At 40.9% G+C, this 122,741-nt stretch overlaps 5 protein-coding genes across 15 annotated transcripts; 2 read left to right on the forward strand and 3 right to left on the reverse strand.

The window, feature by feature from the left end:
• Positions 1 to 697: 697 nt before the first annotated feature.
• Positions 698 to 61,658, reverse strand: BCAT1 (branched chain amino acid transaminase 1). 4 transcript variants are annotated; one of them, XM_066184398.1, is made up of 11 exons: positions 61,587 to 61,658; positions 44,863 to 44,934; positions 28,836 to 29,036; positions 25,550 to 25,660; positions 24,540 to 24,659; positions 22,534 to 22,697; positions 20,945 to 21,087; positions 15,095 to 15,180; positions 13,275 to 13,415; positions 12,044 to 12,118; positions 698 to 7,969 (listed from the first exon to the last, which is right to left on the reverse strand). In XM_066184398.1, exons 1-11 carry the CDS (start codon positions 61,644 to 61,646, stop codon positions 7,928 to 7,930), a joined length of 1,215 nt encoding a protein of 404 aa, XP_066040495.1. In that variant the 5' UTR covers positions 61,647 to 61,658; the 3' UTR covers positions 698 to 7,927. The 4 variants fall into 4 exon arrangements, with proteins under 4 accessions (XP_066040495.1, XP_066040496.1, XP_066040498.1 ...); XM_066184399.1 differs by lacking the exon at positions 61,587 to 61,658 and adding an exon at positions 60,666 to 60,775; XM_066184401.1 differs by lacking the exon at positions 61,587 to 61,658 and adding an exon at positions 60,579 to 60,660.
• Positions 61,659 to 69,698: 8,040 nt separating this feature from the next.
• GOLT1B (golgi transport 1B) lies at positions 69,699 to 84,304 on the reverse strand. Its single transcript, XM_066184403.1, has 5 exons — positions 84,186 to 84,304; positions 78,864 to 78,955; positions 76,976 to 77,154; positions 73,661 to 73,742; positions 69,699 to 72,316 (listed from the first exon to the last, which is right to left on the reverse strand). The coding sequence occupies exons 1-5, from the start codon at positions 84,208 to 84,210 to the stop codon at positions 72,278 to 72,280; spliced, it is 417 nt and encodes a 138-aa protein (XP_066040500.1). The 5' UTR covers positions 84,211 to 84,304; the 3' UTR covers positions 69,699 to 72,277.
• A 166-nt stretch (positions 84,305 to 84,470) lies between these two features.
• On the forward strand, positions 84,471 to 100,893 carry RECQL (RecQ like helicase). 4 transcript variants are annotated; one of them, XM_066184404.1, is made up of 15 exons: positions 84,471 to 84,494; positions 85,798 to 85,864; positions 87,005 to 87,202; positions 89,124 to 89,303; positions 89,821 to 89,927; positions 90,869 to 91,067; positions 92,512 to 92,678; positions 93,064 to 93,145; positions 94,205 to 94,353; positions 94,452 to 94,569; positions 95,210 to 95,348; positions 96,121 to 96,212; positions 98,053 to 98,272; positions 99,326 to 99,455; positions 99,643 to 100,893. In XM_066184404.1, exons 2-15 carry the CDS (start codon positions 85,849 to 85,851, stop codon positions 99,829 to 99,831), a joined length of 1,986 nt encoding a protein of 661 aa, XP_066040501.1. In that variant the 5' UTR covers positions 84,471 to 84,494; positions 85,798 to 85,848; the 3' UTR covers positions 99,832 to 100,893. The 4 variants fall into 4 exon arrangements, with proteins under 4 accessions (XP_066040501.1, XP_066040503.1, XP_066040502.1 ...); XM_066184406.1 differs by lacking the exon at positions 84,471 to 84,494 and adding an exon at positions 84,596 to 84,826 and having other exon boundaries at positions 85,792 to 85,864; XM_066184405.1 differs by lacking the exon at positions 84,471 to 84,494 and adding an exon at positions 84,596 to 84,826.
• A 792-nt stretch (positions 100,894 to 101,685) lies between these two features.
• Positions 101,686 to 113,484, reverse strand: PYROXD1 (pyridine nucleotide-disulphide oxidoreductase domain 1). Of its 5 annotated transcripts, none has more exons than XM_066184409.1 (12): positions 113,377 to 113,484; positions 111,673 to 111,753; positions 110,134 to 110,253; positions 108,942 to 109,070; positions 108,027 to 108,100; positions 107,264 to 107,424; positions 106,530 to 106,630; positions 105,579 to 105,708; positions 104,611 to 104,723; positions 103,370 to 103,492; positions 102,332 to 102,469; positions 101,686 to 102,003 (listed from the first exon to the last, which is right to left on the reverse strand). In XM_066184409.1, exons 2-12 carry the CDS (start codon positions 111,715 to 111,717, stop codon positions 101,755 to 101,757), a joined length of 1,383 nt encoding a protein of 460 aa, XP_066040506.1. In that variant the 5' UTR covers positions 111,718 to 111,753; positions 113,377 to 113,484; the 3' UTR covers positions 101,686 to 101,754. The 5 variants fall into 5 exon arrangements, with proteins under 5 accessions (XP_066040506.1, XP_066040505.1, XP_066040509.1 ...); XM_066184408.1 differs by lacking the exon at positions 113,377 to 113,484 and adding an exon at positions 113,206 to 113,322; XM_066184412.1 differs by lacking the exon at positions 113,377 to 113,484 and adding an exon at positions 113,206 to 113,277 and having other exon boundaries at positions 111,673 to 111,743.
• A 5,069-nt stretch (positions 113,485 to 118,553) lies between these two features.
• LOC136290304 (E3 ubiquitin-protein ligase RNF113A-like) lies at positions 118,554 to 119,534 on the forward strand. The gene has a single exon (XM_066184668.1). The coding sequence runs from the start codon at positions 118,554 to 118,556 to the stop codon at positions 119,532 to 119,534; it is 981 nt and encodes a 326-aa protein (XP_066040765.1).
• Positions 119,535 to 122,741: the final 3,207 nt, after the last annotated feature.

Below are 122,741 nucleotides of genomic sequence, written 5' to 3' on the forward strand. Positions count from 1 at the left end.
GTCCTGTATCCATGCCAGCTTTCTCTGATGTCACCGAGAACCAAATCAGGTGGAAAATGTACTCTGATGTTTACTTTACCACAGCATGGATCAGTACTACCTTTAATCACAGTATTCCCTGCACTGGAAAGGGGGAATTTGTAAAGACTTTTGTAAATATAGCCACCACACATGGCAAACGTCAAGATTTTAATGACACTCACTTTCAGTACTTTCCATCTTCAAAAGGCTTCCCACTGGTTGACATAGTCCGGAGTAATGACTGTCCAAAAATGCCCTGTGAAATAAGTGCTCCAAGTATAAAGCTGCTTTCTGGCATTCTTTCCCTTGACTTCATCACCCCCAAACCCTCAGAATGGGAGCTGTATTCAATCAACTGCTACACAGTCCTGGCATATTAAAAACTGTTTCATGACTACACAGTTAGCAGGTAGGTACTTACGCTGCTTAATTTGTCCAACATTTTATTGTGAGACAACTGGCTCAGCCTCCAGGCTTGGCAGGGTAGGTGCACGTCTGCCACTTGAGCCTTGCTTTGCTGCTCTTACGTGCCACACTTTATTCAGGAGAGTTTTTTTAAAAAAAAAAATTAATCCAGCCTTCAAGAATTTATTTCACAGCAGCTCCCATCTACGGGATAATTACATTTAGTTAGTTGTACTCAACACCGATGATTTCATAACACGCCACAAACAGGTGCCAATTAAATTCCTTTATTGGAGACAGAAACATTGCATAATTACAGATTTGATGAGGAAAACTGCAAATAGTATAGACTGTTTCTACTGCCAGCAAAATACAGTTCTTACAGGATTTATAGACATACAAATATAGTGCTTCTTTCATGCCAGATGGTCGGTACGTAACAATGCCATTAGGAGCGCTTAATTGTGCTTCTGCAAAACCTTTAGAGAAGAATGAGGTAGAGTTTCCTTTCGTTTATCCAGTACTTTTTCACACATCTGTCCTTTACTGCTTTTATATGCTTCAGATTCTTGTAAAATACCCAGTTAACTTTCAACATTTGAGAAAACAGAGACCCTACAGAGGTGTTTACTTCTCCCTAAGTTGCTAACTTCCCACTGCTTACGTGCTACCATTTCATGTAACTACTACTGCGCCCTTCTAAATGCCTCAAAGGTCAAGTAGATGGCAACTTCTTGCTTTCCAACAGAAACTGTTTGTAAATAGCTTCAGATAAAACTCTTACTTGTCACCATTATGGCAAAGAATCTTTTACATTTTGTCACTCAGTGGCCAAGGTGAGTCCAAGCCATCTCCCCGGGGGACAAAGGGAGTAGATCCACTCTTTGTGAACATCCTTCACTATAAAATTATTAATGATGTTTGTCTCCTACTTGTCTCCTTCCAGTCAACCACTGGGCTCAATACACATTATGGGAAGAGAATATATCACCGACTTGTTAGATGGTATGGAGCATTACCTGTTCAACCAAATATTCCACCTTTTACAACATACAAAAAGTAGGTTGAGGTTTCAGTTAAGACACAGGGGCCCAAGTTGAAAATGTAGGCACAGACATAGTACTTAAGCAACTGAGTAAGAGCATTCTTAAATATCAACATCAGTCTCTGATCCTGCTAGACTTCTGGTGTACCTGGATAGTCTCAGCTGGACTGAACAAGGATGGTGAAGATGTAATTCTGCCCTCACTGACCCGATGGCTATTTTCACTCTTGCTCCTGGCATGCCTGTTCTGGACACAGCAGACTTTTCACTTACTGCTCTGGCATTTGCTGCCAGCATTAAGAACTTAGTTTTAGTACAAGTAGGCTGCAGCTATTTCACCTGAAGTGATCACGATTCTAGTGGTGACCAAATCATAGTGAGCAGGGGATTTGGCATACAGAAAGAAGGTGATTTACATAAAGAATAAGAATGTTTGCTTTCTTCCTATAAGCTACTGCACTACGATAGTGTGAGACAATAGTTCAGCAACACCGTATCAGAATTCTAAAATGAAAAATTTTTGTAAAAAGGTGCAAAGTTTAAAAGATTCCATGTTCATACCTCGATCACTTTGATCATAAAATGACAGAAAATCTGTTTCTGCAAGACAGTACCGCCTGAGATAAGCTTCTGAGCTCCTCCATCTCCGCCTGAAATGACTGCTCTAAGCCTGACAGAATCAAGAACTATAAAGAGTTAGTGTTAAGAGAACCAGCTCTTAGAAAACTCCCCAACTCTTGCTTAGAAAAACAAGCAGTAAGCTTATTTTATCAAATATTCCCTGCATACCTCTTTGGTAAAAACCAAAAATGGACAGTGTTGGTAAACCATTTGGAACACTAGTCAAATACTTCCACAAAGCTGTCTTCCCTGTTTGTACCTTAACTTTACCCTGCATGTATTTTGAAGGCTTTAAAATTTAAAATCAAGGTCTTAAATCTTCCTTAAAATCTTCCCATGAACACGAAATTTAAGAGATTTTTTTTTTTTTAAAGCATGGCATGAAAATGCAGGACTGTGGTAAAAATCAGACAGGATAAATTAAGTTTTAAGATAATCAAAGAGTATAAATTCATGTTCAGAGAGAACCATGCTGTTACTACTGGTGAATATAATTACCATTAATTTTTTTTAGTATATTTGGGTGTGGTTAACCTTGCTAGTGTGATTAATGAGATTTCTGTTTATCTGAGCTAGTAATTCCAAAACTTAATTCCAAATCCATTCACTAATCTTATTTCAAATCTATTTACTATTGCAATTTAGTACTGCTCCTCATTTGCTAAGTCCTAATGTACTTGACTGTTCGAGCTCAAGGTAATGGTCCACTTAGTTTTGTTTATGGAGATGGGGATATATTTGCCAAGTGTACTATAGATGGCACTCAGATTTTGCACAGTCAGAGAAAATATCCTGGAATTCCTACTAATAAAAATCATTCTCAAAGCAAGGCATGGACAGGAGGACTGCTACAACAGTATTTTTCACCAATGCAATGCCAGTATTCTCTAATGGCTAAAAATACAAGGAACTTATTAAGAAGTTTTTGAGCTTAAATGATTCAGGACCTGTGAGTTATTTTCCAGATCCTGAGGATAGAGACAAAATACAGTAGGACACAGGCCTTTCATACTTCCAAATTGGGCAAGCATTGCAGTTCAGCCAACTTTTGGTCAAGACCGATAAAGAGGTCTGTCTCGGCGCTACATGACCAAGTGCACCTCTAAGACAGCCCCATGCTAATGACTTTACACTGAGAGTGTTATGATTCCTTCAAGCATCACTTTTTTAATAGGATAGCCCAGTCTGAGGCGAATTTCTCTTGTCAAGATAATTCTGTATGCTTATTTTTATATTCTGAACTACGTTTGTTACACATTTATGAGTTTATGCAGCAAACCTTGAATGTATTTCTCATTTAAATAACATTTTTCTCTGCAGTACCAAGTTAGTTTATCCTAATATAATCCTTGAAATACTGGACTTTACATGGCATATTTCTCGTTGCTGAAAAAGCTTTTTCTGGAAAGCTTAATTTGATCTGTAATGAAATAAGTTTTTAAGCAAAAGTTTGGATTGGAATTGAAAGTGGTATAAGTGGTAGTACTATGACTGCATTTATAAAGAGTTTAGGTAACTTTCCCAGGGTCACAAAGCCAGTGGGAGTCTGTTCAGAGATTACATGTTCTGGTGGTAAAGCACAGTTCTGATCCCTCAACACTTGGAATATGAAAAAAACTACTTTTTTTTTTTTAAACTGTCACTACTCCTAAAAGCAAGAAGAATGTAAATTTGTTTAAATAGTCACTTTTAGATCTGAGACAACAATAGAAGGAAAAAGGGGTGCAAGTCAGTGTGAAAGGGAGAGAAAGACAGCAAGGAACAGGGCAGCAACTGTCTCAGGGCATGCTCAGCCATCATTTACAGCTGCCACCTCTCAGGATATCAGCCTGCCACTAAGAACATTAAAACTTATCCTCAGTAGGGTCAATTCCATGCAGAGAAAGACAGTGTACCACAATCTGCCAGGCTGTGCCACCAACTTTGTACATCTCTGTACTCTATTCCACAGCAAGGCACAGCAAACAGACAGTTCACACTCAGAAATCTGCTGGGATAATGCAGATTGTTTTGGAGAGGCCATTGAATTCAAGAGGGTTCCTCCTCTAATTAAGCAGCTCTGAGATCAGTCCCAGCTGCTTCTCTATCTACCTCTTGGAAGACAAACATTTCAAATAATTTGCACTCCAAATTACTTTCATGTATCTCATTTTTCCAAATTCCTTCATGCCTGAAGATAAATAATAAAACTATACAGAAAAGGATCTATGACATCTCTATGTTGAATTAGGCAAACCCAAACAAGAGGTTATGTACAAAGAGGAGTGGCTGATAACTGCTTTTTGGCTTGAGATAGTTGAACAGGTGTAAACAATGGCTGGGCACAGAGATCTCACTACCTTGCTTTTGTGTTATCAGTCTTCCCTTCTATACCCCAGAAAAATCATGTTTGCTTTGCACTGCTGTAACACATTATCTACCCAAGGAACCTTTATTAGCATTTTCACCTGGGTCTGTCCCTGTCGATTCTCAGTGAATTTGCCCTCACTGCAGTTAGCAATCTGGCTAAGTAATGCCAGTTGCTGAAGCCATAATTCTTGGCACCAGAACAGCTTGTATGAAATGCCAGTTTCATGAAAATTCTGTTATTTGAAGGACTTTTTTCCTAGTCATGAATCATGCTAACCAAACTGAAAATTAAGGACATGCTCAATACTGAAAATAATAATCAAAAGAATGAAGAGGAGAAGAAATAACATATGAAAATTAGATTTCATTATTATCATTTTAAAGTACCAGTGTTTGTAAAACACAAGCATGTGAAAGGCTGAATCTCATTTGATCAACCCAATTAAACATTAAATAATTGCAGCCAATTATGCAAATATCACACAATATTAATTTGTTGATCTTTTTTGAACAGTTTCAAATTTTCCTAATGTTAGACTATCTTATGTCTTAAACGATCAATTACCAGAACCATAACTAAGTGATGAAGAATGGGTAATTGCCTAGTTATGATGTACCATACTCTTTCTATGTAAATCTGTTGCAATTAAACAAATAGGGCACATGGAGAAAAGATGTGCAGATGTTCTTTTACAATCTGTTACTAGCTCAGGGAATACCACAGTTCCTCCTAAATTTTACAAGCAAAAACAAGGAGAATGAAATATCAAATACTGATTGTTATTTACACGTTACTTCTTTCCTTTGGTTAAGGGGATAAAACACACAACCAGAATTCAGAGTAGGACAGCATGCAACATCAGAAGAATTTCCTGTACTATACTGACCTGTCAGCGCTCTTATTTAGGTTTCAAAGTTTAAAATCTAAAACCTATTCCCCTGGATTGCACTTGGAAACAAGCACAGCCTTCAGCTGACACAGAGCAAGGCAATTAACCAAGATGTTCAAGACAACAATACACACACTCCATGTTTTCATTCTTCCCTGTGAGAAAAGACAACTCATTTCTGTGGGTCATTCCACTATCAATCCTCCTCGTTTTGAAGTCTCCATCAGCAGAAAAAAAGAGGTGTCTCTCTGGTCAGTGTAAAACATAACAAATGAAACCACCTGGTTTCTTCACATTAAATGACTTGCAACCAATTTAAGAAAAGTTTTACACAACTTTCAGGTTTACATTTCAATACAATAATTCTTCTAACTGGTCCTTATTCATTCTGCCTAGTGGATAGATTGCTGCTGGTATACTGAGGCCTTCATGGGGATTTTGGATATATGGTATCATGTATCAACTCTATCAAAGCTGAGATGTAAAGGCATTGCACAACCACTTTGCCATGCATCTGAAGTTAGATATTTTCACTTTTCCATTTGCTGCTAAATCAAAGATGAACTAAAAATAAAGATTAGATAGTTCAGTATCAGTAAGCCATAAATGGTTGCTCATTACATAATCTTTAGAGAGCTCCATGCCACACTCTGGTTAAAGGCACTCTTTATTTTTCATACTGGTCTTGTTGGATAAAACTCTCTACCTCATACTGCATCTAGACATATTCCCCATGTTAGTTTCTCCAGCCATCTAATTAAATAAAGACTACCAGCAGCTTATAACACATAGTAAGACACTGAACAAAGACCAGCACATGATACAGATTCAAATGGTCACAACACTATGGCTACTGTAAGTGAAACAACAAATTGTGCTTGCAATTGTAGACTAAAGAAAAAATTATCAATTTTTAACAATAGTTACGTTGTCAGAGAGAACCTTCAACTGTTCTTCATTAAAAGATCAGATTGGACTGCAGTCAAAAACAGGAAAAATCATGATCTGAGGGAGTAGAAAAAGTGATGGCTAAGGAGGTGACTTCAAAATGTGACCAAATTGAACAGGAAGCCATAAGGCTGCTCTTTAACAGCTGCATAAGGCATGGATGGTCCACTAGAAATTATATTTTGCCTCCTTAAACTATGTTAACAAATGCCAGTAACTACAAAGGACTTATTAGGCATGGGAGAGATACTGTAGGTCTTAAAAAAATTAAAGTGCTAAATGTTTCTCTTAGTACTGGTGCATCTCTACCGCAAACTAGAACAAGAAATGTTTCACTTTTACTTCTTATAGGACCCCAATAAAGTGTCAATAAAGTTCCACCAGTTTTATACTGAAGTAGCACTTTGGAACATTGATACAGAATATGGTTATCCTTTTTGGCAAGAGGTATCTTAAAGCTGTTCAACAAAGCTGTGTGCAGAAGGAGAAAGCTAATAAATATTACAGAATGATGGTTAGTGAACATTTGCAGAAGTTACTTCCCCAGCTATGGGCTACATGCTCTGTATTGCTTCCAAAGTACCAAAGCTGCATGTGAGAAAACAGCATTTGTATGAATTATCTGCTTAACCAGAATGGAATCAGGGTTTGAATGAAATCTCTTTCCCTCTAGATATTTTCTGTTCTGTTGACAACACTGCTTGTTCCTTGACAGGAGGGCCCTTCTACAGTACACGTGCCAATGGAGGCTGGATACAGCAAGCATGTGAAAGGGGCAAGAAAACCATTTTTCTGACCTAAATTACATGAGTGATGATGAACAAAATTCCTCAATCCAAAGGTTTGGTTGCTGTGAAGTGTGGTTTAATTTTCACAGCCAAAGTTGTGTAATCTCATTTTCTAGACACTCACCTGGAAGGCAACACTGTGTATGCAGAGCCCAGCTCTGCTAGGCCAAAGGGGAATTTCAATCTCAGCAGGGCCTGACAGAGCCTCTTAAATCATGTCTAGAAGGATGTACCCAACTACTAGAGAGTTCTGCACTGCCCAAGCAGCCACTGCAAATCCCCATGGAGGGAAGGGGCAATAGGCCAACAGGGACCATCCTGCAGGCTAGACTGACTCAGAGAACTTTGGGCTAAAGGCCCGAGTTACTGGACAGAGTATAAGGGCACCTACTGTGCAAACTCAGGAATCTCCCATACAAGCAGAGCAGAAAGGATGGAGTGTGTGGCTAAACCTATTTCTTTCCCAAGCACAGAGCAAAAGGCAGAATTATGTCAACAGAACTCCGTAACAGGCAACATCCTCGTGTGACACATGTTCTGCTGATGGTGGCAGTAAACAAACCAAACTGAAGAGCAGTTGAAGAGCATTTTACAAGTTTTTAGACTGTATGTAAGGAGGCACTAAGAAAACCATTAGGAAAGTTCTATTGCTAACATTTAGCACCTCTACCAAGAGGACAGGCTTCTACCAACAGGATTACAGTAGAAATCAAAATGATTGTGTTCACGTTTGCCAGATTGTGGAAACAATCATCCTGGGGGAGCAAATTGATACTGAGACTATGCTACACACTGGCAGCTACAGAAGTTGTCATTATTCAGATGTCAGATCTGTCTGGAGAATCTGAGCTCAGCCACCTTCATGACACCAGCACTGCCCAATCGCTGTCTTCTCTTCCATACTGAAACAGAGCAAAAAAGGAAGTTTAAGAATAAAAGTTAAAAGAATCAGTGTAGGTTTATGATAGCTTCTTAGGTCTATCCTCAGAAATGTTCATATTCACTGCTCTGATAATAGTTTACATTATTTCTCATGCCTTTACTTACCTTTGATTTGGGCACAGACTAAAGGTAGCTTGCTTTACCCATATTACAATAGCTGGTTTAGGAAGGGGCAATGCTGATACTCATTACAGATGACACAGAACAGTCCTGCTTCACTTCCATCAGTTTAATGCAGTTACTCCCTGAGGCCTGCTCACTAATTCACTCAAAAGCATGCCCCTGCCCAAGCTCCAATAAACAAACACATTTCGTTTTATTTCCTTTTATTGTCAAGGTGGCTTTTTATTATAACATTCTGATTGAATGTGAAATAAAACCACCACAAATACCACAGTGTACAATTAGGGAGAATTGTAATCCAAAATAAAACAAGTTGTCTTTCCGTACACAAACGAATGGGATCACCAAGCAGAAATGAAGGCAACCTATGGCATGCAGCCGTATCCCCTTCCAGGGGAGGATACAGCCCCAAGGCAGCACTTTGGATTGATAGACTGGTTCCATGTTCTAAAGCTCTGTCACCAGTCCTGTAAACAATGCTCCAGAGAGACCCTAAAACACACACAGGGCTCAAGTAGGCAAATCATTCAGAGGTGGAGAGACAGCAGCAGACGGAAGCTGGGAGTCCTTTCCCTTATAAGTGTTATATACAGGGAGCTCAAAAACACTTTCAACCAAGAAATGAAGACTGATTTTAGAGGCTTTATGTAGGCTGAAAAGATCACTTAATTTCTCCAGAATGGAAAAAAGGAAGTCCCTCCAATACAGGTTCTGCATCAGCAGGAAAAGAGATAATAGGTCACTTAAACAGGGAAAAGACACAGCTCCAAATGAGCCAGGATGAGCCAGAAGAAACACACTTCTAGATCCACAAAGGAATGGTGTTTACTGGGTTTGTGTTTTACTCTTTACTCCAGCAGTCAAGGAGTTTTACTCTTTACACCTCTAACTGACCTTCACAAGTATCACATCCACTTTTTCTTTTCATTATTAATTCTGCTGCTCCTGTTCTGCAGTTGCAGTTATTTGTAAATTTTGCTGTCTTTAGGCAGTAGTATCATCTAATTTTCTGATACAGAACCTTGTTGCAAGGAGCGGTCCCAGCTACCATTTGACTAGAGTTTGCACCTGCTTCCAGAATTAAAAGGGGAATGAAGATGCAATACCACAATGAAGAACATTTCTTTCTGCTAATAAAAGCAGGTTTAGCTTTGTTTTTTTAATTCTGTCAAGGGCTTTGTGATCTCAGGCTAGTCAATCCAATCCCTCTTTCACTGTCCACCACCTCTAGGTTGTTCTTTGTAAAAATTAACACATACATGGTCCTTTCTAGTTGTTTTCCACTGCCCAGAGAAAGAAAGGGGGTTTGATTAAATGTCTCTTCTCTGCTGCCTTGCCTGCAGTGTTTAAATGCATTTGATAACATGTAGCATAAGCAATATACCTTAATTTCTATCCATCCCTTTCAAGTTGCAGCTTAATCTATGTCTTAAAGGGCATAGCAAAAGCTTGTTTATTCTCAAAGCATGGATGCAAACCCACAGAAATAGCTGAGTGGTATTTCAGTGAGTATATTCCCAGAGAAAAGAACCTCGTTCCTTAATCTTCTAACTTAAGCAGCTATGGAAGAGTGTTCTATTACTAATTCATTCATAAGCACACCATTAATTTATATAATGTGTGCTCTTTAATTTGAAGTCTTTATCAGCCTTTAGTAATCATGATATCTACTGAGTGACAGGAAGGGAAATGTGTAGTGCAGTGTCACCACTGTCTCTCTCAACTGGCATGAGAAATTGAATCAGTTCTGCCCATGAGTTTCTAATTTGTCACTCCAGCTCTGGTTCCACTGAACATCTGTTCACATCTAAAGCATCCCACTGAACACAGCAGACTTGCAAAAGAACAACAGGCAGCATGAAAACAGACTTGGAAACACAATAATGAAGAGAATTTGAAAATAATAAAAGAAGCATGTACTGCACACAAGGGAACCGGTGTAATGGCAGCGGATATGGAGCCTGCACCTCTGCACCTTTTGGTCACAGGTTTACATGCAGGACACGGTGGGGCTGAGAATTTCTACATTTTACAAATTCCCACTGATCAGCATGAAATGGATACACTGCCCCAGTTCAGGAACAGAACAGCACAGAGACCAAAGCTGTGTTTGACTGCTATTTATATTGCATTTTATTCTTCAGAACTGGAAGATTCTTTGGAATTATAGCCTCAGATTGTCCAAATGATACGTCAGTAATGCAGTGATAATGCAAAGAGATCTGCTATTTTTTTCTCCTGGTAAAGAATATAGAAGATCTTGTTCAAAGATTCTCCTCTGACATCTTAAGATTATTATATAGCCCATTTTTTGTGTCCCAACATTGTTTTCTGTGCAACATCACAGGGTCCTTCTGGACATGAGCCCATCTCTCCACAGACAGAAAGGTGCAGAAACACAACCAGCAACCACTGATTGACTCTTAATGGGGAAGCAACCACCAATCTCTTTAAAATCATGCTTCCAATGATTATGTGATCTAACTCTACTGATCCTCTTTTAAAGAAGGAAGAGAACCCAGAATTAAAAACATACATAATAGTCCAGCATTTTCCAGGAGAAACAAATTTACTCCTGGCATATAACTATGGAACACAGACTACACACACAGCTGTAAGGTGAAAAGGTCCACATCAACAGGCACGTAAAGTGAAAAGGTCCAAGAAAGATAATGTTTATTAACAATCCACACTTCTTCAGCCTCCTCCTGAGCCTTGGTTGGTGGTGGAAAACCAGGGTGGTAAGGCAAGAGGCAATGAGCAGGAACTGATGACCAGAAGTTCCCCCTGAACCTGAGGAAAAACTTCTTCACTGTGCAATGACCGAGCACTGGAACAGATTTTCCAGAGAGGGCGTGGAGTCTCCCTCACTGGAGATATTCCAGAACTGTCTGGACACAATCCTGTGCCCTGTGCTCTGGGATGGCCCTGCCTGAGCTGGGAGGTGGGACCAGATGACAGCACTGTGGGCCCTTCCAGCCTGACCCATTCTGACATTCTGCGATCAGGGAGGGCAGGGAAGGATGCCCCAGGAAAAAGGCTGGATAAATTTGTCTTATGCTGCTCACTACCTCAAGGGAGAAAGACACAGATCACAGGATTACTGGCAGGAACATGAAAATTTTAGTGGCAAATCTAAGAACGCTTTGAGCCAAAAATGTAGAACGGAAACCATCAGACTCAATTTGAAGAAATCCTGGCAATACTGCCAAGCAACTGCTATCAGATCTTAAATAAAGGGGCTTTGTAACTTGCCAAGACCCTCTACCCCAAATCCCACACCATAAACTACACTAAATAAGGAAAAAAACCCAGACAACTTAAATAAGAAGGGCCATCACCTGCTTCTCATTGACCTCACCTGAAATGGTATTGGTTCCTACACCCAGACATGGAGATAAAGCACAGATTCCAAATAGACTTTGATATTTAGCAAATGACAGAGGAAAGAACTGTGTTAAGAATGAGAAATGACCTTGTGATTGGGAAGATAATGAGAAATGGAAATGGTGATCAGCTGGCTGTGCCCAGTGAGTGTTTAACCCCCTCACTCATCTCTCTATTGATTAACCGGTACTCATTTGTGATTGTGGTTAAGATGCCTCATAATCCTGTCTTTTTCCCTTTAAAAAGCAACCTCTAACAACAGTATTAGATTTCACTGGTAACAGTAATATCTTGCAACTCTTACCCAGCTTCCAAGATGAACTGGGAAAAATCATACTGTACCTCATCCCTATCATATGTTCTCAAAGAAATAAAATTGACAGAATAATCACACTGGACAAAAGGGTCTGCATTATTATATAATGCTATCTACAGCATTACTACCAAAAAGATTATTTTCCACTCCTTTCGAATGTTCACCTGTTCTTATTTTATCTGTATTTATAGAAGAGGGAACACCTTACCTGGATATCACTTAGCTTATTCAGGAAACGGGTTGTTATCTCAGGCCCATTCTCCATAGTTGGAATGTGCAAGTGCTGGCGTGGAATAAAGGCGAGGGAGAAGGGGAAAGAAAAAGAACGAGATGTAATAATAACTTTAAATATATACGAATACCCTATAGTTGCCAAAAATTTTAATAAATATTTATCATGCTGGCTAGCCCTCCTTATGAGTAGGAAAAGGAGGTTAGTTTTGGGTTTTTTGTTGGGGTTTTGGTTGGTTGGTTGGTTGGGTTTTTTTTAAACAGGAGGGCATTGCTAAGCCAGTGGAAAGTTAAACTGTTATGCTGTTGTTCAATAAAGGCTAATCAAAGCCTTCCAAGAGATCTGTCCAAAATGGAGGGAATATTGTGCAGGCAAGAGTAGCAACATTATATGAAGTATTTAATTTCAAAGCATATTGTGTAGAAATACAGCACTTGTGTTTACAGTACTTATCACTCAGCACATCGATGTCTCATATTATCTTAGCAGCAGGTAACAGCAATACATTTATTCTATTTTATTCATTCAGGAAGCATCATCTAAAAGATATTTATTGTACTTATGTTTAATGGACAAAGCACAACCCTTTATGCAGCTGCACTACCTCTAGTCCTCTGAACTAACTTTGTGCTGACTAAATAGCACCAAGCTGGCTTAACAGTCTGAATGCCAGGGGAATTCCACCTGTGCAGGAGAAATCTCTCATATGGTGAATAGTACATGAAAGCAGCTGTGAACAATCCTGAAACAGCTCTTCCATCAGAGCTGGGATCCCTGCAATGAGGGGTGAAGAAGAGAGGAACTTGAGAAGGAAGGACAGCACTGGCTCAGAAATTTGGGTCCCTGTGAAAGTCTTTTTCTCTCCTCACCCTTCCCAGGTACCTTAGCAAAAAATGGTGAATAAAAGAAATGCGGGAGAATGTATTTTTCTACATTTGCAAACAGGCTGGGAACTGTTTTTTTCTTTCACTTTCCCAGAACTTGAGATTTTGTATTTTCAGCTATTAGGAAAAAACCCAGAAGACAAGAGGGAAAGTTCCCTTCTGGCAACCAGTAACTCACTTGGAAAACAACATACTGACACTGTTCATCTTTCCAGGCAGTGCACTTTTTCTATTTCCCTTGGTTTTGGCTCAAGTTGCAATTAACTGTGATAAAATTCAGAAGAAAGAAGGAAAGGGGTAAAAAAAAGGAGACATTTCCTTACCTTGCCCTTATATAAAATTTTAGAGATGGGACATACAATGCAAGCTGTTCCAGCACCAAACATCTCCTTTACTCTGTTCTCTTCCAAGGCAGCTGTCAGATCACTCATGGTGATGTATCTCTCAGACACTTTGAATTCTCCCTGCACAAGAAGAAGCAAACATAAACATTGTAGAAAGTTTCAAAACATTAGTATTTTTGTTTTCTACATTGAAACAATTCCAGTATAACTTTTAGCCTACTGACAATAAGTCAAGTTTTGACTCCGATCTAGTCATCTTTTCAAACATCCCTGTATCACACAAGGTAGATTTTCATCAAAAGAATGCCCTACAAAGATGCCGGTGGTTTGCCAGATACCATGCTGATGATTAAGTGGCACTTCCCTATGTTTTGGTGCAGAATATCAGTATATTAGGGAATAACAAAGAAGAATTGTTATGGGACACTGGATCTCTCTACTCATGGTCTCTAGCATGTTAGAGTTTGTCCAAAATTTACTCAACTATATCAAGAGAGCTTTTACATCCCACTCTCAGACAATTCCTAAGCAAGATACATTCTGCTGATTAATTTCATCTGCCAGGCCAATTTATGTGATGTATTTTTTTAATCCCTAGTGAAACTTCCCACTGTAATCAGCACACAGCTGTCACATACAAAAATTAACTCTACTGCAGGCATGAGTAAAGCTATTTGCACTGCATAGCTTTAATACTGGAAGTGTTTTACCTTCTACAAGAGTTGAAGAATGCATAGGAATCAATTTAAGGGATGTGTTTCAAGAAAAAAATAAACAGACTCTGAAATTTTTAATTCATGTACATGGTAGTCCTGTTACCCCACTCTAAGCATAATCCCAGGCAAATCCAGGAGGCAGGATACTGGGCTTGATAAGCCTTTGGCTGTGTAGCATCCTTACCCAGGCTGCAAAAAAGCCTTTGAATACAGTAAGGCAGAGTTTGCTGCATTTCAAGGTATGATCTAGTCCCAAGTGTCCTAATAAGTTCTTGGATTGGTACATTACAGAACAGGAACAGGAAACAGACAGATGTCTTCCAGACTGTGGCTGGGTAGGCGGCACGCTACTTAGTAGAAACAAGGTTGGAAGCATGAGAACTAAATGCAGAAATAATGAGCTGATGACTGAAGTATAGCTATGGTCATGCATGGTAATTCTTTGTTTCCCTGCTCTAAGTTGCTGGTACCAGTGGATTTAATGAGAATTTTCATGTTAAATACTACACGGAGCTACTTAAACAAGCTTGGTATTGTTCTGTGTGACAGGTGGGGGTATTCTGATGATGCTCCTGAGAATCCCTGAATTAGAATGCCCTTAGTTCCCACTAGGTTGAAGGGACTGAGTGCATGCTCAGCAAGTCTTGTCAGCAGCACCAAGCTGTGTGGTACAGCTGGAACACTGAAGGGAAGAGGTGCCACCCAGAGGGACCATGAAAGAAGAGCTTCTGACAGGCTGGACACAACTCTGGGCAATGTGATCTAGCTGAAGATGCCCCCACTCATTGCAGGGAGGCTGGAATACACAGCCTTGAAAGGTCCTTTCCAATGCCAGGTTGGATGGGGCTCTGAGCAGCCTGGGACCGTGGAAGGTGTCCCTGCCCATGGCAGGGGGGCTGGAATAAGATGATCTTTAAGGTCCCTTCCAACCCAGGTCTTTGTATGATTCTAGGAAGCCAGACTGGTCTATGACCATATGATTTAAACTGATCAGTTGAACTTTAAGATACTGAGCACCAGAAATATTTCCTTCTGCTGAAGTTATAACATGATAATTGAAACCATTACCACCAAAACACTCACCCAGCTGCGCGCCAGATCCAAAATGCTTTGCCTCGTCACTCCTGGAAGGATGATGCCATCTAAAGGTGGCGTTGCCAGTTCATTTTCTGCCAAACAAAAGAGAAGCATTGGTTGAAAAACAAACAAAGAAACAAACTAACAGAAGTTAACTGATAACCAAACGTGGGTCCCCTACAACTCAAGATATTCCACGATTCTGTGGCATCAAAAATGATCCTTACCCCTTAAGATTTACAACAATCATCTGCAACATTTATCAGAGTTCTCCAAGAACCGAACAGATACACAGTTCAAATAAGTTGCTGTTAAGTGTTTGGAACCTTTTGCATATACTTCAGTTGGTGGGGAAGAAACATACTTAATACACTAACATATACATGCCTAATGCCTCGTAGGTGGTTTTATTCCTCAGTGTATTGTATACATAACTGTGTAACTGCACTACAAACTGTGAAATGGTTCAGTCTCCAGATGCACAATAGAAAGGCAGAGGGAAAGTCATGCCTAATAATCCCAGGGCAGATCACAACTTTCCCTGAAATGTTTTACTTAATTCAGGAATATGGGATTTAGTATACCCATTTCACAGCAGCAATATGAAACATTCACCAAAAATTTTGAACTTCATTTAATGAACCAGCAAAGCAGTGGAAATCTTGCCAACCCTCCTTGGAAGGACACTTCCTTAATGACCCTTTGTTGTAGTCTAGACAACCTTTTTTCCATGCTAATTTTCTCTTTACACAATTAGAGCAATCATAAGAAAAATCCAACAACAATAATTCAAGTTGTTCAGCTAGTTTGGTTTGTTAGCTAGTGTTTCTTGTTTGCTTTTGAAAAAGAACAGTAGATAAATGTTCATCTAACAAAACTAATGAAATGGTAGATAAATGGTAAACAATAAACACTTGGTTAAACAATCCATGCTTGGTAAATACCTAAAACACAAGTTTGTATGTAGATTTGTTCTTCCATCTGATCTCTGCAGCAATCAGAGTTAATCTTCTTCATTTTAAGCCATCACACTCACTGGTTTCTATTATCAGAGAAGACTGACTTTTTCCTCTTTTCAGACAGAGGCTTTTAAGACACTCTCAAATTTGCACTGAAAAGTCAAGACATCCAGAGTCTTTCAGTAGTATTCCTCATTTTTTTTTTCCTAACCATTTTATTTCCCTATTTATAACCCTTTTTCTTTCTTTACCTTATAAAGATACTATCCCTGCTCAATAAATCCACAAACCGTTGAGAGTTTTGTTTATTTTTTACCTAGGTCACATAAAAAATCCAATAAAAACATGAAGACACACATCTTATGTCCACTTTCTCCCTGGCTGCAAAAAGATCACTGAATCGAGGCCTGACTGAACCTTTCTCAAAGCAGAGCCTCTCTTTAAAATATTTCTATAGATCCTGTGAACACTTGCAGCTGGGTAGAAGAGAGAAACATAGTATTTGTCCTTGGTCTGTGGGAGTAGGTTGAGCTCAGCTGCTCAGTGCTGTTTTCAGCACTCAACAAGGTATTTCTGTGCACAAGCACTGCCTGCCAGCTCTGGCCTGAGTATATTCCGGGCTCCCCCCACTCTGCAAGAGGGGGCATTGGGAGCTGGGATGGGATAAGGGAAGTGGAGGATAAATTCACTGAATCTGCTACTCATTGCCCATTCTCTCAGGAAATACCTGCTACTTTCTAATGCAGTCAACTCCTCAATTTATTAATTTGGACCCTCCTACCAGTGCTTCCATGTTCCTTTTATGAGGATCTATACACACATCAGTAATAGGTGCACACTGCCATACCAAAACGTACAGAGGTGCTGACCTAGCATAGCCTGTTTGTTCTGCTCTGGTTAGCCCATAGTGTCATTCCTCAACCTATCCCAGACTTATAATAACATCAGCCATCTCTTCTTTCTCATACAGTCAGGAACAACAGCATTCCCTTTTTGGAATCTATCTAGCATAATTCCTACTTGTGATGCATGTCTGGTCCTCATTCTGGTACAACTATCACAAGGAGAACACTTTAAAACTTTCCATGAGCCACAGGGCTCACCTGATTCTAAACACTGAAAACCTGATATTCTGCATTTGTGACTCAGTCACTATCTAACACACTCCTTTCTTTTACTGAAAACTTCAAATACTGTGGACTTTGATACCAAAGATTGCGATTACATTTTTCTGTCTGGTGACGTTGCCACAGATTTTGTCCAGAACCTGTTTAAGCTCAATAACATATATTAATTGATTTGAGCTAGTTTGAAAACGTGCCAGGCCAAACCAGCCGCCAAACAGCACTGAGCAGACAGGACATGAAAGTCTCAAAACGTTCCAAACAGGCTGCTCCGTAGAATTTTGTCAAGTATACATATGATGCCTACCAGCCTGGGGCCACCCTGGGAACATCTGCTCCCCTGGTATCCGGCAGAGATGATAACACTATCCAACATGGCATGCCAAAAGCTCATCCTCTCTGTGAACTGATGCCAAACCAGGCTCCACATGACATCAGTTTGTCCATCTCCCAAAAAACAGACTGTGAGCTCACAGACTCCATTTGCCTTCTGAATTATGTTGATGGGCTTAAAATGTATGGTTGCAAAAAGCGGGAGAAAAGCATTTGAAGGGAAATGTCAGGGTTTCTCTTCAGTTGACTCCTGGTATTGTTACAGCAGCAGTGCTGTCTGCCCAGTACCCTGTTAAACCTGGTATAGGCTTGCTCTAACAACAGAATTCCATCAGAGTGTTTAAAGGGTTTTTTAAAACAAGGTCTTCCATATTACACAACTACAGCTTTTAAACACCTGTACTTACGAACACAGAACAGGTAAGATTATGCTCATGGGATGCCGTCAGTACTAGTCACACTCTAACAATGCCAAGAAATTCACCTAAATATATATTTTACCAAGGTGATAAATTCCAAGTGAACTTCAGGATCAAGGAGAACCCAGAAAATCCTGTTTTCACTAATATTAACAGCTAACTTCTTCTACCAGTTTGTTCTGGGTCTTTCTCCTTACTTCCCTCAGGCTTTTCTTCAACTCTTCCCTCATGCAACTACCTTTGCATCTGTTAACTTGCTTTCCTCAATTAATTTCTCATCCTTTGCTCTGTCTGCTGCCTCATCTATTCGCTGCCTTCCCCTCCACTCTTTTCCTGGGGCTCTCTACTAGAACAGAAGCTACAATCCTGATTTTGTTAGTACGGTAATTGTACAAGACACTTCTGCAGCACAACTGATGTTCCAACTACAGAATACTTAGCAAACTTGCCTTAAATTTTACCTGATTGTTCCAGAGAATCTTTCAACAAATTTACTTTTTAATTGATGAAATTTTGAAGTGGGTATTATTAATCACCATTCCAGTTGCAGCACCAAAATATTAAATAATACCTAAAAACTATTCACAATGCCTTAACATTAAAGATAGAAGTAGAGCCCAAATGGCTGCAAATCATTTTGAAGAAACAGAATTTTTCAAAATTGCACACAGATTTGATAGTTAGCAATCTTCAGGTTGGACTTATGTTTAAATTTTAAGGTTTTCCATAAAGTCAAGCCAATACTCTAGGCAGAAGAATAGACATTGTGACAGGAAGTGAGTTTCAGTGTCAAGAGCTTCTTGGGATAGTTACATGCTCTGAAGAGACATGTGGAAGGGACTGTAGGGTGTCTAAATTTTGCACTTCCATAAAAACTATAAATAGGATGTGATGAATAAAGTATTTATTCAATAGCAGGGATCCAGTTTTGGTCATACTATAAACCTCAGAGCAGCACTGGGAACACCAGAACAGTACAGAGCAAGTCATGCTATTTTACCAAAAATTGAGCATTTTTTTTCTTGATGCTGCAAACAAAATATTTTTTCAGGCTCCTCCTGCCATCCAGGACAACATGTCACCTTTAGGTACAATGCTGTAACTGAAAATATACAGCAAAGGCTGCAAGGAAAGCCTGCTCCCACTGGAAGCATGGCTATCCTCCAGTCCAGGCTTTCCTGGGAATAAGCCTCCGGTTATAAACCAAGGAGAGCAGTAGAGCAGTTCAGCTCCCGGCAGTGACCTCAGAACACACAAAGAAGAGCACTTCCTTTTGATGATGATCTGCAGTTTCTGCCTCACTCTTTTTGATCCCTCTCAGCTGCAGCATTTGCATAACAAAACCAAACCACAGCCTGAGCGAGTGTCCTTTGTGAAGTGACAGGACACAATGACAAGCACAAATCCCGTGCAAAGCTACAGGCAGGTATGTGATGACACGCTGGCAGTGTGAGTGATTCTCAGCCAAAGATCCCACAAATTAAGAGTTACTCAACACCCTGGGAGACAGCAAAGTGCTCCATGAGGATAATGCCCCATGTCCTGTGAAATGACAGGTTTGCCAGCGGATGGACAGCCCGCTTGGGTGGCAGGAATTACAAGTTGTTTGCTACAGCCACCTCACAATAGCACCATTCAGCAGTGCACTGGTAACACAGTGATTGGCAGATCTTTGGAACAGTACGGTGCTGCAGCTGCATATTTCCAGCATATTCCTGGTTTAAGCACAATGAGAACACTGAATTCTAATTATGTCCTTGCTTTGTGTCCTTCCCTGGGCAGAACGAGCCAAAATCTATTTTCATGTTTTTCCAGCTAAGTTCCATAAGGCATAAATTTGGCCATCTATCTACACTGACAAATCAACTGCTGTCGTAACAAGAAGAAAATGTCTAATATTTATCTCTCCATTCATAAAGCTTCACAGACTCATTCAACACTGAAGGAGTATGATCCCTCTTCTTACAGACGCGGTAAAGATTTTTGTGGTAATGATTTTGAACAAGCAACACAACTGGAGACGGGAGTCAGGCAGCTGGATCCCCACCACATTACATTACTCAAGGCACACTGCTATCCCCACACAATGTTGCCTGTTTTCTGTAGCTAAGAATTGTCAGAAAGCTGACCGTTTTCTAAGGTACCCCCGGCACTAGAAATAAGTCTGACCCCTGCATCTGCTGCCATACAAAAATTCAGTAACACTTCATTTTCTTGGAGGGCCAGCATTCATGGAAGCCATGAGGTATCATTTTAATTCCCTTGTCTGTAGTCTTCCAAACCAGTTATCAGGTGCAGCTATTGCAGCTATCACACCTCAAGCACTGAATATTTGCACACCCAATGGGTGATTTTGAGATGCCTCAAAAGTTGGCTGCTCACCAACTAGACAGCTTTTAATCAGCATGTACCTTGCTCAGAGATTACTGTGGGTAGAAAGAGATAGAAATAAGTTCAAGAATGATGATACGTCTTGAAAACATCTTTTGAGCATTACTGATAGCAGACACTGACTGACATGTTTCTCTCTCCCTGCCACCACTGGACAGAACTTCAAATTCTTCAAAGAAAACAGCTTTGGACATGGTTCAGGAATATTTGACTTGCCAGCAGGTGATGATGGGAGCCACTCATAATCAAAGCTACAGACTGAAGAGTGCCCAGCTGTAAGCTGCCTTTTAGCAGGTCTGCACTGCTTCTGAGCCAACACCCCCCTGGAGACCAAACATCCTGCTGACACCAAAGCTGATGTGTGACCTCGTGCATGGCTGAACTCTGCCCTTCTGAGCATGTGGACTAGCCCAGCAGTTTAGTCTGTTATCAGCAGGCAGCACTCACAGCTGCTCCAGAATCTCCTCTCTCACACCTAAGAAACCTAGTAATTTTCAGAAGAGAACAGGCATTTCCTGTGTTCAACCATCTTCATTAAAAAGATTATGATCTGCATTCTAAATACCATTTTGTGGATTACGGTCCCAATTGTCTACTCTGTTAAAGTTTTCAAGCTTTATGTTACCATACCTCCATCTTCATTTATCCAGTAGAGAAACAGATTCATTGTTCCAACTTCAGTTATTTGGTGATCTTCTCCGTAGAGCCACAAAACCTGCTGGCAGCCAAACTCCAGGGCTTCTTGCTGCGCATAAATAGCAGAACCGTAATTCCTTCAGGGAAAAAAGCCCAAAGTGCTATGAGTATCTGGTAGGGCATCTCCTCAATTTAAATAAGATTTTGTGCACATCTACCTCCATGAGCAAGTGCTCTGCAACAGTCACTGCTTGCCCCTGAGATATTTTCACAGCAAGTACTCCACTAGTATTTTACTAGATCGTTTGTACCTACAACCCAAAAATTATGAAGGACTGAATTGCACCAACACCTCAAACATATCCATCCAAGTTGTCTTACACGTATCACCTGTTCCATATTCTGGACATTCTAATTATTGCAACTAAAAACCATCAGAAAGCATTTATCTTTATTTAGCAGTTGGCATCCTGGAGAGAGAGCAACAATTCCCCCCGAGCTTTTGGGGTTTTTTTGTTTGTTTGTTTTGTTTGGTTGGTTAGGCTTTTTTTGTTTGTGCTGGTTTTTTTGTTGGGTTTGGGGGTTTTTTTGGTTGGTTTCTTTAAATTCATCTACGTCATGTCAGATGGGTAATATATGCTAGACTAAACTCTTGGAGCACTAATATCACCAGAAGTGAGTTTTGGGGTCTTTTTGTTGTTTTTTTGTTTGTTTTTTTGGGTTTGTTTTTTTTTAATAAAAGATATTCACAGAACCAGCATCTTCAGGAAATGCAACTTTGTCTTGATGAATTCCAGATCCTTCAGTAGCAAACGTTTTTCTAAAATGCTGCCTTACAGACTGAAACTGACTGAATAATACCTGCTGCTTTGAGGGGGAAAAAAACCCCTTTTTGCTTCTGAGGTTCAACAACATTCAAGGCGCAAAGTCAGCAGCTCCAAAATGCTGACCGCACTGAAGTCAAGTTCTCACCTCTGGGCACAAATCAAGTCAGTAATGACTCCTGACTACTCTTTTTCACAGCTGATGTATGAAGGATGCACAGGAAACAAAATATTTCTGGAAGTAAGCAAAATCTCATAAACAAAGGTTCAGAACATCAGCTTGAATGAAGGAAAGTTATTTTCTGCCCTCTGATTATTCTACCAGCTCAGCTGAGCAGCACTTGACAGCTAAACTTCCTGCCTAGCAAAGAAACTCATGGGCAGGACAATCCAAGGAAGGAGGCCAGCAGCCAGAGCTGCTCTCTGCTCTGTTGGCAGCAGGCTGCTGCACTGATGATGCAGCACAACTGCTGCAAGGGCAAAAGCCAAAGTACTACAAGGACACCTTCCAGGTGCAGGTCCTCAGCTTGACATGCTGCAAAAAAAAAAAATCAACTGGCTGTAATATTCAAACAAAAATATGCAACTGAGTTACATAAATAATATTTGCAGAGTAAATTTTTGAACTCTTTGTTGAAGTTAAACATTGCTTGTTTAACTACTGCATTTAATGTCTCTATTTCTGCTGGATTAGATAATTCACTAAAAACCAAATCTGCTTTTGAGCTGTGTAGAAAACGAAGGATTATGTTTTCTTACCCTCCCAGTTTGCAGTCTCCTGTTCCCCCTTTCCATGCTCTTACGTATTTTGGATCTGCCCATAAGGATATTGGATTAAAACTTCCACTTGCAAAGTAAGGGCCCACAGGGCTCAGTATGACATACAGTAGGGCTTTAGTTGGCTTCTTCACTCCAAGAGAAGGCTGAAAACAAAGAATGTAACAAATCAAGTTACTGGTATCCTTCAAACATCAGGTGCTGCACCATCAGCTTTTGAAACACTGCTTTCAGTGGAACTGCAGCATGAGAGTGCTTTTACCAGGACACTGCAAAGCGCTGCAATGAATAAAAAGTATTTATATAACTTTCCCCCTATCCAAGCAACATAACAACTCTAGTTTTATATACTGTCACCATTCACTTACATCCATTCCATTTATCTATATGCTATTCTAGTACTCTCAAACAGTTTCAAGTTTTTGAGAATTCAAAGATTAGCTTAACAAAGTGCTAATAATTATATATCATTATTATGCATTATGAATATATAATGATTATTAATTAATCATACCAGAAGCCCACAAAGCCTTCTAGGGGAAGGAGTGGCAAGACCACTCCTAGCAGCAACAACAGTGGAGAACCCACTGTCAGCTGCATTGGTGGGAACAACTGTCCAGTGCCACTTAGAACTGGTATTTCTAGAGTTGAGTGCTGGCTCTCTGAATGCCTGTGCGACAGCTATAATTATTTGCCTTCCAAAAATAGTTGACACAACAGCACAGGCAATAACCAAGAGTGTAACAGTTTTTTCTCCCCCTCCTCTCTGAGAGATGGCTTCTCACACTCCCAAGTCATCACCATCAATACTTGAAGGTAGAGGTGAGAAGTCTGGTGTTGGCCAAAGTTCTCCAGGAGCTGAAAGGGTTCCTTTGATTTCTGTCTACCTTACTGCTTCAGAAAGACTTCTAACTAACAGGATTAACTGAGGTCTTGATATTTTTGCTGACATGATCATTCAAAAGATTGTGTTGCCTGGGTTTCTAACTGGGGTGATTCATAAAAACCTAGTAGGACATGCAACCTGGAAACATGTTAGAGAGGAAAGGCCACAAGTGTTGGCTATCCTGAAACAAAGCTCAGAGCAAAACAGTTTCCAAAAACAGGGCTAAACACCCCAATTTTAATATCAGTACCTTATAGTCACTGAGTGAAGATTCTTTAATCTGAAGATCTGCAACTAGTTTAAAAGTATTAAATTGATGGAGTCCTAGAAATGTAAATTGTGAAATGCAAAATGCTCACATATGGTAACTAACAGATATGGATATTGCAGAAGTTTAGTTTACCTAGTTTGGAACCTACATTCCTTAGCTTCCTTGTCCTATGCTCTACTATTATATGCTTCTCTCTTCCTACTGCTGGAAAAAAAAAAAAAGCCCTGAAGGATTTAATAAAATAAACTCTCTGTCTCTAATTCCCTTTATCAATATTATAGAATTGACTCACACATGAAACTCAGAGAGGACCCATTAATACCTATTTGCTAAGGAGCCTCTTAGAAGGCCAGTTTCAAGAATAAATTGACAGAGGAACTAGTCCTTAGTTCTGTTGAAAGTGTCTCTTCTGAGACATCTTCATTTACAGGGTAAAATCTTCTGAAAGCTCACTAAGCTCAGGTATGACTTGAAACTACAAAACGTACACAGCAATTCGTGTTTCATCATGTTCTCCCCGAATTATCAGGATTTCAACACTACCGTGTCACATATAACTGTCCTTCAGCACAACCCCAATTAACAAGCACTGTTCCATTCCCACTGCGAGCTGCTGCTGTTTGCTTGCCGTGCTCTGAACCAGTGTGGCCACTAAGTGGCAATGTGGTCAACGTAAATTCGCGCTGGCTCCAAAGTAAAACCATGAATCCACCCCCAAACTTAATCCTGTCACCTACTGACTGCTGAATGTTTCCATTTAGGGATGGAGGACTTTGCCTCGTACCTAAATAAACAGAAGGTAAGAGAGGAAAAAAAAAATGTATTGCACACCTCAGTTCCGATTAGGGTAGGACGGATATACAGGCTGGCAGAGGTTGAGTAAGGGACCCATTCCTGTTCCACTTCCACAAGCTTGCGGATGCACTCTAACAGCTCGTTCTGGTCAAAAGACTGGGAAGAAAAAAGAAAGGAAAAAAAGCAAATGGAGAAATAAAGCTGGAACACTTTGTGGTCTTTACAGACCCACATGCTACAGGGAACACTTCCTCAGGATATGCAACAGTGACACACTATAGAGGTCCACATCTTCCTTGAGTTCATTCCTCACAGAATTTAATATCCCATGGTCTTAGCTACTGTGCCTTTTTGTGCCGCATCCCGAATGACCTCCTTTGCTCCAAGGTATCCTCCTGAGATGGTAAAAAGGAGCCACTGACCCCTCTTGCCTCAAAAGCATGTGGAGAACTCCCTGTGCAGCCAACTCAGCCGGGCATGCTGCAAGCTACAGAACACCTCTTCTACAGAAGGCTCCGGTTTACAACTCCAGGGGCCAGCAAGTCTCCCGAAGTTCCCAACTTCTTAGAGCAAATAAGCTAATAAGCCTGGGAGGAGGTTCACTGGCCAAGATACAATTGCTAAAAGCAGTCTTAAGTTGCTGGCACGACCAAAACCAAAGGCACTCAAGAGGCTGAACAACTTAACTGAAGTGCAAAGAAGAAAAGGGAGAACATTAGCACCAGAGCAAATCAGACATCTGTCTGCATGCCAATACCTGCAGAACAGCACCCATCCCTCAAAAACACTCTGTACATGTGAGGCAGCAGGGAGACAACAATGAAAGCAAAACACTCACTGCTCTGATTAAGAAACAATTATTTCTGATTGAAATAAGCACTTCAAACAGTTTCCTTCAATGAATAAGATCTGTTAATGAAGGTTTACTGAGCTATCAGACTTTAAAATGTTTGGTAAATGCTACTACTGAAAAGCTTCAGAGATTTGCACTCTGACAATGAAAACATGCTCTGACTTTAGGAGCAGGAGATGCCCTGGGTACTCACTGGCAGAGTTGTTCTCCGCGCTGATCGTGCCATCCTGTCCATGTTCAGGGTTGGCCGGAACAGGCGGATTTTGCCATCCACTCCTCGGTAAGCCTTCATCCCTTCAAACAACTACCAAGTCAGAAAAGGAGGGAAAAGAAATCAAGTAGTAATGGAGACATGTTACCCCGTGACGAGCTGTGCAAATTTTGGAAATAAGAACTTCACCTTCCTGCTCACAGTACTCAAACACGAAAATGCTAACTAGTGAATTCTGGAAATACACTCCAGTGAGATATATTTATCTGAAGTATAGGCAAGTCATCTTTGTAATACAAACTTCGTAATTCCTGATGAAAACATCTTTTTTTTTTCCCTAATTTGGTTACAGCAATTAAAATTTGTAGCATGTGTTTGACTTAACGAGTCCCTCACATCCTGACTAATATCTGAGTCAAAAGAGCATTTTCACTTACATAAGGGATTTTACATATAGAATTTTACTACATATATATTAATTCTTTTTAGAGCTCTGTCCAAAACACATCTTTTTAGGAAGTAGAGAATAAGGTAATTGAGAGAATTCTTGCAAAGTTCTTTCTGTAGTTGTAGCAGGAACTGGTCACTTATTTCCCCCTTATACCCCTATGTTGTCAAATGGGATTTAGTCTGCATGAGATGCAGCCTTACACTAGAGATAAAATGCATGAAAATATTTTCACTATATACTTTACAGGAAATTTAAACATAGTTATCCCATCAAACTGCAGGATCCAGACAACTGGTGTTGACAATCAGAAACCTTTATCCTATCACTGCCCTCCCCACAAAATGCCCTCCAGCATCTCCTAACCACATCAAAAAATATGTCCACCAAATATCCAGTTATTTTCAGTTACAGATTGGTAATTTCTGGTTATACTTATAGACAGAAAACACATGCATTATATAAGGTCACACTAATATATACGTATACACAAGTCTCATGTAGATTAAAGGGCTTACTTATGTTTATAGACAACAGTTCTTAGAATTTTATCTTCCAAAGCATTTCTCTGTACATTAAATTTCAGTGTAAGTTCTATGAATTTAACTGCATCACTATTGTCAGTCTCCTCAGGTTTCTCCTCCTCTGCCTGTTCCACAAAAAGTGGCTGGAACTGCATCCTATGTGGTTGTAAGTCTAGATATGCAGCTTTTTTATTTGGAAAAAATAATCCTGTATTTGTGCACAAATAATTTTAACAGACTACTTCAAGTTTCACTGTTATCAAATTCTACGGGTTTTTTTCCATAAGGATCAGTGAAATGCAATCTTTAGAAAGCTTGTGTGCAGTTCCAGGGCAGAGCTAGGTCCTTCCACATGACAAATTTTAATTGGGTTGTAGCAGAACCAGAATTAGAACCCAGAACTTTTTGCCTTCAAAACTTATAAGTCCTATGGCAATGCCAACCTTATTAAAAGCTTCACAAAATTTTGAAAAAGAAGTTGTTCCTAGGATAGACATTGTAGTAGCAAGAAAAAAAGTATCTATAATAAAGGATAGCATAGCTGGTCACCTGGCTGATACTTTGATATGATTTTTTCTGGGCCAGTTACTAACTGATAGCACATTGTTGGAACATCAGTTTCTTATCGCAGAACACATTTTTTTCCCCTCCCCACCCTTCTCCCAAACACATTCACAGAACTTTTAATGAGAGGGAAAAGGGAGGAATGTCACTACTAAGATTCGATCAATGGTTTGACAGAAGTAAGAATCACATCATTACTGAAACACAAAGCCTTCTCAAGATGTTAAATCTTTTTCTCCAAAAAGAAATACTTTTAATCTTCCAGAGCTCAGTAAAACCTTTCACTCATTAAAAAGGGAGAGAGTGATGTGTTCCAGAAATGTTCAGCTTAATGAAAGCAACTGCTGTGGTTGCTTGATGGTTGGTTGCTACAGTGGTGTGAAAACAGCATTATCTGACACCTGTACATCACGGGAACTGGATCTGGAGTTCAGCAGATCCAGGTTACCACACTGCATTATGAAGGGCAAGGAGAAAGGGGAGGGAATGCCAAATTCATCACTTTTATTATACCCACTGTGTATTCATTGAGCCACAGCAATGACACCAGATTCTCCTCTGTCTGTCCTCTTGGCTAGAGGAAACGTGATGCAATAAGGGTAAAAGAATAAAAAAAAAAGTGGAAAAAAAATAAGAGCATATTCATGTTAGCAATGATTTCAGACCAGGCCAGAGGCCAAGCATTAAAGCAATATGCTACTAAGAGTGAAATACAGATTTGGGACTCCAGCGTGGTTTCTTACTTCTTGGGCAGATCAAGAGCTGCAGCCTCAGCCACGGGGGCCTGTTGTAATTTACACAGGACCTCTGGAGGCTTGGTGACTAGATGAGGAAAAAATCAGTCAAAATAAAAATGGTGAAGGCAGGAGCTCAGGGACAACAAGCAGGGAAAGCTTCCCTTATACCAGTGGTTAAAATACCAAAAAATTTTGAAAAGAAAAAAAAAAGAAAAATGTAAAAAATAATAAAAGCAGCACAAGCAACTCCACACATTTCAATGGAGCCCACCCAGAAGCGGGCTTCCATTTCAGGGTCTGTGCCCTGCTGGGGTTCCCACACAGGTGTGAGTACAGCCAAAGCTGCTCTGAAGGCACAAAGCTTTAAGCAGTAATCAGCTAAGCACGGAAACTTTAACCACGCTGGTTTCCGACTTAACATTCCACTTCCCCAAGTTCCTTTCTGTATGTTCTCTCCTTAAACACACTTGTATACACTGAGTGCATCACATCTAGTTCTGAGCTCCAGGGACTTGTTCAGAGTTTCAAACAAGCACCTGTCTAGTCTGTCCTGCAATCCAAGCTAGCAACCTTTAAACCAGCTTCAAGTAACTTTTAAAAAGTGCATGTTCAGTCCCCAAATTAAAGCTACTCTGAGAATCTCATGGTCGTGCATGGTCCTGCACTGCCACATCAGAGACTGTAACTGGAGTGTAACTGGACTTGTCAGTGAACAAGAATGGTTTTTCAAACAAATTTATCAGCGCACAAGAAAGAGCTCACCTTCCCTAGGCTAGGACTTTAAGTGTGCTGGAATCCCCAGGCCACAGTTGCTTCTGTGTTACACATAACCCTGCTGTAAATAATGCAATTATTCTGGAAGGACACCAGTAAACAAAACAAGATGTAACTCAATACTAATGAACTTATGGCAGTAATAGTCCTTGTCTTACAAAGCTGTGGCTTCCAGAGCTAATAAAACAAAATTGTGGTTTCCAAATCACTTTACTACTCACTTCTACAGCATAATGCAGGGCTGAGGAGGCTGGATGTAATGACAGGTTCTCTAGTGGCTTAATATAGGGTTTCTCCCATCCTGAAGCCAAGGACCATTCAATTGTCAGCATATTATCAGTGAACACAGTTCCAAACACCAAACCAGTGGGGTCTGGTTTTTCCTTGAACGTTGTAGCTGGGCTGATAATCAAGTCGGAAGCCTGAAGGAACACAGAAACAAAAATGAAGTATATCAAAATAATGAAGTCAAACTGATTATAAATTATCCTGCATCAGTGAACAAGGACAAGCCTTAATATTTTCTCTTTAGGGATATTTAATGGCATGATTGTTAAAGGCAACTAACCTCTAAGTAGTTGGCAAAATATTCATAAAGCGCACACAAACATACACACAGTGCTGTTTTACAAGGAGTTGCATATTTTGAAATTCTGTTTAAGAATTAAGTTAAAGAAGCAGTACAAGGTACAAAACCAGAGAATCAGCACGTGAAATCTCTTGGACACTTAGGTTAACAGCCCTGTAAAAGTTCCAGAAACACCAAATTGCTGTACCTCAGAATATAAGCTGATCATTAGAAATTAATCACCATCACAACTAAGTAGATGTTACACTGATTTTCCTTTAATACATAAAACCAATGTGAGAGATCAAAGCCAGCAGTCAGCAAGTTACTTATGCCACAGTAACTTGCTGATTCACAAAGTTATTATCCTAGAAAGATCCCATTAGCAAATAAGGCTAAATGCTTCCCTGCATGAGGGACTGTAGAGACTCTTACAAGCCACAACCGGCTGTAGACATGTGCCAGAGGGTTTTGTACTGGTTTTGGCTGGGATAGAGTTAATTTTCTTTATGGTAGCTCCTGTGGTGTGAATCATCCTAAAGAACAGCAGGGTAATAACGAATGCAGATCTCTGGCACAGTCTCTTTTATTCACAGGTAGGGGATGAACAACTAGAGAGGGCTACAAAGTAGGCAAAGCCTTGATTCACTCTCTCCCTTCTCTTGCTGTGCCATCTGAGCATTAAACTGTGGCGCTCAGAGGCAAGGGAGGATTCAAAGAATCCTCCTCAAAGCTCTATTTTCCTTCCTAACATAGTTCAGATAGCACTGTCCCTTACTACAGACCCCCAAGTGAAATCCTGATCCTCTGTGTTGGGTGCATATGGAATAGACTGGAACAGGGGAAGTCCAGAATACTGACCAAATGATTTGCAAATGCTCTAAAAAGGTGCTTCTGCAAGAGATATTGGTGTCTTGGACTTCTCACCCCCTGCACACATTTTGAAAAATGAGACAAAATCAGCCCCAAGCTTTTGAAAAAAGAATACACGTACCCCTGTCTCTGTAAACAACCTAATTTTCAAGATGTCTTTAATGAACTAAGACCTGTTCCTTATTGATTAGATGTTTTGGTTTAGGTATGGTTGGCAGGTTTTTTTTTTGCTTAATGGCTTAGATGTGAAATTAACTTAGAGCAGGAGCACATGAATAGCTAAAAGCTTGTTTCAGCTACCTCCAATTATAAGGCTTGTTTAGATATTACAGTGCATTAGTCTGGTTGAATTAATACATAATCTGATGAAACAACAATTACTCTCCTTAACTCTTCCCTTTATTCTTCTGACAGTGAATGCTCCAACGGGAGAAGCACCACCTAATGATATCCTGAAACTAATTATACCTGGTAACCTCTTAGCACGGTTTAGGGGGGGAAAAAAAAAAAAGAGAAAAAAAAAAAAAGAAAAAAAAAAAAGCTATCACAGAAGACGGGGATCCAATTAAAAGCCACGGAGGAGTGTTTGCAATTATCCACAGTGCAAGACTCAGCTCGAGAAAACAATTACACGGGAGCAGGGATGTCAATGGGGCTTAAGTGAGTATGTAGAACACAACTATGTCTCCGGGTTTATCTCTGCAAAGAATCACAGCTTCTAAAGAACTCCCTATTCCAGTCTTATCAACTGCTTTCCCTGGACTCCAGGCTTCCACATCTCAGGTCACCTTCATTAGGATAATTATCTTTACAATAAATTGGCCTGGGGACCGTAATTATCGTACGAAGCCTCTTCTCCTCGAACTCCCATCAGTGTGCTGATTCCTGCTTTTATGACTCCAGTTTGCTGCTTCCTCAGCGGTGGAAGCACAACTACTTGAAAGGCATCACTTCAAAACAGTTCGTTAAGTTTGCTGGGGTTAACAAATAGCTTTTCTTTAAGGATGGGAAAGAATTTTAACCTGGTTCTTCTCATAAACCCACAAGCATGTGTAGAGGGAGCAGCAAGCTGCAGCCACAAGTGAAGAAACACTCACTGCATTTCAGTTTTGAGTCCCTTGAATGCCGAAAGCCTAGAGAGGTAGGAAACAACGACCTTTATTCAGAAAAAGAGCAGACAACTCCCAGACCACAGAGCTTCCTGGAACTGCACAATCTGACCAGGGATCTCATTTGCTCTTTCTCACCTTTTTCAGAATTTGGGGAAACCAGTTTTCCTTCAGACATCGTGTCGACACCTGAGTCAACAGTGTCAGGTCCAGCACTTGATCCATAACAATTCCTTCAAACAACAGTAGGAACACCCTGGGTAAAACCTTAGAGGGTAAACTGCACACAGCAGTAGGGCAACAATCATTCAACAGGCAAAAAGGCAATTTTTCTCATTCCTATAGTCCTGTTAAGCTCTCTGGAGAGCCACTTTTTTGGCCACTACTTTCTTAATATCCTTCCTTAAGACTCTTTTCCTTTATCCATTATTGTCTATTTCTCCGTTTTTTTACCAAGCAGTGCAAATTAACAGCGTGCAACAGCACCCAAATCTTTCAGAATCTAAATGCTCTTTATGTCAAGACAGCATCATGTGCTGCAATGCATTTGGTCTTTTTTTCCCATGGAGGATAACACGTTGGGAGGAGGTTTTGGAAGATCATCCTTGGAGTACTCTGTCCCACAGTGTGGTCTGCATGGAGTATTACCTTGCATGGAGTATTACCTCAACCTCTTCTGGGTCCCCCGAGAAGTAGGACACCTTACACAACGTGTAGGGTGGCTCATAAACCCTTTGGGCTTCACTTGTTCAAGTAGCACCAGGAGGGAAATCACACACTCAGAAGATCCCCACAAAAGGGGAGTAGAGCGGGGCCAGGTGACAAATGCCAGGGTACTGATTATGTATCAATTCTGTTAATATCACTCACTGAAAGATTATCACAGTGCCACCCTGCTATCACCTATGACCTTTATAAACAGCAATTTACTTTCTTCCTTTGCCAACATTCCCCCCCAGCCCTAAAAGCAGCACGTAAAGGATGCATTAGGGATTGGGATTAGCACCCATCCAGACCTCTACTGTTTGTCCTGCCAACACAAAAGGGAATTTTCAGCTGGGCTTGTGTTTTGCTTGCTTTGTTTATCCAACATGCTCTCAAGCACCTCCTGATTGTTGCCCAATAAAACCATTAAACTGGAAGGAAAACTGGTAAATGCCAAACAAAAGGGATAAGGGAGATTAAAAAAAGAAGTGGATGCGGCATATAGTCTACTAAGTGCAGCTATTTGGCACCTGTTACCCAAAGTAAACTGACGTAGTTCCAAGCCTGCAAAATCCCCATGTCACAGCAGAAAGGAACGTACAGGATGTACCTGCTGACATCCCAGCCCAGGATACTCTAGCAAGGAATCGGGAATCAGATTGCCCTGCCTATGGTGGCAAAAGGAAGTGGTAGGGAAACCAGTTGGATACTGCTGGTTTTCAGGGCTTATATGGCAACATTACACCTAGGAAGGGCCACTAGCCCAAGGAGACATGTTTTGAGAAGCCCCTCATCTGACAAGTGCCTGTTAATTCCCATGCAGTTTCTTCCAGGGCAAAGCTTTACCCAGCCCAAGTAAAGAAGATATATTGTGACTTCTTGAAAATAGAATTCATCAACGGATCTTCTCAATTATTACCTGAGTCAAATTAAAGGTGACGTGCTGGTCCATCTGTTCTAATCAAAGCTGTGACAAGACATCCTGGTGCCTCTGGCCGAGCTGTCGGTTTAATACTTATTCTACCCCACCTTTGAAAGAGCTTTAAGTGGATTTGGAGCTGACAGCAGCCCCTGGCCAGAGCTGTTACTCTCCTTGCATTCCTACCTTTCTGACCCTAGACGTCTCAGGCAGATGCAGATGGCAAGTGCATACTTTGTCCTACTCTTTCTAGCAAGTTTCGTCAATGCCCTCCCACATGATCCTTGGCTGCAGTTATTTTCACTGCACTGAAAATCCTAGGCTGTAAGCAGTAGGTTGGGCAGCTGTAACAGGTCTAACTCATTTGATATACCCAAACTTTTTTAAACACTGTGCTAGGCCAGGCATTTCTATCACTTAATTGAGTAAAAACAGACCTGGCAGCCCTAGCTGTAAAATAGCTCACAAGTTACCTAACAACAGCAGCAAGTTTCAGCAGAGATCCTCAAAACATTAACATACACCCAAGTGAGACTGACTGTAATCTCTGATGAAAAAAAGTAACCTCCTTGACTTCTAGACTAGGTGATTGTAATAGTTTTGCTAACCCACAACAGTGATTAATTCAAGATCACAAGCAACTGCAATAATTTTTTCTCTTATGCTGAATTTGTAAGCTTATCCTAGGAAAGATCAGGGATAATATCACGCAATAACAAACACAGAAGCACAGGCAAAATCAAGTAACTTGTTTTGCCCTTGCACTTGTGAACAGCAATGGAACAAATTCTGAGACAGAAAAAAACAAAGGTATTACTATGATGATAGATATAAACAATAAAGTTACAAAAAGCAGAAGGAATTACTATCATTGGGAAAGGTAACAAAGCACAGCTGAGAAGAGTTGGAGAGAATGAGTTTGGGTCTGTACAGAATGGTACTGAAGGAGGCTCCAGGGATGAGAATTTCCTGCCTTCCAGTCCCTATGGCTGTGTCACCCTCATCTTTGCCAGCACTGTTTTCCAGCCACTCTTCCCCACAGCTGGGGCATTACCTGGGGTTGTTGTGAGTTGTGGCTGAGAGCTTGAGAGGGCAGGGGTGGGAACCAAGCTTGTGCAGGTCTTCATGTCGCTGGTATCAGGAACGCTCATGGGACATTGAATGGATCTTGGTTTTCAACATGCTTAGGATACCACAGCTCAGCAGATGATAGGACCAAACCTCATGGGCTAAGACAGTTTAATATCTGGGTGATATGGTTTAGGGGTTACAATGATAGGGTTGGATTGACAGTTGGATTTCATGATCTTAAAGTCTCTTCCAACCTTGACGATTCTATGAATAAGGAAAACAAAACAAAACCAAACAAGTGATGCAGAAGACCACAATGGCTCACTACCAGCCACCTGATGCCTCACCAGTGCAGGAGGAGCAGGAGCTCACAGCTGTGTTGCTGAGCAGACATGAGGAGTGGGCTATCCCCAGCAGGGACAGCTGTCCTGGTTGTATCCCCTTCCCAGCATCCTGTGCCCCCAGTTTGCTCGCTGGTGCTAGGGTGAGGAGCAGAAAAAGCCTCAGCACTGTGTATTCACTGCTCAGCTGCGGCTCAAACAGTGACATGTGACCCACAATGTTTTGGTCACTAATTCAGAACAGGGCACCACACGCAAAGTTAACTTGATCCCAACCCAAACCAATCCCCATGCTCCGTGCACTGGTGCTCTCATGGGACATCAGGCACAAGCACAGCCCAGGGATGTCCAGCAGGCCTGGTCACCTTCTGTCCCATAACCTGTCCTCAGTTTCTTGGGGAACCTGGAAACAGGGCAGACACAAGAGCAAGGACTGCCTGGATCTGCCTGATGCTGGGGCAGCTGGGGGCCAACACCCTCCCCTCCTTCTCCAGCAGACCCCTGTCATGGGAGCTGACCAAGCAGTCAGGCAGTTTGATGAGATGCAGATCTGCTGCCATGCTGAAATGTGCCTTTGCCCAGGAGGCAAGGGAGCACAGGGAGGAAGAGGGGTCAGAGCCAAAGCTGCGATCCAGGGCTCTGCATGGGAGCTCCATCTCCCTGCAGGGGCTTGGGAAGGAAGGACTAAGAACTAAGGCTCTGCCAGGCCATCACTTGCTGTCCTTTGTCACTTCGTCCTTAGAAGCAGACACTCATCTGCTTCCCCATCTGGGAATTGCTGCTGTGCCTCTTCTTGCAGACTCCACTGACAATTCAGAGCTTGTCAGCCCCAGCACCCCCAGCCAGCAACGCCCAGGCTGTGCCACGGCTCTCTGGTGCCCAACCTCCCCAGTCACCCTGGGACAGACCACATCTGATGCACGAAGGCAGCAGAGTGCACAAAACTCACACAAAGAGCCTGAAAAACACCGCAGGTGCCCCAGCTCTGTGCCAGCTCAGGCTGCCAAGACCAGCAGCCCCTGCCCTGCCAGCCAGGCAGCACCAAGGCTGTCCCATGGCTCTTTGGCAGCCAACAGCAGCAGCCTCTCCCCCGGCCCGGAGCCAGACAGGATCCAGTACTGCTCAGGACATGAACAGCAGCCACAAACACGGCCCAACGTGGCTCTCCCACAGCTCCACGGCAGTCAAGAGGGACAACCACTGCCAGCCCGGGCCAATTCAGGAACATTTCTCAGCCCCACAGACAGCCAAAAAGCACCACAGAACCAGGCATGTGCCAGCCCCCTCAGCCACCACAAAGTCATTCTGCTCCTTGTCACTGGGAGATCCCACATTCATTTCCCAGTCATGCCCTGTTTCTTTTCCCACCAGCATCTTCTTTGGAAAAGACTGCTGGCTCTTGGGGCAGCGACCGTCACTTTCTGTAGAGAGCCAAGCCCTGTATGGCCCTGATCACAATAATAAATTCTACAGTAGAAATAACACAAACACAGAATTCTACCAACTCAAAACAAGAGCGAGTCAAAGAAATTCTTAGAAATCTATTACCAGCTTGTAAGTATAAAGTAACATTCATGTAAGCTATCCTATAATCCTTTTACCATCAATACTATTTTAAATCTACAACAGAGCCTCAGGCTTGAGAATGGAAAGCGTACCAAGATATAATAAGATCCGAGGAGGAAAAAAGCTCTATTTTTACTACTACTACCAAAAAAAGAAAAAAGAAAATTTAATCTTCAGCAATCCCAGGGTAAATATCAAAAATATCAGAAATCTTTCAACACAAAGCTTCCTTGAAACTTCATCTGAGAATACGTTAGCACAAGTAATTGGACTGAGTCCTGGAATCATTGCATCAGGTTGGCTGTACATTGGGTAATCAAACACAAAACAAATGACAAAGCCAAAGAGAGTCAAGGCTCTGAATCAGCTGTGAGACAGTCATGGAGACAGCAGAAAATACGGCTGGAAGGACTAAGTCTAGTCCTGCAAGGCATCTAACCTCCACTATTCGTAACAGATACTTCTCAAATATTTGTCTCACCAAATGAGATTCTGCTACACTCTGCAAGAAAAGGAGGGCAGCGTAACCTACTGCTGGCTTTTTTAACCTTCCCCTGATCTGACAGAGGCTCCAACTCTGATGCAGGAATGTTTCATCTGGAGCAGTAGGTAGGAAAGTAAACCTGCTCTGACAAGAAAACAGAAAAGTGGTTGGAATTGACATAAACTTCTTGCCTAAAGGAAAGAAAAGGGCACCTAGGGCAGAAGCACAGCTTAAAATATATTCTAAAGCCCTCAAAACACAACAGAAGGGAAATAGAGACGTTGGAAAGCTACAGTCAGGCTAGATGATAGAGAAGGCATAAAAGAAATTTATTTTGCCCTAAAAACATATCATTCATTTCAATAGCATTAGCTAAATTTTAAGAGTTTTTCCATATTGCTGAAATGCTGCCTGCATAACTTCCCACTGATTTCATCCAGAGACCATATAAGTTAATCAAGACCCTTTCTTCCAGCTTTGTAGGAATCTGGATTGTAAGGCAGGCAAAATTACTTGAATCTTTACAGCCTCATTTCTTCTGCTTCAGGAAAATTACATGGATTTATAATTGTTAAGTTTGGGGCTTTTTTTCTCCATTACTCATTAGTCTGTTGTCCACTGACATGTTTCAAAAGATGTGTTTTTAAGGTTAAGAATGATGCTGGAATGGGATTCCTACAGATCCGAATGAAACCTTCCATCTGATATTAAGGAAATTTTGAGAAAAGAATCTACTTGATTTTAGTGTGGTCTACCTCCTCTACTCCAGCTATTTGTATTTTCAAATCTACAAAAAACAGTCACTTGGTATCTCTTCTATCAAAAAATTCTCTAAAACATTTAAAATATGATTCTCTCTATGTAATTCAAACCACAAAGATGCTGATGAGACTATTAAACATTGGAATGAAATCAGACACACTGTATTTTGGTCCCATGAAACCCTTCTGTTTGGTAACAGCTATTCCAATCAACTAAGTGGGATGATCAGGAAGTGTGAGCAGGCTTAAATGTAGTCATTGCACTGGTGTGAAAAACACACTGCTGTAAGCTCCCTGTTACTTTTGGGCAAGTCAACTCTCAAAATCCTCTTAGGCCATGCAACTGCACTTCATGTTTGCAGTGTAGATCCACACCTGGGATTCAGATTAGAAAGAAGCAATTCCATTTAGAGAAATACAGATTGCAATTCTGTAATGGCACAAAGTCCTCTCATACGTCTGCATGCAAACATTTCCATAAAAACAGAACTAGGACCACTCTTCACTAATGGGAGACGTTAGCTAGTTACCTAATTCATATGATTCAGTATTAACACAAACTGCTTCTTCTCAAAGATCTGACAGCTTGGTTAATGCAATTCCTGATGCTGTGCTGCTCCTCGCCTCTGTATTTCTGCACAGCAGCATAAACACAATGTTCCATTTTTAGAAAGACTTTGCCTGGGAGAAGGTTTGAGTCTAACACAAGCTGAGGGCTCACACTGCCCTGTGACACAAGACTGGAAGTAGAGAGGCCTCTGACATTTCACCAATAACAACACATCTTTGCACTAAGATTCAGGACACCACAGTCTCCTGGTTTGGAAAACATAATCTGTATTTAACATGAAGCAACTGAAACAAAAAATCAGATTCTTGCATCTAACCTTCTCTAAAAGAAGTAGCCATGCTCAACGAAGAAATTAACTGCAAACCTAAATTTCAGCCAAAGAAGTTGGAATTATTTCACCAAAGTAGCCTGGCCAGTCATAAACGTGTTGTGGGGAATTGCCAAGAATAGAATCATAATCTCCTATGTCCAAGTCCTGAGCAGTTGCAATTAAATCTTCTTACCCTGATTTTAATAAGCTTGCAGACATGCAGGGAAGTGGATTCATGGAATGCAGGCATTCAAAACCTTTTAGAAATACCAAATGCTTTCATGGTACAGTCTCTATATTATACAGAGGTTATGGGAACCATTTCAAACATTCAGTTAACCACACCTGACTCTCAGATTCCATCTCCCTTTCACACTGGTAGACAGAAGGTAAACTTAAATATTGCCATGAAATTCAGTGTCTGATGTGCCAATGAAACTGCCACAGCTTGCCATTTCATTCCACTCAGTACTTTCTTATAAACAGGGGCTAAATATGGGATTAACATAAACCTCTTCCAACTCTCTAGGCTGAGAATTCATGGCAAGTTAGGATATCCTTTCAAATGCAAGCAGGAAAGCCAAGAGAATCCTGTTGAAAAAAAAAAATCCAACTTAATTCTCTTCCTAAATTGTATCTTGTATTCAAATGTGTTCAGCAAAGAAAATATACATCATCAAAACTGAGGACATGATATCACAATGACATTAAAATTTAAGAAATCTTGGAAATAGGTATGGACACTATGGATTTTTTAAGTTTTGGAGTCAGTTTGTAAATTTACTTTGATCACTGACTGGTGCTAAACCTTGAATTTTAAAAGCAATTCTTCATCTTGGGAAAAACTAATCCAGAAAATGATACAAGCTAAATGCAATCTACAAAATTCCAGTACAACTTCTGTGCTTTTACAGACACATCTTAAGCTTCTAGTGAAAAAGAAGTGATAAAGCATCACTTTCTTGTGCTATAAATCAACTCAGCCAAACTGCCCCTGGCTGGTTTTTTAGCAGTTTCCTTTTATCTTGGCTAAAAGCTCCTGTTACTCGCCGAAGACAATTAGATTTATTTGCAAATCCTTCAGCTTCAGATAATGGGACAATCAGTTCCTCTATTACAGCTTAAAGTCTATTTGCTAAAAGCCTGCAACTATTTGAAGAACATTACCCACTTGAAGAGAAGCACATAACCACTTGCCATCAAGCTGAAACTGAAAGGAGTTGCCACAGCTCCCAAATTCTTTCCTAATAACTGGAATGAGAGCAGCAGATATGTGTCAGTCTGGTCCACCAATTAATAGCAATACTCAAAAGAGTTTGTGCCATGCCCATGTGGATGCAGAATATCACAGAAACCACTTTTTATCCCGCAACTTGTTTCCCTCTTGGCAAGTAGAGACGAGGGAATGGATTTGATTGTAAATACCTGAAATGTGATTGTAAATTACCCGAAATAATTCTGCAGCATACACATACCTGCTAGGAAGCATAATTAGATGATAAGAAAATACAGTGATTTAACAGTATTATTACTCACCAATCTTTTTTTATTCAACACATCACAAAAAGCAAATAGTTTTGTTACCACTGACAATGACATAAAGTAAACAGATTCAGTTGAAATCAAGATAAAATCAGAATAACCTTTTCAAAGGCAGCGCCCAGCCCACACACACTAAATAGTGTTATGACAACAACAGAACTGGCCTCTAGCTTGGCATTCCTGACCTAACAGTGGCTACAGCTATGTACTTCCATGGAGGTGATCCAGAGATGACCTACCAAACGGTAAATGACAAGGCTTTAGCCTAAGAGGATCAGACTGGACACCAGGAAAACAAGGATTCTTTAAGAGAGCAGCCCAGCACTGCATTCAGCAGACAAAGCCACAGAGGGCCTGCCTGCTCTGGGGCTGATGAGAGCCCCACTTTCTGTTGCAGAATGGACTGGATGGCCTAAGGCTCTAAGACACAAAGTATTTGGAGATCCTTATTGTATGTATCCCATTACAGATACCCAAACTGGTTGTTTGTCTTTCACTGCTTCAAGACGTTTTATATAAGAGCAGATTTTCTATACACACACTCTGGGGAGCTACTGCTTATCACAGCATCAAGAGATCATTAAATTTCTATAAAAAATCTTTCCCCATACAATCTAAAATAAAGGAAATGTTCTATCTCATCAAGCAAAATGTAAAATGGAGTCTAACATGGAATTTAAAATGGCAATGCAGAGTATTCTTCTAATATCCCCACCTAACACTCAAAACCCCTGAAGAATCAACATCGGCAGTATGACAAAAAGCCTCTCTGACTGCACATATGTTTTGGCAGGTAAATAACTTATTGATTCAGTAGAAAATGACAAACTGGGGACAAGCTGGGGAGGAAATAATATATATTTGAAAATATATAAATCATGCTTTATATTGCTTTATATTTATATAAGCAATATAAATTGCTTTATATTTATTAGCCTTGTAGGTAAGGTGGTAACTACACTGTGTGTATTTCCTCATGCCAAAAATACTTTAGTGTTCCCTTGATCTGTATGCTCTGAGCATGTCAGTAACTTTACCTACTGCTCCTATAAAATTAAAACAGAGGAAAACTGCTCAATGCTTCCTAAACTCTCCAAGAAGAGGAACTATAACCCTGTCATGCTAATGTGCTAAAGTTAATTAGTTTAGACTTTAAGATGATGTTTCAAAAATTAGACTATTTTGTATTTTATATACTTTCATCTTTGCATTGGATGGGAAACAAGAAAGTTTGGTAAAAAATTAATTTTCAGATTTCATAAAAAACACAGAGAACTGTTTGTTGTTCATCACTGTCAGCAAAGGTATCATATACAAAATAGTTTTCTAAAATAAAGCTTAAAACCATCTATTTTCTCAAAATGAATTGCTCTCTCTCCCAGTTCCCTGAGTAAGGAACCCTATATCCCACTGTATTTACCACAAATCAAATACTAAGTATAAAAATGGTTATGGCTCGCAGTAATGTAAAACTTTCACTGGCAATCTCTCAATTTGAACCACAAATGGAAATTTGAACCTGCACTGGAAAAAGAATTTCAGTTTCTTCTAGTGTAAAATACACTACAGCTTTAGATTCTGTGAAAAAATTGTCAGAGATTTTGGTTGGGGTTTTATATATGTAGAGTGGAAATAAGCTTTCTGTTTGGATTTGTACAATACTTAGCACAGTGTCAGCTAATTCAAAGCTTGGGCTCAAAAACATTACAGCAATGCAAGAAACAAGTAACAAACCATACATCATTATGGAAAATCCGATATATCCAGCACCTCACCTGGCTAGAGGTGAGATAACTTTGAACTGGAAGCCATGCAAGCCTCTTAGAGCACTGTACCTCATCTAGCAAGTCCAAGATCCCCACAGGGATCACCAGCTGGAGCACAGCACTGCACTAACCTGCCCATGCAGCTTCCAGTCTGCCACGGGCTCACATCCCACTGGCTCAGAGCCTGGAAGATTGGGTCTGTCTGCAGAAAACTCTGTGGGAGCACTCTCAGATATTCAGAGGAGCACAAGCAGGCACTGAGACACAGAAGCCCCAGTTAAACATTTCTCATTCTGCCACCACAGGTCTTCACATAAGCAATTCAATCCAGATCCACTTGTAAGCCACAGCTACTCCACTCTGCTTTAGTGCAGCAAACTTGCCAGTGTTCCCTAGAAATTCCCTAGAAAGTCTGCACCACTTTGGCACATTAAATAGGCGTTTAAAAAGTAAAACAAAAGAAATGAACTTTGCACCATTGTGATGCCAATTTTTCCAGAGCTTCAGATCACTGAAACTCAGAGAAACACGATAGAGTAGGTAATACCTTTTTAAAGTGCTCCATGTATAAGTCTCAAAGGGAAAAGAAAGAAATCCTAAGACAAAAAGCCACATTAAATCATCTTTCTGGATATGAGAGAAATAAAAGGCATCACAGATGCCTTTAGTTTCTTAACATCGAGTGTTAGGAATTCCAAGTCATAGTTAATTCACACATTAAAAGAAACCAAATCAGAGTTACATATGGAAACAGACTGCTCCATTCTCCAAACAACATTCATTCTGTCTTGTGACAGCACAATAAGCAGAATGAATGCATTAAAGGAACTACCAGATTTTTAGTCATAAAAATTAAGTGCCTTAGACATAATTGTGTGTTATTTTGTGGTATTATTGGATGCGAGTATAAGAACAAAACCAGATACGTGCACTTCTTGATTCAACTTCCCAAAAAAACATTCAGTGATACAAAGGATGATTGTACTCTCCATTACTGGTGCAGTAACCCCCCTCACAGAGATCCAGTGCTGGCAACAGACAAAAACTACAACTTAAGTGTGGCCATAAATCACCGTCTGCTATTTAAATTAACAAATACATTTATAAGTGCGTACAACAGTTGAGGGAGGGAAGAAGATTTCACTCATGTGGAAGGAGCCCAGTAGATAAATCCTGGAGATCTGGCACTTCCTACAACACAGGAAACTGTAGCATAATCACTATTTCCTTCAATGTTTCTTAGCTGCTCCGAGATCACTGCTCACACGGCAACTCTAAATGCCATATATTAAATCCCCTGTAAATCACAGACCTGCCAGGATGAGATTTTTAACTGCAGAGCTGAGTCAAATTAAGGTAGTTCAGTAGCAGCCAGGATGAAGGAAATGCCAATTCTGATCTGCTGCTTTTGAAGAAGTCCATGAGAACAGAGAACAGCAAGCAGTCAGCAGAGGGGCTCACTGCCTGCCAGAAATTGTAGGTAACATTCATGCCTTCCCTCCCAGTGTAAAGGGACTTTCTAACCACACCTTTCAAAGTCAGAAACTGCAGTAAAACTCAAAGCAGCTCACCCCACCTAAAAATCACAGCACTGCATTCTAAACAGAAATGTCTTCAGAGGGCTAATCTGGCAGTCAAATGTTGGGCATGACCCACTGTAAACAATATGTTTTATGTAAGCTTTAACCAAAACCATACCCTGTTTTCTACATTCCGACAATCTTGGATTGCGTAGGTCACTGGCACAAAATTGCAGCTTTCTTCAGCATAGCCAGCCCCATGGGTCAGCTTGATTCCTTTGAAATATTACTAGCTATAGTTTCTGAAATTGTAACCATAATGCTCTTCCACAAAAATGCTTGCAAAGTTCCCTACAATGAATCCAGACTATTTTATTTTCATTTTCTGTTGCTGGTTTTTTTTTTTCTTCATTTATGAAGCTTTTCCTTCTTAATTTTACTGTGAATTTAAAGAGGCTGAAAATAATTATTATAATGCATGATACTACAACCAGGACCTATATTCTCACCTCAACTTTCATACACACTCTTTCCACAGTACAGTATTTTTTAGAAATCTCTACCCCTCTGGTGACTGCAGCTAATCTTCAGAAATAAAGCCATAATGCAGGAATGAAGTCTTACAAATTAGACTTCAGCTTGAGCCAGCTGCTTTCTCCTAGCATTATTCCCTTTATGACCATCTGTCCCACCTGCTAATGTATTTTTCCCCTCACACAGCCTCTCCACTACAATGACTTGCCATTCTGGCTGACACACAAATATCAATGGAAAGGAACCTGGACTAAATCCAACTTTGTGCCACCCAGTGTTTGGAGCTCTGGTAAGACACCTGCTTGACTGCTGGTATAATTAAATCTGCCTTAAGTCTGTTTTAGTTTATACCAAGTTCACCTGTGACCCAAATATTACCAGAGTTTGTTGTCACCCTGTTTTCCTTCTGGACTGCCTCAATGAGTGAAAGACACGGTACAGTTTGGTTACACAAGAGTCCCCCCTCGTAAAGCAATTCTTGTTTGCAAATACACCAGCACACTCTGCTGAATCAATCTACTGAGATCTATCTATTTATCGAAGGTGAATTCACAAAACAACCCCTGAACTCCAGACTTGTGATTTCCTGTGGTTCCGAAATTGGCTGCATGCCTGCTTTTGTCAACATTTTTCAAATCGGGCCTTCTGGCTGGAAAGTCATCCTGAATTTTCCTCCTTGGGCAGAATTGCCAGAGAGACACAACACAAAGAAATGAGGAAGAGAAGAACTGGGAAGGGCTGAGAATGAGGAAATAGAAATTAAATAGCATGTTGCTACACGGTGAAATCCTGTAGTCATGGATTCTCAAGAATTCTTTGCTGTTTTCAATGAGACCAACATCAGAATAAACCTTACCAAAGAGTCCAGTATATTTACTGCAGCATTCATTTTTTATATCTGTTTAAAGCCTGACAACTGAAGGGGAAATAATTACTTTAGCATAGTTCAGAAGACTGCACAGCAGTGGCACTGCCCAAAAAAATCAGGAAGAACATGACACTTGCAAAGCATATCATTATAATTTCATCTCATGTGCTGCTGACAATAGTCAGAAATAACAGGAACTGCTGAAAAAACATGAGTTTTTCAGAGTACTATTTTTATATTTCAGCAAAATATGGATAAGGCTTTTTTAAAGACTAAATCGGAATAAAAGAGAAAAATAATTACAGATGTGTGACATAAAGAATAAAGGCAAAAGATGTATAAAAGGCAGGGAAAAAGGAAATTAGGACAGATGTAGAATTCAAAGGAGCACATGCTGACAGGCTCTGCACTTTCAACAGAAAACTGGAAGCTGACATCTGTATCCATACAGTTTTTAAAATGAGCTCTTAGTTACTAGCACTGTATTCAGGAAGGAGGCAGAGGAGAAGAATGGTATCTTAACCGAGCTCATTTCTAAGCACAAGATTAAAATAAAAAGAGAGGGATGCAATTTCCTATCAGTTCCTGGCAGGTGCTCAGCATTCCTTACTATCATAAGGTGTTGTGGAGTGCTGATAATGTTCCAGAGCTGCAGTGCCTCAGAGTCCTTCTGCAATCCTTAGCTCTGCAACTTTGGGACCCCATGGAGAAACCTTCTTCTGAAGATCATTCCCACATACCTTGAAAGATTCAGTCATTTGCTTTTCTGTTTCTCCCGAACATCCTCCACCTGTGCACTCATTCTGGCAGCCCTAGGAAAAAAATAAAACCAGAGCAAATCAAATTCAATGCACATTGCAGGAAAGTTGATACACATTCAGTTAATTCATTTCAGGGACAGATTGTATTGAATCATCAGATTTTGTCATCAGTAAATATATTAGCAAGACCTTTGTGGTTAAGTTCTTAGCACAACTTTCCGTCTTCTGGGTTCTCAGTTTTACTTCATTGGCTTTATTTTGTGCAACTGCATTTCAGAGGTTTATGTATGTAACATATATAAATACATAACACCCTAGATTAGATTATCACTCTGTAGTGTAGAAAGTTATGGACAACATCACAAGCTTTTTGTTCAGAGCTGAATAAATAACTCGGGTTTTCACTCAATTCCACCAGAGCCAAGTTTCTCTACTAAAGTATCTACCTAACAGGTTTGCCTTTTTTAAGAGAAGGCTGAGTAGGCAGAATGGAAGAAAAAAGAAAGAATTGGCTTTGTTAAATCCTTCATTAAACAAAGACAGTAATAAGGAATGCTCACTGATATGAATAAATAATGAGAATATTTTGCATTATCTACAATGTTGCGCTTCAGGCTTCTGCAAAGGAACTAGGAGGGGAAAAAAGAAAAAAAGAAATAAAAAAAGGAGTGCTAGTTCCAAGCATCCTTTTGTTCAACAGCAGAGGGATAACAGAGAGCTGTGCAAGCCATCTACCTAAAAACAAGATTCCCAGTTCCCACAGCACCACATTAGCATCTCTGTGGACCCTCCTGCACTACCTGTACCTTCCCTGCCAGTAGCTACTAAGTGCATGTTTTACCCAACAGCATGGAACAAAGGAGACAAGGACAGCCCTGACAGGGTTCCTTGTTTCCCAGCAGCCTTGAAGAAGGAGTTGAAAAGAAGAAGTGGGTGCAGAGGCCTGGGAGAGGGAAGAAGGCACCAGGAGAAAGAGGTTGGGATGACGGCATAATGGAGCACAGCCGGAAAGATGGAGAGGACTTGGTGGCTGTCTCCTTGCTGCATCTTGGGTGAGAACTCCCAGTCCACATGGGAAAGGCTAAGACCAAAGGTAAAATCTCCTTAAGAAAAGATGCAGAGAAAACCTTTCATGGTCAGCCTGTGAGATCCCAGCTCTCCACAGGGAGCAGCCCTCACCCCACAGGGAGGGCAGGTGCAGGTGGACGGACAGCAGTGTCAGGGACACATCAGCCACCAAAATGTGGGGCCAAGGCTGGGACCACACGGATCACAGGGAAGCATGACAGACATAAGGCAAATAACATGATTCTTACCCCTTTTTACAAATCTTGGGAATATGGTAAAACATACAAGGTTGAAAAAAAAAGAAAAAAAAAGGAAGCAATATTTTCAATGGACCTTCCACAGATCACAGGCCTGCTACCAACAAAAAGTAAAAGGCAAACTCTCAGTCACAGCAGATCTTACTTCCTCTCCCCTTCCCCCCAGGGAGCCCCCCACATCCCTCCTGCTGCCTTTTCTCAGCTTTAACCCTTCTGTTCCTCTTTTTTTTGTAACCCTCTACAGCAAAGCAGGCAATCGTGGCTACAGGACCCTCCACATCCACTAAAAGAGAATGTGCCAAGAGAGATCATAAACCCCTTAACAATATCCCAGCATGTTTTATCCTTCATTAAAAATATGTTTTGTTAGCCTTAAAGCTTATGGTTTTCTACTCCAGAACGACAAGACTTTAGCAGAGCGTGCACGTACCTTCAGTGACAGACCCAAGCACGATTGAAGTGTTACTCGAAGTAAAGGACAATGTATAATAACAGGTCCTTGCTTTACCTGCAATTTTCCAAATACTTCCAAATCCACTGCTAAAATCCTAGAAAGCCTTCATGACAGTTGACAGTAGTGAAGTGTTCCACAGATGAATTGAGCCAACTGATTTTTCTTTGCACTGCAATGAACTAGGATGGAGAGCGGGCTGGTCACCAGCTAACAGGATGGGAACTGCCAGCTGTGGAAGAAGAATATCTCAAAGAGCTCCAGCTCCATTGCTGGCTTTTGCTAATATCCAGTCTGCCAAGCTGGATTTGCTAATAATAATTACTGGTGACAGCAAATACTGACAAGTACTCAACCATTACGCTTCAGTTTCTTCCTGTTGCTGCTTTATGAAGTTGCCCTAAAGCAAGAGTTGGCATCAACACAGAGGACTGAATCCGGATACAGTTTAATATTCCCTTTCATGATCTTTTTTAAAGATACCAAGCTTGCATGTGAATTTGAGGCACAGACCACCTACAGGAGCAGCCCTGGGGGCTCCATCATGTGGCCCTTCAGTTCAAGATTACCACTGAACTCAGGGAAGTCAACAGCCCAATTTTTGGGCACATGCCATGGGGCCAATCCTGCTCTCCATGAAGTCATTATTTTTTTAGAGATTTAACTCACATTTAAAGCAAGTAACTAACTGCCTTTGTAAACCACACTCAGATTAAAATGAGTTAATCCCTCAGCACTAGAAAGAAATACCACAATTACTTTCTAATTAATGGAGTCATATTTTAACGGCTCCACGGCTTACAAATATGAAACATGTTGCTAAATGCAATAGGGGAAATTGCTCCCTGGTTTAATGCCAACACTGCCAAGGGAGATATGCCAAGCATAAATTTGCCCTCTGTGTTTAATAGCATAGTAGATTTCAAACTGCCTCCATTAAAACACTGATGTTATCCTAAAGATACATTTGAGCCACTGGGCCAACAACTTCTCAGAAGTCATTCAAGGCTATCTCAAGTAGCTGTACAATTACACAAGCATGACATTATTTCCTATGTTGTGCTGTGGAGATATCAGTGTTTTCTCTGTGGAATATGTAACTGCCTTTTCTAAACAGGAAATAAAAGAGTATTTCAAAGTTTTCCTTCAAAAATACCGAAAACACACACTGATTTTAGCATTACTGTAAAGCCTGTACGAGAATGAGGTGTAAAGTCTTACAATAGATTAAACTTGGTTTAAAAATAGGGTTTATATGTCATTTTATCACTGTGAAATACTACTGAAATAAAGACCTGCTGAGCAGTAATTCTGTTATCACTTTTACAGAAGACCTCAATGCTATAATGACCATTACAAATCCTTTAGCACTGACAGAAGTAATCACAATACACTCAGCTGCATAACAGTGCTCCCTCACATCAGCACTCAGTTCCAACCTAACTCTTATACAAGGCAGAGGTAAAGCCTTAGGTGGGTATTTGTGCATGTAACATTTACTGGTACTTTTGGCAAATTTTAGGCAAATAATTGGCAAATAGTTGTCACATGCACTTCTGCTAGAGCTTTCCCAAACCTGGACATTCAACTCCTGCACCTGGTCCTCAGGCTGCCTTAGGCATACATTTCTTCAACATCTTCTAGCACCATGATGCTGCAGTCAATGCTTTCCCTGCTGCCTTTGGCACACCTTCTCTACTTCTCCTATACAGTCAGATCATTCAGTCTTCTGCTACAAAAATAGGCCCATCTCCTTCCTAAACTCCCCAGGCTTCCTGGACTGCATGAGTGTGCCTTAGTTCTTCCTGTGCCTTCACACTTGGGGGCTTTTAAGACACTCAGCAGAAGCATCAGTGTCTTTGTTCTTGTTCGGGACCGCTTGTTCTATAAACTGCATTTCCACCAGGTGCTTTGTCGAACTGCTGTGCTTGGGGTTTAGCTACTCCATCTCATTGGCCCATCTGCAGTTATGAAACAGGAACTGAAGATTACCAGAAGCTTCATCACTGTTGTCTCCAGCTGCAAACTGCATTTCTTTAATCTACAGTGTATGAGATCATTCATTAAAAAGAAGTCACCAGTTCCCAACAAATTTTTCCAGTTACCTCTATATGCCATGTACTTTGTCACTCTTTCTCAAAGAAAATTAATTCTTTCATCAGTTCTCTGCTCACTTAATTTTCCCTATCGTTTGAGAACTCTTCCGACCACCAGGGAACCGAAAACTTTTCCTAGCAGAAGGCAAGAGTAAAGAAACAAGCTGAAAATGTTGTCCACAGAGCTCACGCTTTCAGCTAGGAAATCATATTGGATGCTTTTCAAAACAACTCAAGTTCTGTAGTTTCACAAGATCCTTAGTCATCTTTTTTGGTTTCACCACTCATCTGGGTGAAGTCCCCCACAGACAGCTCCAATATCTATCCCTATTCTCAGGGAGATTTTCATCAACAGCACCAGTGCCCTGGTAGAGTACTACCAGTGACAAAAAACATCTGCAAATCTAACTTCATGACCATGAAAGAATTGCAGACAGTACTTTTTTGGGCAAGCATTGATTATTCATGGAGGTCAAGAACCTAAAGAAACCAAATAAACCACAGACATGCAGAAATGACTGCACAGAGTTCCTTCTACCAAAGCAAACCCACCTCCTGCTATAAACACCATCCTATTGTGTAGCAGTCATCAGGCCCCTGAAAAGATGGATCAGGAATTTCCTCTCAGTCAAAAATCATATGGAAGACAATTTCCAATGAAGAAAGTCCTTCCTGAGACATTTCTCCAAGCTAAAACAGTGTCTTATTGCTTTTTCCCCATGCCTGCTTCTGGCTACCAAGTGTCTAAGAAATATTTCATGCTCTAATTTGCACTGGGAGGATAATGAAATTAGAACAATTGCCAGAATTCCAGGAACACAGCAGATCAATAAATCCAGTACGTGACTCACACTCTGGTACTGCCTACAGGCAAGCCAAATGAGGTGTGTGATGACAGGTGCTTTGTCACTCACAGCCATACAAACCAGAGCTGCCTTTCTGCTCCAGGTATAAAACAGAATCCAATGTGCACAAATGCCATATATTCTGTGTATTGCTACAGTCAGACAAGAACACTTCCATGACTTCAAAACAGCTTTTATCTGTCCCTAGGAAATGTTAAGGCAATTTGGCAGCCACAGCACATAAAAGATGAATTTGGAGGGAAAAAACCACTAATAATGTTCACAGCTTAACAAAAATAACCAAATTAAAACCAAACCAAAATAAAAAACCCACACGCTGTCAGACAGAGAAGTTGCTGAAGGGCCAAGTGCTTTAATATCATTTTCAATATCAACTAATTTTTTTTTTTTAATTTAATGGCACTTGTGTAAGATTTCCATAGTTTAAGAAGCTCATTTATGGAAGCCAAGAGCCAGGCATGTTTATCTCAGCTCTCATGGGAGTGGGTGCATGATATAAAAACATTTTAATCCTGTCTTTTTACTGCAGGTATGTGAACATGAACATACACAACACTTGTCTGTGCTACCATGCAAGTGCCACCAAGCCCATTTGTTGGGCTGGGCCATTTACACAATTTACAGAGCTTATTTCTGCACTTCCAATACATTTTTAAAAGACTGCTCCTCCCTACACAGATCGTCCCTGATGCCTTGTCCGCTTGGCATTATCACCTTACTGTAGCTGCTTGTTCAACCTTGGGCTGGCACTAATGTTAGTTAAACAGAGGCTATGCAATGACAGCATTCAACAAAGAAAAGCACAAGGCAACTAGTGTAGCAGAAAAAGAAAGCTTCCACACTATTTAATAATAATTTTGCCTCACAGTGAAGGCATTGGGGCTTAGATAATACAAGAGGTTTTATGTCCAAGAAAGCTGCATTGCATGAAATAAGGTTGAATTGAAATAGATTGTAATTAAATTAGTCCAAAAAACTGTGCAGGCACTTATCCCTGACTTGAGCAGTTTATTGGCTTTAATTTAAACCAGTTTAATTGGTTTGACTAAAACTGAAATATGCTCCTCTTAAAACAAGCATCACTGTTTTTATTACATTTAAATAAAAGACAATTCAGATTGTAAGAGCACAGCTTCCTAGTTAGAAAAACCCTAAAACAGAGACCATTAAGAAGTGGAAACATTCAGCTCGTCCACCCAAGACTCATGTATAATAACATTTACAGCTGTATCACATCTGTAAAAGCAGACAAACTTGGTTCTACGAGAACAATGAATGCAGAACAGTGTTTGCAAAGTAAAGCCACTGCAAGCAGCACTCTGGTGAAAAACCTCTTATAGAACTAATGTCCATTTTTTGAGTAAGCTCAGTAATGCCTGAACTGACGCAGAAGAAAGCTTATCTCAGTTCACTTGAAAGATAGCAAGGCTAGTAGGCAAGGTGAAGGAGATCTACTCCTGAAGTCCAAAACGAACGTGTGCTTGACAAGCTCAATTATCAAGAACCCTAAAGGAACAAAGAGATCAGCAGAAGTAGAAGAGAGATTAATTTCCTGAAACCAACCCTAAGGAGAACCTGACCAGGGATCTATTCAACTTCAGGCTGAATTTATTTTGTCACATAGTTCAGAAAAATCTACAACATGAGCTGTGAATTACAATACACCATGGAGTCAGAAGTGTGATCCTTCCCAACTGAAAAATACGGAAAGCCTTCCACCAGTCCCATCCAACGCAGGACATGAAGAAGCTGTAATCTCTGTGCGATGCCCCTTTATTCAACAGTCACTTTGGTCTTTATTTCCTGCACATGCATACAATTCTCCTTCCTATTTTCTTTGCAGAAATAGACAAGTACTCTAAAGAAATTCTCTTCACAAATGACCTCCAAGTGCAGTGTGCTTTAACCTGGATTTCTAAACCCACTGCTCACACTGTTCTCGATTGTTTTCCTTCCTATGACCCTTCTGTTGCTCTGTCACTCCCCAGTGCCATTTCCTCTGTCTTCACAGTTTACTGGATCTTCCCTTCTCGTTTGGGAAAACAGCCTCGTACAATGAGGGGAAGAGGCAGATGACCTAACGGAGCTCCTTCATCTCTAACTCCTATGAACAGTGCCTCTAAGTGACTCTTTTGTTGGTTTGTTTGTCCCTTCTAGCATAATTAGGTTTTTAACAAGTGCATTGTTTGCTAGAATGGCATGAACGAAAACATGTTAAAGCAACCAGCTGGATCTAGTTGACCTATAAATTCATCTGCCTGTTTTCTAACTAGGTATTGTCTCATGGGCTATATGATATAGTGATTGCTCAAACAAAATAAATTCAATTCTGAAAGGCATCACAGTTTTATTGTGTTTAGGCCCGGTTCTTTGATATGAGAGGTTTTGCATCAAACTGGCAACAAGAAAGGGTATAAACGCTACTATATCCTTTCCCCCAGACCTGCAGCAGGGCTTAGCTCTTTATCACAAGCTTGTGTTCATTATGTTTTCTGTAACATTTCTCTTTCCTCATGTATTCTATAATGCCAGGTACTAAATTAGCATTTTAAGGTTTTATAGTAGAATTAAGCAGGATGCATTTTAACTGCACTGCTATACCAGAAAAGATGAGCCTAAGCATAATAAAAACTAATTTGTTTATTTTCCTTGAAGATTCAGTTACAGTGATTATATTTTTTATTCTGAAACAGCTGTACAGATAAATGACAGATCTGATTTAAAGATGCATAAAATGTAGCTTGCAATTTATTTGTGAAATTGCCTGACAGTGGAAACTCCACACAGATTCTGCAGCAGATGACCAAGGCAATTGGCTTTATGCAATTACCAAATGAAAATATAAATACCATGAAGGCATAGAGAGCAGAAACAAATCAAATCATTGTCTGAAGAGTTACTGAGAGCTTCAAACTGGAAGCAAACAATTTAGTGCAGGAGACCAAAGCTTCTGCAGTTTGCAAATAAACCATTGTAAACTCCTGGGGGGGGGGGGGGGGGGGGGGGAGACACACCCAACCAAACTTCTGCAGAGACAGTGATGGATTCCAAAACATGAACTGACACACTCGAAGAAAAAAGCTAGCAGACAAAAACCTGTTTTTAAGGACACAGTCCTGTTTGCAAGCTCGCTTATAACTACAGCAGCACCAGGAGAAGCACGAGGTCAGGCCTGAATCACTGGCTTGTATAAGGGGTCATTTGTAGCTATTCTCAGAGTGCTCAGACCGTGTCCCATTTAAGTCCATTTTGCACTGGAATAAAAGTTTACATAAGACACGGAGGAAAGATGAATGACACACTGAAAACAAAAGCTCTCTGGAGGGAAAAAAAAACAGAACAGCTTTTGGAGGAAGAAGGAGTTACTTTTTTCACCATTAGTCCTGTGCAAAGTCCCACTAGAGATCACAGAACTGTAGCTTACACAGCTGGCTCTCAAATGCAAGTGCACATGCGGTTGCTGGTGTGTAAAGGGCTGACACAGGTTGGCCTGATACCACGACTAGCCCTGGTGACTTTCCATGGCCTATTTAATCAGAACCCATTATCAAATGCCACTGCTGAAAGGCACAAGAAGCACGGCTTTCTGCAGTGTGTTGGCTGTTAGGGGCTGTTATTCCCTGTTTCCCATGAGGCTGGTACGTCTGTGAAGTGTCCAAGAGATGAAGCTGATAAGGCATGGCAGCAGCTATCTCACCTGGGATCTGAATGGGCTCAAATCTGCAGGTACACTCTGCTCCACTAGTCAGAGAGTGCTCCTTATAAAGGTGTTTCTCTGCTGTGTCGTTCTCAAATGTCTGAGCAAAGTCCCATTTTTCTGCTTGCAGGCAGAGCCTGCACACCCAGATGCGGGCTCTGCCTGAACATTGGGCCACAATGCTGCAGAAGGACCCGGACAAGAGTCTTCAGGGCTCATAAGTGATCTAGTAGGTCTTGTTAAGAGATGAATTAAAGTTATCCTATATCTCTTTAAATAGATATGCAAGGCAGGAGAAGAGGAGAAAAAAAAAAAAAGGTAACAAAAAAAACCCCAGATGGACAGCAAGCTCTCCAGAAATACTGCAAATACTGTGTTCTCTTGGATTCTGATGGTGGGCTGGAACTGTTTGTTCCAGACAAAGAACGAAGACCTTCATTATTTATAAGCTTTGAAGGACTCTTCTCACTGTAAGACCTGGAAGTCTGGCTCTACAGTCACAACACCTAGGTAAGGGAAGGCAGAAATATCCTTATCTTCTACAAACAGAAAATTGAGGCATGGATTGTCCCACCGGCACACTTCACCCTGCCTGGCAGCTGCTTCAGGCAATTCACTGGGGTGCCAGAATAGGCTCTGCACAGCTCCCCAGGAACTAAAACATACCCATCAAATCCATCACAGCTCTTCTCAAGGAAGAACTGGTGTAAATGATTGATTTAAAACGGGTTTGGCTGTTCACTACTCACAGCTATAACCCATTCAAGTTTCTTGCCTAACAGCACAGAGGTGATGGCTGCAGAACACCTGCCTATACCAGCTCCAGCAGGTTTTCAGCCTGCCATAATTGGTTTGAAGCAATGGGAGACCTCCCCAAAGCCCATGGTACACCTCTGTGCTTTGCTGTGTGTTCAAACACTGCCCTGATTTGTTTCAACTGGACACACAATTCAACAAAGTAGAAAGGAAATTGAAGCTTTCCTCTTGATGTAAAGGGCACTAGGAACAGAGCTAAGCGAAGGGGAAAATCTTTGGGACCTGTCTGAGGACAGCATCTACAATAATGTTCTCGTCCCAATAACAACAGAGAGGGAGCACATTTGCATGATAGATGTTCAGCACAGAATATTCTAAGAACTTAACTGCTTTACATTCTTTATGAGTTCCAGGGGCTGTAACAGAAGGTAATAAGCATTATCCACCACACCAAGCAAATGTAAATAACCCCATGGAAGCTTACTAACAAGCCAGGAAAAGCTGGGCACAACTACAGCATCATTGCAGTGTCACACATTACTCCCTTGAATGTGGTACAACAACAAGATAAGACCCAGAAGAAGCTGCTTTTCTTCATATCATCCGCCCAAAAGAGATAAAATATTTCAAACTAGTGACAGAACCAGATATCCCACCTACTTAATATATATATTCAACTGTGTAACAACTCTATGACCGGGAAAAGTCACGGATTGTAACACTCCAAAATTCTGGAGCTGTGTTAACCTTATCCTGTGTGTCCTTTCTAAACAACGTGAGCAAGTCCTTCATCTGAAATCCCCTATCAGTTGTTGACAGTGCCCAGAGCAAATTGGATGCTGACCAGGGAATTTGAGAGCAAAATGTCACTCAGCACATTAAAAGTGGCCTAGGAAAAGTGTGGTCACAGATGAGGTATTTGTAGAGGTGTCAGCATTAAGCACACATGAAGTACACAAAACCAAGAGAGGACTTTTGCCCAAATCACGGCACGGTTGAAGCTATAACAAACATAAATCAGGAGTGATGCAGTCTCTGTTTGAAACATGACAGCTTTGAAATGGCAAGAAATGGCACTGGAAATGAAGATAATAAACTGGCCTGTGACAAGTAATGTAGGCTTGTCCTCCTACAATTCAACATCTGTATCAATGATCAAACAGCCCTGCTCAGCTCCACAGATCTAAACTGACAAATGACTCATTTATAACATGTACAAAGGGGTCTGTGACGTTTCAGTGCATGTGAACATCAATGTTTTGCACATTTCAGAATGTATGAAGCTAATCTTAAACACCTTTTAAAGTTTAGAATCGCATCTGATTTGTCCACTGCTGAAATCCAGTTCACCCGGAAACAGCAGCACAGAACATTCATTTTATATGCATGCTCTAATAAATATTTTGCCCAATTAACACGATGAAAACATTGCTGGCTACAGCACAACACCTTAAGAAAACAATTGTAAATGCTAATTTTCAGCTTAGTGAACATCCAGAAAGGAATGCTGTTACTGAACTTCTGTCTTCAGGTGTCAAGAAGAGAATCAAACTGTAGATGCCAAAAATGGTCTCTGAAAAACTGCTGAAAGACAAAGGATAATATTAAAAATACAGATGACATGATGGATAAATGCCACAAATACATGAGCATGTGAATACAACTACGGTTTTTTCTGCATGCATGTACACATGCAGCTGTACAGCTGTGGCAAAACTGTGCTTGTGTAGCCACTACAGGTAATAACACCCTGAGCTAAGACTTACTTCATCCTTACTCATTTTTTCTACCATCTATTTCAGGCAATACTTTCTAGCAATTAGGGAAAGGGTTTGTCAAAAGGCAGAATTCAGAAGGACTGTGATGGTGATAATTTGGCAATTTGGTTAATTTGGCAATAAATCTTGATGTTCTGTTCTCAAAAAAAAGTTATGGTACCCTGAACTACATATTCATGAAGATAGTTTATAACAAACTATAAACTATAGAGCCTATTAAAAAATACTTACACTTTTCTTCAGCCAGGATTAAAAACTTCCACCAGTTTCTTCAAACTTTAAAATCAGGGAAGTAAAACCTGCATCATGCATCTGGTAAGAAACTTACTTAGCAACTGGCCTGCCAGCTATGTTGGCAATAATTTCATAGTAAACGTTAACACTTGCAAGTTTCTTTTCCATACTCATTTGATTAATAATTTCCTTTATTTTAATGGAGGTTGAGAAACTCTACATCAAAAGAAACTGTATTGTTACTGCTGACTTTAGGTGGACTACCTATAATTTTTAATTACTGCATGATCATAAACAATTGTATCACTTTATAAGAGTAGAATATGCAATTTCATGTGGTAACCTTATAGATTGTATTTCAGATGCAGCAATTTCAAGTTCACATTCCTGAAAATCAAAAATATCTCCTTTTATTCAGTGCTTTATAGTTTAACCTCTTCTTTATAGCTTAACCTCTTCTGTTAAGCACATGGACTTCCTCAAGATAGTAAAGAAAATAATACAACTACACTAACATGGTAAAGAATATACCTTCTGCAAAGAAATCTGCCTACAGTGGTGACTTTAAACACCACATTTAAACACACAGACTTCTTTGTGCTGTTAAAAGGCAAGCATTCAGGGCTCTGGACAAGTATGTTTTGGTCCACATCACTGGGAGTGTCAAAAACTAAGACTAGATTAAAAAAATTAGTTTGTAAGCTTTTTCTCAGGACCACAGGAAAATCCAGGCTGGAAGGGACCTCAGGATGTCTTCAATTCAACCTCCTGCTCAAAGCAGGGTAGGCTCTGAGCTCAGACCAGGTTTCTCAGGCTTCATCCAGCTGGGTCTTGAGAGCACCCAAGGATGGAAACTGCAGAATCTCTCTTGGTAACCCACCTCCCAACTGTGCTGTGGAGAGAATTTTTTCCTTACACTCCACCTGAACATTTTTTGTTTCAGGTAATGCCATCATCTCTTGCCCTCCTGCCATACACAGCACTGTTGAGCCTGGCGCCATCTCCATCATTTTCCTCTAGATTATGGAAGGCTGCATTCCAGAGCCTTCTCCAGACTGAACACAGTCTGTTCTTTCAAACTCTCAGCGTCAAAAGTTTAAAAAACTTCATTCTCAGTAGGAGTGACGCAAATTCAAACATTTATTACAGAAGTGATGACTCTTAACATAACAGTCTAAATGAAATTAAACAAGAGGACATGATTTGTGTGGCAGTGATGTCTTTGAATCCTAGTGGAAATTATTCCAGTCAGAACCTTGTAGAATTAAACTCTATTTGTATACCAGGGGAAACAATTTTCTGTGCTTACTAGGAATGTTTTGATCAATATGGTGTGTGACATGCTCTAACAGGCAAACTGAATTAGCAGTAACTGTGTACCTGCTGAGAAGTTATATGCTGCCCTTTATTAATGCTTCAGGTATACTCTAAAATAAAACTCAGAACACACTGCAGACCTCAAGGGAAAAAGTAAATTAGTAACTCTGTTGGAATGATATTATAACATCACTTTGCAAAATTAGTAATAAACTATGGGCCCAGATGCACAAAAAAACCCCACAGATGGGTACAACTTACTGACCATTTTTTAAGATAGTTTCAACTATTCTCACATTAAATTTTGGATGCTCTAATGTACACACCAAAGGGTGCTTTCCATAAGCATAACACTGGCTTTTCCTCTGCAACAGCATATGGTAACACTTCCTAAATTGCCCTTCTGCAACAGGTGCTCCATTTTATGATGTAATTCTACCTGCACCTTTAATGTATAAAGCCATAAAATAATGAGGCTGTTTCCAAGGTAAATGAGGCCACCCATTCATTTCATCCTATGTTAGAATGGGAGGCATCAAGGTGCAAACACAGAAGTGACTATGAACACAACACATTAGGGTCACATACTACTCTGATTTATGCTCAACTACCACCTAAAGTCAGACTTTCAAGATGAAGTTTGGGCATTTAATCTCTCCACTACAGCCATCGTTGCACGTGGGTAGCCACAATTCATTATCAAAAGCCACAATCAATGCAGAGTGCCTTGAGCTCATAGAGCTGCCTGATGAGCTTACCCAGCAGCAAAGAACGTGATGTGTCACTGTGGCGACAGGAACGTGCCAGCCCTCACATCTGTGGCCTAAGAAGGCTGATTTTGCAAATTTTACAGAGAGAATTTGCTGCTTGGCTCCTTCATTCTGGCACTGAAGGTCCTGCCCTCAAAACTACTGGTAATTTTCAGCATTATGCATTCAGCTATGATTATTTATTTAAGAAAATGGCATAACGCAGGGAAGCAATGCAAATGTCTGTTCCCATTCTTTACCATGCCCACGTCTCCTAATTTGTTTTAAAATGCCTGAATAAATGCAGAGCACCTGAGTGTTTACACAGTTAATTAACTGATTTACCTCCTTTCCTAACATTATCCTCCCAGGGATAAATTAATGACTAATGAAATCCATCTGAATTATTTTCATCTATCTAATTAAACAAAGGATATGGCCTATGGACTATTTTAACAAGGTATCAGTTGCGTTAAAGCTAACCTCATGACTTTGCAATCTTCTCTTTTACCTATGGCTTTGCAGCATATTTCAATGCTCAATTTCCACAGGGAAAAAATCAGCATATCCACTGGATCACACACAAGTGCTAGGCCTGTCAGTAACAATCAGTGCATTAGGTGGACAAGGCAGAGACTGCAGAAACTGGAGGCATAATTCATTTTTTATACATTACTTTAAACAGGACAGAAAGGGAGGATTGTGGCTGAGCTGGAAATAGTTCAGGGAAAAATGGAGGGTTGTTACTAAACACAGGAAATCATGAAGGGAGAGATGAAGGAACAAGGAGGTGGAATAATGCTGTTGATTAGGTTATTTATAAATGTATCAGGTTTTACATAAGCATGGTGATAATCAAATCGTCATTTTCTGAACCTTTGATAAATGCTCTACAAACACACAGTGACAGCCAGAACCCTGGAGAGCTGACAGTCTGAACAGATGAGGCAAAAAAAGGGTAAAGGGCTCAGACAGCGCTGACTTGCCCGAGGCCACATCACTTCCAAGTGGCAAGAGTGTCCCTTTACTGCTGTAGCTATTGCTTCCTTCCATGTCTTCTACAGTAGAAAAGACAAAGCAAAGGTCGGGTTTGTGCAGGTGAGAAGAACTCAAGGAGAAGTCAGTGCTGCTTTGAGCAGACAGGTTGGTAGGTCTGTGGTTTCCCTGTTACTTGTTTTTTTTTTTTATTGTAAGGCCATGCCAGAGCATTCCTGACAGGTGCTGGAGGAGCCCTGCCCTCCTTCCTTGACACATAACAGGTACATCAGAAGTGATATAAAACATGACAGTCTGCCCCTTCCTTGGGATACTCCAGTCTGTCTCTGAGCACTGTGGCTGGGGGAGCTCTTTGGTATTTTCTCTGAGTAGTTTCAGACCAGTTTTCTGCCGTGGCTGGTCTGCCACTCTCCCACTGCAGGGAGGGCAAAGGGGGCTACGGCAGCATCCCAAGGCTCCTCCATCCCAGCCCTGCCACCATGAGCAGCAACTGCACCACTGCCAGAGCCACCCAGGGGACAGCATTGCTGAGTGTGAGGAACACTTGCCATCACCAGCAGAGAGGAGCTGGGGAGACACCTGCCAGTCACATACCTGTTGTGCCCTCCCTCTGCTAAACTGACCCAAGTTTAGCACGTAACTGAGCCGTGGTTTTCCTCAGCTGTTAACTCTGGCATCAGACTGCAGCTGTGCAGTTCCCGGTGAGCCCAGCACAGACCTCCCTCAAAACCCAAGCATTATTGCAGCTGCTCCACAGGGTGCAACGTGGCTGCGATGTTCCCTTGGTCTAACTGAATAGCTCCCGTGCTTAACTCCATGCCCTTTGCCTTGACCAGGAAGACTTCTTTTTAATCCCCAGGTCAGGTCACTAAGCTGAAGAACATAAACATGACATTTATAAAAGGACAGTGCCCACAGATGCTCATCTGCCACGTTAGTGTTTGCTACCGACAGCTGCTCTTCTATGACTGAAAGTTACTTCTGAAATTACTCAAAACCTCTAAGCACATGTTACCGGATTTTACCCACAGCCTGTTTAATTTTAGTACAAGGGCAGACATAAGAGCTTTAACAAACTCACAGGCGTAAAAAGGTTTGATGTCTGCCAGGAGACCATTACCTTTGCAGGCTTTTGGTTTGTTGGTTTCTTTGTTAGTTTTGTGTGGTTTTCTTAATCATTGAGAGTCCTATAAACAAGAAATTCACCCCAAAGGAAATCATACACGTTCCCTTCTACATCCCCCCTCATTATTTCTTTTCCACAGAATTACTTCTTTTCCACACATGCTGTCTGCAATGAAAGATGTAAAATCACACACACAGTCTGCCCTTGAATCTCAAACAACAAATCCGGCGGGGACAGAAATCCCCTTCCCAAAGCACAATAAACCGGGGCACTAAAAATCTCTTAACACAAACCGGCGACCTACCGACTTGCCAAGGAGAAGCCCCTCCGCCGCTCCGCACCGCCGGAAGGATGCACGAACGGCTTTGAGCAGGAGACCCGCTCCGCTTACCTTCATCATGCTGGCGGGCAGGGGCGATGATGTTCCTGCCGGGCTCTCGGCGGGATGGAGCCGAGCTCCGGGGGCGGGATACAGCGGGACCGGGGCCGGCCGGGGCTGCTGCCGGGGCTGCTGCTGGGACCGCCGGGCTCGGATTGCATCAGCGGGCGAGGGCGGCGCGCACGGCGGGCGCTGGGAGCTCGATGAGGGGCTGGGGTCCGCCCCGCCCCGCCGCTCCCGGCGGCACCCACCGCTCCCCCCGCACTCAGAAACCTCGGGAAGCAGTGTGGCAGAACCACTCCCCGCACCTTGGCTGCAGGGCAGGGTCACCCCGGCCCTAAAATGGCCCCGCACGTCGGCCGAGAGGAGACAATTCGGGGCTTGTGCTGTGATTCAAACCGAGGGCGACACGTTCTCCTCGGCCAGCATTTACCAGCTCATCGTTTTCTGAGTCATTTCCTCCGTCTCGCGTCCGACTCGGCTGACACACCAACACCTCACAGTTATCCCTCCCATCACCAGCTCTTCCCTGTTTCCCCTCGCCACGGCTCCGGGCACGGCTGGTGTTTAGTGTGTCCCCACCCCCCCGACCCATTTTATCTGGAATTAGTGGGGCTGCCAGATGTTTCCCGGCTGACCCGTGCCCCCGGACCATGCTGAAGGTCTGGCATGTACCTGCGCAGCGCTGCACGCCACTGTGAGCCACCACTTGTGCCTCACCTCCCAGTTCTGGTACCTGGCAGGCAGCTGACCAGCACCCGAAGACAAAAGAATAAATACAGCAGCCTGTCCACTGTGTCGCTTCTACCCGTGCCTGTGAAACTAATAAAAAAAAAAAAAAAAAAAAAAAAAAAAAAAAAAAAAAAAAAAAAAAAAAAAAAAAACACGATTTTTTCCGAGAAAATGCTACTGTAATGTTCACAAAGTGCTTACTTTCATCACAAGTGATTTTGCGTTTAAGTCTTTTCTTCCTTTACTAACGTTTTCGTACATTTCCCCCTTCTGATCTCCTTTAGAGTTGTTGTAGGAAGTCGTTTCATCTCAGTGTGACTGTCAGAAGTGCCAGGTTCTGCTTTGCACGATGTACATGAATTATTCTCTGTTGTACAGTGCCAGAGATCGGTTATATAAGCAGATTTTTGTTCCTGCTGTTCTTCAGCCAGGTAAAAAATAAAGTGCTATTTAGTGGATTTACAAGCATTTTGGGTTCCAAAAGATCACAGGTAAGCAGCACTGCCCAAAACGCAAGTTCACATGAACAGTGATGTTTCAGCAGCTGCGCTTAGGAGAGAGAAAGATGGAACAAAAAACAGGAGGCAAAGAAAGCAGCAAAGAAGCTTCAGGCAGGCACAACTCATCATCGGGGCAGTACTACCCAGTGCTCAGGAGAGCAATTCAATCCATTCACAACGAGTTATCCCCAGGTTACAACCACAACATAGGAACAGCCAGCCTGGGTCAGGCCAAGGGTCCAATTTAATTCAATATCCTGTCACTGACAGTACACTATAATAATACCCCCAGAAGAGTTTCAAGAAGAGAATAAGCACATAGAGGCACTTTGCTGCATATACTCTTTCCACTATACACTCTAATCCTCAAAGGATTTGTATCAACTTCCCGAAAGAATTCTTAACAGCTCCTTGTGGCTTTTTGTTCTATGAATTTGTTCCTTGAACCTACATAAAATTCGATATCTTTCAGATCTTGTGCTCATCAGTTCCACAGTTTAGCTCTGTTCTGTGGAAAAACTCGTAATTTTGCTTTACTTTGAATTTGCCACTCGAAGACTTCACATCATTCTACATTTTCATGATACTGAGAGACTGTAAACACAAATGAATTACCCCCTCTATGTAATTTGGGATTTTACAGGCAACTGTTGAATCCTCTGTCAGCCATCTCCTTTCTCCAGATGAGAAGTTCTAATCTTCTTTGTTTTCTCTAAAACAGTTCAATAACCTTGATCATCCTTGATTTAGGATGGGGACATGAGCTCCACAACACTCTCAAAAAGCAGGTCATCATATTTACTTTTAATTTGCCTTTTTTCCCCTCCTGTATTTCTTTTTCATTATAATTCTGTTTCCCATTTGAACTGTTCATGAGCACTAAAGTGAACCGATCTATTACTGGACTACTTAATTCTACGATTTCTCTGCTGAAAGGCAGCACTTCATTCATAACCCACCCATTTATATAAATTTAGCTCTTTTTTTTTTTTTTTTTGCTCTGTGCATAATTTTATACTCACAGACATTATTATATGTTATTTTTACAACTGTGTATTCAGTTTCCTAAGGTCCTGCTGCAGACAGCCCGAGTTTGGCTGAATTGTTTTAACACCCTTACCCTGAAGGCTTTAAGTCTGATCAGCAAACCTGGTCCTTTCTCTGTTTGCCTCAATTTCCCCTTCTCTCAATTACAGATTCTCTCTTCTGTTTCTTACCTCAACCATAAAAGCACCTTTATTTTCTATGAGCCTTTGCTAAGAGACTTTGTCAAATGCTTTGGAAATCCAATTTGATTGTATCCATTGGACCTTTACTTCCTTGGAAGAGGTTTATAGATAGACAGGTCAGGATTTCCTTTCAGAAAAGTCATGCTGAGTCTGCTTCTCAATGACATATTTATGCAAATATCTTTTTGCATTTCTTGTTACAGGTTGTACATTTTCTCCAGACCCACTTCAGTACCCTGAGTCCCTCTACAAAAAAGAAGAAAGAAAAAAAAAGAAAAAAGAAAAGAAAAGAAAAGAAAAGAAAAGAAAAGAAAAGAAAAGAAAAGAAAAGAAAAGAAAAGAAAAGAAAAGAAAAGAAAAGAAAAGAAAAGAAAAGAAAAGAAAAGAAAAGAAAAGAAAAGAAAAGAAAAGAAAAGAAAAGGAGAAAAGAGAAGATAAGAAGAGAAGCTATTTGAGTGCAATTTGACTGCTTCCACAGCTCAGTTTACCAGTCTGAACAATCAGCCTTTTACCTAAATTCTCTGCAACATGCTCCACTGCAGTGATACGTTTCAAGTTATCATTAAACTGCTGCCAACTACTGAGATACAGAGCAGAATCCATGGCCTGGGCAAAACTAAGAAATAGGAGAACAAAAGGGAAAGAAGAAATATTATCTGAATTATACAAGATTTGCACAAACCCAAACCAGCATTTATTACATATCTAGGATATGTAAAAAAAAAAAAAAAAAAAAAATCTTTCTATTGATCTTTTGCTTTTATTCAGGGCTAAGCTGGCCCTGAGCTTGCAAGTAAAAGTCAGAAAAAGACCAAAACTCAGAGAGGCTGCAGAACTTGCTTTAAAAGTTATGTCTTGCTGCAACGTCCCCAAACCTGAAGTTGCCATTAGTAAATGTGCCATACAGATGTATTTTTGCAGGGATAGCTTGCATTACCCCAGTCTAGTTACAGCTCTTTATGTAACACTCCAGAAGTTACAAGGCAAAGGACATTAGATCTTTACCTCTAGTGATTCACTCTGTTGCATTGATCCATCCAGTAAGAAATTACATTTTCTACACTCTAAATATTTGATTTTCATAAAACATTATTCATTTCAACACTAGTTTTTCCATTAACACCAAGAATTCTGTGAACGCTTGACAGCACTGTTAAACTTTAGAAGTTTTAATGAGTAAATTTTTCACGCATATGAGAGAATAAGGTAATTTAGATGCTCCAAGTCCAAAGTGTTTCCACAAGTTGTAGGGATTCTCAAGGTGAAGAATTTGAGTCACACACATTTTCCAAACCAGACCCGAATAAATTCACCTTTAAGCCACTGAAATATGAGGAACTACTGTTGTGGAAATCAAAAGGCAGTATGACATAAAGCCAAATGGGAAGTATAGAAAGAGGAAGCTTGTAGTTCTATAATTCTTTAAGAATAAAGAGCACAAACCCTTCTTGGTATACTTTCCAAGGTTTCCTCTGCAGCCCTGGTTCTTTCTTCTGAAGAGGATAGGGAGAAGGTGGGTAGAAACCAGGTTTTCCATGTAAGAGAAAGCTAGGATTCTGTGATTCTCTTTTTTCTTCTGAAATGGCATGAAAACTTCCTGTAGAAAAATGTGGAGAAAACAACTTTGATTCAATCAAACGGTATCATTTAGGCAAAGTCTGTGCTTCAGTTTGATCCTGATCTTTTAAAACTTTCAAAGCACTTTGTAATATAAGCCCTTTCAAAATCTGTTCCAAAGCTTACTTGAAAAAAATAATTGTATCTCTTCCAGAAATACTAGAATGTTATGTTTTGATCTTTGTGAAATGCTTTACTTCTACGTTAGCTTTTTTACTAAAACTCAATCTTGCATAGTTTCTATGACTGCATGTAAGTGCATTGGCACAAATGCTTAATATAAGGAAACATCAACTTTCATCTATAATATTCTTCAGGGAAAACCTGTGTCTGATTTCAGACACAAAACTAAAACTCCTAAGAATTATTAAGAAGGTAACTGGGGTACAAGATTTCCATATAGCTGCCTTGCAGATGTGAGAACGTAGTTGTGGAAAGCTTTTAAAGTGAGGGAAAGACAAACCTTTGGTCAAGAATCAGGCTGGTGCTCTAGAAATTTCCTAACAGAAAAGAAAAAGGAGTATGTAATTATTACATGTATATATGAAGTATTATGTAAATATACGCATATATGTGTTCAGATATCCACAACATGTTAGGGTGGGATGATTTTTAAAATTGTTTTTATTTTGGGGAAGGAGAAGTCCTTTGAAGACTGGTCATGGGTAAGACTCAATCTTGGAGGTCTCTTCCAACCTAGTCATTCTGTAAATTCCGTAAAATTCAGTCATTTGGGACTACAACAACGGTAGGAGAAGCTGGTGGTTGCCATTACCGCTCTTCGTTTTGGAAAAGGAGGGGAAAGGATTGCTTGCAGAAACAGGAAGACGAAAGCGTGTCTGTATGCTTGTGGAAGGGCTCGAGTGGAATGCAAGGTTTCGGGGGATGTGGTTTTCAGATCAGCAAGATCTTTTTTTTTGCGGCAGCACCTTCTCCCGGTGCTCATTTCCTCGCTTCCACCCTCTCGCTTTTTCCCACCTCCTTGGCCACGCCAGCCCCGCTGTGTGCGGGCTCTGCTGTAGAGCCCATTAGCAGAGTGATCGGGGTGTAAAATCCCAGATAAAAAGCCCGGGAGTAGGAAGCGATTTGTCGGAGATGCTGAAGGGCGGAAAGCGCCTCAGCTGGCGCCCTCACAAAGAGCACGGGCTGCACAATTAACCCTCACAGAAAGAAACATTACAGACCAAGAGTCGGGAGAGGAGATAAAAGGGAAAGCAGCCACACAACATCTGACAACCAGGGAAATGCTGAGAAAAAGGCTGAAAGGAAAAGGCCTGCATGCGCCAGGGTAATTGGAACCAAATAAACACATCTCCCCCCTTTCATTCCCACCCTCCGAGGGAAACAGCGTTTTACGCATTCCTCCTAAACAAGCACTTTGTGAATGTGTCACTTATTTCTGCCCGGAGAGGCAAGGAAAACATCGAGCTCCGGGAACTAACCAAGAACGGAGTTTGTTTGCAACATTTTCTCCCAGCCTTCTGTTTTCCAGCTACTCGCCTCACCTCTGCCTCCTCCGCGGCTCTTCCAGAAGTTTCTGGGTGGCTGCACCTGTCTCACCCCAGTGATCCCAGCCCTGTTAGAACGGGACAGGCTTCCCTTAAGTCACGTCTTCATCAGAGCACAGCCTTCAAAAGGCTTTTAAAGGAGTTTAGGCGCTCCAGAGCTAGGAGTGGAGGAGGTGTAGGGTGGGCAGCAGGACCCTAACCCAGCCCAGCTGGCTCTGTTCCAGGCTTTAGCGCCGTGGTCCTGTGAATCCTGAGCTCTCATCAAAATCAACCCCCCCATTCACCTTTAAAAAGGAGCACCAGGATTCCTTGCTAACCCATTTTCCCCATCCAAAGTTGTTCCTTTGTCCCCTACTCAGCCCTCTGTAAAAGCGGGCAGAGAAGCGAGAGTGAGGAAACAGTCAATGTTTTGTGCAGTTGAGGGGGGAAGAAGCAAGTGGAGGATAAATCTCCACTCAAGTTCGTAGAATGATAGAACTATTTAGGTGGGGAAAGACCTTTAAGATCATACAGTCCAACCATTACCCAACACTTCCAAGCCCACCACTAAACCACGTCCCTGCGCGCCACATCCACACTTGTTTTAAATCTCTCCAGGGATGGTGACTCCACCACCTTCCTTGGTAGCCCATTCCAATGTCTAATCAATCTTTCAATGAAGAAATTCTGCCTAATGTTGAACCTACCCCTGCTCTGGTGTGGCTTGAGGCCATTTCCTCCTGTCCTATTGCTGATTGCCTGGGAGCAGAGCCTGACCCCCATCTGGCTACACCTTCCTGTCAGGGACTTGGAGAGAGTGATAAGGTCCCCCTCAAGCCTCCTTTTCTCCAGGTTAAACACCCCCACATCCCTCAGATGCTCCTCACAGGACTTGTGCTCCAGACCCTTCACCAGCTTTGTTACTCTTCTTTGGATCAGGGAGTTTGAAAATTAATGAAAAAAGCCACTCAGCTGAAGCATCTGGAAGATTCGATGCAGAACTGCTTGGTTTCATTATAAAAAGAAAATCACTATTTAACGACTGACCTAATAGGTGTGGGGGTTTGGCGGTGTAAAAGATTTGGGTCCAACAAAGCCTTTTATTTCAAAGCAGCAGAATTAAATTGCTAGGAATCAACGTGAAATCTTGATTTCTCTGGTGTTACTGGAATAGCTTTGGAGTGCCTGGAGAAAAGGAGGCAGTGAGGCAGCTGGGCTGTGCCAAAGTGGAGAGCCTGCTTTCCCAACTTCCCGAGTACAACTCGGCTGCTTCCAAACCCTGCCAGCCCAGAGAGGGGCTGACGTTCAGCGTTTCGGCTCTGACGGCGCTCTATAAAAAGCTCAACATCCTCTTTGTGCTCTAAGGCTGCGGTTCCCCAGTCTAAATTAAATCAAGCCTAAAATGACTTCAGAAAAAAAGTGGGAAAAAAAAAAAAAAAAAAAAAATAAAAACCAAAAACAAAAAACCCCAAACAGTCAGGAAATTTCAAGCTGTTTTCCAGGTCCCACTTACCAGCAACAGGACTTGGAGCTGTTAGGGAGCTGTCAGTGTGTGCTGGGGCTGATTGAAAAGAAGATGATTAAAGGTATGTTTTGCCCTTGGGCACGAGACATCACCACTTGACCTTCCTGCCCAGGTTTTGCAGGGACATGGGCTCCATGCTGGTGCTCCCAGGGAGCTGGTGACCTCCCGAGCCCCTCCTGCCATCCCTGATCCCGGGAATTTGCTTCCTTGTGGCTCCTCCTGCTGACTGCGGGACCACCATGTCCTGTGGTGCTCAGCTATGAATCCAATGCTTCTGTGAGCAATAAGATACCCCAAAGATAAGATACCACATTCCCTGGAAAAGGAGTACTCAGTTGAAAATGGTGTCTGCTAGAAAGCATACAGCAGCACAGATGCTTTTTGGCAAGCACATTTCTGGGTATGCACTACCTCAGCAGGTAAACTGTTAATTAAACTACCATTAATGACTGGTAACCAACACATAAATGCATTCCTATAAATAGATGTTGCTCCATATCCCAGGTTATCAGTCAAATTGCTTCGTCTGAAATAATGAATTCCACACCAAATTACCCCACTGTAGCCATGTCATTTTCCTGTAAATTGTTATTTGTTTGAGGAGGATGCTTTAGCATATAATTGTGGTGAATTAGGCTTGGCAAGGGATTACAGCAGCTGCAGAACCTCTTTGTTGGGCTGAGCATGACATCCAAGTCCTTTAAGAGATGCTTTAATGTGCCAAGATCAATACTAGAGGGGCAGAGCTCAGAACAAGTGGGCCACAAGGGCCAAGTTCTGCTGGTAAATCAGTCTAGTAATGACATGCCAGTGATGTCACAGCTGGTACTGGCAGTCTGAAGGGTAGAACAGCCAAAGTGAGCCTCTGGTGTGGCAGCCAGAGAAGCAGAGATGGGAGTCCAAGGGCTAGCAGTGACCTCTGAAGAGACGGCTGGGAGACAGACATTTGGTTTAGGGATATGGACTCTACTCTGCATTCTGACTGATAATCAGTGGTCCAGAAAAGCAACAAGTAGATGAGTCTGTGCCTTGAAGTCTGGTGAGTAAACAATTTAAAGCAATCCCATAAAACCTTCATTTTGACATCTGCCACAGGGACAAGATTAATTTCTTTACACTGCTTTTGACAGACTCTATATGGTACCATATAGAGTCATGTATTCATTCATTTCCTAAATATGGTACCACATTGTGAGCAGTAACAAACCCAGAGTATTCCTGGTTAATGAATGGCAACTAGTCACTGAAAGTAACTGGCCATGAGCTAGATAGATTAAAATTATACCTCCTAGTTTAACAATTGTAACCAGATATTGCTGTGGTTTTGGTTTTTTTTCCCTTTCAAATTAGGAAGTGTCAGTTCTTTTAAATTCTTACTACACAAGCAACTTTGGTCAAATTAGGGGTTTTAGGGTACTAACTGGTGCATAGCACCAACACAACACCTCAACAACCAGTTAAAAGCTTTGTTTTGCTGCTCTTCTGGCTCTGTGAAAATCCTCAACAACTCACCCCCCACAAGCTTGCAGAGTGGAATGGAATGGTAGACCTGCTTATCAGGCTACTTTCTAGGACACAGGGAGCTCATGGTCATATCCTTGAACTAGACTAAAAACCTGCACCAAGATCTCGGTACATGGTCTTTTTCTCCTGAAGTTTCACAGTCTTTTCCTCAAAAAAAAAGGAGGTAATTTCCCATGTAACTGAAATTTCGTATTTTGTTGTGCTGTGTCCAAAACTGGAACTTGAAAAACTAGGGGATGCTTATGTAGAAGGTTTGTTGTAAAAAAAGGACAAAACTTTTCCATTTAAGATTAATCCAAGCCCCTATTTACTGTAAAAGCCACAACAGGGTAAGACAGCCAAGCAGTAACCGCTTGTACTCCTGACCCTCTGGAAAGGAAAACTTGTCAATGGACTTTCTTAAAGTGTGCACACAAAGACACAAAGACAAATTATAGAAAAAGGTACCCATTTATTCAAGGTATGACAAGGATATTTACAGTATTCATTTGCTCAGAATAAGATCCATCCTTAGGAGTTTTAAAGCAGCAATTATAAATTACATTTAAAAGGGGAACCATTCCAAGCATGTTTCTGTGTAGAGATATTTTTACAAAAACAGAAACACTTTAAGGCTAAGTTGTTTTGACCTTTGCTGCCACCCACATTTATCTTGGCAAAACCTTCTGAAAGACAATGTTACCTTGAGGGATAGACTATGCTAAATTCAACACACAATTCTGTTCCCTCAGATGCTTTTCACAACAGTTCACGTGACAAAAAAATTACTTTTGATTTAAAACAATTAATTAAATATAAATGAGATGACCTGCCTATACCCCAGCGTTTCAGAGAGGTAAAAGATCATCCACAGCAACACATCAACAACCCCCAAAACACATCATCAGCTTTCTTGGTGATGAAGGTACTTCAGCTTACCAAGCAAGTTGCTGCAGCCAGAGATCCACAATCATGGGGTGCAATCCACCTTTTCCATCACATTCTTTTTCAAGACAGAAGAACAAAAACCTTCAGGTAGCTGATTTCTAAGGTAAATGATGAACACTGTCTGCTTGAGACAGCAGTCGGTTCCCACAGGACAGACCAGTGCCCTACCACAGCGAACAGGACGAGTTGGCTAAGCTGCTGTAGTGGTATTCTCTAGTCATTGTAACACACAGCAGAGCTATAGGAGCAGTTAAAATTGGGTTATCGAAAATGGTTTATCTCTTGAGGTAGAGACCACAAGTCATATTTACTCCTGTCTCCAAACTGTAATGTCCATGCCATCAAGCAAATATAGTCAGTTTTGGTCATTTATAAAATAAACCCACTGCTTTTTCAGATGTTATTAATTGTAAAATAACAGGGGTTTTTTTTTTCCTGAATCATTTGTATACCTGTTTTACAAGGAAGCAAATTAAACCTTTATAACAGTGGATTGTGGCTATTTATACAGTTGCAATGAAAAAACCCCATGTTTTATACAAATAAACTTCAGAGCAACTTTCAAAAGGGTTGGCAGATGAAGTTTTTTTTTTTTTTTACTTAAAACTTACTTTGGAAAATTCCAATTTTAACTGCATAATAAAGAAAAAACAAACAAAAAACCCCCCAGTCACTAGACCTTTAGGCTACATAGCTACTTTTAATACTACATTGGGTAATTGTTTCAGGATTACATGAAAGGGAAAAGAAAATGAAACACAACAGAACTCCCCCCTCTCCCCCCCACACAAACACAATTCACTGAACAAGCACGGTTTGTTAGGTGAGGACACTGTAAAACTATTGAAAGTGCACAACCTTTAACATTGCAACAGAAGCAGAAATGTGACCCGTGGATTAGGACAGTTATTCCAGGTTAGAATCCTCTGTAAAAACAAAGCTGTTGCTGTAAGCAAGAGTTGAAGATAACCAGATAACCCAGTAACAAATTACAAACACATGGAGATTGGCACTTGATCTTTAGTCAACCCCAGTCACTCTGTTTTCTCCCCAGAGACTCACATACACAGAACTTTAGGTTTCCATTTTATTACCGTAAAAAATAAAAGTCAATTTGTAGTTCCAGAGTAAACAAAGAAAGCTTAGTTTCAAACTGTTTAAAAACAAAGCTCGAAATTCAGATAAGTTACATGTCACAGGGTTCACACCAGCACCTCAACCTAATGCAGTTTTTTGTGAACTAAGCGTATTTCACAAAGTTTTCATGTTAGTGACAAGGGGCTACATTCTCATCAGGATGCACATGTAACACAGCTCAAAGAGAGCAAACTGGAAGAACTGCAAGTCAGCTTCCAGAGTTTCCCACTGAGCTCTACGTGTTCAGAACCAACATTTAAGACCAAAGTTATTAAAGATTGACCTTTTGCATATTCCAAAACAGAAGGCAAATACAATCAACTAACATTTGGCTTTGAAACATTAAGATAACAATGCTGTATTTCAGCCACATATTTACAAAAATGTTTACAACAGAACTGTGTAGGGTTTCCTGTTTTATTGTCATAATACACTTATAGATGAATAGTCATCTTAACCTTCATGCAGAGATGCATCTCTTGTTACACAAGAAGTTTTCTGTTTGATTTTTTGCACTCTGAGGATAGCAAGCAGAGGGTTGGGTAAGTTTGGGTCACCCTTAAAAATGTAGGCCTGTTTGCTCTACTGCACCTTCAAAATAAGGAGGTAAAGAACAGGCACCGTTAATTCCACAAGGGTTCATTGCCTCTAGCATGTTTTCCAAAACCAACAGATAGTCTTGAACAGTTGTAACATGGGTTCTTCCATGACTTTCCCCTCTTCAGTTTACTTCCCGAACTCTGGAGTTACTTTCCTAGAAGCATACTTGCTGAGCTTCTTTTCTAATGTATATTTGTTGACTATACATTTTAAATTAAACTGTTATGTAAAGAATGTAACAAGCTTTTTCCTTTGTACACAACTTAATCTTTGTGCTGAGTGTTCTTCAAAGGGACTTTATAAATAATACAGTAAAAGTTTAGATCAGTCTTCCACCCTCTCGTCATTATACCATGTTGTTGCTTTCTCCAACTTTATCTACAAGCTGTGGAAAAGGAGACAAAAAGGCTTTAAGTTGATGACATTTATGCACAGTGACGCTACTCTCAAATACTGCTTGCTACTTGCACAGTTAGTATGCAACTGGAAATGAGTCAGGTAGTACTCACCGAGGTCTCATGGCTTAGGTTTGTGAAAACCAAAATTCTTACAATTGCAATTGTGTTTCTGCATAACATGTTTTTCTCATGTGGACATTAACAGTGCAACATGAAGATGCAACAGAATGAGAAAGGAAATAGAAGAATGCAGATAACACTGCCAGCTCAATGGTTAAAACAAAACAATACAGTCTCAGCCACACATGCATTAGTAGACCAAGGAAGATATTTCAACTGACCATTACTGTGGATTCTCTTCTGAGCCTACGTAGGCTTTGAATAAAACATTAACAATTATCTTTTAAAAACAAGATTTAACCCTGTTATGATCAAATTAAATATGAATAAGATCAATTGACAAATGAAACATTCAATTGATCATGAATTATGAGCCACAACTTGGCCTAACTGTGAGACTGGAACAAATGATCTGGACCATTCATTTTTAAAAAACAGCCTGTATGCATCTAAGTTATTCCCACTATTAATTTTTAGTAGTAGCTATTAAAACTGTTGCTTTCAAAACTAGTACTACAAATGCTTGTGTTAAAATATGTACGAAAATTAGCACAGTAAAAGCAGTTGACTGAAACACCCTAGGTTAGCATCTTTCTGTTGATTGTCTTCAAATCCCTGGCCATTTGGTTTAAAACATTGAAAACTCCATTTGAAAAAATACAAATCTTAGTAATAAAAATATGTAGCCTGCTGCAGTGGACCTTAATAAATATATCTGATGAATGACTATGCATCCAGAGAGTTTCTGAGTTCACCATACAAGCTGCAACTTAACATTGAACTCCACTCTTTGCTTTTACAGGCCACTTCTCCTAAGTTCACCCAAACACTGCATCACAGTGTCCTCCTCATTGTACAGACAGAAGAAGAAGCCCAGGGCAGTGGCAGGATTCACCTATCTGGTCACCCAGGGCCGAGAGTGAAGCAGGAAGAACCCCAACATTCCCAGTCACAATGCAGGGCTCTTCCCACTTCACTACCCATGAGCAGGGGCAGCTTCTGCAAATACTTTCTTTTGTTCCTTTTACACCTAGAAGTCTCTCCCTGGGAATGAATGTGATGTGTATGGTGCAAGAACCGTACAGGAATGCATTTGAAGTCATTGCTCCCAAGTTATATTTGCTTTATTTCTGATGCATTTCTGCAAGTGCTATATCAGCGGAATAAAAACCAGAACATGCTTCAGTTGTTGCATAAAGTACTAAACTTACCGAGCTTATACCAGGTAAATTCAAGAGATATCCAAGAACTGGAACTCTTCTAATAAAGCCAACCACCACAGGAAAGAACCCCCTTCAAGTAAGACATCAGAAGACTGTATTAGTTTTTATAATTAAGCTTTTCTCATATTGCTATAACATGAAAAAATAGCAGGTAATTTTAAAACCAAGATTACATAAAATCTTGCAACTTGTTAGCAGCACACTTGTTTACAAAATATAGCAGTACACATTCAGCAGAGAAAGGAGAAAACCAGGAAAGAAATGGTGTATTTTTAAATGGATTTAATTTTCTTCATGGCTGGCAACTCTCAGTCAGCTCATCAAAAAATAACTCAAGCGAGAATACCCAACTGTGTCAGCAAAACTGATTTCTCAAAAATAGCACACATATTTTGAGATAATTCCTCTTTATATTATAGGAAATACACTCAAGACCCAATGTAGGAACAAGTGAAGCTAGTTCTGAGTAATTAAAACCATGTATGGCACTATTTACATTAACTAAAGAAAATGAAGCATGACAGAGTTGTGTATTCATTTATTTCCCAAATTTAAGTGGTTTGAATCATGACCCCAGGGATGTTGCCCGGCATGGTTGCTGTGGTGTAGCCTCTGCACTGCCCACTTAATCTCTGCAGCAGAAAAACATATTTCCAGTGGCAGTAGCTCAGCTGTTTGCAGCCAGCTGGTGGCATTCCCAGGGATCTCGTGTTGAGCATTCCCTGCATGGAATAAGGATTAATGTGCAATGAGGCCTCAGCCACAGTGAAACACTGAAGTTTCACAAATCATCATCCTCTTCATCACACAGCTAAGACCTATTTGCTGGGTAATATCCACACCAGTAAGGGGGGTTTTTGAGATTTTTTTTTAAGACCAGATCATTTCAGCAGCCCAGTAAATTGTGAGGCAGGGCACACAAATCACTTGTAACAACACTCAAAACAACTGCTGTGTCCAAGAATAAGGAATAGTCAGTAGAGTAGGGATAATATTCTCAGCCATAACTCTGAAGGGCTATAATCTGAACAACGCTCCAAAAGCACCTCAGATTACAATGACTGTCCCATAATATCCAGGGCAGTTTACTGCTATGCAACCAAGAAGCAGGATCCTGAGGAACAGTATAAAATGATGCTTGGGGAAAGAGTTCATTTGTAACTTCTTTAGAAAGGAGCAAGTTGCTGACAACAGGACGATGGCTGAACTGAACAAGACTGAAGCAAAACAAAAAGCTTTGTGTGAAGTAGTCACTGGCCACTGTAGCAAGGGATTTGGATTCTATCAACTAATAAGCACTGGAAAAGATGGTCACAGAATCATGGAATCATCAAGGCCGTAAAAGACATTTAAGATCATTCAGTCTAAACCACTGGTCTCCAGATGCTTTTAATTAAAACAGATCAGATAAACATTCACACCTGGAATTATCCATCCCTTGTTGATTCCCTTCAGTCTAAGGGATAGTCCCTAAGGATAACTATTGATCTTTTATAAACCTCTCGACATTATTTTACCTTGCAAGCACCACTAGTTAATCCATAACCATACCTGCTTAGACATACTAACTCATAACTCTTCTGAGATCTTTTAAAAGGAGGGTGTTTTGTTGGAAACACATTCTACCTGCTTTGTACTGGCTGATTAAACCAAGCAGTACATGCAAGAAGTGACAACGTATTCAGTGAAGTACTGTGACTATCAAAGCACTTGCAGTGACAGAATTCTGAGTAACACAGAGTACAACAATAAGGAATACATTAAACCCACAAAATTTGTTTTCTCAAATTTCACTACCTCCAGTAGGAGCTAAGTTCAGATTTATTTTTAGAAACAAACATTTTATCTGAACTAAATACCAGATTAACACACACTTTTACTGAGTAAAAAAGAGCTCCATGAGAACAACATGGTTTCACTTTGATTAACAAGGACAGTATTATTTGGCCATTTGCTGAACACTTCAGGGTCTGAAACTTGATCAATAACCATTAGTGGAAAAGTTTGCATCTGGACAGAAGCCCAAGAAAAACAAGAAGCCTCCCTTTCTGCTTTTTTGCTTTGTTCCGTAGAGAAGCACAGAACTTCAACCATGGAAATAACGATAAAAATATAGATATCTATGCAGGTTACAACAAGTCAAATTCTTTCACTATTACAGATGCATTTATGAAGAACTTAAATGACAAACTGTGAAAGTTATAACATGTTTCAAGATTACTGTTAAAAAAAACCAGAATTTCCATTTTTCTTTAACTCAGTCAAGATACTGCTAACCCAAACAAGCAGTTCTAACTCTAAGGCACAACTGTAATGAAACATGACAGAAAACATCTTTTCCCTGGGCTGCCATAGTGATGAAATGATAAGGTTACAAACCTAGGATAGTAATAATTAAATATTTTGCCCCATTTGTTAAAGAAAAGAATAAACTCCCTCTTGCAGCAGCCCTTTCATTAGAAGGCAGAAATGAGCTGAGACAAAACCTTCTTGTTTCTCACAATATGAAAAAGGATCCTGGTTTATTCCACTTTACAATTCATTTATCCTGACTCCAACTATTCACTAACTCTGACTACAACAAGCTCCTAATGTAGGGTCCAACTGCAGACTCTGACTGCTGGTTATTTCCTGCTGGAATATGACTGCAAGTATTTCCTTACTGCCTCAGCCCATAGGCTTTTACCTAGCTTGACTGTGACTACAGGCTTCAACCCCATCAGACCCAGACCAACCTCACAGCCTATTTTTTACAGCAGGAACTCTCTTGCTTGTGTTTCTCTAGATCATTACTTCCTCCTCAGGGCTCCCGCTACCCCCAGGTCCTTCCCTCACCAGCCAGCCCACCCCTTTTATCACACTTATCTTTATTAGTCACAGCTGCAACCCATGAAGGGCAAGGCTGTTCCTTTTCTTTGGTAATTAGTACAACTGTGACTTATCAGGGGCGAGGTCACCTGTAATCCTTTCTTCTACACCTACAACTCCTCACCAACTATCCCTTTTCCATGAGGAGACATTTATACTTCATACTGCTAACAGTCTGGGCTCCCACATATTTTGAAGCTTTGCAATTCTTTGGTTAGTCAACATTATCAAAGTCACTTCGGTAAATGCCTCACAAACATCAGCAGATTTGAGTCTTGGAAAAATACTTACCAACTTGTAAATAAACAATTTCATATGTGTGTCCAACAGGAATATTTAAAGGATGCTGCTCTGTCAACTCTAACACAGAAACACTACACAAATACACTTATTCCTAGACAAACTAACACAAAGTTGTTTTTAAACAAGACTTACCTGAACAATAGGAAGAACCCATAAATTTCAAGGATCATTCCTATTAAAGGCCAGCCAATGAGAACTATGAGCACACCACCCAGGAAGAAGCCCGTTGCTTTCATTTTGTGTTTTTGAAAGAAGAATCTAAATGTTCTTTCTAAACCAATAACAAAAGACAAGCCAGCCACAAATAAAACCTAGAAAAGAACAAATCAAAGAAAGAAAACTACTAATTTTGCTCCCAAGTACAGGATATAAATATAGAAACATATATATTTTACAAAATTAAGACTGCTTTTCTTGCACAACTTCTTTTCATACCAAAAGACAGTTGGTGAGAATGAATTTACTACTGATTTTCTTTTGTAAGGTACATCTTAAAGCACTTGTAGCTTTCAGCTGCTTGAAAGTAGAGTCTATCTTTTGTGGTCTCTGCCAAACACACTGAAGACAAAAGACCTGCTGACAACAGTTGTATCTGTCCTGTTACATGCACACAATCTTTACCCCAAATGGTGCTGAAGATTAGGACTACTGACAACAAAGGTTCCTAAAAACTAAGAACACACACGAAAGCACCTCTGTTCTGTGCCACTTACATCTTCAACAGCTTCTACTGATCTACTCATAGTGCAAGGCCAGAGAAGGAAAAAGCTGAGCGATTGTTTTGTCCTGTGTAGAGCCTTTTTACTGTTTATTTATTTGTTCCAGTATACACTGAACACTATCACACTAGTCCCAACTGATTACAATTGGTGTCCTGCAGCAACAGGACTTGGAATTATTTCAGCAACATTTTTGCTCAGAAAGCAATAGTATCTCAGATTTTACTCAAGATTGTTTTACTCAAGTTGAAGTTTTGCATGGTATTTAATAAATCACTTTCTTAGAACCCCTGCCCTTTCTGATATAACTTTTTTTTTTTTTTATAAAAACAACTCTCTGCAAGGATACAGTACCTTTTCTTGCATTATCTTTGGTTACCACATAGCCTGTCATTGTCTCTTCCTACCTACGTTTTCATTTTCCCTAAACAGGATCTCGTATTTCCACCTTACATTAGGAAAAGAAGAAATAAGCATTATTTCATTTGTCACTCTTCCACTGCACACTTGATTTGATGGTTCATAACAATGCTTCAGCTAATGCACCCAAACTCAGATACACAATTTTATATTTCTCTTCGGGAAATCTCAGTATTTGAGAATGAAACTGATCTGTTTGGCTGCAGACTTTTAGGCATCAGCAGAAGAGGGGGTGAACCTCTACCAAACAGACTGTGCTTTGGCTGTCTGGCAAAGCTGAGAACAGCAGAGGCACAGAGACTACCATATGCAGAAAACACTCTGTCATTTTATATTTGGATTGGAAATTTTGTGTACCAGAACTAAGAATTATTTTCTGTGCTGCTTCGAGCGACAACTTAGATTTGGTAAAAGCTGAAGATACTGAATCTCTCTTTTATGAAAGAGGTCTGGCTCTTCTAAAGCCAGAAGTGTCAGCAATTCATACTTCTTTCTTTCCTCATACAGCACTGCAAAGCTACATTTGCTAGCATATTCTTAATGATTCTTATCCACATATTTACTTAAATTGACAGTTATCTTAGAGGATCACAAAAAACCACATTCGCAGCAGCACAACAACTGTGGAACAAGCTGCTTCTTGTCTACCAACATCCCACAGGCCTGACCCAAGGTGATTTTCACATCAGTGTGAGCTGTTCTAACCTCAAGCAGGAAAAATGATTCACTCCTATCACTGAGCACAACTCCTCCTTTATACCAAATCACCACAGGAATTTTTGTCATGCAGCTTCAAACTGATAACATACTGTTCTATTTTTAGTTTATCTTTGATAGATCACATACTTGATTCTAAAGTAAAGTACGGAAAAGGCACTTACATTTCCAATAGCCAAAAGAGCTTTGTCAAAGAAGAGTATCATTCCAAAGAAGAGGAAAAACACTCCGAAGCCTGTTAGTCCCATTCCAATCTCTGAAAAAGAAGCAAATTTAGGCATGTAACACAACATGGTACCAAGAAAAAGTCATGAATAAAATTTGAGGAAAAAATTAGAATATCCAATCTAAAGACATTTTAAATTTAGAAACTTCCCTGAATGTACAAATATCATGAATGTTGTAGACATCAATTACTTCAACAGACAGATCTTTGGAAGCTGCTTATCAAAAAAGTCTGTATTTGGAACTAGACACTGAAATTGAATGCAACCAAAAGCACTCATGGATATATACATATGGCAAAGACATACGTCCCTTTTGATTAATTGCTAGTATGGAGAAAACGATTATTTTGTATAGAGATAATGAAACTTCGTTTACCAGATTAGATCAGCTGGCCAGAACATGGTACAAATAACACCAAGGTTTGATTCCCATATGGGTCATTCACCCAAGAGTTTGACTCAATGATCCTTGTGGATCATTGAGTGGATCCTTGCGATCCTTGTGTTTCAACTCAGAACACTCTGGGACTTGCAGATCTTATCCCATTACCTTTACCATAGTAATGAAAGTACCCTGGTCCTCTCCATCTTCCTGAGATCTCGTGTTCCTTCTCCCATGACCTTGCATAGCAGTTCCACTCCCCCCAGTTTCCAGATGGAACACAACTTGGATGAATCCTGCAGGATTTTTCCAAGTTACATATGTGCTGACAGCTATCAAACATGAGTCTGGGTCTCCAGACAATTGCCAGTTTTCACAAAACTAGTAGATACTACATACGGAGGGATTAATGTTCAATTATAATTTTCATGCCTCATATTTAATTTTTTATTAATTAAATGGTAGATCTACATTACACATAGATGCAATATCTCTAGACTGCTAGTCTTGCATGGCAGTTTCATTTTATGATCGTAATATGCAAATTTTTTAAAAACATCTTTTGTACTTAATATATTTGCTTACATTATGGACTGGGCAGTGCTGGTTTAACAGTTGGACTCAATGCCCTTAAAGGTTTTTTTCCAGTCTAAACAGTTCTATAAACTTTGAGTTCTGCAAAGGATGCTCAAGAAATACTGGGAAGCCAAGAGCAGGATGGAAGGTTTGTATGAGAAACCAGGCTAGAAATGTCAAGCTATGATTAAAACTACCATTTGACAATAGCCTTTAAAGTATCTTGAGGACTGCTCTTAGAAATACATCCTGCTTTTAATTTTAAATCTCTAAAGCCTTCCTTTGACTCTCAGACTGAATGGGAGAGAAAAAACAGGAACGGTAGCAACAGGGCTGCAAACACATGCATTTATTATTGCTTCCCCCGTTTAGAAATTAGAATTTAGAAACCTATAGGATACAAAAACAGCTTAGCAAAACCCACCCTAATACTATGCCTGTATATATGTGTATTTTGAAGTTCCAAGTAGTTTTACATACCTTGTCCTGAAACAAACAAAAAACCACACCCACAGTCACAGCCCTCACTGCTACTGTTGGCCAGATCTACCTCAATAAATTTTAATTGCACTTTGTAGATGTAGTTGGTCATTTGCTGTTGGTTGATGAGCTTGAGAGTCAAGGAGGATAATTATGCCTCTTTCAGGACTTGCAAGCAGTTGTTGGAAATTTCAAAACAGCTCGGAGATTTGTTACAACATTCCACTCCCCAAACTTCTCTAAGGGCTTGGCTTTCAGCAAGGCTGCCATTCTATAGTATTGCCTGCCACTTTAAACTGTTACTATGGGCATTTTAACACCCCACAATTAAAACCATTAAGTAACTCAATACAATCAATTTTACTACAAGCACTCTCTGTACTTGTTTACAATGAAAAACGGAATTGCAAATTGTATATTCAAGGGATCTGCTGACTGAAGGCAACGTAACAATTGGAACTGCCCTTTTCCCCAGTACTCTTTACTTCAGAAGAGCAGAAACAGTCTGTATTCTAGAAGGAAAACACTTGGAGGCAGGACTCCAGAGGAATTACCAGCTGCCAGCAAGATAAATATGCAGTCATGGGAAGTTAGTTCCTCCCCCAGACACAGCTCAAGGTATGGATCTGGCAGGGAGGCAGAGGCCAACTCCCAACAGCTGCTGCAATCGCCACTCTGACACTTCTCTAATCACCCGAAACGTGTTTGCAATCACTTCTGCCACAATGGATTCTGAGTCACTTCAGAAGTCACCCATATTCTCTGGTTAGCGGAGGGAAAAGGAAAAAAGAGAAGAGAACATTATTCTCATTATCCCAAAATAACTGCTGGACGAAGATGAATGCTCCAGGACTATTATCCTCTGGTGCTGATATCTCAGCAGAGGGTGTTACTGACTTGATTTATATCAGAATTTGTAAATACATTTAACTACTCAGAGGAAGGAAAAGAAAAAGTGCTGGCATCTTGTACAAAATCTTTTCAATAACAAACAATGAATATTTATAGAGGGAGCAAACTATTTTAAAATGTTTCCTCCTGTGCCAGAAGAGCTTTCCCACATTAGTCAAATACAACGTATCAATGCCTAGAAATGCAGAAATACACACTAGCCAGGTTGCATTTATTCTGGATTATGATGATTTCCTGAGACAAGGGAGCAAACCCTCATCCGTATTTCTCCCGAAATTCCATAAGCTGTGCAAGAGTACTGCAGCACCGTGTCAAAACAGCTTAGTAGATGTTAAGATTCAAAATTAAGATACATTGCTTGTGAAAGACTAGGGCAGACAATGCACATCCCCAGTCTGTTAGTGCAAAATATTTTATTTTGCACATTATACAGTGCAAAATAAAATGGAATTGTGTGCTAAAGGCTTTTAGAAGACAAAACCTAATACAGTTCATATTCGATGTATAACTATTATTTTCCTAGCAGCACTTTTTTAATATTGAAAATTTAATTTGGGAAAAGCTAAGTGCATTCTTTTGCAATTACTGGTGGTTTATAACACCCTTCAGTGCACCACTTAAAATTATGTTCTAGATTACAGATGCAAAATTAACTTTCCAAACATCAACCAATGCAGTGGTTCTCTCGAGGTATTTATCACACTACTCCACCAGTGACTCTATGGCTAACTCTGTGTTTTTTCCAGACAGCAGTGAATTTTAAAATATCTGATGAACTATCTTCAGGATTTCAGAAAAACTGAAAAAAACCCAAAAGCTAAAACCCCTAAATGTCAGTGTATTTTATTTAGTATTCTTGTCTTTGACAGTTAAAACCAACAGCCTTAGCACTGGAAATCGCTGCAGGTCATGAGGAACTGAGCAAAAGAAAAACAGTGAGTCTCTTTCTGAAGAGATTTTTATTTTTTTGCCCAATGAATACTCCAAACGGAATGTTAAGGGCAAAAGCAAAGCCCACAAGGGTTTAATCAATCAGAAATCGAAAAATTAACCCCAAGGGTTAGTACTCATTCCAGTAACAGCACAATACCTGAATATCTCAAGAAATCATTGACCCTGAATGCTGCTGAACTCTGCTGCCTGTCTTCATCCTTGGCCTTAACTGGCTCTCCAGTACCTCCATTTTCAGTATCCTGCTATCAAACTTAGCCATTTTAACTTCTTTTTTTTTCTAAATTTTTCACACCCTCCTTCATAACTGATGCTGTGGTACTTATCAGGCAGACTCATTTCCTTCTGTGGCAATCATACCAGAAATGCATCATACATGAGATGGTAATTTAAATCAAAGGCCGATCATTGTCCTTTACCTTGCAGCTTAAGCTGGTATCACAGAATCACAATAGTTAGGGCTGGAAGGGTCCTCTGGAGATCACCCAGTCTAACCCCCCTGCCAAGGCACGGTCACCTGCAACAGGTGACCAAGGAATGTGTGTCCAGGTGGGTTTGGAATGTCTCCAGAGAGAGACTCCACACCGTCCCTGGGCAGCTGTTCCAGGGCTCTGCCACCTTCAGGGTAAAGGAGTGCTTCCTCACGTTGGGATTAAACTCCTTGTGTTTTACTTCGTGGCCATTGCTCCTTGTTCTGTAGCTGGGCACCACTGAAGTCTGGCACCCTTCTCCTGGCACCGATTTGAGATACTTATATGCATTAATGAGATCCCCTCTCAGTCTTCTCCAGAATAAACAGGCCCGGCTTCCACGATCCCTCCTTACAACAGAGATGCTCCAGACCCCTCATCATTTCTGTGACCCATTGTCTCTCCTGTACTGGGGAGCTCGGAACTGGGCTGGGCACTCCAGGCGTGGCCTCACCGGGGCCGGGCAGAGGGGCAGGATCACCTCCCCCGACCTGCTGGACACATTTCCCGATGCACCCCAGGATCCCACCGATCTTCCTGGCTGCCAGGACACACTTAGGAAGTCCTTTACTTTGATTTCTTTGTTCTCTACTTCCAAGCACTTCATTGGAAACAAAACTATGGCCACACACGAGTATTTTTAATTTTTTTCCACTTCAGGGTCTCGTCCTCACCTTGAAGCCCCCTCAGTGTCACCTGCAGACGTTTGGTGTGATACCAGCAAGAGCAGCCCACTAAAGCTATTTAAATAATTAAGTGGGTTCAGACCACCGACATCCACAGGGAGGTAACAGGGTCAAGCTAAGTGTTACTTTGTTTACCGTACAGCTTTCATTCATTCATTCATAGTGATCCAAGGGCGATGGGTTCAAACCCACAGAGGGGCTAGGTTAGATAAAAAAGAAGAATTTTTTTCCTGTCAGGGTAGCCAGGCTACAGGTTGGAACAGGTTGTCCAGAGAAGCTGTGGCTGTCCCATCCATGGGAATGTTGGATGGGGCTCTGAGCAACCTGGGACAGTGGAAGCTGTCCCTGTCCGTGGCAGGGGGTTGGAGTGAGATGATTTTTAAGGTTCCTCCTAATCCCGGCCATCCTGTGATCCCACCACAGCCCAGCGAGCACTCGCAGCCCCCGAGGCACGCCGGCCGCGCTGGTGGCAGCGCTCTCCTAAGGGCGCGGGACCCCGCCGAGCGCTGCCCCGTCGCTCCCACACCGTCTCCCTTCCCGTGCTCCCCGCCAGCTGCCGGTACCGCCGCGGCTTCCTTCCACTACGGGGGATGCGGCCGTGAGAGCTCCCCCCGCCCCGTCCGCTGCCCCCCGGCCGCGGGCTCCAGCCCGGCTCCGGCCGGACCCTGCTCGGCCGCTCCCGGGAGGCCCCGCCGCGGACAAAGGCTGCGGGCCCGGCCGCCCTGGGACCCCCCCGACGCCCCCAGCCCCGCAGCGGGCGCCCCGTCTCCGCTCCCCCGGCGGGAGCGGCGGCAGCGCTTACTCTGCGTGTCGGACAGGGAGATCATGGTGGCGGCGGGAGCGGCGCCGGGACCGGGACGAGCGGGAGCGGCACCGGCAGTGGCGGCGGCCACGTCTTCCGGAAACACGCACCCCGCCGCATGAGAGGCGCCGGCCCATTGGCCGCAGCGGCCGCCAATCAGCGGCCGCCTTGTATCGCCGCGCGGGCGCGCTCCCCCGCCCGCGGCCCACGGCCGGCGCTGATTGGCGGAGGGGCGGCGCTCGCGCCGGGCCCCTCGCGCCAGTGGCTGAGGGCGGGCGGCGGAAGGGGCGGGGCCGGCGCGCGGCGCAGGTGGGAGCGGGCGCGGGGCGGGGGCGGTGAGGGCTGAGGGGGCCGGGATAAGGGATAGAGGATAAAGGATGCAGGATGCGGGAGCGCGGCCGGTACTAACCCTTGGGGCAGCTGCCTGAGCCGGGGCTGAGCCCGCCGCACGGGAGGACGCGGCAGCCAGGCGCGGTGGCGTCCTGCTTGCCCTGGCAGCCTCTCTCCCTTCCTCCATCCGTCCCGTATCCGCCGAGCAGGGTCTTCCCTGCCTGTCCGTCCGTCCGTCGTGCCCCGTCCTGCAGCACCGCCGAGTAGGTGCTTCCGGCCTGGCAAGCACCGTGCCCTCAGCGGGCGTGTGGGTGAGGAATGCCGACGGTGTATCCCACTGTATATGTTCACTACATATATTTGTATGCGTGTTCGATACAATGTATCGAATACATAGTGTATGTATGTATGTGAATATTCCCACGTTGGAGTGAGTTGCCCAGGGATGTGGCGGAGTTGCCGTCCCTGGAGGTGATCTAAGAGGCGTCTGCATCTGGCGCTGGGTGATGCGGAAGTGTTTTATTCACACATCGTTTTAAATATACATTTCCCTCTCCGTTTATAGGAGCGGGGAAGGTCTTTGTTATGATGGAGTCAGCTGATAGTGGGGATCTGCTGAATTTATTCCCTTTCACCTTCCCTTGGACTTTGCTTCCATTGTGTTTCAATTCAGAATGCAATAACAGTAAACACCAAGTTTCTTGAGTTTGGTATTATTAACGTATAATATGACAAAGAACTGTCATATTGTTTGAACTATTGTTCAAAAAATGAGCCAATAAATACAATTCTGTGTTCATTTCACTGATGATCTATTCAAAATCGATTCCCCTTCTCTAAATCAAACTACATTTTTACCTCCTCCTATCAGATCCTCCAGGTGTCAGGGGGGCTGCATTTCCAAGGGGCACAATAATGACGTGTTCAGAATGAATTTTGAAGAGATCAAAAATGATAATAGACACTTGGTGAGTGACTGGTCTATACGTTAGAACGTTCCTCTTGCAGGAAATGTGTGACTTGGTTAAAAATCACTTGGATTCATTTAGAAGCCTGGTGAGCTGTGGCCTTGGGAGTTGGCTGTATGTTTATCCATTTTACAGAAGGGAAAAAGCAGTTGTCATCTAGTGGGGCTTCTTTATGTAAGCAAATTAAATTAACCAGTACTTAAACTGGACACGTTGACAGCTCTGGTAACGAAGAAGCTCCTGCAGTAAATTTGTTCTAAGTTGAGAAGGTTTAAAATATATTTTAAAATGTATTCGTTTCGTTTTAGTGACAGTTGCTTGGTTAAATAAAATCTCCTAAAGACAACGTTCTTTATTCTCCAAAGATGACAGCTGTTGCAGGTAATCCATAATTGATATTCCATATGTTCATTTTGCTGTCTTTTAACTAACAAGACATCATCACCTGATGTTACTGATTGTTATTTATATGAATTTATTGTATGCAGAAAAGAATTTGTGGGGTCTGTGCTATTATACTTAAGATCTGAAGAAAAAATATTCTTTTACTGGATGACTTTTTATTTCTGAGGTGAAACTAAACGAAAATGCCAAATCCCTGGAAGTGTTCAGGGCGTGGTTGGATGGGGCTCTGAGCAGCCTGGTCCAGTGACACAAAAATGTTGGAATGAGAGGAGCTTTAAGGTCCCTTCCAGCCCAAGCTATTGCAGGATGAAAATCAAGTTTGTCAAAGGAATTACTTGCTTTTCAATATTTTGAAAACGTGCTTCATATTTTAAGATACTCTTAACTCTTTTCTGCTGGGTAGCAGTGGGTATTTAGGGAGACAACTGTCACTGTTTTGTGCTATTTGAAATTAAGATTTTTGTTTTCCATATCACATGTTTGTTTTCCATAACCATGTTCTCATATCTGCTCTGGATGGGCCAGAATCTCTTGGGTTTTCTGGCTGTGGGGGAGGGAATTATTTCTTGTTGTGCTTTTCTAACCTGGCTCTCGAATAGTGATCCATGCTTGGCAAGCAGGCGTGTGTGTTAATGATTCTTTTAAACTCTGGGGATTGGATCCTAGAGCGCAATCTGCAATTCCCCCATGTGTGGATTGGGATGGAAAGAGGCAAATTCCTGCCAAAGAGTCACTTGTGTAGCCCAAGCTTTTGGGGAGCATTTGCTTCCCTTCTCTCACATGTGAAGGGTGGCTTGTGTTTGTAAAAGCATTTTTTCCTCTACATCCAAGCCCTGTTGTTCAGCAGATCCTCTTGCTCTGTGTAGGAGGGAGATCTTGGTGTACGAAACACGGCTTATTGCTGATGGCCCTATTTTCAACTCCAGGAGAATTTATCTTGCTGAGGTTAATAATGTAAATAAATGCTTTCTATTAACAACTTGGCCATGTTATGGTCACGTTGGGATTGGCTGAAGTACAATTAATGCAATTAAAACTGGCATCAGTTTTGTAAGTCTTTGTAATTTATCAGTTCAAACTGTGGTCTCTGTTGTGCCTTCTTCCTTTTCCCTGCAGTGCTAGAGGAGGTGCTGGTGTCCATTGAGAATGAGCTGCAGGCAGTGGAGATGCAGATACAGGAGCTTGTGGATAAGCAGCAGGAACTCCTTCAGAAGAAGACGAGAGTAAAGAATCTGATAAAACAGTCCTCAGGAGAGCTGGAGGCAGGTGGAAGTAAAGACACTGAAACCTCAGCTGAGGAATGGAACAAAATAGGTTTGCAGAGTCAAATTCTAATATTTTAACAGAAAGGTGACCTAATTCAGTAGGGGAAAATGCACTTATACAATGAGCTTTGTTTGGATAATGATATTGTCCTATTTAATTTTTGTCAGCTGGCTGACATGCCAGGGTAATGGGGTAATGTTTGTACTTGTCTCATTGGACATTCCTAAACACTGATCTTGAGTTGTTCTGGGCAGAATTATCTGTTCTGTCAGAATGGCCTGTTATAACTACTTTAATTCTTTGCTTGTTGCAAAGTCACAATTTGATCTGATGTGCTCTTAGAATCCCAGAGTAAATTTTTATTGCAATACTTGCATACCAAATGGTTAAATTATATTGCAATACTTATCCCTGTTTGTGTTCTAAAACAAATTGCTCTGGACTCTCTCAGGATTTGATAATGACAATTTTGGAGTTAGGGTTGTTTCCTGGTTTTCTGTTTCTTCTTGCTTGAATGGGTAGGACATTGATGGTGTTTGTGATGGGTTATGCAGCCTCACTGTCTTACCAAATTAATGTAAATTAGATAGATGCTGACTGCCAAAAATAACCTGGAATACATTATTATTGTAGAATTAATGCAAACAGCTAGTGCCTCATGGTGGTGTGAGGGCTTCTGTCTTTCAAGTTAGAAATTAACTGAAGTCCTGAATAGTTGGTGGTTCTTGGCCATATTATGCCCTGCCAAATTTGATTCAGATACTTTGATTATTTTTTTCTCCTTTTTAATTTAATTTTCAATTTGGAAATGTCTGTATCTATCATATATATATATATATGCTTTTTGGGACTTTTTAAAAAAAGAAATTAATGTTGTAGTTGAATCCATATTTCTGTGTCTGAGGAGTATTATGCATATGTAAGAATACTGATACTTTATCATTGCAAATTATGCTATTGAACAAATCATTTGGTTTGTGTAGTTCTATGCTTAATTCTCATCTCCTGTGCTCTGAAAATTAATGCCTTTGCAATAAGATGCTGTGTATGTATTAAACAAGAGCAGCAGCTAAATTTGTTCCCACTTTGAAGCTCATGGAAGTCAGTGGGAGGCTTTTCTTGGTTTCAGAGAGCCTTGGATTTTAACTGTGCTCTTTGTAAATTTCTTTGCAGTGTCACCTCAAGTCCCAAAAGTAATTCTTACATTGAATGTGGTGTAACATGAACCTCCCACAGTTTTTCTGCATTGTAATTTTAAAAGTTTAATTTAAAATCAAAGTAATTAATTTTACTATTAATTTTAATAGCAAAAAGATGCATCAGGAAGCATAACCTAAGTTTTTACAGTATTACATCTTTTAAAAATGCAGCCTATAGCACTTAATTGAAGAAAAGAAAAACCTATTACAGGCATGTTCATGTGGTGATTTTAGGGAAGATTAAACAATTTTTCTCCCTCTTTATTTTTTTATTAAATGCTTATTATTGGTAGAATACATGGAAAAATTGTATCCCTACTTCTTTATACTATCTGTAATTGCTGCATTTGTATGAGATAAGCGTTTGAGTAACTATTGGAGGGCTCAGTGTCTGCTTTTATTTATTTTCATGGTGGGATTCTAATTTCTATTTATTTTGGACTACTGACTTGACATGATCATTAGCACTCCGAAGTTCATCTGTTTTGAGCTTTTCACATTAGTTCACATCCATGTGCAATGAGAGCTTTGTTCTGGAGGTGAATTGTGTTTGCAGTTTGAGTCTCCAAAGGTCCACCCTAGAAAATGGTGTATCCAGACTCAGGTTCTGTGGAGCTTTTGCTGTGCTATTATGAATCTATAAACACTTTCCCAGATCTAAAATTGTGTCACTGCCAGATTTAGTTATTGAATATGTAAATTACTCCTCCTTCTTTTATTTTAATTTGCTTATGAAATGTGTTTGTTGAGTTGGTTTTTTCCCTTAACAGATTTTCCATGGTATGAGAAGATAAAAACTGCACTGCAGAGCAAATTTAAACTCCAGAAGTTTAGATCGCTGCAACTTGAAACAGTAAATGCTGCAATGTCAGGAAAGGATATATTTCTTGTCATGCCTACAGGTGGTGGAAAGAGCCTTTGTTACCAGTTACCAGCTGTCTGTTCTGATGGTAAGTAAGGGGAAGGAAAAAAAGGACATAATATAAAGAATTAGATTTATTTCTCCCTTTTATAGTTATTTGGAGAATGAACATTATTTGGTGTGTTTTTTGTTTGGTTGATTTTGTTTCATTTGACTGGGTTTGTTTTTTTTTTCAATAGTTCATCCAATTGCATTGGAAGCTTACTTATTTACGAAGGCCAAATTTACCACTAGCTGTCACTGCTTAGTTCTATGGTAAATCAGCACCTCATGACACAGACATCCGACTTGTTTTGTTTTTATACTCTGTCTGTTGCAGCTCAGTTGTTTGTGGTCTAGACCCCAAGAGGAGGTGTGTGTCAAGGGTATTTAATAAGAATTATCACTTGTCAGCTTTCTAGGAGAGGAATCTGCTGCTATGTGTGAGGCTTAAGTTTACATTTGGCAGTTTCTTCAGAGCAGGGCTGATGCATCAGTTAAAAGAATAGGAGGAGATATTTGTGACGTCTGAACTGCTCAGTTTGCACAATGATTGATTGTTACAGGTTTCACGCTGGTGATATGTCCTTTGATATCTCTCATGGAAGATCAGCTCATGGTTTTGGAGCAGCTTGGTATTTCTGCAGCTTTATTAAATGCCTCAAGCAGCAAGGTGCGTTTAACTTTGTGTGTTTTGTGGTGTGTGTGCTGGTGTCTGCCCTCTGTGTAGTTACTTGTGAATGTGGATGAGACAGATTTATCAGCTGATGCTCTTCTAGCAACAATATCTGGCCAGGAAGGTGCTGTGATATGGGTAAGGTGGTTAACTATCTTGTATTTATGTTTTAGTGGCAACAACATGTGGGAAGCAACACCTTCTGTGGATCAAATAGATTTCTTGGGGCTATTTAGAGGATGTGAAGTGCCTTTGGCTGATGTGTGTTTTACATTTTTCCTCAGTTTCTAGACTTGGAGTAGGTGATTTTTTTCCACTACTACCATGTTGAGCAGTGCAGGCTTTTACATATAATTATTTATCTCTTACTATAGGGTGGTGAGCTGTTTGATCCAGAGGCCAAGAAGCAACTTATTTCCCAGTCTCTTACTAGACAATTGCTTTTTTACAATTATTTTCCTGACTAGCAGGAGGCCATGGTCATTAACTTGCACATGAAACTGAGTTTGATAAGTCAGTGGCTTGATGCAATGTGCCAAACTTGAAGCCTGCTTTGATGCAGAGCCCTCTGGAAACTCAGTAATAAAACCCACTGTCATGTGCAAGGAATTATTTTACAGTTGTAGTATCACAAGCACGTTTGGTACATCACAGTTTATTGGGAAAATATTGATACCACACGATGAAGCAAAGACACATATTCAACACTTTGCTTCTTCAAAGTTCCATCACGGGTTTGCTAAGTATTAAAATGACCGTTCTATATATTGTGGTCTTCTACAAAGACTTATAGTGGTAAATACCATGGAACACTTGATCAGTCCCTGTTAATTACACCTAATGAATTGCTAATCACCTCTTAAGAACCTTAGCACTAAGCAACCTCAGTGTGTTGTCCCAGATTGTCACCCCCTGCTGTCTGGTTTTGCTTTGAACAGGAACACGTGAAGTGGGTCCACACGGAAATGGTGAAGAGGAATTCACAGCTGAAGCTGATTTATGTGACCCCTGAGAAGATTGCCAAGAGCAAAATGTTCATGTCCAAGCTGGAGAAGGCTTATCAGGCTGGGTGCCTGGCTCGCATTGCTGTGGATGAGGTGCACTGCTGCAGTCAGTGGGGCCACGACTTCAGGCCTGGTATGCACCTCAGAAACTCCCTTTGCAGGGTTCTTCAGGCATCAGTGAGTTATGGGCTGGGCCTGAAATAAGGCCAGCTGCTTCCTTCACGTGTTAAGTGAATTCTTAATGTGTGGCAAGTACCTGTATTAGCTCAAGGAGTTTAATTCACAAATTGTCCAGGAGCTAAGTCTATGCAAATTATGATTTCAACATAGATTTTGCTGTCAGTATTCTGAAAAAATGCCTTATTCACTTTACTTTAATTGGGACTTCATAAAATCAAAGGTTTTGGTTGGCATCTTTAATATGGACAATAGTTACCTTTAATCTACTGCTACATGAAAGTGTCATTCTGTACACCACTCCCTGGCATTGATGAAAGAGGTAGAGCATTTTGTAAATTCATGAGATATATTTTAGTCATCTCTAAATCAAGTAGAAACAATTGCCCTTCGCTTACAGGGAAAGAAAGTGTGCTTCAGTCTTTTTCCTGTCTTGTAGACTGTAGGATATTGTTGGTTCCTGTTTCTTTGTCTTTGAAGGAAAACCTGATTTGAAGCAAAATTAACTGTAAAGTCACTCTTAGTGGTTTTGCTAAAAAGTGGTGCCTGAGCCAAGAGCCAGGCTAGTACAACAGGCAGTGTAGAATTTGGATATGTACCTCTGGCTGCATTTCTGTTCAAAGGCAGAAAGTGATTGCCAGTACTAAGCCTTTAATATTTTTCTAATTATTACAGTCTGGTCTATGTATCCAAATTCCACATGGCTTGTTTATTACAAAGGCTCTGTTTACTCAAAAGCTTGTTTGTAAAAACAGACCTGCAAAATAACCTGAATGTTGATTAATACAATTCCACACATATTTTTCTAACTTAAGAATTTCTATTTCTATACATTTTTGCCTTCTGAATTGTGTCTGATAGTTGCAGCCTGTCAGTACCTGGAGGGAGCCTAAAAGAAAACTGGGGAGGGACTTTTTACAAGAGCCTGGAGTGACAGGCTAAAGGGGAATGGGTTCAAACTGAGAGTAGGTTTAGATTGGGTATCAGGAAAAGCTGTGAGGGTGGTGAGGCCCTGGCACAGGCTGCCCAGAGAAGTTCTGGATGTCCCATTCCTGGAGGTGTCCAAGGCCAGGCTGGATGGGGCTCTGAGCAGTCTGGGATAGTGGAAGGTGTCCCTGCCCATGGCAGGGGGTTGGAACAAGGTGGTCTTTAAGGTGTCTTCCAACCTCACTGATTCTGTGATTGATTCTTTAAAATTCTATTAGAAGACATCTCTTTTGATAAGTGCAACCTGCTTCTTACTTCCTTTGGATGTATAAATTAGTTCTGTGGTAGATTAGCAGTAATAACGTTTATTGCAGTGTTACCCCATTAAATACTATCTACATGAATGTCTTTTTTAAGTTTGCATTTGTGGTATGAAAAATCTTTTCCTTTCCCCTTTTTGTTTTCTTGCTTAGACTACAAGTCTCTTGGTATCCTGAAAAGACAGTTTCCCAATACGCCCTTGATTGGACTGACAGCAACAGCTACCAATCATGTTTTAAAGGATGCTCAGAACATTTTGCATGTTCAGAAGTGCATTACCTTTACTGCTTCCTTCAACCGTCCCAACCTTTACTATGAGGTAGGTCTTGTTACCTGCTTTTTTTTGGCTGCAGTGCTGTTGTGCTCTCTCCTGCAGGGAGAGAGGAAGGCAGCAGGCTCAGACTGCTTCAGCCTGTTGGAAAATATGTCTTATGATGGCAGAAAGGTTGTGAATTGTTCTGTTGTGCTGTATTTTTTCACTTTGGCCGCAGGTTTGTTTATTGTTCTTGCTGGGGAAAGCTTGCTTTGGGGTTTATTTTTCGATGGGCTTTTGAGTTCTAATCTGACTGTTCATAAAAAGAATATAGTAGGTTTTTTAAAATGATGGAATAGTTGTGTTTATTATACTAGAAAAAGTAAAATAAGGTTGTTTGGCAGACTGTTTGCCCACTTGAACTCTGACATGTGCATAATATATTTTTGAGGTTCGGCATAAGCCTTCAAATAACGAAGATTTCATCGAGGACATAGTTAAGACCATTAATGGAAGGTACAAAGGACTGTCAGGTAAAAAGTGTCAAAAAAGACACGTTATCTTTCATAATCTTCAGCATTGCAAGGATATTGGGATGTTTTCAAATTATCTTGCAGCATGTAGAGAAATTCTGCCTTTACCATACATTAAACATCCAGCATTAGAATAAATGAAATTTAGTAAGTTCCATACCTTGAATAATTTCTCTCTTCGTTCATTAATGTTTAAATGTTTTTACTGTTTACTTGTATTTCTGAAGTATTGAACTGGAATGTTGGTGTCTATAGAACAATGTTTACATAGGTAATAAGAGGAAGTTTTAAGATTGTGAAAGTAAGGCTCAGAAAAGGTGATCTCTAATGTTCTTAAATCACACATTACTATCTATGTGTCAGGATACTTGTTATCTTCAACATATTTTTTCATATGTTGACATGTTTGGTCATAAGAGTCATCTGTTACTCAGTGCCCAGAATGGGTGTTATGGGGTAAATTGCAGATAAAAGCAGAACTGCAAAAGTTGGACTTGTTTAATCAATAAATTCTGTAGTGGAAATAAAGAGGAGAGACATCTTGCCAAGGCAGCAGAGCCCAGGTTTCTGGAGCAGCAGTCTGTCCCTGTCTCTGCTTGCAGCTCTGTGGCTGTGAGGAGCAGCTCCCTGAGCACAAACTGTGCTATGATGATCACAAATCACATGGCTTCATGTTTAAACCCTGACTTAGCCCAGCCTGACTAATGACAAAAAGCAGATTTAACTGAAACCTCAGATGAGATGCCACAGATATCATATAAGGCATAGCACCCCTTTAAAGAAGTTTTAATAAGCATTGTCCTCCTTGAACATTAATAGAATGCTTCCATGATTCTGTGGATTGGCACATGTATTTCCTCTTTAGCTTCAGGTCCAAGCTGATAATTGAATTTTCCTTCATGATACCAATAGTATGGACTAAATAGGCACAAAGACTGTATAATGCTTTTGAATTAATTATTTTATAAGCTAATAAAACTTTGGCAATTGTTTTTAAGTATTGAGGATTTTTTGGCCTTTTTAAGGCATTACAATGAGGCCTCTTCCACTTTTGTGCAGGAATTGTTTACTGCTTTTCTCAGAAGGATTCTGAGCAAGTTACTGTGAGTTTGCAGAAACTGGGAATCAAGGCAGGGACTTACCATGCAAACATGGATGCTAAATATAAGACCAAAGTTCATAAAGGATGGGCAACAAATCAAATCCAGGTTAAGTAAATACTTTATATGGACTTATGCCTTATTTAAACAAATTGTGGTTTGGTATCTTGACGATTTCTTAACCTTTTTTTTTTTTTTTTCCCCAGGTTGTAGTGGCAACTGTTGCTTTTGGCATGGGAATTGATAAACCTGATGTGAGGTTTGTAATTCATCACTCTATGAGCAAGTCCATGGAAAACTACTACCAAGAGAGTGGACGTGCAGGTATTGTAGGAGGTGGCTTTTGCAAAGTTGATACTTATATCTATTAAACCAATAAAATTGTCCTTCAATTTTTCAGACATTTGTGCAAAGTCTCTTGCCTTTGAGACAGTTTTCAAAGGGTATAATGAAACTGCCTCTGTAAAGAGGCTTTAAATATAAATTTTATGACCAGGCCTCTACTGCAGTGTAACAAAGAATAACTAGGCATCTAGACCTCCACTCAGCATTTTTTAAATACTTGATCTTCTATCAAATCTCTGCCCTACCAGAATAATGTGACATGGATTTGATACACAATTTTTTTGTTTTGTTTTGTTTTGTATAGCGCCTGGGATGTGTGATTTGCCCAGATTGTCTCTAGATGATGTTTAATCACTGTATGAATTTCAGAAATATGGGTGGGATGGGGAGTCTGGAGCAGGGAATTTTAAGAATTGATCAATGTTTAGTGGCACTTAATACCTGTTGTAGCCAAACTCCACCCCCAAAAACGTTTTGGAGTGTTTTGGGTTTTTTAATCTTGTTCATCTCATTACTTTTTTAAAGGCAGATTTAAGTCTGTGTGCAAAAAAGCTTGTCAAGGAACTTGAGGGGCAATTGGTTGAGATTGTAATTATCTGTTCATTTTAATGCACTGCAGGTAGAGACGACCAAAAAGCTGACTGCATTTTGTATTATGGGTTTGGGGATATATTCAGAATCAGCTCAATGGTGGTGATGGAAAATGTTGGCCAAGAGAAGCTGTATGATATGGTATCTTATTGCCAAAATATGAACAAGTAAGTTACTGTGGTGGCTTGGTTGCTTTGTTTTTAAATGGGCTAATTTTGTTGGGGATTTTAGGGGGCATAAAAAAACAAACAAAAAAAACCCAACCAAACAAAACAAACAAAAAAAAAACCAAAACCAAAAAAAAAAAAAAAAACCACCCAAAAAACACCTGAAGCAAAACCAAAATTAACCCATCACCAAACAAAACCACCCACAAAAACAGGAACAAGCTTGCCAGCTTCAGTATGGAATTCTGGACATGGTTATTTTGAGGTGAAATATCTGTCAACAAACAGTTTGGCTTTCAAATCCCAGTCAGAGGAAATACCGGAGTTCTGTGGTTTGGACTCTAAGCTACAGTGTTTAGTGGCTGCACAGAAATCCATTGCTGCTTCACCTGCTTCCCTGAGATATATAGAATACTTCATGGAAAACATGTATCTGTCTTGTGGACAACTGGTGCATCCAGTAAAGCCTTTTTTGGCCTCAGTGTAACAGTGAGTTCATATTCTTTCCGTTTTTCAGTCTCTTGAAAATGCAGATTATACTCCTCTGCTTCAACCAAACTGTTCCTACACTGTGTTTAATCATTATCTGTAGTGGCACAACTGATAGGGAATACTGGTGTTGCACTATTTGATTTTTCCTCTGATAATTCTTCATGCTTGTTTTGAGATCTGAGCTGTCCCTAGGGACCTTTTTTGTCACTTTCATGATGTACAGTGCAGGTGTGATATATTCATGTTGGTTCTGTGCCCCCCTCTGCTCTCTGCTCTTCAGGTGTCGCCGGGTGCTCATAGCCCATCACTTTGATGAAGTGTGGGATTCTGCAAACTGCAACAGAATGTGTGATAACTGCTGTAGAGAGAATGGTAGGTACAGGACAGAGAACACAGGAAAAGCTGATTTAAAGAAATACCTGGTGTAGAAAAACTGTAAGCAAATTTTGTGACCTGTGCTTGTATTACTGACTGTTTTCAAGGAGCAGATTTTGTTATGAATATCAATTTCTGGTGGTCTGCTGTTTGCCAAGTTCAGGGTATTTAGCAGGATAATTCCTGGTTTGGATTTTTGCCTGAGGTTGGACACTTCATTATTTTCCAGGCTCAGCTGTTCACCTGTTCCCAAAAGGGAAGCTGGGGCAAGGGGGAGATTGGCTTACCTGTTTTAAAAGGATTCTGGTATGTGTCAGGTTTTGTTTCATGATTTGTTTGGGTGTCAAAGCTTTATTGAGGAGGAGCCCCTGCATGCCAGACTGTTCACACTAAGGCTCTGAGAACTTTGCACATTCTCCTACATCTTGTCTGGAAAAATCCCTGAGGATTTCAATGTTGCATGCTCACGAGATGTTCCTGTGTCAGAAGTGCACGTGACAGGTGTGCAGAACAACTGAGCACTCTTAATTCAAGGTTTTGCCATGATTTTTGGTGCCCATCAAAAAGCTGAAAGACTCAGTAGATGAACAGAGCATCTGTTGTTGCGCTTAAAAAGTGAATGCTGTGACTTAAACATGGGAAACCCCATGGAAAGCAAGAAGCTCTGAAAGGAGAACTGAAAGTTGGTCTTGGGCATCTCTGAAGGATGCACAAAATCACCTGAAATCCCATTGAGGACCACCACCACCTAGGTGAATTCTTGTAATATGTGGAAAGTACCATCTCACCATATCATGTATCTGTTGCAAAAAGTATTTTGATAATAAAGTGATCAACCCTTGAAAAAACTGGGGAATAATTCTGTATTCAAAGCTGTTCTCATAACTAGACTTTATTTCCCTCTATGTTTTTGGGGTGTAAAGTAGACAAACCAAAATTCAACTTTTTTTCATTATACAGTTTTAGTATATAACAAAAGTCTTTTGCAAAATCTTGCAAGTAACAATGTCTCGTTGTCTCCTAATTAAAAATGAGGCTTAGCTGAAATGTACTCTGGGATCAGAAGTTGGGAAGAGCAGGGAGCTGGCTTGTCCCCAAGGCTTGCAGGAGCTGTGTGATGAAATAAAGTTGAAATATATCCTGTTTACTGCTTCTTCACCTCCAGGGCCTTTTGGTACTTAAGCAAGCTCTAAGGAAATGTAGCAGTAGTACTTGTTTTTCTGTGCTTAATCCTCAGTATCACAGGAGTAAGTTGGGGTAATTCTGTGCCATGAACTGATCATGGAGGAGAAGGATGATCATTATGCACTACATTGATGTGTTGGTGCTCAGGATTGTTATGGATGATAAAGCTAATTATTATAGTGTAATTATTGCTTTTTATGGCTGTCTCATTTTGTCCATAACTGTCTTGAGAGAAGAAATGTCTCACTTACAGGCTTCACCTCCTCTGTGATCTCTAATTTTTTTCATAATAAATACTATGGATGAGGAAAAGGAATCCAGTTGTAGAGTGACATGCTAGCTACCTTGCAAGTTCTATGCTTTGAAATAATTTCTGGTTTTTAATGTCAAAGACCAGTACAAATGTTTGTCAGATGGGTGTTTAAATTTAATAATGAAAATTTAATAATGAAGGAGAAAAATATGTGAGTCTAAGTATATCCTGATTTGACAGAAGGAAAGTTACTGCTTTATTTGTTAAGTTAGGTTAAAAGCAAAACAAAAAAGCCTTGTTATTATACAGCACAAAGATAGGTATTTATAGCTACATATAACTACATATATATAACTACAAAAAGCTTTCTGTTTAAATGTTCTTTACTTCTACTTGCAGCGTGTGAGAAGATGGATGTAACAGGATACTGCAGGGATCTAATAAAGATCCTTGAGCAAGCTGACAGCATGAGTGAGAAACTCACCCCACTGAAACTAATCGATGCCTGGTCTGGGAAAGGTGTGTCCAAATTCAGGGTGCCTGAAGTTACTCCACCCAAGCACCCTCGAGAGGAGCTGGAGAGAATTATTGCCCATTTACTGCTGCAGCAGTATCTGAAGTATGTCAGATAACTATTTTGTTTTCTTTGTTTTGGTTTTTTAACATTTAGAAGTCATTTTTCTTTGCTCACTTGTTATTTCTGTATAACACTAATGGATACATTCTGTAGTCTTGTTTTTATGTCAGATGCATTTAATGTATTCTTAAAAACCCTTCAGATACTGCTATATTTCCATTTCAAAAGTTGGAGGAACATTTGAAATGCTGCATCTTGAGCAATTTAAAAAAGCTGTGGTCTTCGGTATTAAAGTAGAATGTTTAAATTTGCAGCAGCATTCATTTTGGAGAAGTCTGCAATTCATACAGATCTCATTTCCATTCCATGGATAAGGAAAGCAAATGGTGTTGCCCACGATGTCTAAGTCAGGAAAGACTGGCTTATGTGGAAAGTGGTAGTCAAAAATTTTAAGAAAGAATAGTGAAACTAACAACAGTGCTGCCTCTGTAAGCTGTGTGCTATGTATTTTTGTCTTCTCAAATGATTTTATAAGTTCAAGAAAATCTAGAAATATCTAATCCCTTTGTCTTAATTTTTCTTTGCATCTCTTCATACAGCTTTTTTAATACTACTAAGAGGGTGAGCAGATGGCTTATTACATCTTTCCACCTCATTTTCCTCCATGTGTTTCAAGAGATTGACAAGTGTGTCTGAGTGTTCTTGTGTGTGTAAAGGTCCACAAACTGAATTATGTTAAGTGTTGATCACAGTAGCTCTAAGTCACCTGCCTACTTGAATAGATAAAGCAGAATGAAGCTGCTATTTGGAACATCCATCAGAAGGGTTAATGTCTCCATTTCCTTATGGAAAGAGTTGTCGAGATTGAAGCAGGCTGCCCAGGGAAGTGGTGGAGTCACCATTCCTGGGTGTGTTCACAAAACATGTGGATGTGGCACTTGAGGACATGACTTAGTGGTGGTGCTGGGTTGATGGTTGGACTAGGTGATCTTGGAGGTCTTTTTTAACTTTAATAATTCTATGACTTTTTTTCCCTCTGCATAATTTGGCCTCCCTCTCCAACCTTCCCTTGTAACAGTGATTTAATTCCTGCAGGGAGGATTTCAGCTTCACAGCCTTTGCTACAATATCCTACCTGAAGGTGGGACCAAAAGCCCGGCTGCTGAAAAACGAGGGACACGTCATCACCATAGAAGGGGTAACAAACAGGAAAAGTGTTTTCAAGGTATTTAGATCTGTTCTGATTTGCCATACAGATATCTTCTCCATTAGAGCTTAATTTAATGATTTGGTATCTGCTCAAAACACGTTTTGTAGTAATGCAGGCAACCTCATAATTATCTTCTCTTTTGTGTGGGAACAGGGAAAAAGAAGAATGTTAGAATTTTAATTGAACTCTTCATATCTTGCAGGTTAAACCATCTCAATCTTCAGATTCAAAAGGAAGCAGAGAAAATGCTCAGACTGGATCAAAGACTGTCCAAGATTCAGTGGGGAAGAAATCACAGACACATAAACGGCCCAGTTGTGGTCCTAATTTAAAGGCAAAGAAGCCTAAGTTTCAGGCAGGTGGAAATGACCAACCAGTAGTTATTGACTGAGTGTCACACACTATATTTAGGATTTAGTCATGGTTGCTGCTCCACAGACAATGCAGTGTGTAAGTTTGTGCTTTAGTAATGATACTTTTTTTATTTAATAAACACGGAACGGGGAACAAGTGTCTTAAAAAGCTGTCAAATCTAGAAGGCTAGTAGTAAAGGAAAAAGTGTTTCATACCAAAATAATTGGTGTAAATCTTAGGATACAGCAAGGATTACAAAACCTATATAAATGACCATGTTACCTTTTCAAAACTCTTTTGGAAGTGTATATAGTAACACCATGGCAGGTTCATGCAGTCTGAAAAGGACTGCCAGAGATCCAGAGGTTTCCAGACTTCCTTCCTGTGGGAGTCTCCACCCACTACTCCTGTGAGAGTCATGTTAAGGTTTCTCTCCTTTGCAGCACAGGACTTGGTGGTCCTTGGGTCTGCATGAAGACCCTGTCACCTGCTGTTCCTTCTGCCTGCTGTGCAGGTGACTCTCCTCTTCACCGGTGACTCCACTGCAGCCAGGGCACTGCTTCCTCAGAGCAGGTGCTGTCACCAGCCCCAGGGAGTGACATCAGACAGCTGGAGATTGGGATGCTCCAGCATCCCTCCTCTGGAGCCCTGGCTGGGTGTGCCCAAAGCTGCTACTGTGCCAGGGCTGGTTCTTCCAGCCCGTGTGGGCATTGCCATCTCTGCAGTTCTGAGTAGGGACACGTGTCCCTACACCCACTGTGGCATGTTTGAGTGAAATACTGTATGTATTTATGAGTGAAATATTATGTGTATTTATTCCTTTGAAATATGCGTGTTGCTCTTAAAATTGGACTTCTCTAGGTTGTTATTCAACCTAGAAATTTATGACTTCTTTGTTTTCCAGAAGTACCTAAATTTAAGTTTACAAACAAGACAACCTGCCAGCCTAGGAAAAACTGAACAGCTACTGCTGCCTGCAAGCATTCTCAGGGCACATATGCTGCCTGCAAGCATTCTCAGGCACATATGCTGAGTGCTAGATTCAATTTTATTTTCTTACTTTTAATATCTTAGCAGCCAAATATGAAAAAGGCATGTTCAGTTTCTCTAATAAATGCAAGTTCTGGGTGGTTGCATTTTGGTTCTCCTCCCTTACACGTATAACAAATCTAAAACTGATATCATTAAGAATATGCTGTTCCATCTTTATTTTTCTGGTGAAATTGTGACAGTGACTAAAGCCTATAGTCGTTCACCCATCCTTTAGCTGAGACCTTTGCCAAAAATTGAAAATTTAGTTTAAAACAGTCATTCTCCTAAAAAAAAAATATGAAGTGATTTGTCTGGGACAAGTCTAAATATGTACTGTCGGCTTTGTATTGAGTAGAGTACAATAAATTGTTCCCAATTTGACCCAAAATAAATAGTAACTCCCAGGCAGCAACTGTAGAACAAAATCAAAAGCCAGGATGAAACAATTGCTATCCAGGGCTGGCACTGTGCGGTACAGTGTAGCTCTACCCAACGCCTGGACAGCTGAAGGGACAAGCAGTTAAAAAGCTGCTCTCAGCTGACATCTCAGCCTGGCTTTCATTGTGCAAAGCTTGTGTTTCTGCCCTTAACTGAGAAGAAAATACATTTATTTCAGAAGTAAACTCAAGGGTTGGGGGGGGAAGGAAAAAAAAAGAGTAAGGCCATATATTTGCAACCCACATTTCAGGCAGCAAGAGTTCTGAGCACCCTGTGCCCTTAAACTGTTCTCTGTTTATCTGAGCCAGCTCGACAGAGATTGCACCATTATCTGGTACCTGTGGCAGTAACCAGTCAGTATTTTGGCAAGATCAACCCCAATTCTTAATAAACAATTGCATTTATCCCTCATTTCTGGTAATTCTGAGAAAACAGTGAAGATGTATTACTTGGTATCAAAGCTTCATACAAAATCAGAATGGGGTATCGTTCAGTCAAAATAATCTTCTATATCAATATCTGGATTTAGGAGATCTTCACCATAGGCTGAAAGATCCATTTGATTTAAAATTAAGTTTTCAAAAGTTTCTTCCAAGTCCGTTTCACCAATCAGCACAGCTCCCATCATTCGGCCGTTCTGCATCACCACTTTGACATACTCGTGCCCCTTGGTACATCTCAGCATCAGCTCGTGGTCTGAGCCCAAGCCCTGAGCGTTGTACTTCCCCAAAACCACCACCTGGCAGAAGGAAAAGAAAAAAGCTTTCAGAAGAACTTTGCAGTGGCTTTTAGCATTTCTGCTGCTAACAGTTCTTGGCCTCAAAAGTGATGCAGACTTCTTTGTCTTTAAGGTCCCTCCCCTCACTATTGGCTTGCAAACACAGTGGACTCAAAAATCTTTCCCTTTAAATACGCATTAGTACGAATGGAGAATATCTAAGCTAGAATTAATTACTACATAAAGAAACATGTTTTCTCAATATTAAAGCATCTGCTCAGCGTTAGCACGTGAATATAAGCAAGCAGTATGTGTTACTCATGGTTTACAACTATCAGACTCTACTGACCTTGTAATTGAAAAATTTTGTAATGTGCGCAAATAGTTCAAAGCTGAAATCCATATCAATAGATTCCCCTAAAGCATCTGCTGCCATGCACTTTGCTGCATACCATCCCATCTGCCGAGCTTGGGTCCACAGCCTCATCTGAAAGAGAAAATTGGGAAGATTTAAGTCACAAGACCGTCACTGTGCCATGACCACACTCACTACTCTCCTCAGAGCATACTTTGTGTTTTTAATACTCAGAAGGGCTGGCCAGCTGTTTCCAGCCACCTCCATAAAACTCAGTCACCACCCAGCCTTATCCACTTGCTTAACCTTTCACTCCTTGGTATGGGCACTTGTCTTGGGCTGCAATGCAAGATGTAACCAAAAATATGCATTCTATTGCCACCTGTTGAAACTGGTTGGGGAGGTGTTTTCTTTATCTCTTCACGAACCATCCTCCCTCCAGGGGATATCTGCTGTTTATGGGCCATTAAGGCTCACTGCATGGCTGATAAAATTACATCATTCCATTGGAAGATGCTCCACCCAGCCAGAGGAGCCAAGCATTCCTACCTGGATAAAACCTGATATTCACAACACCAGGACAGCCTGTTTTCCACTGGACTCCCAGAAGAAGACCGGACCCATCTCACCCCCACTGGACCGTCAGAGCAAAACTACACTCTTCTACAGGATCATCTCTGCTCCAACAGAACCACAGCTGTCACTCCAGGAGGACTTAATTGGACTGCTCCCAACACCCTGACCTACAGGATGTCAGGTTGTATTCCGACTCTGTCAGTATTTTCTTTTTTGTTTGTTTGCTTTTTTGTACTACTGCATTTTGATTTTTAATATTCCTACTAAAGAACTGTTATTCCTATTCCCATATCTTTGCCTGAAAGCCCCTTAATTTCAAAATTATAATAATGTGGAGGGAGGGGGTTTACATTCTCCATTCCAAAGGAGGCTCCGGCTTTTCCCTGGCAGACACCTGTCTTTCCAAACCAAGCCCTGGTGTGTAATTCCCTGTGGATCACACACATCTGGATGTACCTGGTGCCACACGGGGCTCGGCTCCCACGCCGCAGTGCAGATATCTCCAGCTGCATACACATCTGGCAGTGACGTGTGCATGTGCTTGTCTACCTTCACTCCTCCATCTTCACCCACAGCAAACTGAAGGGTTTGCACACAGCGGCAGTGAAACAAGTCATCAAGTCATTCAGCTTTCTCCACCTTAAGCCATCAGCTGCTTTTTTATTATTTACTATGAGACTATCCTGAGTGGCAGGGCCTCCATGGAAGGTACAAATCATTACTGTTATTATTATTTCTAGAGCACAGCACAGGTTTTTAAAGGACTATTACTGATACCTAGGCAGGGAAGTCACAGGGCTTGCTGAATACCAAATCACACTGTGTGTTACAGGGACACCCAATCTTAAGAGATCACTTTGTATTTTTGCCAAGGCAAGAAAATACCATAGCAAAAACTTAATTCCTGATCTAAGTTTATAGCATAGGCCTGGAAATATCTCATGGCTCAACATCAGATCTATGTTTTCAGCATTTTCTTCTTTAACTAGAGCACAGCCTTTTATTTCCTTATCAGATAGCACCACTTAACCCAAAATACCCCAATGTCCTGGTTTTGTCTGGGAAAACTTTTAGTAGTAGTTTGTGTGGGGCTATTTGTATGATTTGTGATGAAAACAGTGTTAATAACCCAGGGATGTTTTAGTTGTTGCTGAGCAGAAACTGAACACAGAAAAAAAATTATCTCAAGGTGTGGAAATTCACATGGCAGTTATGGACTCTGGAATCACCATCCCCATTTGGGTGCTGACTCAGGGTGACTTCCCTCAGTGAACATGAGCACCTTGACAGATCAGTGTCCCAGATGAAAAGTATTGGAAATTGTTGCTTCCTTTCCAGGAGCAAATGTCAAGATTAATAAGGTAAGAATATGGTACAGAACTAACAGTGAAATTTTCTACATTTTTGCCACATTAGCCAATTATACAGATGATTTTCTCTCTTTGCACAGGCTTAATACTGCAAATAAACTGTATATATACCCCTGGGGAGCAACATAATAAACCAAGACCACAAATCAAATACACTTATATCATGTTGGATATCTCAGTATCAACATAACCTGCCTTATTTTGAGATGGTGCACGATATTTAAATCTTTAGCAATCCATGTTTCATGTCAGAACAGAAGCATAAACCAGCTGAAAAAGTTTCTTTCACCTTACTTGAAAAGCTCCAAATGAAATCTGTATACTTACGTTATTGCCATCAAGAAATGGTTCAACATTTGGCACAACTCCCGTTGCACTGACAATGAAATTGCATCCATAAATTTTTCCATTAGTTAATTCCACATACACAGGCCACAGCACTGAAAAAGAGGAAAATTTTGTCCCGAGAATGTAACCAACAGAAGTTATTAATTACATCTTATGATAAGATATGAAAGAAAAAAACCAACAAAACCTTTGAGGTAACTGAATAGGTAAAGAAAGATTAAAATTAAAAATAAAAAGGAAAAAAATTATCAGAGATTACCTGGTAACTTTTCTTACCATCGCTCAGAACTAGAGAAAAAAATTATTTTGGATCTCAGCTCCAACTCCTACTAATTAATAACTTTCTTCAGAATTTTCCTAAATTAAAGCCCTCATTTGTAGGGGGATAAAACTGTGTCCTGTGGGATGTTCTCTCAAGTATGCGATTGCCAAATACTCTTTTATGTAGAAATTTAAAGATGCACAAAAGTGCCTCAAAAGCAAAAACAACAGCACAGATTTGACTTATGCTGAAAGTAACTTAGTAACTAAAATAGTATTTTAAATACTCATTTAAATTAGGTGGAAATTATAGGCATATTTGCTCAGTAAAAAAAGGAGTATTTTCCTCTGCTTTGAAGGTTTACTTCAGTTTTGATACAAAATATTGGTGGTTTCTTTTCTCCTGTTTTAACTTCACTATTAAAATATTATTTTAATGGATTTTGTTAAGGATGGAATATTCTGCATATGGGATTTTGGTTACTTTGTGGAAAAAAGCATCTGACCCATTAGATTTTGTAATTTACTTGTAGACCAAAAATCTGATTGTTGTAAACTGCTAGACTTCAATTTATAGAGGTAACAGATTTATTTTTCAAATCTCTATTTGCTTTAAAACAGCAAACAAGATTCAACATGCTCCAGCACAGATTCATCTTCAACATCTTATCAGCACAGGCACTCACCCTCATCTGCTTCTACATTTTTCTCTCCTTTAGGAAAAGTCAAGGAAGTTCGCTGCAGTTGGATAAATTCTTGCTCTAAGTATATTTTCTTTACTTCACACAGTATTTCAATATGTACTTTATGAGAAAACTAAAGAAAAATTTACAGAATTATAAACATAATGATTAGCAATCACAAGATTGATGATAGGAAGGATATCTTCACCTAAATTGACATTACTCAACTGGAAAACCCCCCACCATATATCCCAGCCCACTAACAGGATTCCCATACTTTCCTCTTTTTGGCACAGATCTAACATAGCCTGCTTTTTCACCAGGTATCTGATGTTCCTTGAGAGTTCATAACAATTAGATCTCTCTGGCATGCCAGAAAACATATTCAGGTTCCCCTAAGCTTGCTTACAAGAAGAGAGTTCAAACCTGGTCAGAACAGAATAAAGCAAACTCATCTTTCCTGTCTTTTAAGATTGCAAATCCTCTGTTTCTCTATCATGAATTAAATTTTGGTAACAATAAGTTTATGTTCTAATTACTGTAACAAGAAAAAATACTCTGTACCATCAACCTACATTTCAAGCATATTCTGAGCTCAAGTCAGAAGTTGGAAAGTTACCTGTTTCTCTAAACTGTTTTCTGAATTTGGGCCATGTTTTATTCTCCACTACACAAATACAGTTCCACAGCCTTCAACAGCCAAACCACCACTGATTAAGCTGCTAAATAACCTAAACATCCTTTAGATGGTCACCCTTGACAGGTCATTTTTTAAATGCAAAACAGAAACAAACACCTAACAGCTAAGCAATTCATAAAAGAAAAAAAAAAAGAAAAAAGAAAAAAAGAAAAAAGAAAAAGTGAGGATTTTTGCTTTATTGCCAACATAGAACTCTTCACAGTGCTCATGCCCACAACATTCAAATAAATATGACAGTAAGGTTATACCCATACCTCCTTAGTCCCTTTAAGGTATAAGCCCTCGTGCCAGTCAGGGCCTAAGGCACTGCCCAGCTTGTCAGATGCTCCTCTAGGTCGTCCTTTTTCCTCATTTCCTGAAGGAGTATATCAGATTTCGTGTGCATACTTCCTTGTCCTCAGAACTCAGAACAAGGATTCTCAATTAATAGAAAAATACCATCTGGCTGCCAAAGGGGAAGAGGAAAGTGTGATATCCTTATTCTTCCTGCCTGATGTTTAGAACCATGCTCTTCTTTTTGTTACGATTTTGTCATACATGTTTGTGTGTTGTTTGTTCATGCAGACCTAGTTAATTGTTGTTGTTTCTGAGGCTGCAGTTTCACTCCACCTGTAATAATGTTCCGTGCAGTTTCATCTGCTCCTCCACTATCTTACTATGTGACAGTTTTCCTATATAATGGTGAGACAGTTCACATCAAAACATTAGCAGAAAATGGAACAAGTTCTTCAGCAGAAAGAATACAGGGAATTAATATAACTTTGCTACAAAGGTAAGCACTTTTTTACAGTTTGCAAGAAACTATATTACATTCCGTCTACATAAATTCAGGATGGGTTTCTATGTTGCTTTTTTACTCTCAGTTTTTGAAGAAGGAAATGTCATTAATGATAACAGAAAGCTTTATTCCAAGCTGCTAAACTGACTGACTTTAAGACTATCTTTAATATGAAATGCTGCTGCAGTGTCAGGAAACTAAACCCCATACCTTCCAGTGTGTACTTGGTTCTTTTACACTCAATTGGAGTCTCTCTGCTTTCAGCAGTGAGCTTTGGAAGGAGAAATTCAGCTGCTCCTGCATCAAAGAAAGTATTCCCAATGGCTTTGTCTTTGATAGCCCAGATTACTTCACAGCCTTCAATTTCATACCTGTGGACATTTAAACAAGGGATAAAGTGACAGACTGCCTGAAAACGATCTGACTGTTAGCAACACAAGCAGAAGTGTGTCAAGTTTCCTTCCAGAAGTCAGAACTTGGGGATCCAAGATTTTCCAACCTATAGAATCCACTTCTAAATATTTACATAGGAACTCATTAAAAAAAAGTCTCTTCAAGTTGACAAGTCATACTTTCTCACCAACACAACCTGAACTGAACTGGGATAGGGGGTTAGGGGGCAGATCAAACTTACAATACTAATGATTAGTATTTCCTGCTCCCCATAATGAAAAAGAAGTGCATTTCTGCCAGACTCTCACTGTTAACAGCAAGCATTTGGATCTTGTTTGCACTATGTGGAACATGAACTGTATATTCTTAATATCTATGTGTCAAAGCTTCTTCTGGAGCTTTTCTAATAATGTGTCAGTAAAAACCACTATGTTGCAAAAAAACCCCTCTAATCAGTTTTGCTACTACAGGCTCTTAGAGATACAATTTTATGAGTCAACCTTGTCCCAAACTCATGTACACTAGATTTAGCATTGCATTGTTAAAGATTTTATTTGATTGTGTATTTCTGTTCACTTACACTAATTCAAGGGCAATCCCACCATTTCCTACCACCACTATTCTCTCAGCTTGAGCCAAATTCTTCTGAAAAGCCTGCATTTAGAAAGGAAAAATGTCAATTAGAACTTAAAGCATGTTCCCTCACACTGATCAACTATATACTTCTCAGTATTTTCTTGCTCTTAGTCTTGATTTCCTCAGACTACTGATACACATTTAGCTAGGCTGAGACCTGTAACAGAAGCTGTTGTAAAAAAAACCAATTTCAGTTTTGTTTCAGATTATTTGAAAATGTAACTCCTTTTTTATCCTCAAGGCCCAGCTTCACTTGATGAACGGCAGTTCCATGTTATGGAGAAGCAGTGCTCACCCTGCTTCCTCCAATTCTGAAGACCTGTAGCAACAAAACTTCACCTTTGCCTTCCAAGCTTAATTTTTAGTCCATTAAGTCATTTCTCAGGTGAAAACTTTCCCACATCTTTGACTATATCTAACTCTTTTCTGTACAAAGAGAAGAAGCTACAGTAGAACTAAAAGATAATAAAAAGTAAATCCTTCAGTAGCTTTCCACTGTAAAAAACAGCCCTTTGTACCAGGTACCACACACACACCTTCCCAGGGAAATTTCTACTGGTGCCTACTTCCTGTTTATATTTTTCAGTTGGATTCTGGAGGGTGAAAAAATATTGTTTATTCCATATTATCATGTTAGAAATAATGTGCATGAGCTATCTATAAATTTAACAAATATATTGGCTAATTAATTCAGTGGCATTAGAAGGCAGTTTTTTCCTGCTAGTGGAAATGTTCCTATTTAAGAGTATATAATAACAAACATTATTTTCTGTTTCTCCATTTCACTCCACGATAATTCTGGTATTTTGCACCAGATGCAGGAATCTATTACACATTTTTAAGTCCAAAACACATTTACCTGTGCACTGTCAGTATCCCGGATTCCTAATACATACGGGTTCCCTTCAACAATTAATTTTGGTTTGGCTCCAGCACACAGGCAAAGCTTTTCATATATGTATTCTTTCCCATCTTCAGTGTAAATTTTCTGTTAATAATGAAAAGAAAAAACAATTCATCTAGGAGAATTCATCTAAATCAAGACATCTAAGAGAACATCAGCTTTCTCTTTCCTTAATCTCACAGTAATTTGCAGACATTAAAAGCTGTAAGGGGCTTCCTGAGGAGCAAGCCTTCATATTCTCACTGACTGTGTGTCATTTATTCCCATCACACCCACCACAAACATGTGACCAATAAAATGGGAAATCGCACAGTGCACTTGAAGCAAGATCAAGTTTACCACTTGGTGGCACTTTGTACTCACTGGCTGTGCCAAAAGAATTCTGTGTTTTCTACCTGACAAATGTCCCTCAGGCCCCAGGAACAGAACTATGCACTACTATACATTAGCAGTTGAGAATCTCATTCAAAACATTTCAACAGCAGTTGCTCTGAGTGAACCAGGCACAGGATAGGACAAAGTTTAGAAAGACTGCAAATCTGTTCTTTGCTAAAGAAAAAGTGGAGGCACTAAACAAGCTACATCATTCTGAGAAAGGAGACCTTAAATGTTAACATTTTATGATTTTATTTGTTGTTCTGCAAACTAGAAGCTGCATAGTTTAAAGTGGTTTTGGGCAAAAGATCCCCCAAATCCACATACATTAATTATTTGTGTCCACCAAGAAATTACATCTCCAAAACTTACAAGTGAGCAAAACCAGTTTTGGATGCAAATGTGAGTTTTTCATACATGCTGAAGTGAAAAATAACATGTTGACACAGAGCTAACAAGGGTGTGTACATGCTGTCCATTGCTCATATTTGCAATGTATTTCCTGCTAAACAGAAGGAAGAAAATGTGGAAATGTTGGTTCTTTCAAGTTTTATTTTGTCCTCTGTATATATTTCTACTTGAAAAAGAGTATTAAATAGTAGAGTGAAATTACAATTAGGAAGTATTTTCTTGTAATTTTGGTAACTTATCAATTTAATAGCCAAAATATTCTTGAACAAAATTTCTCACCCAAAACACTAAGCTACTTCTTAAATTATTTTTTTATATACATAATTTTAAAAACCAAATAAAAAAGAAAATCTAAGCTTACATGTTCATCACTTTTCAACTGTTTTACTCCAGACTGTATAACTCTAATATTGGGATATCGTTTTTCTAATAGGGAACTTGGTTGCTCTTCGACATCAAATTCCTCAAGTGTTTTGGACACCTGTGGGAGAACAAGAGATATTTAAAAATATGGATCATTTATCCATCTCTTTTTCTAAAGCTTTTGACAGAAGGTGATGAGTCCATTTCCAGCAAAAATGTCACAACATAAAGCCCATATTGTCTGAAAATGTGTTATGTAACTGCTAAACGTTCCTTTATCAATACAGAATCTTTTCATGCCTGTTCCTGGTTAAAGAGTCAAAGTACTATATTTTAATCATAAAGACAGAGATTAAGCAAAAATGGAGAACCCTGATAGTTGCTCTAACTGCTACAATGTTTCATGCCATAAAGAAGTCTGCTATCAGAGTTGTTAGCACTGCTTTTTAATTTATGTGACATAGTGTTAAAGTCCTGTTCTTCTCTTTTTTGTAACTTTGATAAAATAACTCATCCAGAGCCACTATCTGGTATTTCAGAGGCCTCGGGGGAAATGGACAACATCAAACAGAAAACAAACACTAACAAAATAAAAACCTCAAAGAGGCAAACTAGAACTTGAAAAACATTGAAGTAAGTGATGACAATTTTGTGTTTTTTCCAAAAGAGAGTGGCTGCATGGAAATCTGTAGGCCTGCTACTTTATTGAATATTAGGAGTTTGGAACACAGCTAGGAACCAGAAGCCACACCATGCTTGCAATTCAGAAGGGAATTAAGATGCTTATGTCCAAAACTTAGATGCTGCAGCCTCCAAATAATGCTTAGTTATTTCCTTATTCTTCAGACACGTAAATTTCCACTGATGTCAATTACAGACTTTACATCTCTACAGTGTGCAAGTGTCTTTACTGGACACTCATGGCACTGCTGTCAGCACTTTGAGAAAGCATTCTTTAGTTGGGTGTTACTCCAGCAATCTCACAGAGGGCTCTCAGATTCAGCTTAAAGATCCTACTAGCCACAAATCTGAATTCATGCATGGATTTGATTTTCTTTTTCAAATCAGCAGGAAAGATGTCACTGAATCAGCAGCTGCTGGAGTAGATAAAGCTCAAAGCAATTTCCCAGAAGGGTATCCCTTCTTTTGCTACTTGTCAGAAGGCTGTTTCTGCCCCAAATTCAAACATGAGCCAAGACTGTGATACCATTTCAGTGCTTAAAAGAGGTCACTCACTAATAAAGCAGTGAATTAAAGCTTCAATAACTCTGAACATGCTTCAACCATGTAAGTATCTGGTTCAACCTTTGCTTGCATGGTGGGAATATATTCACCAATTACTAATCATTATAAAATAGCTCGGCAGTCTTACTAACACCACTATAAAATAGCTCATCAATCCTTCTAACACCACTGCAATCACACTAATAGGAAAACAAGCTCAGTGTCATGAGCATTTTCACCATTGGGTTCTAAATTATCTGCACATATAAACTTTGAACACATCTTACTGTAGGAAAAATTAAGTCTCTCTTACCTGCTTGAAATTAGTTACAGCTTTTATAACTGGGGAAGCTGTCATTAAAAAAATGTCTTCTGATGGGAATTCTGCAGCCAGCTTGTAAAGAAACAGAAACCATGGTGAGAATCATCATCAGACTTTAACACAGTAAAACTACTGGTGAAAAGCAGTATGTCTTAATACATCACTTTGATTTTGTAGAATCTTATTGAATAAACACTACTTCAGGATTAAAGAAGGATAAGGACTCAAGAAAATTTGAAGGTACAACATTTATTTCAATCACACATACATATACCTTATATACCTTCAAGAACTGCAGGCACAGTGTAAAGGACTATGGTCACAATAATCCAAAGGCCATCTGATGGATCAGACTATGATCATGTGATTTCTGGAGACACCCAGTTGGTGGATACGCTTTTTTTTTTTTTTTTACTGCACAGCAGTGACTAATTACTTACAGGTTTCGTTTTCACAGAGGAAATGCTGATTTCTCCTGGATATTTTATACCCCGTTTAGTAAACTGACCATCTTCAGGGTGCTATTAAGCAATGCAAGACTTATAAAGCCCCAAGCCAAAGGGAAGAACTCCCATTTTAAATGTGCATTGCTCAGCAAAGTGACAGGTAGACCAAGACAAGTGATGCTGTTGGGCAGAAGGGATGCCGACGAGAGGGACTCTGACATCACCACAGAGCACATGGCATCCAAAACACAGCCTGTATGCCGCTCTGCACTCTAACAGATAAAATATTCTTCATCAAAATAACACCCACATAATTTCATTCCACAGGTACAAAATTATCTCCAGTTACCTTTACTTTAAAACCAACAAAAACCTTGAGACCAAGAAACAGATTCATTTATTTTTAGAGCTTGGGCTCACAGAGCTGGATGAGGCATACAGCTCTAAAACATGGAGCCTATAAAAACTGAGCAGTATGAATAATAAGGAGGACATCACAGCAGCCTTCGGCTCGGCTGCAGCACTGTCCTTTATGGAATAATTCCTGCAGGGATCCTGAAGTCCCTGACCTCTGGACCAGGGCACAGAGTGCCAGCTTTCTCCAGTTATGAAGTTGTAACTCTCTCTTTACGAAGCGAATCATAGACTGCTTCAGAATAATCTTACCAAGTTTGAACCTCTTGAGACGTATTCTACACAGATAACTACCGTAATATTATAACAACACTGCCCTAAGGGCTGCGTTTGGTTTGCGTTTTCTCAAGCGAGACAAATTATTCTTAAGAAATGGGGATCAGGGGGTGTAGGACAGAGTACGGAACTCCTGCACACATGCGAATATTTACGCAGTTGCGCTGCAGATCTGCTTCTATGGCCGTGGAGAAGGGGACCCTGAAGGGGTTTACGCCTCTAAGCAAGCGCGGGCACCGCGGCGGTGGCGTCACAGGGCGGCCGAGGGCCCCGGCACGCCGAGGCTTCGCCGCGGGGTCGCGGAGCTCCGGGATCGGTGGGGACAATTCCCGGCTGGCGCCGAGCGCGGGCAGGGCGGGGGGAAGCGGGAGGGCGCGGCCCCCGTTACCTGCTCGGCGCAGGTGACCCCCGCGATGCCGCCGCCCACCACGGCGAACCGGGCCCGCGCCGCGCCGCCGGGCCCCGCCATGGCCCCGGCACGGCCGCCGTAGGCACCGCCGGCTCCCGACCGCCGCCCCGGCCCCGCCTACGGCGAGCGGCAGCGCCGAAACTTCCTCACCTCCGCACGTAGGCACCGGAATGGCTTTTCCCCGCCGATTTGGTGTTTATACAGCGTGTGTGCAGTATCTGCCGTACATCTCTGTGCAAAAGACGGGGTCAAACCCCATCCTGTGCACCCATTCCGGGATCGAGCCGCAATCCAGTCCGAGCTTCTCCCATTCCGTATTCCTCTGAAATCCAGTCCGGGTTTTCCCGCATGCTGTATTCCGGCTAAATCCGGTGCGGGTTTTTTTTTTTCCCCCCATTCCGTATTCTGGGTAAAGTCAGTCCGGGTTTTCCCCGATGCCATACCCGGGGCCCGATCCGGGGAAACTTTATACCAGTAACCACTGTTTTAATTTTCCTTCATATTTTTTTTTCCATATTAGCCAGCTTCACGTGTCATATCAAAGCAGCGAGGTTTGCTCAATTTATTGAGTGAGACTCAGAGTGGGGTTTAGTGAAATTCTTGCCTAAATCAAGGTCTAGGGCAGGCCCAGGTGTGGTCAGTGAGGATGAGGAGGGGCCGGGCATATAAATATATATTCTATATGTATGTCCACAGAAGTGTTGGTATAAAACATGCTGTAAATAATAGTTAGTGGAAAATTAATAGTTGATATTTACATGCTGTAATAAATGTACTGTATAAAATTCGTGTATTAAATTTGTGTGTGTAAAATTATACATTGGAATTTAAAACAAAACGAAACAAAACAAAAACGGATTTTTGGAGACAGTCTGAGGGTGTCCAAGAATTCCAAAGGTTTTTTTAGTTTGGAGGTGCCACCACGACATTTGCAACATAACAGGAGAGATAACATGGAAACGGCTCATCAATCACGGGCGGGCCACATCTTCGCAGCCACTCAAGGATCTGATATCGATCTCGATGGAAACTAGCAGATGGTCTCATCAAGCCTCCCAAGAGAAAATTCAGAGACTTTTTTTTGTACCTTCAATTCTACAGGAAATCTTTTCAAAAACATTCCTCGGGGGATGAAGGACATTTCGGCCGTTGTACTATTTGCATGATGTCATGTTTTGGGCGAATTCGTGTTCTTTGCAGCAGTCGTGGTTTTGCCTCAGGGCAGAAAAATGGTATAAAGTTCCTACCCCGAGACCCTGAATGTGTGGCCATACCTGAGAGCACCATTGTTGCTGCTGGGTGGTCCACCCGACATTCGATCGATGTTGTCGTGACTTATCGTGGCGTTTTCGAAACTGATTTTTGAAAATTGCTAAATAAATCTTTGGATTTTGAATTGGCTCATTATCATTTGTAACACATGCTGATAGAAAGGAATTAAATAAAATAAAAAGTGGACATGGGACCCCCCACTTAGCAAAACTGCTGAAGGGGCTTTGGATGGCTGGGGAGGGGGTGGTTGAGAGGGCAGAGGGTGTCACAAGGGTGGGGTGCTGATGAATGTGTTGTACAGGAACAACAGTGATTTATTTGGGAAAGGAATACCATTGCAGCCCAAGACACTTGTCTTGACACTGAACAAAAATATTTGTCATTTTGAAACACCTTCTGATTAAACCGTTGAAGTTGTATTAGTGTATGTTGGGAAAGGATGCATTTGTATACAAACCCTTTGTGATTTTGTATTTACAGACACCACCACTGGGGAGACATCCAGTTGCTCAAATCCTGTGTTTGTAATTTTACTAAAATTACATGATAAGAGTTCCATTATTGCTCATGTCACAACCTACCATTTGTTACAATCTAACTTGGACATTTTGTCAAGATTTACTGCCCACTCCCATTGGAATGAGTCTTACCCTCGTGAAAGAATTGTTGCTGCCTGGTGACCTGAGCCAGCTGCTGCAATGAGTCTGGAGAAGCAGATGAAACCCTCCTCTGATTACCAGCCACCGTGATGTGAATGCTGAGGAATCTGGTGCAGGTATCCTGGTTTGCCAGCTGCAGGTTGAGCTCTGGGTGGGAGCAAGAGACAAGAAGCTGTGAACTATCAACATTTTGTTCAACAAAGGGCACGAAAATGTGTGGTGCCAGCCAGGTGGATGGACACTGGGAGACACAGTAGGAGCAGAAGAGTCAGGAGGAAGACTTGTATGTTGCTTGGACTGTGAGAGGATAGAAGTCCAGGAGTCCTTTGTTGTCTCTCCTCAGAGGCACCAGCTTGAGCAGTTTCTGCGTTACCGTGCTGTGAAGAAATAGCTTTATGGAACGAGAGACAACTGAGACTCTGCTAAGGGAAATCTCTGCTTGAACTGTCACCAAATCCAAGGGAATCTAGTTGAATTAGACTCCTTAACACAAATTTAGTGTTAAGAAGGACATCATTTATTCAGGCACCTGGTTACATGGCTGATAACTACTAACTTTGTGTGCACACATGATTTTACAAGTGTGCTGCTTATATACAGTCACTACATACAGATTACAATTTGGCCATTACCACAAAACCCTCCCCAAGCTCCCAAACTCAGTCCTTGTTTTGGCTGACTTTTTCTAGTTGCTTCAAAAAGTACCCCACAGGCCTCTTGAAGTCTCCTACCTTCTGAGCCAGAACTCCAAGGCTGAGGTGCTGTCATTTATGCACAAAAAGTTCAAAGGGTTTTGTTAAGGCTGGTAGTCCTAGGACAGGTGCAGACATCAGGGCCATCTTTAGGGTAACAGAATGCATGTTCACCTTCAGGAGTCCAAATCAAAGGTCCTTCCCAGGCCTCCTTTGAAAGCTCATGGTTTGACCAAAAGTCTGTGATTCGGGACCCACGATCTGCATCATCCAGCCATAGCTAGGAACACCGTTAAATCTTGGGCAGTCGCAGGTTGGAGTACGTGGCAGCTAGCTTCTTTTCCGTCTATTCCCAGCCTCCACTGTCCTGATACTGTTTCAAATCCTAGGTAGGTAACTTGCTGCCTCATGATTTAGGCTTTTTCCTGAGATACTTTGTTACCTCTTTGGCCCAGGAAATTTGGAGCACTAACTATCAATTCCATACACCTTTCGTTAGTTTCAGAGGTGTCATCAACATACTGTAGGAGCAACCCTTCTGGGTTCTCTTCTTTGACCTCTAATTCTTTTTGAACCAATTTTGGTTCCAAGAAATCATTGCACTGTTTGTAAAATCCATGCAGTAACACAGTCCAGGTAAGCTGAGTCTTCTGACCAGTTTGGGGGTTTTCCCATTCAAAGGTAAAAATGCCCTGACTTTGCTTATCAAGAGGTATGCAAAGGAAGGCATCTTTCAAATCTGTCACTTTAAACCACTAGTGATATTCCACAAAGGCTGTTAACAGGGTATAAGGATTGGCTACAACAGCGTGGATGTCCTGGACTATTTGATTGATTGTACCAGCTTGTACTTGTCTTTCCCAGGCTTTTTAACAGGCAAAATGGGAGTGTTATATTCTGATTCAGATTCTATCAATAATCCAAATTCCCTGAAATTTTCTATTAGACTCTCAATTTTCCTTCTAGCTTTTAATTTTAAAGGATGTGATTTCTGACTTACCGGTCTTGATCCAGTTTTTAGGGTAACTTTTACAGGCTGAGCTTGTTGGGAATAGCCAGTTCCACCTGCTCAAACCAGGGATGTGACTGCACTTGCTACTGCTTCTGGGTATTCCTGCAGAGTTGTCTGCTTCTGGTGTTCCCTGCGACATAAAAGTCCTTGCCTGGATGGCTTTAGTCTCAGGTACCAATAATTGTATTTCTCCATCTTTAAACGCAGTCTGATCCTCCAATTTACTTAACTGGTCTCTTCCTAGAAGAGGAACCAGACACTCAGGCATAAATAAAAATCGGTGTGTTATCCACTGTTTCCTGAATTTAAAGGTAATGGGGCTAAAGAATGTTGATTTTTCCACTTTTCCTGTTGCACCAACAACATTTACACTTTCTCAGCTTTATTTTCCCTGGCTTGTATTTAATACCAAGTAAGTAGGCTGAGTACCTATTAAAAAGTCAATTTTCCTCTTCCCTGGCTCTAAAGTAACCAGGGATTCAGCTGGGGATTCTACCCCTGGTCCCCTTCATTCCTGATGTAGGGTAGGTCTGTTACCTCCACCTCTATCTGCCTCTGGGGACATTCCCATTTCCAGTGCCCGAACTATCTACAATATGCATACTGATTCAGCTTCAGTCCCTATAGGTCTGAGGGGCTTGAACCCCTTTACTGACAAACAGAGTGCCCACATGACACAGAAGAAAGGGGTGAGTGAATAAATGCTAGATATTGAACTATCAGACCTTAGTCAATGCCCACCCACCCCCCCACCCCCCCCCCAACAATGGAAAAAAACATCCAAAATTCCAGGGAAAGAAGAAAACCCCACAATGGCTGGCAATGTGGTAGGAAAAGGGTTTTAGAGTTTTTTTGTGTTTCAAGGGGAAAAAAAAAAGACCCTAAAAAACCAAAGGGTTTATGCAGCAGTTTTAACAAAAGCAGAGGGGAACCTGGTGAATCTCTGATGTTGCTCTCCTATTCACAGCAGGTGAAGCAGGTGGATTTGTTGTTCTTTCTCTTGCTGGTTCACCCATTCTGAGGGCAGGGGTTGAGATGGAGTGGCATTCCTGTTGATTGTTCTCTCTGATGTCAGACCAAAACCAAATTATACAGTTCACTTTGAAGAAAGCCGCCAAATGATCACTGCCACAGCCTCTCCAAGGCCAGGGAAAGGGAAAGACCTCACCAGATAAGACTGTTCTCTTGAGTATCTTAGGTTACAATGTAAGATGTGATCAAAAATGTGTATTCTATCACCATCTTCATAAGCTGTTAAAACCAGATGGAGCAGCATTCTTTATCTCTTCCATGACTCATCCCTGGTAACTCCCTCCGGGGACTATCTTCTGTTAATGGGCCATTAAGCCTCACTTCATGACTCATAAAATTACATCATTCCATTGTGAAATGCTCTGTCTGGGGAGAGGAACCAAACAATCCTACCTGGAGATAATCTGAGTTTTGGAACATCAAGGGCAGCTTTACCTACTGGGCTCACAAGGGTCAAGAGCTATGTGACCACCACTGGACCTTCAGAGGAAGACCAGAGCCTTCTACAGGATCACTGCTTCAACCAGAACCACATCTGTCACTCCAACAGGATTGCAGTCACCATTTAATCAGACTGCTACCACCACCCTGACTGGTGAGGTTGTATCCTAACTGTCAGTTTAAACCAGTGTTTTCTGCCTTTATTTTAATCAGCAGCACATGATGGCAGAGGAGAGCAATGTCTGCAACTTTGTGTTCAAGAAGTGGGTCCAAGCTGCGGGCAGCGGCCGGCAAAAACAGCCTGGCAGTGACCAGGAGTGGGAGAGCAGCAAGGAGGAGGGCAGCACTGTGGTGTGGAAGAAGCCACGGCAGGACACCCCCAGCCCCATGATCCAGAGGACCAGGTGCTGCACGAGGGAGAGGCTGGAGTGTGTGCCAAGCAGCAGTGAGGCTGAAGATCCTGCCAAGGACATCAGAGTCACCTACAAATCAACCAGGTCAGCAAAACCTCTTGGCCCAGCAGACATGGGAGCAACAACAGTGTATGAATTGGACACAGAGAAGGAGAAGGATGCCCAGGCAATCTTTGAGCGCAGCCAGAAAATCCAGGAGGAGCTGAGAGGAAAGAAAGATGATAAAATTTGCTGTGAGATTAACAGCTACCAGAAGCATATGAAGCCCAAGGACATATCAATGGGAAATGCCTCTTCAGGAATGTTCAGGAAAGGCCTCATCCGTGCTCCGGAGCACCTGCGGGCCACAGTGCACTGGGACTACCAGCCTGACATCTGCAAGGACTACAAAGAGACAGGGTTTTGTGGCTTTGGGGACAGCTGCAAATTCCTGCATGACTGTTCCGACTACAAGCACGGCTGGCAGATCGAATGGGAGCTGGATGAAGGCTGCTATGGCACCAGCAACAGTGAAAGCTACAAGGTGAGCAGTGATGAGGAGGACATGCCTTTCAAATGCTTCATCTGCAGAGGTTCCTTCAAGAACCCTGTGGTCACCAAGTGTTGCCACTACTTCTGTGAGAGCTGTGCCCTCCAGCAGTATTGCAGGTCCCAGCGCTGCTACATCTGTGACAAGCAAACCAGAGGGGTCTTCAACCCTGCAAAAGAGCTTATGGCAAAACTGGGAAAACACAAAGGGGAGGAAGAAGAGAAGCTACAGTCAGACCGTGAAGAGGAGACACAGTAGCAGAACACATTTTGTACATAACTGAATAAAGCTTTTGTAGGAGGAAAAGAGTGGGGAAAAAAAAAAAGGGGGGGGGAGGGGGGTGGGTTTAAATCCTCCACAAAAGTCTTGGGTGTTCTCATATTTTCAATTGCATTCAACATGACCTAGCAAGCCCAGTTTGTCAGATGCAGAATGTTGTCAACAATTGTAAGACAATCTACCCATCACCCTACTTGAACGCCAAGACTCAAGCATTTGAGAAACATCAATAGCAGAAGGATGTGTGTTTTTAATTGAGATGGTTTTAAGTTGAACAGTTTCTTGTTTGTAGTGTTGAGTTGTAATTTGTAGATACATTTGGCATATGAGGACATAAGGATTTTATTTATTTAAGGACATGGGTCACAAACCCAAACTAAGACAAATAGTTTCTTCTGTTAGTTGTTGTTTCTGACTGTTCTTAAGTTGAATTTTTTCTTTTTTGTAGTGTTAAGTTGTAATTTGTAACTTCTAAGTAATGAGCCAGCAGCATACTAGCCTGAAAGATTGTATCATTGGTGATCTCATTTGACGGCTCCTGGGTGTGAATGTTACAACTCCGATGATACAAGGGATACATCACTGGCTGGGGGAGCTAGGCTTGTGGAGTTGGGCAGAAGGCCTTTTTCAAACTGGGCTTATTATCTGTGTCACCATGCTGTCTTTGTTATCCTTTCTGTAAAGGGCCCTGCAGAGGATGGCAAAGAACACTTTGCCCTTTTTAAACAGAGAACTGTCACAGCCACAGCTGGCCTGTGGGCTGTAAAGATAAATTTGCCATAGCACTCCTTAACTTGACCAGCCTAGCTGTTAGGGAGCAGAGGTAAATGAGCCCCTGGGTTAAGATAATGATAGGTTGGATTTGAACTCAAACAGGGACCCCAACTTATCTCATTCAAGCCTAAATGCAGACAGGTAATTGAGTTGGGTGATCAGTTGACCAATCAGATGTGTAAGCACGGGAATTTTGAAACCCCTATAAAAGAGAGCAACCCTCAATAAATCTTGGCTGTTTGTTGCATGATCTCGGTGTGTCCACTTGTGTGCCTGTCTCCAAAACTACGACTGATATTCAACATTTCCTATTAAATTGTAGTTCTCACTTAGAGTCTCCCACTGGTTTGCTTTCAGACTAACACAATACCATCATCCAGAGTCCACAGTCACTGGGGAGCCCTGTTTCACAGTGAGGACCTGGAGAACCCTTCCTGGCACTTGGGAAAATCCTACACGGAGCGTCCACCCATCGATTAGGTCTCCAGTTCACCCAGAAAAGGGGCCCTTCATGGATAGGCCCAAACTGACAAGTCCAAGTGACTTGTTTACCTTTTTTGTGCAGAAAACATCTGGTTCTGATGGCACATTTCCTGACCAGCTGCAGCCAAGGCTTGGCCAGAGCCCAGGCCATAGGTAATGAGGGTTCGCTTAAAATATTCTACTAACAAGCCTCTATGGATATCTGTTGGGAGGATTTCTTGATATAACTCACACAAGATTGTACAAACATCTCTACAACATTTTGCATTAAGAACAACTACTATAAATGTTTTAATAATGTATTTTTAACTAAACCTTGGTGGTATTAATAGCATCATGCTCTAGATTCATCTTGTAAGTCAGGTCAGGCTTAGGCCTGCTGTTCAAACCATCATAGCACATCATAGTCGCAGTCCAATTAGGCAGTGGTAACAGTGCTGTTGAAGTGGTGCTTGAAAGCAGTGGTCCCGTGGAAAGTTCTGGCCCTTCTCTGGATGTGTCCAGTGGTGGTGGTTTCACTCCCCAGACTTTGAGATTATATGCTCTAAAATTCAGGCAGCAATGTTCAGTGACTCCCCCAGGCTGGGGAGTTTCACAATGGAGTGAAATAATTCTATGAGTCATAGTATACTTTTGGAATCCCTCATGATTGTTCCAGCTGCTTTTCTGCTGGAGCCATTGAGTTTGTGATGGCCCATAAACAAAGACGACCTCCCTCAGTGTGGGTGATGCTGCTGCTTCCCCAGAGGGAGTTATTACAGGGGAGTCATGGTAAAGATAAATAAACACTGCTCCACCCATCTTAACAGTTCATCACAAGGTGATGTAGATAGTGGTAGATTACATACTTTGGTTACACCCCGCATCCAGGACACCTTCCTAAAACCCTGTTCACTGGCATGGCCTGATGATCTTGACATCCACAAATTGGGTGTTGCCTGCAGATACACAGGCGATAAGCAACCATTACGCACACAGACACACCCAAAATCATGAGGTTGAAAAAGACATCCAAGACCATCAAATGCAACCCAGCCCTAACACCTCAACTAAGCCATGGCTTAGAGTGTGGAAGGGGCTGACACCTGGTCTGTGAGCCAGAGGAGTGAGTTACCTAAGAAATTGATAAGATTCATGTTTACCCTGAAAGGAATTTTACCAAAGTCATTAATATGGAAACTGAGAGGAGAAGAGGAAGAGAAGATAAACAAAAGAAACCTGCAGCTGGAAGAAGTAGTTTTAGAAAAGCTTTGTAAATACTAGCTGAAAACAGTGGTGGAGATTGCTTTGTACCAATGAACACTGTGTTGATTTATTGTAACCAATGAATGAAGTATAAACTTTGTTAAGGAATATATAAAAGACAGCATGCCCCCATAATAAAGAAGAAGCCTTCTGAAATTTGCTGTGTCACTCTGTGTGTTGCAGCTGTCTCAAAAGCCACACAGAGTGCCACATCCAGTCTTTCTTTAAACACATCCAGGGATGGTGACTCCACCACCTCCCAGGGCAGACCTTTCCAATACTTTATCACTCTTCCTGTAAAACCTTTTTTCCTAAAATCCAACCTATATTTCCCTTGACACAGCTTTAGACTGTGTCCCCTCGTTCTGTCAATTGTTGCATGTATATAGAAATAGGTTGCGTTTAGTCTGGCTGGCATATAAAAATTGAAAGAGGAACGCTTGTTATCTAAAAGATCTTTTGTTAAAAGAGTGTTCGTCTACTGTTGCAATGCAAGATGTAACCAAAAGTATGTATTCTATTACCATCTGTTAAAATCAGGTGGGGCAGTTTTCTTTATGCCTTCTATGACCCATTCCCTACCCAGGGAGGTAACTTCTGTTAATGGGCCGTCACTGCCTGACTGATAAAATGACATCACCCCATTGTGAGGTGCTCCAAACAGGGGGAGGAGCCAAGAATTCC

Source organism: Chamaea fasciata, unplaced genomic scaffold (assembly GCF_029207755.1).
Source record: "Chamaea fasciata isolate MVZ Bird 193981 ecotype frontalis unplaced genomic scaffold, bChaFas1.0.hap1 SCAF_5, whole genome shotgun sequence".
NCBI lineage: Eukaryota > Metazoa > Chordata > Aves > Passeriformes > Sylviidae > Chamaea > Chamaea fasciata.

Bases quoted from the DNA above. Each gene is read 5' to 3' on its own strand.
- BCAT1 (XM_066184398.1), bottom strand. From the start codon at position 61,646: ATGTACGAAAACGTTAGTAAAGGAAGAAAAGACTTAAACGCAAAATCA. The intron at 29,037-44,862 runs GTATGTGGGAAT...GTGTTCCTTCAG, and splicing joins AAATGACTGAATCTTTCAAG to GCTTCCGACTTGATTATCAG. The intron at 22,698-24,539 runs GTGTGCAATACA...CTTTGTTTTCAG, and splicing joins CTACCCTAATCGGAACTGAG to CCTTCTCTTGGAGTGAAGAA.
- GOLT1B (XM_066184403.1), bottom strand. From the start codon at position 84,210: ATGATCTCCCTGTCCGACACGCAGA. The intron at 78,956-84,185 runs GTAAGCGCTGCC...CTTCTTTTTCAG, and splicing joins CTCCCTGTCCGACACGCAGA to AGATTGGAATGGGACTAACA. The intron at 77,155-78,863 runs GTAAGTGCCTTT...GTTCTTTTCTAG, and splicing joins CTCTTTTGGCTATTGGAAAT to GTTTTATTTGTGGCTGGCTT.
- RECQL (XM_066184404.1), top strand. The intron at 91,068-92,511 runs GTATGCACCTCA...TTTCTTGCTTAG, and splicing joins GGGCCACGACTTCAGGCCTG to ACTACAAGTCTCTTGGTATC. The intron at 96,213-98,052 runs GTAGGTACAGGA...TTCTACTTGCAG, and splicing joins TAACTGCTGTAGAGAGAATG to CGTGTGAGAAGATGGATGTA.
- PYROXD1 (XM_066184408.1), bottom strand. From the start codon at position 113,286: ATGGCGGGGCCCGGCGGCGCGGCGCGGGCCCGGTTCGCCGTGGTGGGC. The intron at 110,254-111,672 runs GTAAGAGAGACT...GTTCTCCCACAG, and splicing joins CTGTAACTAATTTCAAGCAG to GTGTCCAAAACACTTGAGGA. The intron at 107,425-108,026 runs GTAAGTGAACAG...AAATGTCCACAG, and splicing joins GGGATTGCCCTTGAATTAGT to GTATGAAATTGAAGGCTGTG.
- LOC136290304 (XM_066184668.1), top strand. From the start codon at position 118,554: ATGATGGCAGAGGAGAGCAATGTCTGCAACTTTGTGTTCAAGAAGTGG.